The sequence below is a fragment of the Cuculus canorus genome, chromosome 1, assembly GCF_017976375.1.
Source record: "Cuculus canorus isolate bCucCan1 chromosome 1, bCucCan1.pri, whole genome shotgun sequence".
Classification (NCBI taxonomy): Eukaryota; Metazoa; Chordata; class Aves; order Cuculiformes; family Cuculidae; genus Cuculus; species Cuculus canorus.
Genome location: NC_071401.1, coordinates 153,194,241 through 153,321,192, shown reverse-complemented (window position 1 = coordinate 153,321,192; position 126,952 = coordinate 153,194,241). Strand labels below are relative to the sequence as shown.

The 126,952-nt window shown below is 41.5% G+C and overlaps 5 protein-coding genes across 11 annotated transcripts; 2 read left to right on the top strand and 3 right to left on the bottom strand.

Moving 5' to 3' along the window:
• Positions 1 to 5,164: 5,164 nt before the first annotated feature.
• Positions 5,165 to 20,669, bottom strand: LOC104065902 (cytokine receptor common subunit beta-like). Its single transcript, XM_054056938.1, is given in 15 exon segments — positions 5,165 to 6,996; positions 8,558 to 8,655; positions 11,387 to 11,456; positions 11,726 to 11,816; positions 12,493 to 12,664; positions 12,765 to 12,910; positions 13,832 to 13,992; positions 14,095 to 14,227; positions 14,323 to 14,494; positions 14,895 to 15,073; positions 15,656 to 15,822; positions 17,292 to 17,421; positions 19,743 to 19,927; positions 20,010 to 20,139; positions 20,447 to 20,669. Coding segments are annotated over 13 exon segments (2,415 nt in total). The 5' UTR covers positions 19,807 to 19,927; positions 20,010 to 20,139; positions 20,447 to 20,669; the 3' UTR covers positions 5,165 to 6,164.
• An 8,999-nt stretch (positions 20,670 to 29,668) lies between these two features.
• LOC104065901 (colony stimulating factor 2 receptor subunit beta) lies at positions 29,669 to 44,680 on the bottom strand. Of its 3 annotated transcripts, none has more exons than XM_054054156.1 (14): positions 44,394 to 44,680; positions 43,439 to 43,738; positions 41,833 to 41,962; positions 39,671 to 39,855; positions 39,209 to 39,357; positions 38,167 to 38,338; positions 37,939 to 38,071; positions 37,676 to 37,836; positions 35,685 to 35,830; positions 35,410 to 35,581; positions 34,273 to 34,363; positions 33,929 to 33,998; positions 31,882 to 31,985; positions 29,669 to 31,596 (listed from the first exon to the last, which is right to left on the bottom strand). In XM_054054156.1, exons 2-14 carry the CDS (start codon positions 43,500 to 43,502, stop codon positions 30,420 to 30,422), a joined length of 2,754 nt encoding a protein of 917 aa, XP_053910131.1. In that variant the 5' UTR covers positions 43,503 to 43,738; positions 44,394 to 44,680; the 3' UTR covers positions 29,669 to 30,419. The 3 variants fall into 3 exon arrangements, with proteins under 3 accessions (XP_053910131.1, XP_053910140.1, XP_053910151.1); XM_054054165.1 differs by having other exon boundaries at positions 43,439 to 43,601; XM_054054176.1 differs by having other exon boundaries at positions 43,439 to 43,598.
• Positions 44,681 to 46,378: 1,698 nt separating this feature from the next.
• Positions 46,379 to 87,986, bottom strand: NCF4 (neutrophil cytosolic factor 4). Of its 2 annotated transcripts, none has more exons than XM_054077104.1 (12): positions 87,823 to 87,986; positions 67,264 to 67,369; positions 57,838 to 57,929; positions 55,357 to 55,441; positions 54,004 to 54,157; positions 53,635 to 53,705; positions 52,724 to 52,851; positions 51,641 to 51,698; positions 49,936 to 50,034; positions 49,066 to 49,196; positions 48,909 to 48,974; positions 46,379 to 48,115 (listed from the first exon to the last, which is right to left on the bottom strand). In XM_054077104.1, the coding sequence occupies exons 3-12, from the start codon at positions 57,867 to 57,869 to the stop codon at positions 47,887 to 47,889; spliced, it is 1,053 nt and encodes a 350-aa protein (XP_053933079.1). In that variant the 5' UTR covers positions 57,870 to 57,929; positions 67,264 to 67,369; positions 87,823 to 87,986; the 3' UTR covers positions 46,379 to 47,886. The 2 variants fall into 2 exon arrangements, with proteins under 2 accessions (XP_053933079.1, XP_053933088.1); XM_054077113.1 differs by having other exon boundaries at positions 67,264 to 67,345.
• On the top strand, positions 85,801 to 95,427 carry PVALB (parvalbumin). Of its 3 annotated transcripts, none has more exons than XM_054077133.1 (5): positions 85,801 to 85,900; positions 86,342 to 86,409; positions 88,441 to 88,573; positions 88,971 to 89,080; positions 94,598 to 95,427. In XM_054077133.1, the coding sequence occupies exons 2-5, from the start codon at positions 86,349 to 86,351 to the stop codon at positions 94,624 to 94,626; spliced, it is 333 nt and encodes a 110-aa protein (XP_053933108.1). In that variant the 5' UTR covers positions 85,801 to 85,900; positions 86,342 to 86,348; the 3' UTR covers positions 94,627 to 95,427. The 3 variants fall into 3 exon arrangements, with proteins under 3 accessions (XP_053933108.1, XP_009566680.1, XP_053933116.1); XM_009568385.2 differs by lacking the exon at positions 85,801 to 85,900 and adding an exon at positions 85,907 to 86,042; XM_054077141.1 differs by lacking the exons at positions 85,801 to 85,900; positions 94,598 to 95,427 and adding an exon at positions 91,075 to 94,588 and having other exon boundaries at positions 86,142 to 86,409.
• Positions 95,428 to 109,951: 14,524 nt separating this feature from the next.
• IFT27 (intraflagellar transport 27) lies at positions 109,952 to 123,071 on the top strand. Of its 2 annotated transcripts, none has more exons than XM_054056094.1 (7): positions 109,952 to 110,122; positions 114,294 to 114,373; positions 115,437 to 115,508; positions 116,142 to 116,228; positions 117,177 to 117,294; positions 117,621 to 117,730; positions 117,947 to 123,071. In XM_054056094.1, the coding sequence occupies exons 1-7, from the start codon at positions 110,089 to 110,091 to the stop codon at positions 118,061 to 118,063; spliced, it is 618 nt and encodes a 205-aa protein (XP_053912069.1). In that variant the 5' UTR covers positions 109,952 to 110,088; the 3' UTR covers positions 118,064 to 123,071. The 2 variants fall into 2 exon arrangements, with proteins under 2 accessions (XP_053912069.1, XP_053912068.1); XM_054056093.1 differs by having other exon boundaries at positions 109,965 to 110,122; positions 115,437 to 115,496; positions 116,169 to 116,228; positions 117,947 to 123,070.
• Positions 123,072 to 126,952: the final 3,881 nt, after the last annotated feature.

Here is a 126,952-nt window from a genome sequence, read left to right as displayed (position 1 = left end):
TGAGTGGTGTAGTGAGGTGATGGTGGTGGCTGGGAGTTGTGCATGTGTGTGTACGTGCACGCAAAATCACATTTGCCTGAAGATCCATGATCCTTCGGCAGGTGCCCTAGCAGTCCAGAGAGAAGTACAGAGGATGCACTGGAAATAAACCAGGGCTGCCCGAGGACCTGTACGTACCTCTCCCCACAGTGAAGGCTGTAAAACTCCCACACAGGGAAGCTTCAGAGCTGTATCTACATAGCAGCTAGACACACCAAGCGAAGAGCCAGCTCCCTATTATGCTTCCAAGATGAATTCAGGCTCTCTTGCCAGAAGGACACCAGTGTCCACTCAATAACCTGGGCACAAATGTGTATGATTGGCACTAGGTGCCTACATGGGATAGGAAAGGAAGGCTCTCTGCTCACCAGTCTACTTTTGTTGTTATAGCTGCCACATGGAGGATTTCACAGAAAGCTCTTACCCTGGCAGGGAGCAACAGTAATATGTGAAAACAAATGGAAGCTCCCTGGAGAAGACGAGGCATCACATTATTCATTAAATCCAACACTATTTGCAGGCCAAGCCAATGCAAAAACCCCTAGCTTGTCCCATGTAAGGGAATAGGAAAACTGGAAGAAGCCCCAGGACTTCTCCAGTCTGCAAATCACCCCACAATGTGAATAGACCCCCTACTGAAGCTCTCATAAGCCATACTTGCCCCTGTCACTGCTTTCCCTAATTCATATATAAATGTCTCTCAGAGAGAAGCACATGCGTCCACCGTACAGCCTGTGAAACGTGAAGTTCAGAAAGTGTATCTGGACAGTAATAGGACCACTTGAGGACTTGAATGATGCAGGATATGCAGGGTCTTTACAGCTTCTTGATGTATTCTTGTCACGGTATTTAATGGCCCTTATTGCAGGATTCTGCTGCCATGGCCCACTTTGAAAAGTGAGCTCTGTATCCTGGCACCACATCAGTGATACAAATCACTCAGGAGGAGGGTGTAAACAGTATTTTTACTGAACAAGGTGCACACCCTTAAACCACTGGATTAATATGATCCAACAACCTGTAGGGACAGGGCAGAGACAGGAAACCGTAGCATCCAAAGATGTCGGAACAGCCCGTGCCTTGGCAACCTTGGCAGCATTATAATATGCTTAACCCAACCGAGACAAACAACTTCAAGAGCTCTAATGCTGCCAAAGTCAGAACCGAAACAAAAAAAAACCCAAAACACCAGCTACAGCCTCCTGCAGCCACACATATTGTAAGGAGAAAAGGGGAAATAAAGAGATCGAGAGAAAAAGAAAAGGAAAAAGAAAAGGAGAAAAGAGAGAAATAGTTACAAGAGAAAAAGAAAAGATGAAAGATAGTCACCACCTCAAAGGCTCTGGGTGTAGCAGTTCTGGATGTTCTTTTGTGGAGCTGAGTTTGGGAGATGGTGAATGTACACGTTGCAGGCTTTCACAGGGATTTTTAAGCTCTCTGTCCTCACCTGTATCAGATGGTAGAGCAGGTAGCAAGTATGCCCATGCTCTCCAGCACCTCTGCTCTTGCCACTCAGGAGCAGAATCACCTGCTTTGAGACGTTATGCTGGGTCCATACACCTGCCTTCCAGCTCCAAAGCTTAGCAGTTTGATGCAGTGATCACAAAGTACGTACCCAGGAATAGCGATGCCCTAATCGTTTTTGTCTGGTCCCAAGCTTTCACCATTTTAAAAGATTGATGCTTTGCTCCCTGACATAAACTGTTTTGGGGCAGAATTTGGATTGTTATTTCTCCCTTCACCAGTTGGGGATTAGATAACAATGTGCAGACTTCATAAAAGTAGCGAAGGAGATTAAAATGTAACTAATGATAATCAAATGATAATCATTTCCCACCAGCAATGATTAACCATTTGGAATTCAGATATTTCCAGGCACATGTCCAAGTCTTTAAAATTAAGGAGACTGGCCAAATGGCAGCTTGTACAAACCTCCCTGCGGGTTTTCCTTGTGCATCAGTACCAAGTAGCTCCTATCTGAGCACATGCCACTCTACCTTCAGCTGAACAGCACAACTCTGTCACAATACCCTGTTCTCTGTGTTGCATCCAACACTGATGACCAATATGACTCCAAGTACATAATTAGTGCTGTCTTCTGAGACTACAGAAAGTCCTAATCCAGAAAACATGGAACTAAACAGAAATCTGCTTTCTCTGCTTGATGTACTGGAAGCGGGCAGTTCCATGTGCAGTTAGGTAATACTCACACAAGACACAACAGGGGATAAATCAGCATACAGATTTACAGGTTTATGTCCAATGGCTATTAGAAATAGACATAAGGGCAGGCAGACTGCAGAATTATGGTACAGCTTGCAGAAAATGTCCTTTGCTACCCATGAAAGGCTCATGAAGAGACTAGTTCAGAAGAGAAATCTTCTGAACGATCTTGTTGGTGCACCACTACACTCTGCCACAAGCTGTGTTGTTTGCCTCCTGCAGTGGAATAAAGTCACTTTTACACTTTTTACAAATTAAAGTATTTTTATACTTATTTTGCACTTAAATAGTGCAAAATAGTTGGCATTGTATAATGCATTCAAATGGGTGATAGCTGTTTGGTGCCAATGAACGTACATGCAGCAATCCGCCTTCACCTTCTTTGCTTTGACGAATGTTACAGTTCAGCCAGGGGCAAACACTTTCTGTTGGGTAACACGTTGAAGGCTGCAGAGGTAACTGTCAATAAAACAGTGTAGTTATGGGGAGCAATCAATACCTGTAGCCTCTGAGTGCTGAACTCACTAATTTAGCCAGAACCTTGGCAAGGAACATTACCCTATGTAGCATTCTGGGCTGCTTTGGATACCCTAATATGCATATTTAGAGCCAGATTTTGAATCTCTGAATAGGATGTCAGATTCAGTTAGACAAAAACAGGGCTGAAATAAGTGCTCGCTGCAGCTGCAATCTTCCTTCTACACATTCCTCTGCACTCAGCAGTTCATTCCTTCTTGTTTGCTTTGTGCTGGTGCTGACACTGTCCTGTCCACCCTCTGAACTGATTCAGCTTGATAAAACAACATAAAATCAATACAGAATTAAAAAAACAAAGTTAATAGGTTAACAAATGAAATTTTCTAAGCAAAGGACCCTGTTGCAGGCAAAGCATTGAGTTATGGAGTATGCAGATGCTGGGGAAGTGGAGTGGAAAGAGAGTGTTGGAGGAAGAAGCCTTTCACTGCCTTTTTTGAGCAATGAGAAATCAGTTGGCCTCCCTTATTCAGTGTCACTAAAGCCAGCACTTTGCAATATGTGTAGCCTGTGTTTAAGTGATTTTACAAGGTCTGATCATTGGGTGGCAGTTCTGAGCCAATATTTTTATCTAGTAGGGCAGAGCTTGGAAAAGGATGGCTTCTTCTCTGGTTTAGCTAAACCATTCACCAAAACAGCTATTTAAGAACTATTTCAATCATCTAGAAACATTCAATGCACTTGAAAAATAGATAATCTTACTATAGCAATCTGAAATAGAAAATACCAATTACATCCAAGCTTCTGCAGTATTTCTTGCAGAAATTGATGTTTATTTCCCAGTTTAGACTTATGTGTTCCTGCAGCTGAGGCACAGATCATTCTGCAGGATATCACTCCTAGTAAAGATTTCCTGTTCTCCAGACAGTTTCTTTTTTTTTTTTTTTTTTTTCCTTTCCATTTAACCCTCTAACTTCTGCTTATCTTGTGCTATCCTGAAGGATCCCAGCCTTTGGTATCTTCACTGCAAATGATTTTGAATGACTTCTTAAAGAATAGCCCTCAGCTTCCTATTAAAATCCCTCTTTTATGCTGTAAAACTTGCATTGAAATGAGACTTAAATTCAAAGCTACTCTATTCATAGGTAAGCCCAGTATTCCTAAAAGAATGAAGTACTTGCTGCTTATGTTGCCTATAATGGGATGGAAGAGAAATCCCAAGATGCTTGAAATGACTGGAGATGACAACAAAGAGGGAGCAAGTGAATTGACTTCAGGGGATTTCACTCTTGCACACTGGATGTGAAATACAGTTGTCTCTTCAGTGTGAAGGTATTTAAAACACTGTTATCCATCAAGAGACAATGGTGCTTTGAGGGTAGGAATTACCTGTGGTGTTTCCCTAACCAAGTGGTATTTTCCTCAGGGTACTCTGTGGGTTTTGTTTGCCACAGACTCCTCTATGAGGATCTGTAATGTTGGCGGGGCAGCATGGGACTGCAGGCTTGGTGAGCAGCAACAAAGCAATGAGGGGTGGGATTACCACACATGAAACAGTAGGAAAGGTTTAAGAGCAACATCTTCTTACAGATGGACAATTGACTCTCTCAGCTCTGAGCAAAGCTGACTTCAGTCAATGGACCTGCCAGTGTTTATGCTAAGTTTTATCCCTTTTAATAAGATTCCTTTTCTTTCAAACCCTTGGATTCATTGCTTTTGAGGAGGAATACTGATTATTCAAATTTATTATGTGCCCAAGCAAAATAATTTTGTTTTCCTATAACCTGAGAGCCTTGAACTGAAATTGATTACTGATTTTCAGAAAGGAAACCCAGCTGAATCTGGCTTCTTCCCCTGACAATCACACCTACCAGGGGAATGTGAGGCAAGGCTATCTATACAGAGGTACATGGGAATTACGGCCTATCTCTTTTAGCAAATACATTAATATAACTAAGAAAGGTGTAGGGTTGCTTAGTATCTTTCACCATATTGGACTAGAAGTTGGAGAAGAGAGGTAGTATTTGTGGAAAGAAAATGGAATTATACTTGGTTATCTAAGACCCCTACCACTCCAGCAGGTTTTTCTGAATCGCAGAGCTGACTACTTTCCTTTCTTTAGCAGCTTTCTTTAATATTCTGAAGATCTGAATGACCTCGATATTCTGTGCATTATCTTCCTTACCACTGGTGGATCCCTCATCGTGTGCAGGATATGCAATCATTCAAATGGATTTCCAAAATGTATTTACTTGGTCTGGTGGCACCTTCACAACCAAGTGCCCACCAAGCCCCTCTATCACTCCTCCTTCTCAGTTGGACAAAGGAAGAAAAATATGGTGGAATGATCATGAGTTGAGATAAGGACAGAAAGATCACCCACCAATTACCATCATGGGAAAGCTAGAGTCAATTCAGGGAAATAAATTTAATTTATTGCCAATCAAATCAGAGTAGGATAATGAGAAATAAAAACAAATCTTAAAACACCTTCCTCCGCTTCTTCTCAGGCTCAGTATCGTTCCTGATTTCTCTGCCTCCTCCCCACAAGGAAGGCAGGGAAATGGGGAATAGTGGTTGCAGTCAGTTCATCACACATTGTCTCTGCCACTCCTTCCTCTTCATACTCTTCCTCTGCTCCTGCATGGAGTCTTTCATGAACTTCTTCAGTGTGGGTTCTTCACAAACTGCTCCAACATGGGTCTTTTCCATGGGCTGCAGTCCTTTAAGAATTAACTGCTCCAGCATGGATCCCCATGAGGTTGTAAGTCCTGCCAGAAAACCTTTGGCATGGACTTCTCTCTCCACGGGTTCACAGGTTCTGGCAGGACCCTGCTCCAGCATGGGGTCCTCCACAGTCTGCAGGTGGATATCTGCTCCACTGTAGATTGTAGCTACAGGGAGACAAGCTGCTTCACCACAGTCTTCACCACAGACTGTCAGTGGAATCTCTGCTATGGCTCCTGGACCACCTCGTCTCCTCCTTCTTCACTGACCTCGGTGTCTGCAGAGTTGATTTCTCTCACATACTCTCACTCCTCTCACTCAGATGCTCTTGTGGACCATTTTTTAACCTCTTCTTAAATATGTTATCACAAAGGTGCTCGCAACATCACTGATTGGCTCAACTTTGGCCAGCAGTGGGTCCATCTTAGAGCTAGCTGGAACTGGCTCTCTTGGAAATGGTGGAAGCTTCTAGCATCTCACAGAAGCCACCTCTGTAGCCTCCCTGCTACCAAAACTTTTCCACATAAACCAAATACACTTGGGGATCTTTCTGACTCATCTGCACCTTCTTTCTGGGTTTTAGATTAGGGACAGGGTAGCAATTGCCCATAGCGGAGGAAAAAAGTTATGATGTTGCCAGGATTAAATAAGACTCCATTGTTCTCCAACACAGGTTCTTGGGAAAAAAAAAATATTCCTTTTCAAGAAACATGTAAGGACATTTCTGTGGGTTTTAAAGATCCATAGAGACCTGCAGGGTCTCCAAACACATCCATGTGCAATTCTGAAGAGGTTGATTCTTGACCTAAAACTGGGACAATGACATCGGTTTTCCCAGGACAAAACTCATGGCAAGGGTGGTCATTGGGAGGCTGGGGCTCCTGTGAGTCACAAGGTAGGTCCCCAGCAGTGACAAGTGACAGATGGGTGGAGTTGCTGGCTGAGGGCAGTAGCAAGCTCTCTGTTGTGATGAATTCCAAGGGGCAGCTAAGAGCTGCTGGAGATTTCTGCTCTTCTCTTCTCGCACTCATGCCTTACCCATAGGCTGGTGAGGCTGGTGAGACTTCTCTCTCATTGTTGAGGTGCTGCATGGTGTGTTTCTCATCTGGGAGCAGGAAGAGCTTTGGAGGACCTGCTCCTGGATGTTCTTGCCTCTGTGGAGCCTGAGGATTGTCTTCCTTTGGGAGGTTCACATACTGAAGGGAAACTGATTTCTCAGAGATTCCCACTGGGTCTGCTGCCAAGGTGTGATGTATATCAGGCTGAGAGGACACCATTGAGTTATACAAATATGGGCCATTGAAAGCAAAGCAAGTCTGGGAAGCAACACTTGCATGAGCAGTACTCTTGCATGGAAGCCTGGCAAACAAGCAGGATGGACCAGCAGTCTGATTCAATGGGCAAGCAAGTGTGGACAATGAATGTGAGGCTTTATGTGGCACTCCAGCAGTCTTAGAGGATTTTTGTGAAGCGTGGGAGACCTGCACTCTCTTTGCTTCAGCTCCGTGGAATTCTGCTGGACTCTCAGTCATCCTGTTTAGGTGAAAAAGCACAGGACTATTAGCTTCTTTTGACTGCTCTCTAACTAACAGGTCTCTGAGGTGGTAACTGCAAATAACAGGAGATGCTTTAAGGGGGTACACTGCCTTCCAAGAAACCAGAAGGAACCATTGGCCGGATCTCTTCTATCTTACTTAGAAGATGCATGCCTCAGCCTTTTCTGTGCCACATCAAGAGGACAACTGTCTATTGCCAACTTTTCTCAATGCCAAGATATAAAAGCACAAATGAGCTTTTGAGAAAAGTTATGGTTTTGCTGTAAATAAAACAAGGCTGGGGACCATTCTTTGGCCCTCTGGTAAAATGGCACAGACTGGCTGTGTCCACCCTGTATAGCCGTGGTGGTATTCTGGGTGTCCCACAGTGTCTGTGCAGTCTAAAAAACAGCGCAGGTTTTGGGTCTGTTAATTCAGTTCAAAGTGCATGACATGATGTGACCACTGTGTTACAATTGTATTCATGGTGTGAAATACTGTGTCTGTTGCACAGCCTGGATTCAAAGCCTGTTAAAAACCTGTTGAAGGACGCTGGACACAGCCTAACTTAGTACAGCCACTTCCATGTTGTCTACTGAGGATGGTTGCTACCCTGTGTTATCTTCCAGACTGTGCCAGGACGCAATCTTGAAGAGCACTACTTGGCAGAGGCCAAACCATGTCTGGAGGAAAATCAGGCAGTGTGGCTGCTAGCATCAGCTTTTATGCAGCTCTCAAGCTTTCAGTGATACTTTGCAGTGACTTCTTCAAAATAAAGAGCCCCTTTCTCTTACAAGCACTGAATGTGAAGCTAGACAAAGAGGGAAGACAAAAATTTCAAAGAAGAAACAAGCATAATCTATCTATCCTTCACATGATTTACAAAACGATATATTAAAAAGAGCTGACCCTCTCTCTCAAGAGGCAAATAATTATCACAAAACCCAAAAGTCTATTTAATTTATGTCAGCCTTCCCAATTGCGCTGCAACTTGGGATAGATTCCTGAACAGAGCACTGTGGTCACCTCCCTGCTCCATCTTTGAAGACCTGACACGTATTTGAGGCTGTACAGAAAATTTGGAGCTATTTCTGATCAGCTGCACGCTGGCCAAGACCTCTGCAGCTCTTCTTTGTTCATATTCCAGTTTGAAAGTCAGACTTAGCTTCAAGGAGCAGAAGGTGTGTCATTTCTAGAGGATGAAGAGGTAAGGAAATAGGTGGGGTTTTGTGAGAGGGAAGTTGTCTTCATGTGAGCTGGGAGGAATGCAGCCAACCCTATTAGATCAATGATTTTTATTCAAACCTATTTCCAAAGGAAATGCAGAGGAAGAAAGGAAGCAGGTTTTATCCCCAGACTTCCAGCCAGGGAAGTCAAGGTCTGCAACTGCAGCAATTCATTACAATACCTATAGATATGTGGAAGGTATATACAGACTTAGGAGATACAAAGGTGAAAATGCTTTGTCCTCCTCATTGCAGTGGGTAGTTTCCATGCATAGACTGATGGTTAGTAAGGAAGCTTTCAGGAAAGCAGCAGGGAGTGGGCTGCATATTTACCCATCCAGCATGTGAAGGCAGTTAATTTGCTCCACCTCCTCAGAAGCATTCTCCTCTTTGAAGCTCACCTGTCTGGCTGGCTGCTGGTTGACAGATTCCTGAAGAGGGAAAATGAATATTGTAACACTTCTGAGGAAAGAGACATCCTGTTAAGAGCAGGAAGAACCAGGAGCCATGGGCAGAAGAACACTAGTAGCATTTGTGATAGGCATTTAGGACAAGAACAAGCTTCCAAGCATTCACATTGTATGATGAGTTTTATCAGTTTATCAACCTGTGGTTTAGGAGTAATCTTTTCTAAATAACTTTTCTCCCAACTATGTTGCTGTTTTCATTTTTAGGGCCGTGCTGATTCCTCACCTAAACATAGCGGAAATATTGCTACGGGCAGTCTTTAATTGATGCAAGTTGAAACACTACCAGTCTGAAAGTATTCCTGGCACCTTCGTGCCCATTTGATTTGTTTTAGCATCCTCTATCAGTTTTTTCCTCATTTGTCTTTGCTTTAATCTGCAGACCCTCTTCACGTGTCATCCTTCATTCTCTAGCCGAAAGAAGGTGAAATCCATTTCTCTTTGATCTTCAAGTCACAGTGGAAGCTGTGGCTACAAAGTGATTCTGTGTTTAAGGAACGGGTGAATGAAGTGCTTAGGGACATGTTTTAGTGAGTGTTAGGAATGGCTGGACTCGATGATCCAGTGGGTCCTTTCCAACCTGGTGATTCTGTGATTCTGTGAAAGTATGCCCTGTCCTCCACAAGACTCTTCCTTCACTTCCATGTTGTCTATCCCTGACCTGTCTTTATACAGCATAGGAGTTAGGGGCTGCTCCAGCTACAGATTCCTGTCACAATAAACTTCAGAGCTGCTGTTTCTTGCAATGCGTACTCTGATTCAGCAACACATGAGGGCACTCTGGGCAACATTTCACCTGTGGAGCTAAAATGACCGTCTTTCTGTGCTGACTGATCAGAGAAATACAATTGCTGGGATGTTTACAAAGTTTAGGATAAGGGATGCTACAGGGACGAAAACTCTGAAAAGGCTTTGAGGCTTTTGAGGCTCGGAGCAACCTGATCTAGTGGAAGGTGTCCCTACCCATGGCAGGGGATTTAGAACTAGATGATCTTTAAGATCTGTTCCAACGCAAACCATTCTATGGTTCTCTGATTCTACGAAAGTCACAAGATTAACAGAGCACTTGTGGATAGAGAGCTGGATATGAGATAGGTAGCAAAGCTACTCTGATTATAGTAACTAAAAAAATTTTTTTAGATGGTCTTGTACTGGTGTTTATTATTGTGTTTGGACAGAAAAAGAAGTCAATGAAGCCTATCAACAGCCAAATTAATCAGAAGGAACTTTAGAACAATGGCTGATTTGCAAGGTGGATTTATCATAGCCTGCAAAACAATGCAGATACGCATAATATAAAGCAGTCTGGTGTACCCCACTTCACCTGTATCAACTGCTGACTGGATGTATGCTGGAGATACGTAGCTTGCTGACTGAATAAAAGGCTGAGAAATACTGGGTGCCAAATAAACAGTTAGCTGAGGACCATGACAACCCACCATGTGTACCTCGAGAGCAATGCTAAGACCAGGTATTCCACTTAAAGTCAAAACATAAAATGGGACAAAAGGAATTGCAAGTTTGAGGATGAGGCTGATAAAGAAAATGGGGGGGACGACAGCTAAAAATGTTGCAATTGGAGAAGAAACTGTTAAATTAATCTTTGTAAAGACCACTGTTTCCTGGAGTTGTGCATCACCGACTTGCACTGCAGTTAGCCAGAAATGAGGTGGAAGTCGTTTAGCTTAAGTAGAAGATAAAACACAGTGGTAGAAATAGCATGAGCTCTCTGTCTGTAGAATGGAGATTAGCAGCATTGCCTTAAGGAGATAGGGACATTAGAGCTGTGAGATCAAAACCAAAGCCAGTACTTCCAGGGGAGGCTTGCAGATAGATAAGGCTGTGGAGTTACGACAGTGAGAAACTAAAACATGCAGGAGTCAGCTTCAAGAATGAACCCTGCCACTGTTTTTGTAAAACTCCAAGCATGCTCCATGCGATGCCTCTTCTGGTGATATACACCTACTGGGAAATAATTTCTTTGGATCGCAAGATTTGCATGGCCCTTGCAGATGAAATCAGGAGGTGGGTGAGGGAGAGAGATGGAAGAAAGAAGAAGCCGCTTACTTTTAAAAATGCCTCCAAAGATACAGCTATGGAAACTATACATTTCCTTTACTTTGTCTTCTCCTTTCTTACTTGGAGGAAGATGTCCATGTCGATAGCATGTAGGAGGAAAATAGCTCTCAAAGTATGAAGTAAACTTCCAGCGACTGCAGAGGAGTATAGAGGGAAGTAATCATGCAAAGACTATAGAAGGTAGCACTGAAGAGACTCAGGCAATTTTCTGTCCAGGAACAGAGAAAGATCAATTCTATCTAGGGACAACAGGTTTCACCTATAAGGAGTCTGAGAGGCGTTTTAGAGGCAAGGGATGGCAAAACTGACCAGATGCATCAGAGGGGAGTGTTGCTTTTATTTTTCAGTTCTCAGATCCTGGATACTAAATACCTGTATCCTATGTACCTAGATACATTCTTCTGGAAAACAGACAGAAGATCAAAGTCGGTATTGAATGCTTTCATAATCCTCCTGGTCGAGACAGCAATCAGTTCACTGACAGTCCATACCCTGAGTTGACAACTCCCCCTCAACCAGACATCCAAACACCCCACTTCCTTCTTTCTCTTCACCCCAAAATAACTCCAAATTGTACTTCTCCAGGAGCACCATACAAGGTACAGTTCCCACTTACCCCCAGGTAGCTCTGGATCAGGACACTCTTGCTGGGGTTTGGAATATTTTCCTCCCATACTTGCTTCTTCCTGCAATAACACACAGAGGTTTTCAAGATTTGCTTCTCAGCGTGGCTGCAACCAGAAAAAACTGCACCCCATACACCATGCTGCTCTGCACAGTGAGGAACCACCGAGGCCCCGGCGTGCCACAACCCAACTCTGACCCTTGGACAGTCATACACAACATTGCCCATTGCACACCTCTCTCTCTCATGGGGTACAAGCAGTGCCTCAGCCTTTAGGTGACCCATGGAGACAACACACTGCTAAATCTCCTGGTCACGATGCAAACATACCTGAGGAAATACTTATAGCTGCAATAAGAAACTATTAGCAAAGTGATGATGACACCTGGGAACACCACTGGGAGAACCGCTGGTGGCAGAACTGAAACAAAGAGAGAAAAAGCTATCCATCTGCAGAGTGGTTGCTTCCCGTAACAGGCTTTTCACTCTGGTCACTCTTCATACAAGCAGATTGGGAAAATGTAGATGGCACTTCATGGGACAGGATCGAAAGACCTTCTATCTGTTTGGTACCCTCTAAAGTGGGAGAGACCAAACATGGCCTGAACAGCTTAGTGATCAGATTTCATAGATTCCTTTACTCATTCTTTTTTATGTTATGCAGACATCACATTAAAATGTTACCCTACAGTCACTTTGCAAATAGAAAAGACGGATGGCTTGTATTCTGCCTTCTTGCAGTCTCAAGCTCTTCAGTCACTGACAGTAGAATGGACTACTGGGATCAGGAAACAAGGATGATATTTTGGGCAGGATCTTTGCTTGATTCTCTGTGTGGAAAACTTTATGGTTGGCTCTATTCACCTTGTAAAGGGAAGGAGGAAAGAAGATTAATAGGTCATTCCCGCTCATCTCCTTCATTAGCACTGCTGCTGCATTGAAAGGATGCAGACAGGGCAGATACCTTGTTTAGCGACTCCAGCTAGCTCATGGCTGGACCAAACATCATCCCAGCTGAGAGAATGCATTTTTCTAGACAGCATTTCAGCTATTAATAGCTCACTAAACCTCACTGAAGTAGCCTGCATGAAAAGTACCATTCTCGGTCTTCCAGGTGAACTCCTCACTCCATTCACTCCAAGGCCCCTCATAGTATGGAGTATTCACGCTTGCACGCATTTTTCCCTTATATTCTGTAGATGAATCAAGCGTCTGCAGGGTGAAGATGAAAGGAGGTTCATCATTGCTGATATTTAACTTTTGGAGAGTCTGGAGAGAAGAAAGCACAGATGATGAAGGTGAGATGAAGAGCCTTTCCAATTTGCCTAGCACAGAGAAATCAAGGACTTCTGTCCTTTCTAAGACTTACCTTTTCATATTGGTTGTTTTTCCAGTACTCAACTTGGTATCTCTGTTTTATAAAGCCAAATTGCAAGTTGTGTTTTATCCATCTCAGTTCATACTCTTGGTTCTCTGTCACTGTTACTGACACATTTGCAGGTGGCAGCACCTTAACTGGAACACAAGGAAAGTCTCAGAGTACTTATCAAGATACTGGTCCAGCACTCCCTTTCACCACTGTGAATTGTTTCCAGAGACTGAAAGCAATCTTACTTTATGCAATGTACAATGTCTCAGCTCTTTAACACTTATTAATTCCCCACATCTTCATTTTCTAATCAAATGCAATAACCTCATAGACAGATAATTGAAAATAAATATTAATAGCAAATATCAGAAAACCTATATCCATTAATGTGGGCAGTTCTCCTTGTGTACAGAAAAGCCGTAAAGCAATATTTGAAACATCTGTACTGATCCCCCACATTTCTAGAGGTTTTCAGCTCTCTTGCAGCTGATGCTGGATATTTTCACTGACTGCAGGAGCCCTCTCGGTTCTAGTCTGTGAAATGCAGCATCAGTGTCTCCAGGTACGTGCAAGCAGACATGATCCACCTGGCACACCTCACTCGACAGAGGAGTCCTGCCCCATCCAGTGCTCCACGGGCCACTGCACAAACCCACAAGAGCCGAAGTGGCTTCTTAAGAAATCACGTAGTGACATACTCCCCTCTCACCACACAGTGACATACAAACACCTCTCACCACAGCTCCCTGTCACCTGGACACCCAAGAAGGTCAAACACAGAGAAGTCAGCAGGGTGACAGCCACCCACAGAGGACCTCAGGGTCACAATCCAGATTCCTGTGCATCAGTTTCCTCTGCTGCACCTTCCCCCAAGGAACAAGTGCCACCAAGGAACTCCACACCTACAAGCCACCTCTCCCAGACCTCTGAACTAATACAGCCTCCAGGTCCTTTATTCATCAGTCCCAGTCTCTTCCTCGTCCAACACACTTCCTCACCACCTCTGTTCTCAGCCCAGCCAGGCATCTCTCCAACCAGGAGAAGCCAGAAACCACACAGCAACTCACTGTTCTTGTAGGCTTCAATCACTTTCTCTTCCGTCTTGGCCCGGACGGACACATGGTAGTGGCTCTGACTGCTGGAGTTGGTAACAGGAATCTCACAGCTCTGGACCACATGTGGGGTGTGGGGCAAAGCCCTCTCATGCACAGGAGAGCACTCCTCTTCTCTGAGGGGAGAAAAAGAGGTTGTGCTGAGATCAGAAGAAATGGGATGGAGCAGAAACTCCATGGGAGAGGTGCAGGCACACTGCCATAAGCAAAGCACATACGCTGATGCTGGGGTGGCCCTGAAGAACAAGCCAAAGAGGACAGAGGTGGTGATCGCTTTCTTCACTTCCCAGCTGCACATCAGACGATCTGCACCATTGAAGAGGCAGCGAAGGTTCCTGGGCTGAAGGCCGCCTTCAGAGAAGATGAGAGCAAGGTCAGTGCCAGGAAAAGTCTGGCTTCTCAGCCAGCACTTCCACCCTGCACGACTCTGCTCCATCCCACGATACCTCCAGGGGTCTCCCACAACACTTCTGTGCTCCAGTCGCTGTATTGGCCAGAGAAGCCACTGTCCAACCACGGTTTGGCTCGCACACGGGCAATGTAGCTGCTCCCTGGGACAAGATCCTCATGGCTGAGATGGCAGCGTGTGGTGTTGGAGAGCAAGACCGAGGCAGCTTTCTGTTGTAGTGGAAAAGTAGGGAGAGTAAGGAGAGAAGAAATTTCAAGTCTGGGATATGCACACTTAAAAATAAAGAAATAAATGAGTTAATTAATTAATTTTACATCATCATTCAAACGTAAGCCCAAGTGCAGTGGTTTGGTTTTTTATTCAGAGAAGAACAGATCTTTACATTGCATTCATGAAAAATCATATGGACCAAAGACAAAGTGACTGGGCAAATCAGCTGCAAACTGAAATAAAGCTCCTTCCACTTGCCCTGAAACAACATTAGTTGCATCTCCTCATAGTGCCTGAGAACAGAAAGGACATTCATTTGCACAAATTTTACCACCAGCTCTCAACTGCCCCAAAGGATCCAGCCCAAACCAGGACAGCCCAGCTTCTCTCTGCTCTTACCTCCCAGGACTCCCACTGACGCTTGTAAGTGACTTCATACTCCAGTGCGTTGCCCAGACCTTGGCTTCTATCAGCTGCTTCCCAAGTCAGCACGAAGTCTCCTGATCTCATCAAGCTGACTGAGAGGTTTTGTGGTGGGAGGGGCTGAACTGAGAGGTCTTGAGGTGGAAGGGTCTGGACTGGAAGGTGAAAGTTCAACCCATGAAGTGAGGTAGTGTTGACAGGGACATAAAGAGGGGAAGAAAATGTCTAGTCAATTTTCTCTGAATGGCAGAATCTGCATATTTAACCATTTCCCTGGAATGCTACAAATAATCCATAATTATTTTTCACCTCAAAGTGCAAATTGTACAGGACCTGGGAAATATATTCATGAAAAGAGGAGGAAAGTAAGGAGAACAGTGCTGTTGTGCAGCTTCATAGCAACTTTGTGAAAGAATGTGTTGTAATGAATGTAGAGAATGGTGTTGAAACAGAAGGCTTTTTCAATATCTTCTCCCAATCCTAATCCTGGTTAGCTGGTGCACCTACCCCCATTATTTCCATTGTAGTCACTTAAGGTATATTGATTTTTGTCTATTCTGAATGCATCAAATTTGAAGGTGCTAGTATGGCCTTTTAGCTATTTAACTTGACTCTTGCTTACATTTCAGGTTAAGGGCTGACAGAAGTATCTTTTCAGGATTAGGTATTCAATATATTAATCTGAAAAACTTTTGAATACTCAAAAATAGAGACAAGACATAGTGGTTCATCATTACCATTCTGAAACAAGTAGACATTTAGCTCTGCATGCAGTACCAAGTCAAATTTGAAATTGTAGACTCTTTGATCATATCCATGGATGTGACACACACAGTGCATTGTGAAGTTCTGGCAGTCAGCATGGTTTATACCTTTGTGGGATCTGCAGGTCGTTTCTTTTTTCCTGGTTACACAGAAAAAAGCATGACTATCTGAATAGGATGCTGCTAGATGGTGCGAAGTGTGGTTTCTGAAACCTTCCCCACATGCTGGTTTTAAGTCAATGTTTATCACTGTATTACGTTGGCATACTTCTATAGCTCATTAAATGACACGAATGAATTCTCTGGTATCAAGCACATCTGCTTTATTCTTTATTCCTTTCCTCAAAGGAAGATGCTCTTACAATAACTATCTTGGGTTGATATGTGTCTGAGCCCTGATCACAACCTCTTTCACCACCCGCCTCCACTAAGGGGTTTAGCTACCTCTGCTCAAAGCTGTCTGAGATGGAATCAGCCTGACTGGGGCCTTCCCCACTTTCACTCAGAAGCTGCTTTTAATTTCAGGCCTTTGCCTTTGGTACTTGCCTGAACTATCACACAGTTTTACCTCTGCCTGGTGATAAACATTGCTGAATGTGATCCATGGAATTTACTTCCTAGCTTGACCTTAAGCCTGGCTTCTGTATAGGAACTTCCTTGGGGATCTGATGGCCGATCCTTGTCACTGTCACTGTTCTGCTTTTCTTGATACTGTGGGACTACACCATTGTCAATGAGGTCAGTGCCTTGCTGTCACTCTCAGCTCCTAGATCACCTTCCCTTCATCACATTCCCTTGGAATGGTACTCAAAATTTTTAGAGACTGTAAAGAGGAACCTTCTCGTTTGACTTCAACAACTGTCGGGTCAAATCATGAATGAACCCCAGAGCTCTTTCTCAAAAATAAAGCCAAGATAACTTCTTCCTATTCTTATTTCACTTGATTTCTTTCCACCCATCAATCTCTCTGCTGTCTAGTCCTCCATCTCCTGCTCGTGCTACTATCCTTTTTTCTCCTTTCCCTATCTCTTCCTTCTTTGTCCCTTCCTCTCTTTCACGTTCTTTAGTTTCACCATTCTGTTTTTCTCTTGAAAGGAAGCAGAAGCAGCAAAAAGATAGAGCAAGATGTAGCCTTGTATCTCTGAGAGGAAACCCAATGAGCCAAACAAGCATGTACAGCTTCTGGTTTTCTCACAGTTTCTTTTGCAGAAATTATTTCAACATAGCTATGCTCTTACTGGCATAAGGAAGAAGAAGCCTTCTTTGCCCTTCTGATTAGTTATTATCACCACTGCATCTGGTGTAACACATTCTTCTCCACTCAGGCACAATAACATCCTGCCATATTTTGTATGCGTTCTTTCACAGCAAAAGCGGGGGGAGTGATTGAAAAGATAATGAAATTGATCTTACCATGCTCTTTTTCCTGTTCTTCCTCATGCTGTACAGATCCAACTTTCTCCCTAGCCTGAACTTAACACTGGGGTCTGCAAGCAGGATACTGTGCTGGCTGCAAGACTAGTTTGCTATCCTTTCACCCAGCTCCATCTCTTAGGTTCAGCAGCCAAGCCCCTTTAGAACCTCCACAGAATACCAGCCAGGTACTCACTTTTCACTGCTGTTGTTGAAGTTTAGAGTCACATTCAGGAGTTCATGAGCTTCTGAACACTCCATCCATGTGCAAGTTGTTAGAGATATGTAGTCATTATAACACTGTAGGGTCTGCATTGGGATGGTCTCTGAAAAGAGAAGACAATCAGAAGGCTGATAGGTCTTAAGGAAGTAGTGGGAAATGGTAAAATGAAGACAAGCTCAGCTACTGTGCTAGAGAAGGCAGAGACAGAGAAGAGAGGAGCTGGGTGATGAGATCTGCTGGGAATATTCACTACGCTGTTCAGGTCATACTGCATGGATTTCGCAAATAAAATTTAACTGTTCATGGGAAAGCCTGAAGGCAAAAAATCTCGAACAGCAGCTGCTGCTCTTAGAGAAGGCTGGACTGTCGTTATGCTGCCATTTATGAGAATTTTATCATGAGTCTCAGGACTCAGAACTCCTCAACTTTTTGACTCTATTTCTTTGTAAATCAAAATGGTCGTGGAAGAAAATTAAGATTCTGGTCTACAACCTATGAAGAAAAGCTGGAATTGTTTAGTAATCGTTAAAATGAATTTTCAAGAAATAGCTTAATTCAAAAGATAAGTCCAAAGGATCAAGCTTGGTGTTTTTTAAGGCTCATTGGACTTCATGCCTTTGCAGAAGGGCTCATAACTGGCTAAAACCCCAAACATATCTTCACCCTTCTGTTCCCCACCCCTAGACAGGAATCACAGCCATTCTGATACAGCGAACTATGACCTAGGACTTCAGATTGTACCTCTGTTTCTCTTCCTACACTACAGAAGCCTGATGCTCCATGAAACTCCAGCATGTATGGAAAGCTCAACATGTATGGAAAGCTGGTCAAGCAATTTTAAGTATAACATAGTAAACCTAAATGGGCTTAAACCTAAAACCTTCCCCAGAGAGAATCCTGTTGTCTCTTTTGATCTTCTTGTCTTCTTTTGATCTTTTGATATTCTTAGTAGGAGGAAATGAGAGAACCAGGACCAACTGGGTAATGCTGAATGCGGGTTCATTCTGCTGAGCATTAACAGCAGCATCGTCTTAGGATCAGCATAATTATGAGTTTTGGTAAATTTCTGCATGGTTTTGCAATAAACAAGGGTCGTGGCCAAACAAGAAGACCTCGAGGACCTAGGGGGTGTAGTGTTAACTTTTGTACCCTTTAACAGGAGAAAGAATATAGGAGACATTTCGAAAAACAACTTCTAAGAATATAATTATAGATTTTCAAAGTGAGAGACACCCACTCTGCTTAGCTACAATGACACTTAAGCCACAGAAAGGAGAAAGATTCCAAACAGGGAAAATGTATTTTAAAAAATCTAACGGCTGAAAAATTTGTGTTCCTCTATCAGTAAATAAGCATTCCTCATGGGCAGATTTTCAGAAAACCCACTTTTTCTTCTGTGAAAAAGCCCTGTTCCAGGAGGAACTCTGTGCTGAGGAAAGGTCATTGTTAACCTGGGAAAATTAACGTCCCCCCTGAAAATTCAAGCTCCAGCATCAGGTGCTAGAGTTGTCTCTGCTATCGTGGGAACTACTGACCCAAGGTCAGCTTGGTTGGGAGCTCTTTTTTTTTTTCAGAAACAGCAGTCAATAAATGGCGAGGAATGATTTTGCCATTCCTAGCAGGCCTGGGGCAGCTGATGCCTAGTCTTGCAAGAAACACCTGTGCCCAATCCAAGTCACTTTCAGGTCCAGAAATTGAAATACACTGCAAAGACAAGATTGTTTCAGTCACTGTAGGGTTATTGCTTGGGAGACCACAGAGTCCACGGCATTCGGTACTCTGCATCACACCTTAGGCAGGGGAGTGTAATCCTCCCAAGTACCAATGATACATGTAGATCTCTGGGAAAATAGGTGTGCAATGGATACATTTTTCAATACCTTTTATTTCAATGCCTTTTACTCAATATCTCAGAGCTTCCAACGCTGACAAGGAATGACTAAGTTCCTCACTTGCACAGGTGCTGTACCTCTGTACTGCCAGCTGTGTTATCAACCAGCTCTCATTTCCCTACCTCTTAGAGAGTAGCCAAGTCCTTGCTTTAACACTAAAGAGAAGGATACTATCACTCAGAGGCAGGACAAGTCAACAGACATAACGAAGAGAAACCTATTGTTGAGGAAAAAGGGCAGATTGGAAGAAAATTTTACTTTTGGTATCCGAAATGCTATCTAACAATTGGACAGGCAAAGTCCCAACTCATACTGTATTAATGAGGCCCACTCAGATGTGAAACTTGATGGCTGGTCAATTTAAGTAAATATTCTAACAGGCTCTGAGCATTGTGTAGCCCATGACGTTTTGGGTCTTGCCTAGATACCAATATAAATACCAACACCAGTATTGAAATACCAAGCTGAAATAAATGGGATAATAAAAAAAAAGAAAGGAGGAAAAAATATAAGCAAAGAGTCTGAAACTCACCTCGAATATTTCCAACCCCCAAAACCAAGTATGGAGCCAGAAGAAGGCTGATGATCTCTCTCATCTTTACACCTTTGCACACAAGCACGATCTTGTCAGACAGCAACTCCCTGTTATCACTGGCTGCTCTTCCTCAAACACAAGCTCAACAGCCACTGTCCTTCCTTCTTTGTCGCTGGTTATAGCTGAAAGCAGAACTCATGTGGTTAGCTGGGAGAGTCTTGAGCCTTCCATTGGCCCCAGACCACCTCTTCCATTAACACTGACATGATCTCTGAGATTTGCTTTCTATGAAGATAATTTATTCAGGCGAAAACTTTCTGTCCCTCCACCAGAGAACAAGAACAAAGCTTGTTGTTTGGAACTAATGATAGGATTTTACACCTCCTTCCTTCACCTTGAGAGTAACAAATAAACCTTGAGTTATGAGGAGGAATTAATTATCCATGTTGATTCACCCATCTGATCCATATAAAGTACACCCTGCTGTTCTATCGAATCATGAACCTGTCCCAAAAGAAACACTTCCTTGCCTCCCTTACCACTCCTACACACAAAAAAGTTCTTCTGGTGAACTGAGAGATCTAGTCTTCCTATTTCTTCACTTTAATGTCTGATTCACAGGACGTTTAAGTCCTTGTTTGTCTGAGAAGTGAGGGCTTCTTGCCAATTCCTTCCCCACAGTAACAACATATTTGCCTTACCTGAATGCTGAGTGATCTTCAAGGCAGGCGCTTCACAGCAAGTGGTTATTTGACTCTCTTATTTGTCACTCACGTGAAGTCAGTGTGAAGGCAACTGCCAGTGGAACAGCCGCAGCCTTACGCCCTCAAATAAGCCCTTTCAGTTGTGGCGTTGTAGTCTTCGGCACCAGGGGAGTGCTTTATTTTTCTCTCTGACCTTCCTGTTTATAGCGTAGGTCCACCAACTAAGTTCTTGATCAGATGTCATAGAATTAAGAGGAAGAAGGAAGGAAGTACTTTTCACTGTTCTATCATGCTTAAAATGTTTCAAAGACGTATGACTCACTTTTCTGCAAGTAAGGTGTAATGATCTCTTAACAGAGGCTGAAATTTGCTGCTTGTTCTCTTTTCTGTTGATCTGAACTCAAAACCTGTCCTTGAAATCATCATTCTCATTGTGTGCAACGTTTTCTGAAAGAAAAATTCATTCTCATCAAGTTAAATGATCATTAAATAAAATATTAATTTACATCGTGAGTGTTGTCTTAAAGACACGTTGCTGTTGCTGAGCCTGACCTGTCTCCATCTAAATAGTAGCACTAGAAGTGTGAATTCTGCTCAAACCAAAACCACACTGTTAAGAGATTAAAATTCAAGCCACACTCTGATTACATTGTTTTAATTTAAGTTGTAATATCACTCTGCATCAGTAGAAGTGAGGGAAACACATTCAAATGGAGACAGTGTAATTAATATATATTTAGATCTTCTTTTCATTCTTAGGAAAAGAAGGAAGGAGAGTATTGGCATCTCAAAAGGTGAGAGGCAGTGAAATTTCTCTAACTTAGACTGGATTCTTTGTGAAGAGACAACTATGGTTTTGGGCTGTACCTTTATCAATTGAAAATACCAGAGTTTGGGCAACTTTGGAGTACCTCCTTCAAAGCATATACAGTTTCTCATGAATCAGTGGCAGCTGAAAGTGCAGTGGAAGAATTTTTAAAGTGATAAAAGAAAAGCAAAGTAAGCCAAAGAAAGTAAGAAGAAGGGAAAGCTACTTTACAATAATTTGCAGGATATGCTGTGAAACTGAACACTGCACACAGTGTATGGACATGACCTTGAGGATGGGGACTTTTTGTCCTTGCAGTCCCAAAATGGCACATATGTGCTCTCCTTCTTTTCATGGCTCGTTCACAGATTAAAAAAAAAAAAATTTTAAAAAAAAATTGTAACTTTATCCCTTCAGTTCCTTCTTAACAAGCAGAATAATTATCCGACTTACATGCAGAGACCTCCGTGGACAAAACTGAGACTTGGGAGTGAATAGCCATGATCTATGTTTCTTGAAGCTTCAGTCATTCATAAGTAATTGCCTTTTTTTCTTCTCATGCTTGCTAGGCAGACACGCACTGTGTGTAATTCCAAGCAATGCTCTGTTACTTCTCTCACTTAATTTACTCCGATTCGGTTTTCACATCCCTAGATTCAAAGGATCTAACCATCGGAAGGAATGCTTCTGCAGCAGAGTGATGCTTGGTGAAGATGAGGTTACAGATCCGTTGGAAGGAACTGAGGCATTCAACTAATGTAGAAGACAAGCTGCTACATTAACTTGAGCTGTGTTTCTGAATCAGCGATAGTAAATTCACCATGCTAGTCTCAAAGCAGAGTCTGACACCATTAGTTACCTTGTTAATTTGCTCAGAAATCACTCTGCCAAGACATACCTGTGCTACAGTGGCCTGAAGAGCTTCGGCTTTGGAAAGCTGAAAAGCAATTTCCCTCTAGATAGCCAGGCTGTGAAGTGATACCTTTCTATCTGAAGGGAATTAACTAAAGTGTTAATTCCTGACCTAAAGTTAAATCCAGCGACAAACTTTAGCAGTGATTTTAAAAAACTATTCTGGCAAAAAAAACCCCAAACAAGCAGGTATAAATCCCTGAATTTCCTCTACTCTGTTTGCTGAGCCACAGTGAAAGTAACATTCATGGGTATGTGCATAAAGTAGTGAACAGTTTGCCATAAATTTAGTGATTAACACTTTGACCAGAAAGGCTTCAATTAATCCTTTCAAGAAAATCCAGAACAATTAATTGACAGGACACCAAAAGGCCATTTACTACTCAGTTAAAATCTTTTACCCAAAGTGAAGTATAACTTGACTAAATGGATAGAGAAGTCAAGACTTTCAGCTCCAAGACAGGACATGAAGAAGCCAGCCATTCTTCAGACACTATCTGGGTCTTGTCATATCTGTATAGGCCATCCATAGCCTCTCTTGCACTCAGGGAAAGTTCTTTCTGGCATGTTATAGTACAGATTAATATCACAGTAGTCAGGTATCCCTGTGTGGGCCAAGTGGATCTGCTGCGTCTGGTCTTCATTTCCATGAGAAGATCAGCCCAAAAAAAGAACCTGGCTGACATGAATGCTAGCTGACACTGTGCCAGGAGTTATACAACAGGTACTGTGTTCAGCAAAGGCTGATGGGTGCCTTATGTGGGATGGGCTCCCTTCAGGAGCAGGAAAAGTGAAATATCTCCTTCATTGCTAACAAAATTAAACAAGGTCATGACCAAGTAAATAAAAGCATGGACAAATATTTTACTAGAAAAGACTCATGCACTTGAAAAGGTGCCACATACCAGGAGGAGTTTAGACATTCTCTTATTCAGTGCTAAGAAAGACCCAATGGTTACAGTCCATAACATATCGCCACCAAAGAAACAGCAGGCGAGAGGTCCTGAACACAAAGTTTAATGCAGGAGGCTAAAAATGCAGTCCTACATAGTAACATTCTTCAACAGTCCTGGTTTTATATGCTGTGTCAGATAACAAAGGCTCAGTCATGATTAATTAAAGTGTGTAGGGAAAAGGGTATTGTATTTATTAGTATATGAAGAATTTTTGAAGTAGATAAAGTTTATATAAGGTGGGTTCCACCTAATCAAAACAGAATCAATGCTGCTGACATTTAAGATTAAAAAAGCTATGAGGCAATTTTAAAATGAAAACCAAGGAAATCATGCCAGGTATGGAAAGTAAATTGTTCAGATCAATATAACTGTGTAGTTTGAAATAACAGAAAGCCCATGACTTAGAAAAATGGATAGAAGAGGAGGCAAGAAAAAACCAAAGAAAAACAATATCCCAGGTAAGCAGGGCATATAAAAATATGCAACTAGTACAAGACAAAAGGCCACATGTATCTATACAAATATTTCAATTTTAAAATATGGTTTAAATGACAAAACCATGTCTTTTAAAAAACTTGAAATAGGTCTTACAGAAGGTTGCTGAAAAGAAGCTGTTTAGTAGAACACCAATACAAGAATACACATTTTGTACAAGAAGAGTAGTTTGCATTTACACTAATGCTAAAGATAGTACAGTGTCAAACATAGCATGTGTCAACAGTTGTGTTGTACTACAGAATTTCAATGGTTGCAGAATTTCATTCCACACTAAAAGGAACAGCATGCTGTTAGTGCTATGCTATCAACCGTGGGACCAAAAGGAGGCGAGTTAAATGCTAGAGGCTACCAGAGAGCCCAGAGGAGAGACAAACAGTAACAATAGGACAGTTCAATCATACTAGACTAGGTAAATATTACAGTGAACCTTGATGAGGCTATGTCTGCACTGGTAGACAAAACCAAGACAAGACAAAGGTTTGAGCTCTGGAATGAAATCATAGACTCTGATCAATTGTTACTGAACTCTTTGACATGGCTTTTGTCCATGTCAATGAGCAAGCCAGGGGCAGTTTCCAATATAAAATAGGCCACCTTCTACTGTCAGGGAAAGAGCTTGGATAAACGAATCTTCCATGACTTCTCCACGTCAATTACTCTTACAGCTAGAGATGGACATTGGTCTACCTTATTTGTTAGTATGGACCTAATCACAATAAATGATTGCTTCTTAGAGCTTTTTGTGAAAGCGTGTGCAAGAAAAGAGGCAAACTGATTTAATCCTGAATAACATACAAGACTTATTACAAGCTGAAACAACAAAAGACACAAGTTTACTACAATGATGTTTTAAGGACATATGTGAAAGTAACAAAACTGGAAAAAACAAGGCAAAGAATCTGTGAAAAAAATCAAATGTTTGCAGTGCCAAAGGGACTGTTTAAAGAATCATTTAAAACCTCTGAAGTGAACTTAGGTCTTTTGCAAGTCTACCCATGCTATAAAGGTAGGTTTATTGTAGCCTTAACATTCTGAAAAAGTAAATGAGGCAAGACATATACAGAAAAATGATAACTTATAATGATTCTTTCAAACTAAGTCTTTCAGTTTAATAAAACATAGTGACTTTGTTTACAAGCCTCCCATAACCTACATTCTTACTCAATTGCTTTCTTATAATAAAATCTGTAAAGGAATTTAAAAATTCAATTGCCAAACAAGTAATTGTAGTAAACAATCATAAGGCTTTAACAGGTCTCAGTATCATTGAAAAAGGAGTATTGTACCTAGATATCTAGAACCTTGATGAAGTCCCTCAAAAATGTGGTTCCAAGAAATTAAGAAATACAAGAAGTATTCTCATGTACATTAAAGACAGATAAAAGAAGAAAATAAATGAGAGAAATTGATGGTTGGTTTACATATGGTAGGAAAGCTTTCAGTGAGTTCTCACAAGAATTTATGTTCTTCAGTACAATTATAAATGATCTGGAAGACTGAACAATGAGCGATATCTCACCTGAGAGATCTGGGCAAGTAAGAAAGACAAAATTTTATTTAGGGTACTCCAATCTAACAATGACAGAAGAAATACTAAGTTATTTGGTATAAATGGGGTATGAAATTATAATCATAGAACTATAGATTCATAGAATGGTTTAGGTTGGAAAGGTCTGAAACCCCCTGCCATGAGTGGGAACATCTTTCAGTAGATCAGCTTGCTCTAAGTCCTCTTCAGCCTGACCTTGAACACTTCCAATGATGGAGCATCTACCACTTCTCTGGGCAACTCATTTCCGTGTCTCACCACCCTCACTGTAAAAAAATGTCTTCCTTACATCCAATCTAAATCTGTTCTCTTCTCTTTCAGTTTAAAACCACTGTCCCCTGTCCTTTTACTATAGGCTTTCGTAAAAAGTCTTTCTCCATCATTCTTCTAAGCCCTGTTTGTATATTAAAAGGCTGCAATAAAGTCTCACCAGAGCCTTCTCTTCTCCAGACTGAAAAACCCCAGCCCTCTCAGCCTGTCTTCATGGCGGAGGTTTTCCAGCTCTCTGACGATTTTCATGGCCCTCTCCAGACCCATTCTATCAAGTCCATGTCTTTCTTCTAGTGGGAACCCCAGAGCTGAAAACAGTGGGGTCTCACCAGAGCAGATGGACACAATAACCTCCCCTAACCTGCTGACCATTCTTCTTTTGTTGCAGGCAGGTCTTTCTGGGCTGTAAACTGACATTGCTAGCTAAGATCTAAATTTTCATCTGTCATTATCCCCAACTCCTTCTCAGCAAGGCTGCTCTTAATCAATTAATCAATTCAATGTTAATAAATGCATAGACATTCAGGTGACAAAAAAAACCCCTGTTCTAACTGTACAGCTAGGTTAAAGAATCTGTGTGAGCAGACAAATAGCAACAGTAATGGTAGAGTCCAATTATCATAGACTGGTTAAATGATACGTTTCTTGACTATCATATTCGGTTTGTATCACCTCATCTCTGACAGAATTCTGTAGAAACAGAAAAAGTACAGAAGCCTTATCAGAAATATGGGACCTATAGGAAGAGAGATTAGTTATTATGGAATTTTTCAGCTTGGAGAAATAAACAACTGTGAGGTGTTTTGACACAAGTTTGCAGCATCTCAAACGGGAGATGATGAATAAGTGATGGTTTATCAGTTCTTCCAAAACAAGAACAAAGGAGTCATTTACGATGCAAATGGCACAAAATGAGTCCAGGAAAATTTGGGCATTTTTTTTATTGTTTTATAAATGAATTGATTAATGCTTTACTATCAGTCATTATGAGACAAAAATTAAGTAGTTTTAGAAAGGGATTAGTTGAATCTCCAGACACCAGAGCTGTTAAGTACATACTATCTGCAACAGCTTAGATATTACATCCAAATCAGAAAGGCTCCGAGCCAGATACTAGCTAAATATATCAGTTAAGTATTTGATTATTTACTGCATACTTTTCCATGTTTACTACACCATGGCTTGAAGAATCCACTGCAAATATTGGCAGAAAGAGAATACTGGGCAAGAGGAAATTACTGTTCAGACCCATGTTAGTCTTATGTTCCTATATTGCAGCCTCTGCTGCAGGTAGAAGGGAATAAAAGAGTGTCTTCAAATGTGGAAATAGCATCATGAACCCATCATGTATTTGCAGTGAACTAAATAAACTCAAAAATGTGTGTCAACATGCTACGTACCTCTGAATGCAGCAGATGGACAAATAGGTTAGAAGTGCCCTACAAGGCTACAGCAGATGCAAAATTACTCATCTCAAAAGTTCGCAATGTATGTCCATGATGTAGACAAGGAGCTGGATTTTTTTTAAACAGAGAATGGGAAAAGCCAGCCAATAGTTTCAGATAGCTTTACGTATTCTTTTCTAGACAAACAAATTAGCCTTCAGCAATCAGGACCATGTGTTCCTCTGTCAATAAACTCAAAAGGACACAATGAATCTACAGAGCTTTTGACCTAAATCTGGCTTATGTTGAGCAAGTTTGCAGAACAGTCTGGTTCCACACACCTAACACCATGGGGAAAATCCATCGCGTAATAACAGGAGTTGTTAGGATCAAGGTTGGAGCATATAGAATCCAGGTAGCCACTTGGGAGGACTTTAAAAGGGCCAAAACAGGCATGAAATCATTGTGTTAGTTATTCCCCATGTACAGAACATGACATGCAGGGTTTCTCTTCATGGAAATCTCGGCCCTATAGCGACAGCAGAGGGAGCGCATAGGGAGTGAGGGGAAGAGGCAGAGACCATTCATTGAAGCTGTATGAGAATAAGATTGCATGTACAAATGTGCTTGACTGAATGAACAAATCTACAGTGGGACTGGCAGATTGGCTTGAGTTTGTTTTTGGTTACCCTGCAGAGATACAGGATTCTCGGAAATTCTCCAGCTATTGTTCCTCGAGGCCCTGGAGGGCTTTCCACTGCATGCTTCCTTTTCTAGCAGACCATTCAGCCTCATTTTCCTCCCTTACATAAAAGACACCCCCCAGGCTAGCAGAAATAGAACAATAGTCTAGTTCAGCATGGATCTTAATTAGAATTATTGAGGTCACAATATACTTACTACCCTAATCTCATGCAAATTCAGGTAAAGTATTTCTGTTTGAGGAATATTATGATAAGGGAATAATAAACTGATTACTTTAGAGCAACAAAGAGAAAATTGCCTGCTTTGAGTATACAGTAAGGAAAAGGTTGCAATGATTTCACAACTGTATATTCAATGTAAATAGGGAGTAGTAAAATGCAATTCACAGTACTGAGATGCCTGTATCTTCTTTTTTTGACTGTTTAGGAAACACCTGTGAATCATCACTCAGATATACAGGCTGGGGGGCTGAAACTACTTAGTGGGGAGCCCTACAGAGAGAAGCTTGTCATAATTGGCTCCCGAATCATCGGAATGATGATTCCTCTCCTACATATCAGTCCCTACTACTGGGGAAGGTAGCAGCAGCCTTCTTTTGCACAGTAACTATTGGGCTCGAGTTAATGATCAGGAAGTTGAAGACATGGGACTCAAAACAGCTCCTACATCTTGAATCACCAGGCCACAGGATTGTAAAATTCTTTTTACCACCTCATGTACTGGACCTCATGCAGAAGGGCATGGAAGGTTCGTAGGATCAGCAACAGATAAAGTTTATGGAAGCTTTTATTCTCTACCCCAGTGAAAAGTGGATTCCTCTGGCACAGCAGACCCATGGGTTGTGACCCCTACTTCCTATGTTCATTGCATGTTTTACTTAATGATGCTTAGGTGGATATTGAACAGTGACTCCCTAGAGCAGAAACTTGTCCTGCCCTAAAACAATTGTTATAGTTGTAAAAGAAATCAGCTGTTCAGCTCCCCTAACTTGTTACTCTGCAAGTTGCAGGGTCCTAAAGTGATCTTCAGATATTCAGGTCATAATATCTGCTCTGTGGGGTCATAACAAATGTTGTATCTATAAATTCTACCTCCAAAAGCAGCCTCTGCAAATGCCCAGTGAAGTGCAGAAGGACGAAGAAACAGATAGCTCTGAAAGTACACATCACAATGCAAATGAACTTCATCCAAAAGCCACTGAGCTGAATAAAAGTTCTCTCACTCCCTATTCTTCTTGGTTATTAAAACCACAGCAGTTCAAGGGCCAGCAAGGTGATGCATATCTAAGATGTGAATCCAGAAATCAAATTTGCATATAAATTTGAACACCCCCTTTTAGTACATGCCTAGATAAAGCACAGTCATATAGCCTTGAAGAAATTGTGCTACTCGTAAAAGGCCAAAGAAAAGACTAACAAAAAAAATCCATTGATTAGAAAAGGACTGAATTGAAAATGCCTTAAAGTGTTCCTTAATATTCTCTATCAATCAGAGGCTGCAGCTGCCTGCCCTTTGCTGTCAAGAAGACCAAATTGAATTTGCACACCTTTCAAATTTAAAATGCTATGTATAAGGATTTAAATTCTGAAAAAAAAGGATGCATTTCACTGCAATTTCTGAATCAGCACTGTCCCATTAACCCAGCAGGAGGAATCAGCTGGCACAAACAGAGAACTCCTTCCATTATCTCTGTCAAATAGCAGAGCAAAGTCAGGAGAAAACATCCTACCTCACGGGTGGCATAGCTGAACCTACAGAATTTTTTGAGACCTGATCAGATGACCTAATAGTAATGTTATTGTAACCACAATGCTCTTAACATATGAAAGAAAAGATTTGTAAGAAGAAAGAATATTTTTTATTAGTACAAATTTTATATTTGAAAAAAGAATTTTTTTTTAATGCAATCCCACCTTCAGGTCTGAAACAGCTGGCAGATCTGAACAAATTCTCTTGCTTTGCACCACTTTCTTTATAGCAGAAGTGGGGGAAAGATAGCTTCTCTTAACACAGCTTATTAATCAGCAAAAATAAAAAAATCCCTAAATATAAATTACATAGTTAAGATTAATTATATCATGCATAACCAGCCAAAGAACTTAAAAGAAAATCAAATAGCATTTTAACACTGCAAGGTGCCTGTCATTTTCTGTTACTTGTCTCACTCCTTTCCTCTCACCACACCTTATGAGTTCTTGTGTTTTCTTTCAGTAATGTATCTTCTCCATGGTTCTCTACAGCCTAGTTTATGTATCCTGATAATGCTTCCTTCTTACCCTTAGAATACACTGTGATACACTGTACCTTAACATTAAGGTTCCCATTGCAGAGGCATTGGAACTAGATGATCTTTAAGGTCCCTTCCAACCCAACCGATTCTATGATTCTACAATTCTAAGATTCTATAATTCTATGATTCTATGATTAAGAAAGGTTTCCTGGACTTCAACAGTTTTTCCTTATTTTTTATTTACACTTCTATTACTGTCTGGGTTTTTTTTCACCTTAGATTATACCTATTTCATGCCAGTAGTGGAAAGGTAGAGATACGAAAGCTCCTTGGTGACTCTTGGATCTATTTTACACGTATAAATTCAACAAAATTGCTCTTAAGAATGTAAGTTTTCTTTCCAAGGTTTCCAAATCTGCCTTCTGACAGCATGTCACGCAGATAAGTCCACATCGACTGCCACAAGTTTTGCCTCAGGCAATCTGGTAATATTGCAAGATGACTGTGATGTGTCACAAGATCATGAGGCGGTTAAACTGTTCATCATAGATAAGCCAAAAAGTTTATTTATTCCTAGATTTGAGGGTTCATTTTCATCAGACAGTTGAAATCTCTTTCAGTTATCTGTAGCTTTGCTATTCATTGGTATTTTCCCATTTAACAGATTTCTCTGATCCTCAAAGATTGGTGCCAGGAAAAGTAATCATCTGATTTCAGGTTTTTGAAAAGCTGAATAGCCTGCATTTTTGATATCTCCTTTTCCTTGCCATTGATGGATTCATTATCTGATACAGGTTTCACAGGTATCATCTTGCCTTCAGAAGGTTTCTTTACCTCGTGCTCTTCCTGACTAACATCGATCTTCACACCCGATTTTAGGCTGTGGAAGCAATAGTCACCAACCTGGCAGAGGAAAACTGGCTCAGGGCTGTCAGGGTTTAATACCACCAAGTTACCTTCTGACAAAGGCTGCTTTCTAGGAAGATCACTTCCCTTCTCTAAGACAGGCAAAGAAGTCTTTGTGGGTTCTGAATGTCCATGGAGACTTAAAGGGACGGTAAGATAGTCTCCAAATGTATTCAGGTGCAATTCGGGAGAAGAGGTCGGTGCTTGACCTGAAACTGGGACCATGACATCAGTTTTCCCAGGAAAAAACTCATGGCAAGAGTGGTCATTGGGAGGCTGGGGCACCTGTGTGTCATGAGGTAGCTCCCCAGCAGTGACAAGTGGCGGAAGGCTGGAGTCACTGGCTGAGGGCCGTAACAAGCTCTCTGTGGTGATGTACTCCAAGGGGCAGCTAAGAACTGCTGGAGATTTCTGCTCTTCGGTTCTCACGTTCACGCCTTTCCCATAGGCTGGTGGAGCTGGTGAGACTTCTTTCTCATTATTGAGGTGCTGCATGATGTGTTTCTCATTCGGGAGCAGGAAGGGCTGTGGAGGACCTGCTCCTGGATGTTCTTGCCTCTGTGGAGCCTGAGGACTGTCTTCCTTTGGGAGAGCCATATACTGGAGGGAAACTGATTTCCCATGGATCCCTACTGGGTCCACTGCCAGAGTATGACGCACATCAGGCTGGGAGGACATCATTGAGCTGTACAAGTATGGACCATTGAAAGCAAAGCAAGGGATCGCTGCCTGAGAAGCAATACTTGCATCAGCACTGCTTCTTCTTGAAACACGAACGGAATGAGCAGCAATTTGACTTGAGCAGGCAACTGGAGTGTGCTCTGGCTCATTTAAAGCATGGTATGAATTCTGTTGGTCCAGTGCAACAGGCAAAACATCTGTCTTTATAATCTGCCCTTCAGGGGACTTTGATGAAGTCTTCATCTGCCTGAATGAGGGAAAGTTAAAAGTCGTTCATGAGAGATATTCTTGTGGTAAACATTAATTACAAAACAAGTTCTGTTGAAAACACACATAGCTACACACAGGGTTAGAAAAAATCTTTCATGGAGAAGCAGGCTAAACAAGATAGCAAAAAAAAATTGTATCTCTTTGTCAAAAGCATCTTGCATAGGCTTTTTAGTGACAGAACATTCGATAATATCCTGCCGTGACTTAGAGAGCTCTTTGAGACTATCATCCACAGTGTCACTAGAATATGCTGTTCACTCACCTATCCATGACTTGAAGGATGCTAGCCTGCTCCATCTTGTCTGAAAGGCTGTATTTGTTGATGTCCAGTTGGCTGCTTGTTGGCCGGTTTCCTAAATGTACTTTCTGAAAACAAAAGGGCATATATTACAAAAGGGCAGTGTATCACTGGCAGTAGAATCAAGAATGATACATTCCTCATGGAAAAATAAAACAAATAGGAGAGCCTGCAGCAGCTGGCAATAAGGATACAACTTCACTAATGACTAGAAGGTATGTTCTGTTCGCCAGAAGACAGTTACCTCAAACCCATATTGCCCTACCAGTGACCGAACTACAAGTACCCAGGGAGGCAACTAGGAAAGATGCCCTCTTAGACTTGTTATTTGTGAATAGAAAAAGACTCATGGGGGATGTGATGGCAGGTGGCTGCTTGTCCACAGTGATCATTAAATAGTTGAGTTTAAAATTTTCAGAGTAATGAGAAAAAAGGACAGCAGACCTGCTTACCTTAGGTTTAAAGAGACCAAACTTTAATCTACACAGGGAACCACTTCACAGTGTCCATGGGAATCTGCTTTTGAGGGCTGGGGAGTCCATGAGTGCTGATCAGCTTTTAAAAAACATTTTTTAAAAGCATAGAAGCAGGCAATACCATTGTGTCATAAGTCAAGCAAGCTGGGCAAATCAGCTTGGCTGAACAGGGAACTCCTTATGGAGCTCAAGAGGAAAAATAAATCGTCTGATCTCTGGAAGCATGATCAGGCTTCAAATGAATATTACAGAGCTGTGGTTTCTATATGCAGGGAGAAGACACGAAAGGCCAAAGCTCGGTTGGAGTTGAAGCTGGCCAGTGCTGTATCAGACAACAAGAAGGGCTTTTTTTACGTATCTTAATAACAAGAGGAGGTCTAGAGAAAACATTGGATCAACACTTGATGGTGGTCACCGTACTGATAGGGTTGAAGAAAAAGCAGAGGCATTCAATGCATTTTTCCTCAGTCTTTGTAATACTGACAAAGTTTGGACTACACCGTCCTCTGAGTCAGAGGACTACGAGTGCAGGAACAGTAACTTCCAGTTTTTACTGTAGAGATTAGGGAAAAGAAATGAACCTGAGGCTTTACTATAAGCGTAACCTGTTTGCCTTCTGGCACAAGAGAATCCATCCCTAGTCTTTCCTGTCTATTTGGAAATTATTTATTAATCCAGGTCATTACAATGAAAGTCCGTTTTACAGCAATATAACAAAAATGCAATGGTTAGCAAACGAGTACACATAAATATAGATACACACACACACACACAAATATAGATACTGTAAGCACTCATTCACCTCACACAGAAGTCATATTGTAAAATAGATACATTGAATTGGCAGTTACTGTAATACATCCCTTTATGAACATACAACAGAAGCAACTGTTATATGAAAAATACGTGTGTGGCTATGTGTGGGGGTGGGCATATTGTTGAATTAGCTATTCTTGTAACACTGGAAGACCTTTACCACCAAAATGTAGAGATGCCTATACCACCCTTTCCCAATGTTGAGGGTTTTTTTGAGACAGAAAGAAGTGAGGGAGGTTCTACTTAACATCTTTGACCAAATTCTGTCTTTGTTCCTTGATTTCCAGTAAAGAATGCTTGTCCTGGTAACAGAGAGGCACGTAACAAACTTTATTCCAGAAAATCCAGATCCTTTAAAATAAAAGTCTCTTTTATAGGGCTACCTATTCTATAAAGCTCTGAATAAGTGTTGATTACTATTTGGTGAAGACTGAAAATATAAACTGATGATGTTTTTTAATGAAACTAGATTATTTCAGTCGGTTAAAATTATAAAGTGTTGAAAATTTTATGGCTGGATTTCAAATCAGAGTGAGGCTGACAAGCACAAGATAAAGAAATCTACCAGTATAGATTTAAGATCACATTTATGTTGAATATGACCAGAAATTCTTCTAAAAATAAGACATAGACTAATGAAGATATCTGTTAATTGAGGACTAGAAGACAAGAAGAAAGAGAAAAACAATGAACACTTCAAGGTACAGTTCTTCTCTTACCCCCAGGTAGCTCTGGATCAGGAGACTCTTGCTGGGGTTTGGAATCTTTTCCTCCCACATTTTCTTCTTCCTGTAACAACACACAGAGGTTTCAAGATTTGCTTCTCAGTGTGGCTGCAACCAGAAAAGACTGCACCCTGACACCATGCAAGGCACTACCAAGGCCCCAGCACGCCACCACCCAACTCTCACATTTGCACAGACATGCACAACATTGCCCATTGCACGCCAAGGCTCATCTTCATGTATACCTCTCTCTCATGGGGTACAAGCAGTGCCTCAGCCTTTAGGTGACCCATGGAGACAACACACTGCTAAATCTCCTGGTCACGATGCAAACATACCTGAGGAAATACTTGTAGCTGCAATAAGAAACTATTAGCAAAGTGATGATGACAGCTGGGAACACCACTGGGAGAACCACTGATGGCAGAACTGAAACAGAGAAGAGAGAAAAAGCTATCCATCTGCAGAGTGGTTGCTTCCTGTAACAGGCTCTTCACTCTGGTCACCCTTCATACAAGCAGATTGGAGAAACATAGGCGACACGTCATGGGACATGATCGAGAGACCTTCTATCTGTTTGATACCCTCCAAAGTGAGAGAGATCATATGTGGCCTGCACAGCTTAGTGACCAAAGAAGTTCATCGTTTCCTTTACTGATTATTTTTCACTGACCTCAGAGTAAACAGTTTATGCTAACAAAAAGATGGTTAGGCACCTCACTCCACCATGAATAACAGGCATGTCTTCAGGCATCTCAGGCCTGCTTCTTCTGTACAGTTCTGAATACATGGGGGGTCTCAGAGATTTTCTAAGACAGAGCTTCCTCTGCTAATGGTTATAACTGATCATTAACAACAGACCCATTTCTTCCTGAGCAACCTCATGAGAATTTGCCCACTGTCTTACCACTACAAACTTCTTCAGGATAAACCATGTCAGATTCTATTACTTTGGGTGCAAGACCCTATGATAGCAGACATTCTGCCTCTAAGTCCAAACCCAGGAAAACTATGTAAATGTTTTTATCTCCGGTATACGCTAGTGTGTGTTTTATGCAACCCTACATTCACTCTGCAAATAGAAAAGACGAACGGCTTATATTCTGTTTTCTTGCAGCCTCATGTTCTTCGGTCACCGACAGTAGAATGGACTACTGGAATCAGGAAACAAAGATGATCTTTGGGGCAGGATCTTTGCTTGATTCTCCATGTGGAAACCTTTATGGTTGACTGTACTCACCTTGTGAAGGGAAGGAGGAAAGAAGATTAATAGGTCATTCCTGCTTACCTTCTTGATTAGCACTGCTGCTGCATTGAAAGGATGCAGACAGGGCAGATACCTTGTTAAGTGACTCCAACTAGCTCATGGCTGGACCAAACTTTAACCCCAGCTGAGAGAATGCATTTTTCTAGACAGGTATTTCAGCCATTAACAGCCCACAAAACCTTACAGAAGTAGCCTGCATGAAAAGTACCATTCTCGGTCTTCCAGGTGAACTCCTCACTCCATTCACTCCAAGGCCCCTCATAATCCAGAGGTGTATTCACCCTTGCACGCATTTTTCCCTTATATTCTGTAGATGGATCAAGCATCTGCAGGGTGAAGATGAAAGGAGGTTCATCACTGCTGATATTTAACTTCTGGGTCTGGGGAGAAGAAAGAAGCACAAATTATGTAGGTGAGAGGAACTGCCTTTCCAATTTGCCCAGCAAAGAGAATTCTAGTTCTCCTGCACTTTCTAAGACTTACATTTTCATATTGGTTGCTTTTCCAGTACTCAACTTGGTATCTCTGTTTTATGAAGCTATACGGCAAATTATGTTTTATCCATCTCAGTTCATACTCTTGGTTCTCTGTCACTGTTACTGACACATTTGCAGGTGGCAGCACCTTAACTGGAAGACAAGAAAAGTTTCAGGGTGCTTATCAAGATACTGGTCCAGCACTCCCTTTCACCACTGTGAGTTGTTTCCAGAGTCTGAAAACAATGTTGTTTTGTCCAATGTACAATGTCTCAGCTCTTCAAAACTTCTTAATTCCCCACATCCTAATTTTCTAATCAAACACAATAAACTCATAGGCCATTAAATAAAAGGAAAACTATATCTATTCATATTGACAGCCCTCCATGTGTACAGGATCATAGAATCATAACATCATTAATATTGGACAATACCTCCAATATCCAGTGCATATCCTAAAGTGCCATATCTACACATTTTTTCAACACCTCCAGGGAAGGAGACTACACCACTTCCCTGAGCAGCTTGTTCCAGCATTTCACCACTGTATCAGTAAAAAAATTTTTCCTAATATCTGATCTAAACCTCTCCTGACACGACTTGAAGCTACTTCCTCTTGTCCTATCAATTGTTACTCGGGAGAAGAGATCAGCACCCTCCTTTCAAGTAGTTGTAGAGGGAGATAAGTTCTCCCCTCAGCCTCCTCTTCTCCAGACTAAACAATCTCCTTTCTCTCTGCCACTCCTCATAAGAATTGTTCTCCGGACCCTTTGCCAGCTTCGCTGCCCTTCTTTGCACATACTGCAGCAACTCAATGTCTTTCGTGAAGTGAGGGTCCCAAATCTGAACATGGTATTCAAGATGTGTGCTCAGCAGTGTCAAGTAGTCAAGTACAGAAGGACAATTGCCGCTCCTGCTGGCCACACCACTTCTGATACAAGCCAGGATGCTGTTGGCCTTCATACTACTGGCTTATGTTCAACTGGCTGTTAACCAGCACCCCAAGGTTCTTTTCTGCTAGGCAGCTTTCCAGCCACTCTTCCCCAAGCCTGTAGCATTCTGTGGAGTTGTTGTGGCCCAAGGTGCAGGACCTGGCACTTGGCCTTATAAACCTCATACAATGAACCTCAGCCCATCTATCTAACTTGACCAAATCCCTCTGTAGAGACTTCCTACCCTGAAGCAGATCGACACTCCCACCTCATTTGTTACCATCTGCAAACTTACTGAGGGCACACTCAATCCATTCATCCAAATAACTGATTAAGGTGTTAAACAAGACAGGCCCCAAAACCGAGCGCTGAGGAACACCACTTGTAACTGGCCATCAAGTGGATTTGGAGTCAACTCGTGAAGAGCAGTTAAACATTATTTGAAACATCTGTACTGATCCCCCACATTTCTAGAGGTTTTCAGCTCTCTTGCAGCTGATGCTGGATATTTTCACCGACTGCAGGAGCCCTCTCGGTTCTAGTCTGTGAAATGCAGCACCAGTGTCTCCAGGTACGTGCAAGCAGACATGATCCACCTGGCACACCTCACTCGACAGAGGAGTCCTGCCTCATCCAGTGGTCTATAGGCCACTGCACAAACCCACAAGAGCTGAAGTGGCTTCTTAAGAAATCACATAGTGACATACTCCCCACAAACACCTCTCACCACAGCTCCCTGTCACCTGGACACCCAAGAAGGTCAATCACAGAGAAGTCACCAGAGCGACAGCCACCCACAGAGGACCTCAGGGTCACAATCCAGATTCCTGCGCATCAGTTTCCTCTGCTGCACCTTCCTCCGAGGAACAAATGCCACCAAGGAACTCCACACCTACAAGCCACCTCTCCCAGACCTCTGAACTAATACAGCCTCCAGGTCTTTTATTCATCAGTCCCAGTCTCTTCCTCGTCCAACACACTTCCTCACCACCTCTGTCCTCAGCCCTGCATGCCCAGCCAGGCATCTCTCCAACCAGGAGAAGCCAGAAACCACACAGCAACTCACTGTTCTTGTAGGCTTCAATCACTTTCTCTTCTGTCTTGGCCCGGACGGACACATGGTAGTGGCTCTGACTGCTGGAGTTGGTAACAGGGATCTCACAGCTCTGGACCACATGTGGGGTGTGGGGCAAAGCCTTCTCATGCACAGGAGAGCACTCCTCTTCTCTGAGGGGAGAAAAAGAGGTTGTGCTGAGATCAGGAGGAATGGGATGGAGCAGAAACTCCATGGGAGAGGTGCAGGCACACTGCCATAAGCAAAGCACATACGCTGATGCTGGGGTGGCCCTGAAGAACAAGCCAAAGAGGACAGAGGTGGTGATCGCTTTCTTCACTTCCCAGCTGCACATCAGACGATCTGCACCGTTGAAGAGGCAGCGAAGGTTCCTGGGCTGAAGGCCGCCTTCAGAGAAGATGAGAGCAAGGTCAGTGCCAGGAAAAGTCGGGCTTCTCTGCCAGCACTTCCACCCTGCACGACTCTGCTCCATCCCAAAATACCTCCAGGGGTCTCCCACAACACTTCCGTGCTCCAGTCGCTGTATTGGCCAGAGAAGCCACTGTCCAACCACGGTTTGGCTCGCACACGGGCAATGTAGCTGCTCCCTGGGACAAGGTCCTCATGGCGGAGATGGCAGCGTGTGGTGTTGGAGAGCAAGACCGAGGCAGCTTTCTTTTGTTGGTGGAAAAGATGTAGAACAGAAAGGGGAGAAATTGAGGAGTTAGGGAACGGAGAAGAGGGGTGAAGGCAAGTCAGGGAAGGATTGGTAGGAGGTGACTGACAGGCTGCATCTCCTAGCATCCCCATGTATGGTCCATGCACACCCTGCAGTGCTTCTTGCTTCCATGCTAGGGGGGGTTTCAGTGTGCTTGCCGACAGCATTGCACAGGATAGGTGAGGCACAGGCATGGTTGGACACAATCTACCCCAGCAGGTTGGCCAGCTTCTGCAGCTTGCAGGGCCCCAGTTTTCTTCAGCATCATCTATCCAAGTTCACGACACTGATCAGTGCAGAATTTTGTGTGAATATGGCCAAGACACTTCTCTTAAAAAATAAATATCAGCTTGATAAATACAGAGCAGAAACATATGCAGATCTAGGAAAATAATAGGGCAAAGAGTATGGACTCTTAAAAAAATTAACTAAAACCCACCAAACATATCCTTCTGAAAGAAGAAGCAGCTTAAATACATTTTACTCTTTTCCCAAATGAACCAGTAGGTTCCTGTTGTAATATGCTTTATTTCCATTTGGGAGGGAGTCAGGGCAAAATCAATTTGAACTCAAAAGCCAAGCACAGTGCTTTTTTTCAGAGAAGAACAGATCTTTACATTGCATTCAGGACAAATGGTATTTCATGAGACAAATCACTTGCAAAGAGAAAGAGAGCCCCTCCCACCTGACCTGAAACAGTGTTTGTTGCATCTCCTCATAGTGCCTGAGAACAGAAAGGCCATTCATTTGCACAACTTTGCCAGCAGCTCTTAACTACCCAAAAGGGTGCAGCCCAAACCAGGACAACCCAGCTTCTCTGCTCTTACCTCCCAGGACTCCCATTGCCGCTTGTAAGTGACTTCATACTCCAGTGCATTGCCCAGACCTTGGCTTCCATCAGCCGCTTTCCAGGTCAGCAAGAAGTCTCTTGATCTCATCAAGCTGACTGAGAGGTTTTGCGGTGGGAGGGGCTGAACTGGAAGGTGAAGATACAGCCCATAAAATGAGATAGTGAGGACACGGAGAGGGGAAGAAATTACCTAGGTAATCTTCCCCAATTCCAGAATATCTTATTCTTGTCACACCAAGTAGCTCCCTCTTGAGCTCCCCTTCCAGGTCCAGTTGCTTACAGAAACTTGACCTCTCCCCTCCCTGTCCCATCCCCTCAATGTGGAACTCTGGCAGTTTTCACAATGGAAGTGGAATTCACTTCCTGACTGAATGGCAAATACTTTCTCAAAGATCCCTAATATTCATTGGAAAATGAGAATTTGGTATTTAATCCTTACCATTTTGGAAAAGATCAACATTTAGTTCTGCTTGAAGCATCTTGTTAGGTTTGAAGCTGTAAGTTTGATCTACCCCTATTCCGAAAAAGTTTGTAGTGTTGTGACAAATCCAGTGCACATAGGAGCCTGAAGGCTCATGTAAGTCATTTTCTGTCTGGCGTTTGCAAAACATCTCCTTGTTCTCCCTGTGAAAAGAGAAAGTAATCTATAAAGATGATTTGAAGACCTATAGTTAATGCAAAATTAAATACCTGAAACCAATTCCATTCCATTATGTTGTTATAATTTACTCAGGCACTTATTTCCTCTTCTCACTGTACTTATTAGTCCTGTTTTTCATCAGTTAATAAGACAAATATTCTTAGGATTTTTGTCTAATGCCTTCCCATTCCAAAAGTGTGCAGATGAACATTATATTTTGGTTTCAAACAAGTTAGTTTTTAGCCTAACTCTACGTCATCTCATATTTTTTGTTTGAGAAATAGTATGACGAAAAATAATGCATGGAAATGCACCTTTTACTCAGAGTCAAAGGCCATAAAGTTTCTGATGATCCTTAGCTTCTTAAGGACTTAGTTTTTCATTTTGCAGTCCCAGAAAGACACTTCAAAAAACACATTTTCCAACCAAAATGTACTTTGATATCCTCAGTAGTTCTGTTCTGTCAGGGGACCTTATGTATTCATTAAAGATTTCATCCAGAATGTTAATCATCCTTTCAGATAACATTTCTCCAGGCCAAGGAGCATCAGGGAAATTAGAAACACTATTTTAAAGTAGACGGGAGAGGATAAGCTTTGTGTGTTTGCAGCAGCCTGAGCTGCTGGACAGATGTGTTGCTTCTTTTTGTACCCTCTGAAATTTTGTCTGTGCTTATGGCTTCATGCCCAGTATATTACATTGTTCCAGTTCAGATGAGAAATATTAGGTTATGAATATCTAAGGCCAAATACTGTCTTCCAGGATAGGCTAGGAGGATAGGAGGATAGGAGTCTCATAGCCAACTATACATCAGAAAGCATTATTCAGCATTATTGTTACTTTTGAAAGTTGGGTATTAGAGAGAAACCAGGAATATTCCTGAAGGATGAGTGGGACCAACCAGACATGTGTGGACCCTTAAATAAAAGAGTCAGCCCAAGGGCTGTGAAGTCCAGAAGATATTTCCATCTACTCACCAGCATTACCTTACAGTTTGGGATTTAGTCAACTATTCTTTATGCATGAGCTGACCTTGTTTAATCATTGTCCATTTTTATTTCAGGTCTGTGACTGTCCGCACTTAATATCTGATTGTCCAATTAGTTCCCATCAGTCACTTTCCCTGTGTGATTCACTTAACTCCATTATGCAGCAATGTTCCAGAGAATCCTCCAAAGGTCCAAGTAATTTTATATCATCTTTTCCAAGAAGTATTGGCTTCAAGATCCTGTTCCAAAGACCTGCCACTAATTTCAGCTGCATTTAAATCTATTAATTCCCCTTTCCTTTCCTTCCTGTATCCCTAGATTTTAATTCATCGTCTTCTCAGCTTTCCATCTTTGTCTTCCTCTCCCCCCTTGACTATTCTTCCCTTTATGTCTCTTCTTATCCTCACAATTGATCCAGTTTGTTGATTCACTTCTGTTTTCACAAGGAAACAGATGTAACAGAGAAGATACTGTCATTAACAGACCAGTATCTCCGAGAGGAAAAGCAATAGTCAGATGACATTACCAGCCTTCTTTATCTCACAAACACACAGTCTATACATATTTCTTGGAAGTGATCAAAACCGTAATTTCAGTAATGCCCCTAAAAAGGCAAAATAACAGCAGGAATGTCTCCTCCTTTTTAGTGTCATGCTCACACTTGTTCTGACACCATCTTCTCCACCCCATTCACAGCAACCTATAATCCCCATTTTATTTCATATCTATGATCGTACAACAAAATTACTGGAAAATAATGCAATGATGATAATAACAACTCCACTAACACACCCTACTCTTTCCTCCCTTCCTAAAAGAAGCCTCAGAAGCAGGCGCAACTTTAACTTTACTCCAGTGATGGAAAGAGGTGGTCAAGCTTTCTGAAAACCTGACTGCTGATGCTCAGGATTCCAAGCTGTGGTCAAGCTCCCTCTGGACTTTCATCCAGCAGAGCATATTTCAGGTACTTACATCATAATATTATCCCTTTGGTAAAGAACCATGCCAACGAGGGCATGAGCCTCCAAATGCTCTGTCCACGTGCAGGTCACCTGTGAGGTGTAGTCATTGTAGCACTTCAAGCTCTCCATAGGGACACTCTCTGAGAAAGGAATTCAAGAAAAAAAAAATATGTGGTGATTGCAAATGTAAATAATGAGAGATAGCAGGAGGTACAGTGATTCTGCCAGCAGAAAAGGGAAGGCATATAATTCTAGCCAAGGTATCACTTTCAAAACAGTCATTGTTTCCAGGGATTAGTAGATACCAGGTCATAAAGTATATGGTGACCATTTCATCTTTGTGTGTTGCTATATGAGACTTCTTTGCAACTGACCTCATAGTAAATGTTATGACACTAGAAAGGCATATTTAAAAGAGAGGTGCTCTGGGAAGAAACTTGTTATGACTCAGAAGAATGCCCGAAGTAATTTGTTGGAACAAGATTTTTGACCCAGAAAAGGCCAGACCTCTCATCAGGCATAACTTTGGGTGTTTTTTAGCCTCACAACTATGAAATGGGAAAATACACAGGCCACCTCTGGTACATGCATTACAAAGCAAGTTGCTTTCTTCTCCTTCTTTATTTTCTCTGAAAGTAATATCTGTGCCTCACTAATGGGATATGACGTTCAGATGACAGAGATGTTAGTGTACACACATGAGTGTGCTCTCTCAAATAATTTTTCTTGATGAGAACAACTATCAGCTTGGCTGAGGGGCTTTTTACAAGCCAAAAACACCAGGAAAGTATGATGACATCTTAGCTAGCAGGCATAAGAAGGACCTTACTTTGATCTTCTACTGAAAACCAGTGTGAAGTAAGTTCCATAGCATCCCTTGCATAATCAGAAAATGGAGCTGTAATGACTGTAAGGATAAAAGAATGCCAAGAAGACCAGTCTGACCTACACTAACACATTTTCAACCAGAGATCTCAAAGGGAGACGTCCTGCAGCTGGCACTGGCTCTGGGCCAGAAAGCGTAACTCCTCCAGCTACTGCAGGCATTGGCATCTGTCTTGGAAAACATAGATGTCCATGAGGCACACTTCTGACAATACTTTTATTTTGACCTGTTTAGGATGGGTGCAGGCTTAGTGTTCAGGCAGACATGGTGCACTGGGTGGTCCAAGGAAATACTTTCCAATCCCATCTCCGCTAAATTGAAGGGACAGGAGGAGAGGAGAGGAGAGGAGAGGAGAGGAGAGGAGAGGAGAGGAGAGGAGAGGAGAGGAGAGGAGAGGAGAGGAGAGGAGAGGAGAGGAGAGGAGAGGAGAGGAGAGGAGAGGAGAGGAGAGGAGAGGAGAGGAGAGGAGAGGAGAGGAGAGGAGAGGAGAGGAGAGGAGAGGAGAGGATTTCACCTATCCATACCACCAACCTACGACTCATTTGTCTCCATAAGCATCTGCTGCACACTGGTTTTGACAAGATGTCTGTTCTCCTAAAGCGTTGAAGATGGTGGCAGAAGGAAGCAGAGAAGCAAGCAGAAAATGAGGAAGAGCATTAGCTGAAAGGAGTCAGACAAAAAAAAGAAAGACAATAATGGAAGGATAAAAGAGAATATAATTTAAACTCACCTCGAATGGCTTGGACATTGAAGACTAAATATAGATTCAGCAGAAGGATGAAAAAGTCTTTCATGATTATACTGTCCTTTGCACACAAGTTTGATCCTAATTCAGGAGACAATTGTTTTCATTTCCCACTGGCTACAGTCTTGCTTTGCTTATTGTGGAGCTTCTTGTTTTCATTTCACATAAAGAGAAGTAAAACTGAATTAGGAAACTTCTTTAGGTTTCCTGTTGGAGTGACATTCAGAAAGAACTTCTACCAAGTATTTCTTTTAGGACAAAATCCATATCTTCTTATTGTGTGAGCTTGCAATAAGGGAAAAGAATGAGGAATTAAATGCACATTTCCAAGGAAGTGCAGGGAACAAAACCCAATCTTAATCTGTGAAGAGAACTCAGCCTTCAAATTTATTCATCCTTCTGCTCTTCATGCTCAAAGCCTTCCTAATGAACCACAATGGTGTTGGTTTTCACCTTTCTTTAAAAATATGATCCCCAACCCCATAGCTCCTGGGAGATACAGGGGCTGAATTTCCACATTCATTCACTTTCAGGCTTCTCTTCAACATGCTACTTTTCCATCTGCTCTCCAAACAAAATGCAAATTGTTTAAGTAACAGTCTTGTCAAAAGACCATGGACCACGTTGTTCAATAATGAAATTTCAAGTCATTTTGGCTGTCTTTCATTGCTCTCTCAAGAGTATAGTAAACTCACCTACTCAAGCATGTTACAGAGGTCAGACTTTTTTCTACTTCAAAGGAGCATGGAAAAAAGTCCTTTTAAGTTCCTGTTGGCTTTCATATTCCTGAATGCCATTTCCTTACACCAGAAACAGCTGGCTGAGCCCTTCAATAATCATTGCAGATGATGCATCCCTTAATGGCTTACAAGCCTTTGTATGAGAGCAGAATCTTTAGCAGTTTTCTTTTATTTTTTCAGGGAGGAAGCAGTTCACTTACCTGGATCCAGAGCTGTCTGTGAGGCAGATGCTTCAACCTGACGGGCAACTCTCCCTGTCTAGCCTTCTCCCATAGCATCAGAATCTGCTGGTGCAGAAACCTGCAAAATCACACCTCCCTAGAACTGGAGACAGAAGATATATACCAACCACAGGATCTTCTTGGCAAATAAGTCTTCAAAATAAGTGCTACATGTCTTCTATGCACCTCATATTCCACTTTGAAAGAAGCAAACCACGCCCTTTCTAGGAAAGTCTGTGTAATTGCTTGTAAAATAGGAAGTCTATACTTCCTATTTGATTGCCCAAAGTACGCACTTTTATGGGACCGCTTAACTGGGAAGGGCGGGGAAGGAAGTTTGACATTGCCATTCTGCATCTTAACAATTACTAGATCATAGGACTTGCATGTCTTCAGAAAAAAAAGAGGATCGACTGCAGAAGAAGTGAGAAAGACTAAGAATTCTCTGTTTTTCACTCCAATGCTGTTCCTCGCTTTACTCCAGGCTAAACAAGCTTCAAGACAGGGATCACTCTGTACTTTACAGGTTTTTGCACATATAGACTGGGGGAGGGAGAGAAATCCCTTTATCTCTGCACACCTTGAATTTGAGTAATATTTTCTAAAGTGTATTTTACCATTTTTCAACAATAATTAATAATAGATTATAAGTATTATAGTGCTTAGAGGAAAGAAAAGAAAACTGGTAACAAAAGTTGGTCTGAAGTTATCCTACATTCAAGGCAGACACATTGTTTTAAATTCAGCTTTAGAACTTAGCCCAGTAGCCTTCAATAGTAAGATCTATAGGAAAGTTAGGTAGTCATAAGGGAAAGACACACTCAGGTTTGCACTCTTGGGGGTAAACTATGGGGACTGAGTCCGCAGATACAGAATGTAACTGCCATAGTCTGTCTGCCCCACACTGAGACTGTACCCTCTCCAAATCCCTGTAGCACTGACCAAAACCATGGTTAGCACAACTAAGGTCTCACAAGGACTGCATCAATATACAAGGGAAAAGATATATACTTTAAATAGGAAAACACACAGAGCAAGAGAAAGAATGTGAGAGCATCTGAGGAAACTCACTGTGTCATTTGGACTATCAGGAGGTGCGGATATAAAACCTGCAGAAATGGAAGGGAATACGCAACTTTGCTAGAATTTTGCAACTTGCAAATTCTAGTGGGCAGAATTTTCTTTGCATTACAGGATAAAGGCAGAAAAGAATTCTCCTGCTCAGATTTTTCAGAGGCGGGTAAGTTTATCTATGTCCTTCTCCCCTACCCTTAGCAAAGAATTTTTTTGTTTCCCAGCAGACATCTTCCTTCCCTTTCCTTCGTCTGTCAAACAGCTCTTCCATCTTCAAACAGACTTGCTGATCTGGTGGTTATATCACAGGATCCTAGTTGTCAGTGAAAATCTTCAGATGTTATTTGCTCTGTTGAACTCCAGGAACAGGTAACAAATAATCCTGCACACTAGAAACTTTGCAGGCCAGCCATGCCAATTAGGTTTCAAACTTCTCTTGTGCATCACAAGGTTTAAGATCGCTAACATTGTAATTGTATATTCCTTCATCTCCTTCCCAAACCACATTGCTGCAACCTTTTTGAAGTGGGAAGTTACATTTTGTAATGTTTTACTAAAATATTGTCATCTAAAACCTTCCACCACTGGAAAAAAGAAAGACATAATCTGTGTTTCTGAAATATATGTTGTCTGCCTCTGAAATTCAACATACATGGATCCTTCAGGTGGAACCTTTGTACCTGGAAAGCAGATATGGCCTGTAGCACATCTTACAATTCTTTGGAGAGTGCATTTTCTTACATAAGTCTGTACAGGATTTGTATACCGCTAGAACTATGCACTTAATAACTGAGTGTCAAGTAAGAAACGATTTGTGGATCCCAGTATAGCAATCTTATCTTTAAATATAAACTCTTTCCTTTATTTCCCATCTATGGATATGCATAATGCAAGGCTACGGATAACAGAATATTAAAGATTATGTATGTAAATAAGATCATGTATATACATCAGGAAGAAAAATAAGCAAGTTTAAAGGATAAGTCATCTTAAATACTTCTGTTGTCATTGAAGATCTTGTTCCACCGGTAACATTTAAGAAAAAGAGAAAACATTATTTTGCCAGTTTGGGGAGGAGCAGATTAGTTCTTTATGCATCTTGCTTAACTGTTTCTTAGTACAGTTTCTCTGTTCTTCAGATGCTTGGTAATCTTCCATTTTTTATGCACAAATTTTAACAAGCCAAGGTCAAGGGCAAAGATTTTTTTAAATGCTGAATTGTAGCTTAATGCCGCAGAAACTAACACTTGAATCCAAACCATGATGTCTGAAAATTCTTTTAACTTCTTATTTTTCACTGAGTTTTTTTATATCTGGTAGTATCTTTTTACACCTTGACTGCATGGTGGTTTTAAGATATAGAATTTAGGTATCAAACAATTTGTATTACACATACATAACCTGCAATTTTTATTACAGGAGTAAATAAGCAGCACTAAATTTTTTTCAAGAAGAAAATATTTTAATTGCATGACTATTAAAGAAATTCTTGCAAGAGATGTTTTTTTTCAATAATGAACTCCTCCTTAAGGAAAGCTGAATAGGTAACATTTGAACCCTTCTTCAAAACTATCTCACTTTCAAGGAGCAGAATTATTGCCCCCCCAAAAAACTCATTTTGAATAGAAACTGATAAAATAAACTCATGTGTAACTTTATTTATTGAAGAATCTGATGCAGTAATTTGTTGTTAGTTCTACGTTCGAATGAGGTATCGGAAAGCAGAAGATATTTTTCCCAGAATGCAAATAAGCAGCCTTTACAACAACAAAATGGTCTATAAGGAACACCACAGATGTACAAGGTTTGATTCACAGAATTCAAAATAGTGGTCAGCGGAAAGAACATAGCAGAGATGGCCTGCAGTTTATTCACTGAAATAAGGAAAAGGTTTTTTGATGCTTCCAGAACAAACTCTGAATGACAGAGTTTGTCATTCCCACATGACAGAAATAATTACACATTCACTAGCACTGGGACACAAATATTCATACCAGCAAGTGAAGAGAAAATTACGGTTGACTAGAAAAAAAAGTTTATGAAGACATTCTGGACAAATAATTAGCTCTAGGAGTGAGACTGGAGATTGGAGCAGGTCTTGGGGGGTCAGGACACTGACCTCTATTGCAGGGTAACACTGACTTGCTTTGTGAATATGGCCAGTGACTTTATTTCTCTGTTCCTTGCTTTCTCTGGTCTCTATCTAGATGTTTCGATTACAGAGAAGTGCTAAAAAGCTGAAGAAGCTAACTGAGTACAGACTGACAATAAAACGCAATATATTACTAAAAATTACTCTTTTCAAGCTTACTTCAAAGGCTTGCTATAAGAAACTGTATACAGAGAGTGATTATGGAAGGACTGTATAGCAACCTACTGGAACATCTCTATACGGCACTTATATGGCTCTTACTGTTTGAGTAGCACCTATTTCTGGACTAGTGTTGTAGACATTCAAGTCATCTTTGTGAGTGATGTGCAACTCCCAAGGAAAGAAATGCTTCCTGGAAGGCTTTCTTCTGCTCAAGGACACCATGAGTTCAACATCCTGATCGGAGAGCAACCGGATCAGATCACCATCAAGGTCTCGGTAATTCAAAACGATGTCATCTTGGTCAAACTCCTGCCTGGTGGAAAAGAAAGGGATTGATCACAGAAATCAATGAATGCCTAGGAGATGCTGCATGGTGAACAATATACTGGCAATCTAACTCATTCTGCTAAAGGACACGCAAAGCCTTGCGTTCCTTGCCATTCTTGATACAGCTGGTACTACAAATCATACAGCCACATTCATGCTGTGTTGTGTTTAAGCAAAGAAGTCTGTAAGAACCAAGAACCACTTCCAGTAACACCACATGCATGACACAATTAACGTGTGAGTTCGATAAAATTCCCATACATAAGAGCTGACTATAGTTACTCCCCACTTTTGCCTACTCGTGGTTGCTTTTCTGAGAGGATTGTAGGAAAAGAAATCAAAGAATAGTAGCACAGGGGCTCTATTCCTAAAATTTTATGTTCTAATGTTTTAATGGCCAAAACTAGGCCAATCTAGTTTAGCACTAATTTAACAGATGTTAGAAGGCCCTGTCCTGCATACTGAAGAAGTACGTTAGACAAAAGATCCTTGCATGGGGGTATGGCTCAGATCTTAGAACAAGCAATCGAAACTTCTACCCAGCATAATTGAATTACAAGTGTGTAGCATTTTGTGCTTACTGGCAATCCCAAGGCAGACTAATGTTTGCACAGATAGCCCTGGGCCAATTCAAAGTGCAGCTTCCCCAGGACACTTAAAAAGTATTTCACAGCCAAAACATGGTGATAGCCAAGTAGTACATGGAAAATCTAGGACTGGAAGGAACTTAACAAACATTCAAATGATCCTAAACACACGTCTAACTGCTTGCATTATACCTCATCAATTCCATGAGATCTTTGAATGATGGAATGCTGCTGAGATCCTCTTCCACTGAGATATCCCTGTAATGAGAGCAAATCTAATCTTTACCTATCATGAAGAAAATTGTCAGCATTTCTTCAGCACTAAACTGGAGGACTATTTTCTTATTACCTGATAGTGCTTACAGTCTCGTCATGGTAATAACAGCGAACTTTATTAACTGTGTCTTCCTGCTGCGGTAAATCTTTTATGATCTTCACAAAAGCACATGGAAAAATCCCAGTGGTATCTCCAGCTGTTCCCTGGAATGATAGAAAGTGTTAAATGAAGAAAACGATGCCATATTGGCCACATACAATAAGTTCTAGAATTCAATTAATTTCCGTGGAAACAACAGTAAGAATTTTTCTACTACAATCAAAAAAAGAAAGGCTTTGTAAGTGACCTGGTGGTATCTATACAAAAAGATTATACAATTGTGTAGTCAAATACAAGGCAGGGGAGTGAAACAGTGTGTAAAAAATGAAAGTCAGATGGTTACCAAGGAAAGCTGTGGTGTTTGAACAAGAAAAGATATCATATCAGCAAACACACAGCATGTTCTCCTCATCCTTTTTCAGAACACTGCTGCATCGCCCAAATTCTGTCTAATCAAGCTGACGTGTGTTGTGGTATGAAGCATGAAGTATATAGCAACTAACCTTGAGGCAAGAAACCAATTAATCGCTGAAATGGAGTTTCCATCTATTTTCTGTGGCCTTCTTATGTTCTAATCACCTCCAAAGAATTTAAAAACATTCCAGTAGAAGCAAATGCAAATGAAAACTGAAGTCTAGAGGGCAGGAAATTTGTAAGCTAAAAACCATCAAGGAAGGAAACAATTTCAAATTTGGAGTTAAGGATTTAGTCTTGACAGTAAGACCTGATTATGATATAGTTCCTCTTTGAAAGGAGGAGACAGGTCCCAAGGAGTAGGAAAGCCCTTTCTACTCATATATCTCAAGATATGCTAATAATTCAGTGCTGCTATTACAATCTTACCTCCAACCAGTCTTTGTTTACTCTGCTCAGTAGATAGATCAAGTCTCCCTTCTTGAAGCTGAGTTCCAGTTTATTGGTTCCAGAAAAATCAAACAGTGCCTGTGGAAAGTAATACTGAAATTATTAATTCACAGAATTACAAAAGTGAATCTTTCAGTTCTGATCTTGGGGTGGGAGCATAAAGCAGCATGGTAGTATGCACTTTGTTATTACAGATGTATTTCTGGGGTAAGGTCATATATATGACCATAGTTTTCATTTCTCACAGTTTCTTCTCCTACTCAGCACACACAAAAATGCATTGAAGAAGTAGTGAAAGCAGTAGGGTAAATGTGGCTCTGAGAGGGTTCCATGCTAGGATTCTTAAAGTGGCAGAACATTGAGCACCAGATAAATAAATATAATTAAGCTGAAAACACTTAAGAGCAAGCAAGTCAACAGAGCTGAAGACAATTGACAACTTGAAAACTTGAAATCCTAAGAACCAGAAAAATACACATTGTTTCTGGTAGCAGTTTTATGGTGTCTATATCTGCTGCAAAGTCGCGCAAAGAGCCTTAAAAGTTGCAGAAGTGTTGTGTCCCAATTTAAGGGCAACTAACTGCTGGTTTTACATCTAGCTTTCAGGCCTGTATGCTGAACCGAGAGATTTGGAGCAGTCTGGGAAATTGTCATGCAGTTAAAATGGAACTTAGATTCCTCCTTCAGGGGAAAAAAAGAGGTAAGCCCATGCTATCATCCTAACAAGCTGTTTTTGACTAATTAAAGTGGCCGAGTTATCAAAAATGTGCATCTCCCTCATTGTCCTTAGAGAACATGGTAACATTTGAATGCTCCTAAAGGAGTAAAAATCAAAAGGTGTTCTTTACTCTGTGTTGAGACAGTTATTTTAGTCTTGATAATACCAAGAATTCTCCCAATTAAAGAAAGATAGTGGCTACTGTTTTACTAGTAGTCCAAATACCTACTTAGTAGCTCTTTCAAAAGCCTTTTTTGTCTATTTATACCTAGTTTTGGTAGGTATAGTCAATATTAATAACTTAATAGATAAAACCCAAGAGACATGACTGATCCAAGGCCTGCGATACTCAGTGTAAAAACCAAACAAAATAAATCTCAAAGCATTTCCATGGCCTTTTTTAATCTTACATGGCAAAGTCACATGTTTTAGGAAGAAAAACCATGCTCAGACAAGTACTGGATACAAATCAGTTCTGTGTGCTTAATAGCGAGACACTATACAGCAAAGTACAGTATAGGCACTTTTCAGTAGGACTCCTATGTTACAGAAAATACTAAGTGCCTCACGTGCAAAGCCTTTAAACATATGCTGAAATCAATGAGACTGAAGCTTGTGCTTGCTTTAAATTTAACTTATGGATATTATTATGCAAATGTAGATCATTTGGCATAGGCTGTACATGTCTCTCAATTTTGAACCACCTGTCATTGTAACTTCATGGTGGACCTTCTTATTACTCAAGCAAGGAACAACAGAACACTTCTTTCCATCCTTTGTTTCATCCCCAGCTGTGAAAATAAATTCCTTTCCTGTGTTAATTTCAGTTTCCCTTCTTTCCCGTGTTAATTTCACTTTCCCTTCTTTCCCCAAGCTCTAATTGGAAAAGGCAACTTGATCGATGAGATACCAAAATAAAACAGAGTTCAATCTCCTGTTCTATGACAGATTGTGCAGAGTACTCACTTCAGCCCGCGGGGCTGCCATGCGGTCAAAAACGGGCACTTGAGGTGAAATGCTTTTACTGCAAAGAAAGGAGACAACAGGGAGGTAAATATGTCATTCTAGTCATCAAAAATACTACACAACCAGTAGTACAGTGTCTGAATTTTCATTATTTAAGAGGCAAGTGAGCCATAGATCACTGGAGAAACTGCATGAGACTATGTGCAGCACTGAAGTAAATAAATATGGATGCAACAACATTGCCCTAGTTCTCTCCGTTTCAGTGCAGAGCAGCAGCAATCTGATCATGTCTGCTGCTGAGAACAGATGGAATTTTTAATATAGTCAGTATTCTGGACCTCTCTTCCACAGTACTGCTCAGCCCCTCCCTACTTTGCCTTCTGGGCATCCCCATTTCTAGCATTCATGGTGTTCAGTTCAAACTCTGCCATCATACACACATCCAGTAATGCATATACACGTGCCGTTTTTGCACCATTTGAGATAAACAAAAAGGAAGCAGGTCCATCCTTGCTACGCTGAAAGGAGAATTAATTTGTCTGAAGGGTAATGAAGTATGACATCTACTTAGCAGTTCTCCAAAGAGTTGTCAATGCTGCTATGTAGGACAGGCCCCTGTTTAGACAAAGGACAGGAACAAATTAAGTATTCAGTTTCATGTAGTGTCTGAACCAGATCTCACTGAATTCAGTGCTGAAACTCACATTGACTTCAGTGGTGCAAGCCTATGTCCTTAAGCTTGGCCTGTATATTCTGCACATCAGAATAGATACTACCATTAAAGAATTATCAACAGATAGAGTTGAACAGTGTTATTTTTAAAAGCAAGTTATACTCCCATTTTAGAATTTTCCTTTAATGCAAGTATCACATCTACTTGAAAAAATTTTATATTACTGAAAATGAGAAATACCCTGTGATCACTCTGCTACAAAGATCCTCATATGAGGACATTATGGTTTCACTTGGGGAACACAGTGGTGATCCTCATCTCTGTGGTGATTCTCATCCTCTCTCTCCCCTCAAAACTGGATATCATCTCTTACATCAAGCAAGGCTGAAAAATGAGTGTCATTTACTTACACTCGGCGTGTCCGTGGGCGAAGCCGCCTCAGTCTGTGAGGCACCTGTTCACTATCAAAGGTTGAGTGGTAGAAGAACAGCCGTACCTCTTCATCCATCAACACCCAGGCGGGTAGGCAGAGTAGGTTCTGTGCCAAGAGCAGGTAGGAAGCAGAGTTTAACGGTGGGAGACATCAATTCTCCATTTATTTACATGTAATAAATATGCCTCTCTGACCTACAGGATCATGAAGGATATTCATTACTGCCAGAAATCTCCCTCCTCTCCCTTCTCACTCAGCATGACACAGATGAACAGCTGACAGTTTCTCCTGTTTATTCCTAGAGTTGGCCAATATATTCCTTCACTCTTTTTGTGCCCGATTTACTGCAGAAGAGGTAAAATGCTCTTCATGTTTCTCTTCAGAATATGAATGACTGTGAAAAGAAGGCAATCTTAAGTACTATAAGTCCTGGGCAGTGCTTAGGATTTTTACTCGTTTAAAGTCAGGTCTTCAGTTAACCTGAACAAAGAATTTCTCTCCTCAATGTTACTGGCTGCATCTTCACTGTAGAGCAGGTACACCCAGAAGCCCACCCTACTCTTCTGGTCCCTTAGGTGCACATACCAGCTCCATAATCACACAACACCTGGAGAACCACCATTTCCTTGTACATCTTGGGTTGTTTTTTTCAAGGATATCTATTTAAATATATAGTGAGTCTTTGTGAACTGCATACTGCAGCAAATCCTACAGGCTGAACAATCTTGGGAATAAAACCGCAGACTGTCCCACAGTGTGGACACTGCATCTTCAATACAGAGAAAAGCAGATACCCAGGACTATAGCAGTACTGTCTCTCTTTGCTGATTTCGAGGGATAAGTACCTGCAGCGCTCACTGCAATCTCTACCTTAAAATTAAGTTTTACCTTTATGTAGACATTTAGGATAGGAATTCTGCTTTCAGCAATTTCCCTTTTGGCCCCAATGTAAACTTTTCCTGGAAAACAAAAAACCTGTGACAGTTACTGAAGAAAAAAATGCAGCCTGTCAGAGAAATGATGCAATCAGAAGAAAGTAGGATATACAAGAAAATACATATTTTCTAAAGGATTTTATGTTTCCACATGAACTTTATCACAAATGGAGGGACTGCCAATGGAACCCAACTTCTCCAGAATCCAGAGCTGGGTACTAGTTCCTTCTCACAACTATTTCCCTACAATGCACTCCCCTTTAGTACGGTCCGAGGCTGAGAAAACTGCTAATCATGCGCAGATTTGGTACTGACAGCTTACCTGGCAATATGGGGAGTGTGCAGGTAAAAGGGCTATTTTTGCTCTCTGGCCCATATCTCTCTTCTAGTTTGGTGTGCAGGTCATAGAACTGACGATAGCGTCGGAAAATCAGGTATCTGCCACCACCTTTAACTTTTACTTCAATGACAAACATCTGAAACACAGAAGGGGGATTCAGGCTGATATCCATACTTACAAATACTTACCAAAAGAAAGTGAGGCATACAATAGAAACATCAGTGCTCTGGTAGTGGGAATATTTTCTTAGGGACAGAGTACTAGAAAATAACAAGTTAGCACTAGGCATATGTGGGCGTTCAGCTTTCCCCTGGATCATGTCCCTCTGGCTGCTATCTATTACATAATCTTAAAAGGAAACCTGAAATGATTAGACATTACTTTATTCTTACACACCTGCACTCAGTGACAAATGAAACATTAGGGAGGTAAATACAAATATTTTACAGCAGGATGCTTCAGACACCTAAATTTATAGACAGAAATCTAAATCAATTGATTTTCATAGTTGGAGGCATTTATGCCTCTTTTTGACTTTAGAGTACATAATTTCAGAAATTATGGTCTGACCAAAGGTAAGGCCAGAAAAAAACGCTTAGTTGCCTTACTTGCAGTGCTCTCCTCCAACCACTATTTTGTTTCTTATCTCTTGCCAAAATTGCTTTGCTCTAAAGGAGCCCACAATTTGCATGCACTGACCTCTGATTCATGTCACAGCCAGATCCTTCAGAGAACAAAGACAAAGCAATCAAACATCACTATATTGCAAAGTAAAACCTGCTTACTACTGTTGGAAGGTTTCATGAGCAATGCTTCCAGCAAAAGCAGCATACCCTGCAGAAGTCAGACTGGTTTTAGCCAAAACCTCTCTTCAGAAAAATCTCACAGTACTTTCACTACTATTCCCTTCCTGCATGTTATTTCATGACTTATCAACATGCTACCTTCCGTGGAGATGGAGGCATTTCAATTTCCAGCACCATGGAATAAAGAAAACAAGACCCTGCTCTTCTACTCTCTTTGAATTCTGTTCCCACTATCTTCACCAGAGGTACAACACTCAAGGAGGAGATCAATCAGAAATTAAGCAAGTGTTTAGAAAACAAAGAATTTTAGAGGATACCTCTGTCATATTTCAAGCAGATGATAAATTTTTAGATTAAATCTGTGATAGACTTATCTCCATTCCAGAAAAAAAAAGAAGCACTGAGAAGTTCTCGGCATGGAACTATTCATGACAAAAAGCAGCTACACCAGATAAGGTGAATTTTGCTCCTACAACCAAACCAGTCCTCTGTGAGTGAATATAAAGACAGCAAATATCTTCCTTCTTACATAGTAATTAGTGAAACCTTTCTTCTCTTCAATATCTGCAATGTTAGCTGAAATGGGTACATCATCTGGAAGCTGGTCAAAATCACTGTCAAGCAAGAACAAAAGATTTAGGTTATTTATACCAGCATTAGCCCTCAGAGGCCTCTATGCCATTCAGAAGAAAGATAATTAGGCAACATAACATTATCTAGTGTGAAAATTAAGAAGTTAGAAAGTTGCGGTGTCATTCTCTTCTTCTGGAGGTCTAATACCGTGATGTCCATTTTCTATAAGTTCAGCACAAGTTAGTGACAATTGTGAAGATTCCTCAAGCCTGAAAAACATCCCTATCATTCCTAGGCCTGTTAGAGAAGCAGGACTACAAAAGAAACACTTGAGCTGGTAAGCTTTTCCTGAGAAATATGGTCAGCTGTGGATGCATTCTTAATCCTTCCTACAGCATCTAGTAGACTTAAAATAATAATTCTGCAGCAGTATCTCTTATTCTAAGGAGATCATTATATACCATGATTTATGCCACTATTATTACTGCGTTACTGTAGGGAATAGGAAACACTGCTGAGAAAAGAACTTATTGTGTTATGTGCAGTAGAAACTGAGAGCACAAAACTAATTCTTAAAAACCATACACTCTGTGTAAGATGCATAAGATGTCCCTTATACATATAAGAAACAACAGAAAGATAAGCACAAACAGAAAAGAAAGCCAATGAAACAAAGACATGGTATTATTCTATGTGATAATTAGTGGCACCTGCACCAACTGTCAAGCTTTCTTGCAAACATCACAGTAAAGCAGGCTCCTAAAGATGCTTTGAATAAAAGAACGAGTGGCCCAGCAAATATTTACACGGAGACCTCCCAGTCACAGCAGATAACAGGAAGGAAGCACAAAGACACTTGACTGAAAATGTCAAAAACGTGTGAAGAAACACATGATAGTGGGCAAGGTTAGAATAAATATATAGAATCATAAGGTTGGAAGAGACCTTTAAGATCATCAACTGCAACTATACCTGTCCACTACTAATTCATATTCCCAAGCACGTCAAGTATTCGCCTTTTAAACATCTGTAGGGATGGTGACTCAACCATCACCAATTTAAACTTCCCCTGATGCAGTTTAAGGCCATTTCCTCTTGTTCTCTTCTCCCAAGTGATAAGACAACACTCACGTCTCTACAACCTCCTTTTAGGTACTTCTAGAGAGCACAGGACATAAAAGCGTTAGCCAGTGCCTCATGTGCTCCAGTGTGTATTACGCATAAAAGGATTCAGAACAGTTTACCTAATAGATTTCAGGTATTTCTTAAATTATTTTATTTTGCTATCCTCTTCCTAGGGATTTGAAAAAAACCCCAAATGTTAAAAGCCCAGTAGAACTAGATCTGGATTTATTGAAGCTCTTCCGAATTCCCTATCACTAAGTCAGCAGTTACACTCTTTTCCAGTTCCGGTGCATACAGGTTATACACTTCTTCAAGTTTTCTCTTCCAGATTTTAATATAATTCGGTACATCCCCATCAGAGTCCTTGGAAGATGTTTTACCAGTTTCTGATAAGCCTTTTTTTTTCATGTTCACTGGTTAAGATGCTGGGTTGGGCTACCCTTAGTCCTTCTTCAGCTTCTTCCTCTAAAGAATCTAATCTTGAAGATCCTAGAAAGTATTGGATCTGAAGTAAGAGAGAAGGGAGGATCTGTGCAGGAACACCTAATGGGCAGCCATAGGACTACACCCTCGTATTTCTTGTCTGTATTGTTCACACAGTTAACCACCAGGGATTGGCAGGTGTTTTTTCCTCTGGGACCTTCTCTTTGACTCATCATCTTTGACAAACAGAAGACAAATTCAGTTTTCTTTGAACTTACAACTCAATGTTATTAGAGAGGTATTTATGCTAAAGTAAAAATGATCAAAACCGCAGGAAAAAGAATAACAAATGATGCAGGCAGAAAAAGAGAAACTTTAAAAAAAAATTTTGTTAATACAAAACTAATGGCATTTAGCTAAACTTATCCTGCTAGAAGAATAGCTTCCACAACGTGTAGCCCATCTGAAAGGCTGAAGTAATGCTGCAAAGTCTTGCAACTGTTTGCTGTATGAGGGGGATGACATGAATCAGCACCACCCACAACACCATAAATACTACCACTTACTGTGAAGAGGGATGTGGTTATGGGATTAAGAGATAGAATTACTCATATCACAAACCCCAGTAAAAAGGAAACTCTTTGCAGCTGTAAAGAGAGCAATGACACACTATTGTCCTAGGTGGTGAATATTCCCCAGAAAAAGAAGAAAGAAAGTCCATTCCAGCAGAAATGGTCTGCTCCACATTGGGCAGCCTAATAGTTTGGAAGCTACAATAACAAGAAGCTTTTCAGAATCATCAAAGAAGCTTACAGCAAAATTAAATGAACAGATCGCAGCAGTTACACAGAGGCTTGTGGGGAGGTTGGAGGAGGGACAGACACATTACCTCTTTTCTCGCAGCTGTCGGGGAAGAGACATGGTTTTCAGCTTCTCAGATCCAGATGGCTAAGTACTATTTCTCCACTTCTTGAGCAGTTCCTGGTTGGATAGGATGTACAAAGTCACAGCAACTCTCCCTGCATGAATCAAGAGTCCTTTGCAAGGCCTCAGGGATCTTTTTTTAATGTTTCAGTGTCAGACGATTTCTTCTGTACCTCCCCACCCCCATAAGATTGAGGAAGTATGAAAGGAAAAAGTCATAAAGAAAGGCTGTTTCACGATGCCTGTCATGTATCAAAATTGCCACACTTGAGAAACCGAAAGCCCAACAAAAAGCAGAAGCTATGAGCCACATATTCCATTGTCTACCTCTTCACCAAAACATCTGTCTGTGTGGAAGGCCCATATTCTGGCTGAACAAAATCTGTTTTAGCTGTTTCCCAGCTAAAATGTCCCCAAATACACCTCTACGCTAACATTTGTAAACTAGGATTAGTAATTCTGATCCCTTCTTGAGGATTTCAGAGAATCCTCCTTTCCAGGGACCAAGAACCAGGAGGTGGAGCTAAAGAATAAATTTTCAACTGGGAGCAAAAAGTACATTCAGGAAATTCAACCTTGTCAAACACATAGGTAGCAGGATGTCAAGCACTGGAAATTAGAAAATAAGCTTTGAAGGATGGATCAATGCAAGTAAGATATGAGTCCTTGAAAGAGCAGAGATCTTTTCAGCTTCATGTGCTCTAAACAATTTGCCATCCAAAGAGAATTCTGACTGCCCTGCTTTGTACACAAAGGGAGTGATACAGCATTTGTATAACATCAGTTGACAATCTTTCAAGAAGAAAATAAAAGGAAGAAAGTGACAAAGAAACCGTTGTTTCCTAACACTGCGGATAAATTGCAGCATAGCTTATCCGTCTTTGTCAAAAGCTGCCATGTATAGTGTCTCTGCCTCCCCATTTCAGTCTTTGAGTCTCTTCGATTTTCATGTTCGGTACGTATTTGGTTGCTTTTCCTCTTTCCACTGTCAAGCACAAAAATTTGCATCTGAACGGAGCAAAAGTCAACCAATACCCTTCAAAACAGAATTCTATTTACAATTGTAAGCATCAGCCTTGAGATGCATTTCACTGCATTTTAATGAAATAAATTCTTCACCCATCTCTCACTTGTGGATAATTGCAGGCCCCGTTATCAAATTTAGGAGGGAATGTAGTTTCTTTTGATAAGAAAGGACAAGAAGAAGCTACAAAAGTCTGAACTGTCTGAGTGATCTGCTACTCCATGCTGCCCACACAGATTTAGCAGAGTAGTTTTAAGTGCTGATGTTGGATATAAGGATTTCCCCAGACCTTCACACTCTGCTGTGAATTCCATGTTCTTAATTAGTCTTGGTAAATCTGCAGTCTTTATGTAACCTGAAGTCAGGCTCTTTCCTTTACCTTGAGTGAGAGAGACAATAATCAAGTTTTCTAACGGCAATCCTCTTGTTTCTCCTGACATTTCTCCTGACATTCCTGCTTGTATTTCAAAAGGAAATACAAGCAGATCACCTTGACCAGAACTCTTAATCACAAGATCAATACATGTGAACTCACAAAAATTGACATGTGCAAAAAAGATTATGGAAAGCACGAGAGCTGTGCAAACTTTAATAGAACTGGAAGAGAAAGGCTGGAAGAGTTCTTTTAAGGTAACTGTCTATATTTGATGCTTATCATGGTTTTGACAAGAAAATCATAGAAAGGATATTCTGGCCTTTTCAAGTCTCTTGGAAGATAATTTAGGTACAATGCAGGTACATGTTTTAAGAGACAGAGTATGGTTCAATGCAAAAATACTTGCTCATTATTTACCTGGAGACATGGCTTTTCAAGAACAAGTTGACAGACAATCTCACAGACAAATTATCTACTGCTTTGCAGTAAGATGAGTAAAACAAATTGAGAGCAGCTCCTCAATTCCACTACTCTCTGCTAGAGATTATAGCCAATAATAATACTAATCTGAGAGAATAACGTTAAAACTGCTAAGGAAGTTCCTCACTCTGCAATATTTTCTTGTTCTGAAATAAACCAAACCCAAGACCTTCTTTTCCGACAAGAAGGCGAATTCCTGCCTCAGAGGAATAGATAGCTGACTGGTTAGAAGTCTCAGTCTGTGAGGACTAAGATTTGAAACACTACTTTGTCGTGTTCTTCTGTGCCACATCAGTGCCTCAGCTACCAGGTGTTTCCTCTCAATTTCTAGTATTCTGCTACTATAGTAGAAATAGCAATTTCTGCTGTTTGAGCTGAGGAAATGGGATGGGTCTAGTCATACCCACATTCTCTCTCTGTTCAAATAACTACTTTATTATTGATGAATGAAATCTATGTCCATTACAAAATTGATACTTTAATGACAGTACCCATGTGAAGCGGTATGCCTACATTAGGAGAGTATCCAATTTCATCAGCTGACATGGTCGGCTCTCAGTTTTGAGAAAACCTATTCATACACCATGGGCAGCATGGTCATTTTGGCACTATACACCAACTCTTATCAGTGTGGAAGAGAAAGCAGGTATCCAACTGGAAGAATTAGTAACAATTTAATTAATTAAACACTACTAAGAAAATCCTCAGCAGACTGAATCATGACCACGTGCTGACACCATTACATAACTTTTCACAGTTCAGCATGTACTGTATTATTTTAGCCGTGTATGCCTGTGAGCTGTGAAACTGTGGCCTTCTGCTTGATGCCCATGTCGTTAGAAAATACTTACATAAAGATAAATGACACCTTGGAAATCTGAGAGTATCAGATAAAACCGAACATCCAGAGCAAGCATGGAATTTTAACGTAAAATTGGAATGTAGTCCCAAGTCACCCAAGATACATGAACTACTAATAAAAGGTAAATCAAAGGAACTTAGCAAAAGCACTTTGCTGAATCAATTACGATGACAACACTACATGTCTCTGTGCATGTCTCTACACTCTAGAATAATGGCTTCTCTCAGATGCACCTAAAGTTAAAATAGTGCTGCATATTTCTGTTCATCTCCAGCCATAGTATAAATTTGTTAGGTGACTGATAAAATGAACAAGAATAATATTCTTAAAAGATGTCTGGTCTCATCATAGATTAATCGGTAAAGGAAATAACATTTTAATAGTCACTGCAAGGAAGCTGAATATCAGACAGAAACTCATACAGCAGAGTTGCCTTGCAAGATACTTTCATTCAACCTGTTGTTTTCAAAGGCTATGTGGAATATTTGTTTCTGTAGCATACGTATCATTAGCAGTTGAGTGTCTTTTCTTCCGTAGTCGCTTGAGGCTGAGCTGCAACTCGCGACACTGATTTGGGAAAAGTGATGTGGGGCTATGTTTCATTTTCTATTCATATTGCATACTTTTATAGCATACGTTTTTATGCTTACCATCAGCTTTACAGAATGCTTTAATACACATTTGCAATATTTATTTTCAAATGCAGTCATGTTTAAACCCCTTATCATTGTTACAAGAGCACATGAATAACGAATTACAGCTCTGCTACTCATCTCTGTCCTGTAATCTTCAGTGCTTTTTTGCTGGTAGTGTTACAAATTCCTTAGAAAGTAGTTGGTCCAATGGTAAGCTATGAAATCCTCTTTCTTAGGTATTTCCGTTCAGGACAGATGAAAACAAACCCATAAAAAAAAAAAAAAAATTGCTCAATTCATCCTACCTTTCTGAACTTCTCAAAAAAAACCAGAAATTACACAAATTATCATAGTATCATAGTATAGTTGGGGTTGGAAGGAACCGTAAAGATCATCTAGTTCCAATCCCCCTGCCATGGGCAGGGACATCTCACTAGATCAGGCTGTACAAGGCCCCATGCAACCTGGCCTTGAACACCTCCAGTGATGGGACAGCCACAACTTCCCTGGGCAACCTGTTTCAGTGTCTCACCACTCTTATGGTGAAGAAATTCCCCCTAATGTCCAGTCTAAATCTGCCCCTCTCCAATTTATACCCATTCCCCCTGGTCCTATCCCCACAAGCCTTTATGAATAGCCCCTCTCCAGCTTTCCTGGAGGCCCCCTTCAGGTACTGGAAGGTCGCTAGAAGATCTCCTCGGAGACTTCCCTTCTCCAGGCTGAACAACCCCAACTCTCTCAGCCTGTCCACATAGGGAAGGTGCTCCAGCTGTCTGATCATCTTTGTAGCCCTCCCCTGGACCCATTCCAACAGCTCCATATCCTTCTTATGTTGAAGACTCCAGAACTGGACACAATATTCTAGATGAGGTCTCACAAGAGGAGGAATAGAGGGGCAGAATCACTTCCCTCAACCTGCTGGCCACGCTTCTTTTGATGCAGCCCAGGATACTCTTGGCCTTCTGGACTGTGAGGGTACATTTCCGGCTCATGTCGAGCTTCTCATGGACCAGCACCCTCAAGTCCTTCTCTGCAGGGCTGTTCTCAATCACGTCATCACCCATCGTGTACTGAAAACAGTGATTGCCCCTACCCAGGTGCAGGACCTTACATTTGGCCTTGTTGAATCTCATGAAATTCTCAGAGACCCACTTCTCCAGACTGTCCAGGTCCCTCTGGTTGACATCCCGTCCTTCCAGCGTGGCAACTACACCACTCAGCTTAGTGTCATCTGCAAACTTGCTGAAGGTGCACTCAATCTCGCCGTCCATATCATTGATAAAGATATTAAACAGCACCAGCCCCAGTATGGACCCCTGAGGGACACCACTTGTCATGGATCTCCATCTGGACTTTGAGCCATTGACCACTAAACTGAGCTGATTGGTCTTATATTATTCATTAGATATTGGCTCAATCCATATTGACTGAGTGCATGGATAGTCTCCTTGTCACACATTGTGTTGCTAGGAAAAAAAGGCTCAGAAGTACAGATAAACAGAACTTTGGAAACTTGCTTTGATTTAAATCTGGGCGCAGTTTCCATGACTGTTTGTTTAGGGTGAAAAGTAACTAGCAGGCATCTGCAAAAGAGGACTATGATCACACCCTGCTGTTAAAAGCACAACTAAACAATATACCGTGAGCTAAAGAAATTTAAAGGTCAGCATCTACCACTGTTCCTGACAGTGGATTTCTAGAATAAATTACTCCTCAACATGAAAGACCTTTACAGAACCAACTATTAAAGAAATAGCAGCCTTTTTTTTTTAAATGATATTTTTCTTGAAACATCATACTAAATCCCCTAACTTAATCTCAGCTTTTGCACATCAATTGCTCGAGCAGAATAGGAAATAAGTATTGCAGGGAAAAAATACCACAAAAAGTGAGATTTTTCTTTAGTCATTATCAGCTATTTTGGAAATATGCATTCAACAGTACCATTCTGGATTTTCTTAGTTTGTGATGCCATAGACAGATCTTGACAGCTTTTCTTATGCAAAGCAATGTCCAAAGTGGCATTATGATCTTCCTCTCTGTGGAAAACAATTCCTCTTTTACAATAAACCTGCTTCCTTTTAAAATCTTTTAAAAAGATACAGGAATTCTCTCTGATACAGTAGGATCACTTAAGATTGGAAGAGTTAGAGGAAGTTTTACCAGAACAGTAGTAATTTCTCATTGATGACCAATGAGGCTTTCCATTCTTGCAGAGCTCGGATGGATATTGATGCCCAAGACTAAAAAGTTAAGTTAAGTGAAAAAAATGGAAGCTCAGAAACAGCAAAGAATATTTCTTCATCCAAGTAGCAAATCACTTCCAGAATAAAAGAGGCAAATAGGGGAAAAATAGGGCAGACCTTGCCTCTGCTGCTGTGTATAACAGACGTGGGCTGGAGGTGGACCCTTATGCTCCAGTAGACTACCAGTGTTGAAATCTAGTAACTGGTCATTGCAGATAAAGAAGTAAAAGAGCTTCAAGAACTCCTGAGAGAGCTATGCCTACAACCATTCCCCTAGAAGCTTAAAAAGCTTGTTTTAAGTGCAGAGCAGTAGTGAACCTTTGTGGCAGGAGAATATCTGTGGTTTAGTCTCATAATCATCTTGAGAGACAAAAATCTGCCGAACTTATTGATACTTGTGACAAAGAAAATTCTGTTTAGTGTGTTTCACAAGTTCAAAAGACCTTTCAAAACTATAAAAAAAAAAAAAAAGGAATTCACTGAACTTTCTCAAATCTCAAAGTTGGGGTTTTTAAAAATTTGTGCAGTGCTGTATTCAAACCATCCTACGCTGTTCCTAATAGTTTAATTTCCCCATTCATTTGATGAAATCCTGTGACTAAATTCCTTTTACTTAATTTAGCATCTTTACATAAGTCCGTTTAGTTCTCTGAATAGACGGGGAAGAGATACAGGCACTGGTGGCCAGTAAATTAGACATCAAGTGGGCCAGCTCCCCCTCTGAAGGTTTTATCTGTCTCCTTGGTATATACATGAATTATAAAGTAACTATATTCCCAATGTTGTCCCCTCAGGTTCCTGAAGTTAAGGAAATAAATCTGTGCCTTACTGTGGACCTAGTTATTACTGGTATAAAGATACCTTCTCATTTGGGACTCAGCTATATTTGGATATGCACTTTTACACTGGTATAATTGTCTTTACCCTAGGGGAGTTGTACTACTTAAGCTACACTGATATAGTCAAAGAAGCACAATTTTCTGGCACAGACACATTCCAGCCTGCTCATTATACAGAGTTTATGGCTCATTTTCTAACGGTTCATAAATTGGGACAATATTCCCTAATAAAACTGGGGAATAAAGGGGCTAGAAATTAGTGTAGGCAGGCAAGTGGCAAATACAGAGGCAATAAGCATCAAGATCCTGTAATTTTCAAAGTTCTCTTCTGTCAGTACTCCCCACAGCATATACCTACAGCCTGTCTCGCCTGCTGCCTCACCTACTGGCCTTCTATTACTTCAGACTTTATTCGTTGAAAGATAAGCTTGAGGAATGAGCCCACCAGTTGCCACACCAATAAGCAATCTGATCCCAAGCCAGCTGCCGGTCTGTCCATTGCAAGCGTGGAAGGCTGCAGTCTTTTTCTCTCATACCTCAACAGGCAGAAGGCTGCCTTGTTACGTGAAGCTGAGTCTGACTAAGAGACATCACAAGTGACTGCATTCAGTCCAGCCACTGGCTTGCTATATGATTCCTTATGCCTCAGCTTTGCCACCAGTAAAATGGGGCTAGCACTACTACTTTTCTCATAGGGGGAAGGTGAGGAGGAAAAAGGCTCAAGAGAGATACAGTTCTTTGGAAAAGTCAGGTGAAAACTGGGAAACTACAACCATTATCTTTAGCAACCCTCCTGCTCTCAAAATCACCTACAGTGCAAATTGAAAACAGAATGAAAACGTATGTCAATAAAAATATGCCGGTGATACTCTCATGCCAGGCCTTAGAACTGATTCCCAAACTCTTTGTAAAGAATGTAGTTGCTAAACTATCATATACATCAAACAGCATTAGCCAATCAGCCTGCCCTGCTATGGAAAACAACAAGGAAACAAAATTAAGAACATCTTTCCGCCCCAGAGTGCTATCAAATCTGGAAATACATCGTCATGCTTGTGGATTGCTTCATTAATCTAAGCCAAGCAAAGGTAGTGGGGGACAGTGAGGTTGGGATTTCAAGAAATGAGTCTGTGGTGACAGTATCAGTTTAGGAAATTCCCTGTCCTCATGTACTCTTGGTTTTCATGCCTCACAGGAAGGCACATCTAAGGTTGTGCTGCAAAGCACATCAGCTAACTGATCCCGCTGTAAAAACATTCTTTTAAGCCATGTATCAATTTCCCAGCCCGGCTCACAGCACTGAAATCAATACAGAGAATGAACGGGGGAGAATACATTAAACCAGGATTGCTAGCTGATACCTTTGACTTACAAAAGCAGAATGACAACACAGTGAATGTACATGTGTACATTTGCTCTGAAAATTCAGGCAAGTGTACATTTATGTCTCTTGGTAATCTCTCTCCACATCACATGCTAACACAGTCTTTCTCACACATACGCTTCAGGGCAATCTAACACTGGTGTGGCAAGGGGTTTACCACTTTTATGATGTAAGGAAGGAGCCAAAGTACACCCTTAAACCATGATCTTTTGTGTAATAGTTTTCTGAATGAGATAGGTGCTACTGAGATAGTATCTAAAGAACCTAGTCCTTGAAGTTTCTCTCTCCACTTTAGTGCCTTTGCCCTTTTTGCCATCACTTTTTTCAGTTTTCCAAATTACACTACAAAAAATTCATTTAAGCTGTTGCACAGTTTGAACGTAGTACCACCACGGTAGGTTTCTCACCAGGAATCAGACCACAGGGAGGTGAAAGAAAAGGGAGGCAGAAAACTATATGTCAATGGCACTTCTTCATGAGTGAAAAGTGATGTCCTTGTGAAAAGACAAAAAGTAAGAAATCTTCAGAACAAAGGAAAAAGAGCAAGTGAATGGGAAAAAAAAGAAAGAAAAATCAAACTTCGCTGTTACTAAGATATAAAATAAAGTCCATTTACTACCCAAATAATCTTTGCTCCAAGCCAGCTGGTTGGGATAGTTTCAGATACATCTGCCGCAAAACAGTAAAAGGTAGAGGAGGATTGATGTCCCGTTCCAGTTCTTTCTGTTCCACCTCTCGCCTCTGAGTTCTGCTGAATGTGACATTTTTCCCTGGCGCCTAATACACAGAACTCTGCTGCTAATTTTATGCACAGAGTTCTCATGCTGTGTAATTTGAGGCCAGAGACTCCTCCAACAGCCTGCCAGACAGAGTACACACACCCTTCAACACTGCTTCTGCCACAGAGAAATGGGGGCAGGGAGAAGGAACCAAGCCAAATAAGAAATAAGAAACAAGCTTCCCAAGTTGTCTGGACAACTTTTGGCTCTCAAATCTACCAGAGATCTATCTCCAGCTCTCCCTGTCCTGTTTGTCAACAGACCAGTCCAGTGGATTTGCCAACAGTTACAAAGACTCAGTTAACCCTAAGCACTGATTTCTCCCCTTTTTTTTTTCCTGTATTAAATTCTATCTGACTGGTCTAATACTAAATCAGGCTGTTGGCCACAAGGTTCTTTTAATACTATCCTGAGACAGCATAAGAAGTGATTTCTGCAAGATTATAATCAAGTACTTAAAAAAGAAACTGGTGTCTCTTTTTCCTCACCTTGGTTAACATCTCTGCATTTCACAGAGATAGTCTGCACCGTAAGATGTTCCACTAAATTAAGAATGCACAAGTAACTTTCAAAACCTGGCCTGATCGTGCTCAAAAGGGGATTGGACTGGATATAGCCCCATTAACTGACTAGAAAATCCCTTGTGCCAGGTGCCCTTCTTTACTTCCAGCTAACTGTACCAATTTTTGCTGAAGCCTTTTAGTGGAATCATCACTTTCTTCAGTAGAGGAAGTACTGAATTAGATCCATTTTTCATACTACTTACTTCTGCCCTGGGGCTGACGATGCTAGAAGGAAAATGTTCTATACCACTGTCTTCTCCCAGCTCCAACTTTTCTTCTTTGTGACTGTATCAAGAGACAGCAAGGGAACTACAGGTTAAAAACAAAAAAAAAAAGATCTTTCACACCAGAATTATGTCAGTAACTTCTCCTACTGCAAATACTTTATGCCAGAACAAAACAAACTGCATTGTCTAAAGACTTCTTTGGGTAGTACAGCATCCTCCTCACTAATGCTTCTTCTCTTATAATTATATTTACCGGCAGCATTAAGTACAGATCCAGTCTTAAAAAATGACAGATTTCAGGCCCTGCTGTACAGAAAGTGCTCTTAGAGCCCAGAGGCCTATGAAACTAAATAAAATCCTTCCCAAGAATCTGAGAAGAGCTGAGATTTTTACGGCTGTTCAGCTGCAACAGAATATCATGAGCTTTGACACTCAAAGAACTTTCTTTGCGGTTCCTGTCATCATGAAATATGTGCCTATGTAGAGAGAACAAGGAAGTAAAGACTGGGACGAGGAACATAGTCCTTTAAACTGTACCTAGGGTATGGGATAAACAAAAGATAAGGCATAAAAGTCAGGTAAGTTCATATGCTGATCTGATACAGCCGTCAGCATGCCCTGTGGAGAAAGAAAATGAAAGGAAAACCAGCAACAATGGACAGTTGACAAAAAAGAGGAAGAGAACAGGAATAAATAGGGATGTGTGGAAAGTAATGTAAAGAAAGATTGGGAATAACCTATCCCTCCTTTAAACACATGCATTGCATTTCCAGATTTGACCTACATGTGTCTGGCTATCTAATTTATGAGAGACATGAGGCTGACCAGCCAGCAGGCAGGCCATAAATTATATCTTTTAGATAAGCCAAGATGATTTACATTAGAAGAGAGGAAGGGGAAACTGACAAGAATCTTGCCCTTGCCCTCCTGGGCACTGCCTCTCATACACTTTGTTGGCACCTAAAAATCTGCAGGTGTCCTGAGGAGGCAATATTCCTTGCCAAGACCTCTCCATTATAAAAGCTAGTAGATCAGAGCCTTTTTTTCCACTGCCTGACAGGATGGCTGCCTAGCACAACTACGCTTTCAGATCCATGATACTTGAAATATTGCTGATTAAGCTTTGCTCAAATAATTGATTTTTTTCCTCTTATTTCATATATCTTCATTGTTTAGCTCTTTATTTCTCTCGATATATGCAAGAGAATTATTGTTCTTCTCCACTAAATGCTTATAAGGCTGTATCTGGAATATCATGACTAGTTTTGGAGCCCTCAAAACAAAATAAATGTTGACAACATGGAGAGAGTTCAACAGAAGATAAATAAGGCTGGAGCATATGATATATGAGGAAAGGGTGAAGTAAAGGGGTGTCGTGGTTTAACCCTGGCCCAGCCTAATTGACAGTCAAGCACGAGCTGTTGTAATCCTAATTCCCTTCTCCCCACCTCCTCTAAGGAAAGCGGAAAGGGAAATGAGATAAAAAAACTTGTGGGTTGCAAAATAAAATAGCTTTAATGAAACAACAATAATAATCATAATAATAATAATCATAATCATGAAAATACTATTAATGAGAAAATAATAAAATATATACAAATATAGAAAATTTTTTCCCCTAACCTCCAATGACTACGTCACCACAGATACTGCAGAGCAGGCATGAGGAAGAGGTCCCAGGCTGGATTCGACAGCAGGAGGGAATTGGACTCAGGAACTGGATTCAAGAACACAGGTCCAGGATCAGGATCAAAGACAGATGATGCCCTCAATGGACATCGGTCCTCAAAGAAGAGAGGTGATCCTTCACTTTTATACCAAGTATGACATATACGGGATGGAATACTGTGTTGGTCAGTTTGAGGTCACCTGTCCTGTCCACCCATCCCTGCAGGTGCGATTCTTTTTTGACTCTTTAACTTGCAGTGCTCCATCAGCTTGGTGATGGCCTTAGTTTCACAGGAATAAGTATAAGCAATGGCCTTTCTGCACACCAATGGCCTGTATTACCATTTCTAGAGAGAAATAGTATGAAAAACTTGCATTTAACTTTCAGAAAATGAAGTTACTCAGACAAGGCATAGCTGAAGTTAGAAAACTGGTTCTACTTTAGCTCGAACCTGAACAACAGATTTGTTTAGCTTAGAGAAGACTGGAAGGGAGATGTAATTGCTAATTCAACTAAACAAAATGGAGTTAAAATGAAGACATAGTGAGACTCTTCTCCTATGTGCACAGTTAAAGGACAGGAAACGAGAATCACAAGCTGCAAGAAAGGAAACACTTCATTGGATACAAGAAAAATGATTCAACATGACATTGAAACAGAGGTCGAGGAAGACTATGGGATCTCCATCAAGGGGATTCACAAACTTCAACTAGACAAGCTTGATCTAACTATTATATTCTCCTAGCTTTGAGCAATGTATTGCATAGATGTCAACCAGTGTTCCCTTCAAACCGTATTTATTCAATGTTCAGACACCAGATGCTATCTTCAGTTAACCAAAATCTCTCTATCAGTTACCTGTCACCTTATCCAGGACAATCTGCTTGGCTTAAATTAAATCTCACATGCATTTGGCAATCGTGAACATTTCAGACAGTCTACTGTACAGTGCTATAAAATAAAATTTCCTGTATAAAACGAAACAAAAAGGAATGTGAGGAAACACAAGTTCTCATAAAAAACAGGATTTTCAAAAACATTACTTATAATAACTTTGTGACAAAGTATACTGATGGATATTCTTGAATTGGATTGGATTGCCAGTAAGAAGCAAACAAATGACCTCTGTCTCTTGCTTATACTACCTCTTGCATCTGCAAATTCTTTTATCTCTGAACACCAACTTTTCCCTGCTCACCATTTTCCCCTTGTGGCACTCATCCCTCTCCGAGTCCGTCTTCCTCCTCAACCTACTTTTCTCTCATCATCACCTTTTGTTGTCTTTTCGATCCCTATCTGATCCTTTGTTCTTCTAGTCCTGAATATCTGATTCTGGGTTGGAAAAGAATTCTTCAAGGCACCTACCCTAAGGAACAGGTAATTATTTGGTTTTGGCCCTCCTCCTGCTTTGTCAGCTCTTTCCTGTCAACAGGTCTATCAAGTATGTGGGGAAGCTTTGCAATGACCAAGACAGCCATAAACCGACCTGGTAATCCCGGGGAAAGCCTGACTGCATTACTGATTCTTGTAAAATAAACAAGAGAATCTGATGCCTAAAGCAGCTTAGAGCAACCTTCCTCGAATGACACCTGACACATCAAGCATTCAGTGTTTGAAATGGGTGGAGGAGGGGAATACAGCCACTGTGAAAATTAATAGAGAGTCTAAACTTCTGCACTGCACAAGCACTAGATCTGCACTAGTTTTATTAGCAATAAATATATATAGTTCTTCAGGTTTCATTTTGCCTTAGTAGTTTGGCTCCCATAACTCTCAATCTCTTTACTATCGCTAGTGCCATAGTCTTTAGGCATCAAGACTCTTACTGTAAGAAATAAAAAGGTTATAGATACTTAGCATGTCTGGCTATATATCTGACACAGTGAAGAAAAGGATGAAGAAAAATTTATAGAACTAGAAATTGGACTCTTGAGCCCATCAACTAGTGAGCAGTCAGAAAAGCTGCAGAGTTTAACAAATATACCTGGTTCAGAGAAGAAGAAACACAGGCAAATTGTTTCACCACAGAACTATGGAACTCCAACTGGTATTTCGGAGACATAATTTGAAAAGTCAGTGTAATTCTGCTCTCACTTACTGAAAAGTTGTTGTGCGCATATGTTTGAATGCCAGACATAATGCACACCAATCCACCTATGTCATGATTTAAATATACAAATGGTTTATGAACTTCAGAAATGTTTATACTAGAAAAATTGCTAGTTTCTTTCGCTCTCGATCCATATTTTGATTCATCAGAGCAGACCAGTATTCCTACTCTGAATACTTTGTTTCCAATAGTGTTTTATTCCTCATGTTGCAGAAAAAAAAAAACTGAATACATAACACACTTGCCTACCTTGTCAATATAGTTCACATTCTTACCTCTACTGATGTTTGTCTTATGCTTTCAAAGACTTAACTCGGCTAAGGGCAGATACTCTACTTTTACATATAATCCTTCTTCAAATCTCAATGAAGTCTTTGCTGAAATAATAGCCACCCGGCTGCTAAACCCAGAAGATAATGAAACACTATGTGAAATAACATTTTTTTAAGCAGATTTAAGTTTTATCAAATAATTACTCCATCTTAATTTGAATAGTAATTATTCAAATACTTTTTGGTTTTAACCTTTTCTCACTTACGTCCTTTCTTGGGCCATTGGGCAATAGAAAAACTAAAAATGTAACTGTGGGATAGCAGAAGGAGGCATGAAAAAGGCAAGAAAAATGTCATTAAATAGTTACTATATTCTCACTTAGGCTCCAAATCTGGCTTCAGAGGGGGTATTCATAGTTTAAAAGTTAAGTATAAAGCAGAAGGCTGTGCAATATTACAGTGTCTTCAGCACAAGAATTATTTCTTGCTATGAGACACATAAGGACAATACTCATGGAAGGCCCTAGTTATAGTTGGACCTACAGACTTCAATGTAATAAAAAAAACAAGTGAGAAAGAAGCATCTACAAAAATAAACTTATAGTAATTTCTAATAAGTCTATCCTCCAAATAAATATCTGAGTTTTCTTGTACTCACCCAGTTTGAGTCTCCGTTTTTGACTGCATATATAAAATACTGGTCAACACCTGTACTTCACTAAGCACAGACAGCGTTAAGAAGAAGAAGAAGAAGAAGATTCGGTAGCCATGCTTAAGAATTTAGACTTGAGTTAATGCTGCCACAGAAGTGCAAAGACTTTATCTAAATATGGCAGTCTACAGAAAAGATGTAATGGGGAACAGGTGTTTACAATAGCTATTTTTTTAGGGGCTAGAAAACTCCCTAAAACTAGAGGAGAAATGTGTTTACTTTATGCTGTTGATTCCAGTCAGGGTACGCTTTCCTTCACTTTGTAAAGGGAAGACCTCTCTTATGTACTTAGACATTTGGCTCTCTTTCTCCAAGTGTCTGTATCTACAAAAATCCCTTCTTGCCTGAAAACAACATATTTATTTCTCTAAATTATGACTGTATGATGTGCTACCATTCCAAGGGACACTTTAACAGATGTTTTTGTTTGGCTGTCTCATCTTCAGGCTCCTTTTAAGGAGCTATTAGTCTTTAACGTTCCCTAATCCCCCAACTAAATTTATCAGCAGTTGATTGCAGCCAAGAGTTAAGCTAAATTAAACTTTTGAAATCCCCATACAGTGTATCAGATGCACTTCTGGTAGGGGAGGTGGAGCAGAAAGCTTCAAATGTTCCACTTACAAAGAAGCAGCAGAACCATGCTTTTCTCTAAAGGCTTCTCAAAGCTTCCACACATTTTTCAAGATCATCCTATTTCCCTCATTTTATAAACTCAACTATTGAAACAACATGTCATTTAACTCTGTATCAGGTGTGTGCATGCATACATGGGCATAAATTTGCACACAGGTAAGCACTTTCCTCTACAGATGTGTACATTATATACGGAGGAGCTACACACACACTTGGGTTAAGGCTGCATGAGTGCTTGAGACATCTGTTCCAACTGACACATGTGGTGAAAAGGCATTTATCTACATATATATTCTATTCACACACACACATATGTATGTATACACATACATACATACATATGTGTGTGTGTGTGCATCTGTTTCCCAGTTCTTATCCTCAGACAATCATTCCCTTGTTTGCTTGTCTCACAGTCATAAGTAATTATCAGAACAGCTATCCCGCCTGCTCTCACTCTTGCTCTTAGTGAATAGTAAAATACACAATGTCTTAAATAATTTGCATGTCAACATCAGTAGCTGGCTAGTTCTGATGACAATATATGATAAACCCTTATTATTCCAGAACTGTGAACTTCTATGGTACTTCTACTTCTACTTTAGGGATCTGAACAGGCTGGACTGCTGGGCCGAGACCAATGGGATGAGGTTTAACAAGACCAAATGCCGGGTCCTGCACTTGGGGCACAACAACCCTATGCAGCGCTACAGACTGGGGGAAGAATGGCTGGAGAGCTGCACAGAAGAGAAGGACCTGGGGGTGCTGGTTGACAGCCGACTGAACATGAGCCAGCAGTGTGCCCAGGTGGCCAAGAAGGCCAATGGCATCTTGGCTTGTATCAGAAATGGGGTCACCAGCAGGTCCAGGGAGGTTATTCTCCCTCTGTACTCGGCACTGGTGAGACCGCACCTCGAATACTGTGTTCAGTTCTGGGCCCCTCACCACAAGAAGGATGTTGAGGCTCTGGAGCGTGTCCAGAGAAGAGCAACAAAGCTGGTGAGGGGGCTGGAGAACAAGTCTTATGAGGAGCGGCTGAGAGAGCTGGGGTTGTTTAGCCTTGAGAAGAGGAGGCTGAGGGGAGACCTTATTACTCTCTACAACTACCTGAAAGGAGGTTGTGGAGAGGAGGGAGCTGGCCTCTTCTCCCAAGTGACAGGGGACAGGACTAGAGGGAATGGCCTGAAGCTCCGTCAGGGGAGGTTCAGGTTGGATATCAGAAAAAAATTCTTCACAGTAAGAGTCATTGGGTACTGGAACAGGCTGCCCAGGGAGGTGGTCGAGTCACCTTCCCTGGAGGTGTTTAAGGAACGGGTGGATGAAGTACTTAGGGACATGGTTTAGGGAGTGTTAGGAACGGTTGGACTCGATGATCCAATGGGTCCTTTCCAACCTTGTGATTCTGTGATTCTATGGGAGAAGAGGGACAATTATATATCCTTACACAACATCAAAAAAAAAAAAAAGTCAACCAAATGACCACACAAAACAAAACATAAAAAGGCACAATCCAGTATGCATCCTTTCTTAAAAAGAAAAAAAACACATAGAAAAATATGCATGCTTAAGAGGAAAGGGCACAGGATAGAGGTTTTTTACCTGTGGGACAGTAACTGCAATCTAAAACCATCAGCAGTTTTCAGAATTCACTGATACGTAACAAGAGAACTCTCTTCAACTGATTATGTCAATCAAATTCCTAACAGATTGGCCTTCTTTCTTCTAAGTATTTATTCAGTGGTACCAATTGATCTCTATCTCTTTCCAATTTCTGCAAGTCTCTAGAAGAGAGGCCTAGTGAAGTTGCCACTAAAAACACCAGAAAGAGTCCCAGTGACAAGTGTGGAAAATAGCTCAGTTCCTAAAACGACAACTGAGTTGAGAACTGAGCTCTATGGATGTAAAAGCAATTTTTGCTAACCAGGTTACAGTAAAGTGGTGACATAAAACCAAACTTCCTCTCCAAAGACTTCATAGCATTTATTCAGAGGACACATCAAAGATTTGTTTCCAAAATAATTCATCTATCATTTTTGCCAGGCTTTTTTTTATTTTCAGGAGAGAAAGTGTGTCCAAGAAGTGTGATTTCTGCTGTCTGTATCCCCATGGCTACTAGAAACAGCTAGAAAGGGAATTGGGCACATCACAGCACACAAAATGTCAGGTTAACAAATTCCAACACAACAGCTCAGAGAAACAGACGCTTACTTTCTCCCACCTTCATCCTCCCATATCACACTAAAAGAAAAGAAAACTAGCCAAAGCCAAGTAAGGGACACAAATATGTCCTTCAGAAATGTAAACTTCTCTAAAAATAGGATGAAAGGCTAAGCAAGTCATTTGTTTTTACTCATAGCAGTAATAAAGGTTCCTTGTAAGGGATTCGCAGAAGTTCTGTGCTGTTACAGTAGCATCTGTCTCGTCATTGCTGGAGAGAAATGGTGAAGAGGATTTAGACCGTGTGTAACCCGAGAGAGAAATCATCTGTCATTCCTTCACAGGGCATTAGCAAACTTTCTCTCTCCTGGGAGAAGGAAGAGCCACTCTCCTTCCCTTGCCTCTTGTGATTGCAGCCTTAAGCATTATTATAATATACATGCTTCTGAACAATATAATAATTATAAAAACCTAGCTCTATTAAGAAAGGGTAAGAGAAGCCCATTTGAAAAGAGGTGATATTCACAGGGTGAACCTAGTAGCAAAGGAAAGGTCAAGTAACAAATAGGTCTTCACATTGAAAAGGTTGATCCCTTTGCTCCACTCAACCGAAACTGCTATCACAAGCTATTCTTTTCACAAATAAGATCTAGAGCTAGAAAAAAGAAAAGGATTGTCTGCTTTGGAAGATATTATCCCAAGAGAGGATGCAACACGCTATTTGTTGTGCAATTGCGTGGTCTCATGCTAACAGTTGATTTGTTGGTGTTTCCGTTGTCTACCCTTTAACAGGAGAAAGCATTGCTGTAAAAATAAATCCCAAGACAGTCAGATGACAGTGATGGAAAACACCGAAGTTTGCTACCTCAAAAATCAATAAGGGTTTTAGTATGCTCTGCTATTGTTTTCTTTCTTTTCCAAATTAGAGGGCAGAAATGTCAACAGAAGTGCAGAAAAATAACAGAGGTGGTATAATACATTTCAAAGAAGCAAAATGCTGCCAATCAGCACATCATTTGTATCTCGCTATTCTCTGCTTCATCCAAAAGCAAGATATTAATGATCAATTCACTATTAATGATCAATATACTGAAACAGGTCATTCTTCTTCAAGAAAGAAACTTGTGTGTTCCACTAACAAGTTGGACAAGCTAACACTTGAATGTCCATCCTTTCCCTTAAGAAATTTAGCACAGTAATAAGAGCAGAGATTTCCTTCCAGCAGTCATTCATTTAGGCAAAATAACAAGATAAAGAAAAGAAAGCACAGGAGAACTCAGTGTTTGGGTCTGATTCAAGCTGTGAAGTACATGGAGATATTCTTTTAGTACCAAGAAGTTTGTTTTGCATGTTTCTGTTTATTAACAACTGGACTGCGGCCGTTCAACTCATTTCATCACTGGAAGAGTACCACAGAATAATGACTGTTATTTATTGATATTCTCCTTGACTGTATTCAAATCATAGAATCATAGAATAGTTTGGGTTGGAAGGGACCTTAAAGAGCATCTAGTTCCAACCCCCCTGCCATGAGGGACATCCCACTAAATCAGACTGCACAAGGCCCCATCCAACCTGGCCTTGAACACCTCCAGTGATGGGGCAGCCACAACTTCCCTGGGCAACCCATTCCAGTGTCTCAGCACTCTCATGGTGAAGAAATTCTTCCTAACGTCTAGCCTAAATCTGCCCCTCTCCAATTTACACCCATTCCCTCTGGTCCTATTTCCACAAGGCTTTACGAATAGCCCCTCTCCAGCTTTCCTGTAGGCCCCCTTCAGGTACTGGAAGGTTGCTAGAAGATCTCCTCAGAGTCTCCTCTTCTCCAGGCTGAACAATCTAAACTCTCTCAGCCTGTTCTCGTATGGGAGGTGCTCCAGCCCTCCGATCATCTTTGTAGCCCTCCTCTGGACCCGTTCCAACAGCGCCGTATCCTTCTTATGTTGAGGATTCCAGAACTGGACACAATACTCCAGATGAGGTCTCACAAGAGAGGAATAGAGGGGCAGAATCACTTCCCTCGCCCTGCTGGCCATGCTTCTTTAGATGCAGCCCAGGATACAGTTGGCCTTCTGGGCTGCAAGTGCACATTGCCGGCTCATGTTGAGCTTCTCATGGACCAGCACCCTCAAGTCCTTCTCTGCAGGGCTGCTCTCAATCACATCATTGCCCATCGTGTACTGAAAACAGGGATTGCCCCTACCCAGGTGCAGGACCTTACACTTGGCCTTGTTGAATCTCATGAAGTTCTCAGAGGCCCAATTCTCCAGACTGTCCAGGTCCCTCTGGATGACATCCCATCCTTAAAATCATGACCTAAGCCTGAGAAGATATATCATTTGTCTGTCATGTAAGTGGAATAATTGTTTTCTAATGAAATATTGACAATAATTAAACAGCTGACACAATCCTGCTCCTTTTCTGCTGCTAGTTATAGACTTTCTTAGCCAGCAGTTTCCACTTGGGAGGTCAGCCAGAATAGCCCCAGCTTGCCATTTCAGCATCACTGCTACAAAATTCTTCCTACTCACTGTTTACCTAGAAAGATATGACTTCTTTACAAACCTCTGACTTGTAAATCCATCTCACTGTACACTAACAGCTCTGGAACAAACTAGAAGAGCGTAAGAAAAAAATCCCCAAATTCATTAATGAATAACAATCAAAATTTGGATTAGGGCAATATTCCATCTGCTAAAACTGAAGTCAAATTTCCCCAAAAGCTGTTTACTCTGATCTAAATGGTTTGCCTGCTCTCCTACTAGCAGCCTAGTATAAATGGGAATAAGTAACGAAGTCATCTTTCTGCTGTGCTAGTTTTTCTAGAATATAACCCCTGTGGTAATAATTACATGGGCTTATTCGTCCCAGTGTGAACAACACCAGAGTGTCAATTATGACAAATGTCTGATACCCACAAGTGTTTGTTGTAAAAAACCCCAACTGTTTCCATTCTCTTAACCTTGAGGTCAGGGTTTCCCACTGGGACTAACAGCTTTTTTTGCTGCTGCAAGTATCCATTTGAGAGTTGCTGAGAGGTGTGATGATACACAGACCTACAGTTTTAGCACTAGCTCTTTTCTTCTTTGGTAATCTGAGCCTAATTCTCACCAGGGGTTTACACAGAAACACCTTTTACCGATTTTCGTTTGTCTTATCTCCTTTGGGTGATACTGTTTAAGAGATTTCACTTTCTTTTCCACACCATTTGCAATACAAGCTGGAGAGCCCCCACGGCCCAGTGGTAGCATGGACTATTATTGACCTAGATCTCTCTCCGGGGTATCTCTTGTAATCATTCGCTATTTCCAGCTTTTGAGCCAATTATCAGAGGAGTCGCGTGTAAAAATGGAACCACTCAGCTTTGATCCTTGGGATACAGAATCCTCTCAGGCAAACTGAAAAATAGTCCATTGCATAGACTATGAAGAAGTAATGGAACCTAAAAAGCCTGAATCAATCTGATATACTCCATCTGGCAGAAAGAAATAATAATTAGCATATAAAAAACAACTGACATTTTCAGTCACAGAGTAGTAGTGTAATATATATATACCCAAACAAATATGTTCATATGCAGCCTAAAGAGGACATATATGAACTCAGGGGCAGCATACAAGCAAAAGTGGCAGTAAACGTGGACTGAAGTTTCCTGTTTTCTATTAGAAAGAAAAAGATTTTTTCCTAGGGGTAGTCTGAGCCATTTATTTTTCATATGCATACTGTTCACCTGATCCTTCCACTTTTCACGCGTGTGGTATTATAAACTATGCTGAGGAAAATAAGTTAAGAACCACCATACCAGATCAAAATAAGTTTCCTCTAGTCCTCTAACCCAGCATCCTGTCCCCAACAATGGATATAGATAAAAGCCTTTGGAGGAATGTATGCACGATGCAATCACACTATGACACTTTCCCCTAATCCTATCCCAAATCCCAAACACTTTAGTTCAGAAACTTCACAAGCTGGCTATGGCCTGTATTAGTTTGATAACCTTCAACGGGTCACTCTTCCATTAATTTGCCCATTCTTCTCTCCAACACATAAAAGCTCACAACATTACAACATCCCTAGCAAGCAAAACTTAATAGGTGCTAATTCTTTACTGTGTAAATGTCTCCCTTGAAAAACTACAAGTTGTACTTACCAACATGAAAGATCTAGTGGTACTTTTGCTAGGAAAGATTTGTCCCAAAATTCTGAACAACTTCTAACACGGGTATTGACATTTCATCTTCTTAATAATTCCCAGTTGTGTTATATTAATTAAAATTTGTATTTACTGCTACTTCTCCAAAATAATTTTGGTACAGCATTTCTGGAATCCTGAATTACAATATTGTATGGTTTATGGTTACAGGGAGCACCTGAAGCATCTCACTTCAGCTAAAAATTATAGTAATATGATAGTTCTTTCTTTCTTTAGAAGTCGCATAGAGGACAATATACCTAAGACTTCGTGAGAAGGCCTCTAAACACAGTTGAGATCAGCACTGAGCTTTGCCTTGGAGAAAAATGAAGGGGTTCCTATAATAATGAATGTTGGCTATAAAATGCTTCAAAATATTTTTAATCAAAAACTGCTGCGGATATACAAATTATTTTTTAAATATTTTAAATCACTGTATGAATTCTTTCCACATCTAGATGTAACATGGATGGGTACTAGATTGTATATACGTCATGGACTGCAGCAAATTCAACCCGATTCATCATTCTTGTCTTATAGTTGGAGACTTTAAAAGATACTTTAGAATACATGTCGAGCTCAGGCAGCAAAGTAACTCCATACTATGCTGGAAACTACAAGAACAAGAATATGTCAACAAAACCAGAGGAATACTGAAAATAAGTAAGAAAATATGTTTACAGGTCTAGAGAGTCTGATTAATGAGAAAAGATGTAAAACAAATAATTCTGTAGAACTTGGCTAACCCAATGACTGAAGGATATTATAACTGTTGGTAAAATCAAATAAAAGGCATAAGCACGAAGAAGACAGTGGAAAAGAAGACTGATCCAGAGACTTATATGAGGTATCGCTGAGATTAAAATATATAAGAGAACTTTCAACCTGTAACAAAGAAACATTGCTTATGAATGAAACCTCTAAACTTTAGACTATGCTTTCAAATAAAGGAAGTCACATGGCTTCTTTAACAAATCAGTAGGAAAAGAAATGCAGGGTGAGTGAAAGATAGCTGACTGGTATCCCTGAAGACTAAAGTTGCTAGTCAAAACACACATACTAGACGTGGCAGAGAGCAGCAGGAAAAGCTTTCTTTTTAAAGTTCTATGCTGGCATTATAATGATAACATGAAAAATTTCAGGTACATCGGCTAATACGAACCAGGAGCACCTTATTATTCAGATTGCAGCTAGTTGTGTGTGGTGGGAAAGAGAAAAAGAAACTGTAGTGGATGAGCCACCCGATTGACTCTGCAATGTGTATTATCCTAAATAGGAAGCCCCGTCCTAATCTTTGCCTGAATTAACCTGATTGAGATATAGTAAATATGTAACCACATTACTGAAATTGATGAGTGCAGTAACATAAAATTCCTCCCTGAATTCTATAATTTCACATGTGAATTCTCACTGATCCTGTTGCCAAAACTCTCTGTGTCTTACAGCTTCAGGTAGATTTGTACAAATAACCTAGACGAGACAGATTTTAATTGTATTATTCTCACCACAAAAAAAACCCTCAACAACAAAAACCCTTTTAATGAATTAAATACTTGACATGTAACAAAGACCTCACTATGTGCCCGATGAGGTCACAAATCTGCTTTTCTCTTTGTAAATAAGCCTTAGTAGGAACTAACTAAAAGGATAAGAAAGGATTTCCACTGATCAGGATTGCTTTCACATGGCTGAATTACTCAGAGGAATCAAAATGACTAGACCTGCACTTGCCCTTCTTTCACTAGTGGAAAAATGCAATCAATCCAATGGAACAGACAGAAAAGGAAGTCACACTCCAGTAGCTAAAAAGACAGTCCTACAATCCTTATCCTCTCTTAGCTGCCAAAAGAAGGTAAAAGAGAAATTCTGATAGCTACCAAATGGAAATAGAGCATCCAGCTAACAACCACAAGATACTGATATCTCTAAACCAGAATCATATCTTGATACTACATCAAGGGAACATAATATGTGAAAATGTAATGCAAACCTCACGTCACTGAATTTAGTAAACAGCATACTGAGAATCATACTGTTCCAAAGGCAACATACCAGTTGGTTGAAACGTTTGGACCCCCAAGAGTCAGTTGTATCATATAGTAATTAAATATAACGTCTCACCTGCTCTGAGCTAGGGCACAAGCACATTGTTTGAGAGAAATAAAGGAGGCTACCTGAAAGGTGATATTACTTCCCCTATCACTACAGCACACTGAAAATTCACTCTACTACAGGAAGTGTAGTGAAAAGAAAAAAGAGAGAGAGAGAGAGAGAGAGAACGTTAAACCAATTGAATTAACCTTTGCCATGTTTGGTTCAATAAAGCTTCCACTTTAGAAATTATCTAAAGCTGCTGGAGAATTTCCAATTCATTACAGAACTCAGCATCAAAATTATATTGTGAGTAGAGAAATGTATTTAAATATTCTTATACCAATCATATCTCAATTACTTCGCTTCTAGGATTAATTATCAAGCTCAAAGAATCAAATCCCACTTTTACAGCATCTGACTTTTCCAAAAGATAATTTCAGTTGTATCACAACAGCCTTGGTTGCCTTTTAACGTAAAAACTCTTATGTTTCAAGTCCTGAAACAGAAAAAGTTCTTCTTTTACCCACAAATATATTCCAGATAAATGTGATTCAGCCTTTTATAAAATGTTTCCCCTTGCCAGAAAAACATTAAATACAAGGAAAAGTGTCCCCAGATATATTACAGAATGGCAAATAGCTCTCAATGGCAGTTTTATTATTGTTATTATTGCTTGACAGAGCGAAAATAGAGGTGTCTTCAAAGGTGTCTTTCCCTGGAATTAGCAACTCAGCATAAAGAGAATTTATACCCTGAAAAGGTTGCAGTCAACGTATTGTGACTGTATATATAGTGTCTCTTCATTTACAATGCTCCACCTCTTCTAAGAAAGCTCAAGTTGTAAATTTTTTAGCCTGCCACAGCACGTTGCCCAGAGGAAGCCCAGAATGGAGATTTTGGATGTTCCCATAAGTATGTGCAACCAGAATTACACAATTGAGTTTGCTACTGCCTATAGGAGAAATTACTTATGTCTTCCTACAAGACCAAGAGGTAAAGCTGAATGTTGAATCTTTAGCAGCAAGATGCAGTTTAGGGTTGTTCTCTCTGTTTTGAGTGGTACCTGCCAGGGATAAAGAGAGAAAAGGACAAACACCTGGGCATGTTTTTGCTTTCCCTCAGTCTGATAAGAAGGTTACATCTTCCTGCTCCCTTCCTTCTGAGCAGGGTCCCATCCCTTGAACTGAACGGATTAATCGTGACAGATCTCCACCTCCATCTGATGGAAGATGAAGTGCCCATTTGCCCCCAAACAGCTGATTCATACCTTCTGCCTCTCCCCTTAACAATAATGCTTCAAGCGGATCGTCAGTTTGCCGAGGTAATAGGTTTTCACAGCCAGGGGAAGGTGAGTGCCAAGGATTATTAATAGCGTTCCTTGATTAGTTAAGGGAAAGATAAATGTGACACCGCCACCAAAATCCCTGAATCTGATACCAGTGAGGAGTGGGTATCACCTGCCAAAAATAGAAAGAGCAAGAGAGATTATATAAGTGGGGTTCCTACCCCGAGTTCCACCTCTTTTTGACCACCTCCGTATCTCACACCCTTTCCAAGCGTGCTTAGGAGAGATCCAAAAGGTAAGTAGCAAGAAAATGTTCAAACTTCCACAGCAAACGTGGATTCGCCCGCTCCCGACAGGAACCCAGGACCTTCGCCCGAAGGAAATCTGATACGGATACCCTCCATCACTCCGACCCTACCCCTTTTCCCCCAAACAAAAGCCCAGAGACAAAGAGGTGCAAATCTTCCACCTACAGAAGAATGGTTTCCCTCAGAGAAGACTGAAAGCGAGAAGGGCTGTTAAAAGGAGGAAATAGGTGAACAATTGAGAGGGGGAGGAAGCGAGGAGAAAAGCAGGGGGGAAAGTGAGAAAATGGAAATAACAGAAAAGGAAAGGGGAGGGATGAAAGCGAACGAGAGTGCGAGCGAGGACCCGGTGAACAGAATTTACTGAAATGCTCGGTCATGAACCAAAGGCCCTCCGAAATGGGCCACAGAGGTGAAAGCTCTCTTTACGCACAGACGATCTTAAGTGATGAGATGAAGTTGTTCTCCTTGGTGTTGTCATTAGGAAGATAAAGGAAATGTGTGTTGCCCCCCTTTTTTTTTTTTCCTTTTTTTTTGCAAAGGACTCACGGCTTTCTGCTTCAACTTTTGGCATGGGGGCTTCTTGCTGTTCGTGCAACTCTCCACTGCATTGCTCGCTTCTGACAAGAGCGGTTTGATTTCTATTTGATTTATTTGACCGTTTTACTTAGTACGAATATCATCCTCCTGGCGCTGGTGGAAGGCAGAGTTGATCTGTGGGAAAGCTTCTGGGTAGACAACTTGGAAATCCACGGTGTGGATTTTGCAAGCAGTTCGGGCAGGAAAATTGGCAAAACCTCAGAAATACAGAAAAACGCGTCATTCATCTCGCAGGGATGATGAGAAGAAGGTGAAGGGTCGAGTGTGGAACTGCCAATTCGTGAAACGCCTTTTTTATATATATATATTAGAATAACATCGCAGTTTTGACTAAAGCTTGGAGGTTTAAAGCTTCTAGAAGTTTGCTATCTGTCCTAGAGAGTTATTCCCTCGGTATCAGCCCCCCAGCCGCCTGCTTTTTAACCCTTTGTGTTCGCTGCTTTTCACTGTTCTGGCCTCTCGACTTCCTAAGGGGGAGCTCGGGGGTGGGGGGGGAGGGAAAAGCGTTCTTTATTCCATCCAGGCGGCTCCACCTGATCCCAAGCCTCATTTTTCTGGCACCTCTCACGTTTCGCCTTCACAGCACGATGAGGCCGGAGAGGCCCCGGCGGATCCGATGACGAGGGATAGCGGGGCCGCTCGCGCATCGTTAGGGATGCGGAGGATCCAGGATTCCAGGACATAAGGAATGCGTCTCGGAGGCTGTGTTAGCTACGCGCCTCTGGCCGGTTCGCTTGGCGTGAGGCTAATTAACCCGATTGACGTCTGCCAAGCACAGCAGGGTCGAGTTCCTGGCGAGGGCAGCCCTCCAAAGGCGCTTTGCCTAGTCAGCAAAGAGGGGCTGACACCGAAACACAAGAGACCCGCGAGGAAAGCATCTCCGGCCGCGGGCAGGAGATTCCCGGTTGCAGGGACCTAACAGGAGGCTCCTTGGCTCCGGGAAGGAGGAAACCTCAGTGATGGCGCTGCAAAAGGTTCCTAAGAAAGAAAAGAAACGGTGGAGACTGAGGCCCAGCTCCTTCGCAGCCCGCAGCGATGCGGAGCTTGGCAGAGCAGGGGAGCGGGTGCCGAGGTCGCACCAGGGAAAAAGCGTCTCTGATGGGAACAAGAAGAGACTCTTCTCTCTTCTGCCAGTTAAGGAAAAGCAAAGGGTGAGGGCAATGACAGAAGATCACGCACATAGAATTGCTAGGCTGGAAAAGACCTCTGAGATCGAGTCCAACCGCACCTGACCATTGATTTCTCTTCGTAAATAGCTGGGTCTCCTTTTAACCTTACCGCAGAACAGACGGACTAATTGGGCTTTAACCTGTGCTACAGGAGGCTTTTTCAGCTCCGTTTTCCAAGCTTAATCTCCCAAGAGACCCGAGTAACCCCAGTGGTGTCTTTACAGCACCTTTTTTACCTCTCAGCTCCGAAACAACGCGGGGAGCTGAGCGAGAACCTCCCATGAGGGAAGATGCGAGGAGCCCTTGTGTCGGGACAGCATCCCAGCGCACCGCTCCTCTTTCCTTGTAGAGCAGGAGAAGCACTCAGCCTGGGAAGACGGACTCGCCTTCCTCATCCGTTTCATTGTTTGTCCTTGGAGAAAAACAAGTCTCTCTTGTAGCTCAGGAAATACAGGGAAATGGGGGTATGTGGGTGTGTGTGTGGGGGGGATGTCGGTCCAACGAGAGGAAAACGTCAGTCCCTCCCACAACTAAGAGCTGCTGTTTCAAAAAGAAAAGGGGGGGACACCCCAATGTCACCTCCTCCTCCGTCCTTCTGCGCTCGGTGGCGTGCTAATGACTCACTCGCTACAGCTGAACTTGGGCCGCGAGGGAAAGGATGGGGGCTCCGACTTTTAGAAGTGGAACTACTGACAGAGCTGCCCGAGTTTTGGCAGCAGCCGCCTTCTTTGTGAGGCCGCTCCCCGTTCAGGACAAGGGTGCAACTGTGTCAGCGGGATCGGGCTGTACCCGCTGGTGACAGCTTGGGGATGTCGCCGTCGCTCTGCCCTCCCCCGTCCTGCCTTGGAGCGGAGATGCCACTGCTCCTGCAGAGATCTGCCCTACTACTGGGCCCTCACCTCGGTTATCTCAGCCTAATGGCTCCTGCTCAAGCTCTGAGAAGGAGTTGGACTACTTGCCATGGGCACGGTTTCCTGGAGAAAATAACCCAAAACCTAGAAAACACATTACACTTTCTAAATCTTTTTCTCTTTGGAGATGCCGGGGAGTGCCTGGTCCCACCTGAGAAGCCCACCACTGCACAGGAGCTCCCAATTAGCGTGTTGTCACTTCTTATCTCGCTTCACCATATCATATCGTGGAAGATTTTTGCAGCATATTGTGCATTACAAACGGGATCTGTAGGATTCACAGGGATGTGATAATTCATTCAGCGAGGATGATGCTTAATATGGACTGGCCCGAAAGAAACGAGGTCTAAAAGGAATGTGTGTGTGGAGGGGGGGAAGGGAGAAGAGGGAGATGTTTAAACTGTTCGAACGGTAAGGCAAATGTTCAAAAGCTACCTTACGTTCGCTTCCCGACCTCAAGAGCAGCTTGAAGCTCGGCATATGCTGCAGTTCCTTGCTCATCACCAGGTATAACTGGTAGAGCTCTTCCCGACTTACTAAAGGGACAGGCTCTGCTCTGCACCACTAGCTCTTCCACCGCACCCGAGAACTTGACCTTGACACAACTCTTCCTCCAGCCGCTGTCACGACGGACTCGGGCACTGCTCCAGTAAGGCTTAAGCTCCAGCCTCCCAGAGAGCGACCCCCACTCCCCCCACCCCTCTCCCCGCAATGGCATCCCCGTATCCTCTCTTTAGCAGAACCCTCGCCTTTGTGGACTACTTGGTGCTCCGCAAACTGGAGAGCGACAGCCCGTGGCACTGATCCACGCAGAGCTATATAGCTGGCACGGCTCCAGCCTTTCCCGGTGTGCCATCCCCACACAGCACTGCAGCTTTGGTCATATGAGCAGAAATGATGAGAAAAGCACTTTTTAATCTTTTCGCACTTGCTTCCCTGTTCAAACAGTTGCAGGATGGCTATGACTGACTTGCTCAGCGCTGAGGATATCAAGAAGGCTGTGGGAGCCTTTTCAGGTGAGTGCTTTTCTTTTTTTTTTTTTTTTTTTTTTTTTTTTTTTCCCTCCTCTTTCCCCCGCTTCATCTCTCCAGCTTAGGATAGCGGTGCATTTATTTAAACTCGAGGAAGATTAGAGGATCCGGCTAGACAAAATATCAAATGAGGATGTGTTTTCAGAAGTGCTGTGAAAGCGTGACAGGTTTATCAAGCGCAGGGCTGCATTCTCAGAAAACTTGCTCTGCACATTACAGAGGGGAAATATTTATTTTAAAGACAGACAAGCAGTAACTGCAGACAGACTTGGCTTCTACCGAGAGGATACTTTCAAAAGAAACAAACCCCTCGGCGAACCAGGGTGGATTATATCTTGAGGTGGGATGGGGAAGCCAGCCGTGGATGTTGGCAGCTTCCCAGTCACCTTCGAAATTCAGTTTCGGGTATTATAGAACTGCTGCCTCTCGTTTAAATAAGATAAGAAATCACTCTTTTCTTACTTCCTATGTGGAATCCCCAGGTGCAAGGTGCACTTTGCTTTTCGGGATAGAGCAGAAGGCAACAGTAGAGCACGGGGGTGCACTGATCGACTGCAGAAGCTTTCTGCAGGATGAATGGCTGCAGCGGTCCTTGCTTCCCTCTCAGGCTCCTCCGGCTTTCAGATACACCCTACCCCTCTAATCTACCGCGACCCCTAAACTGACAGCAGACCTTGTTGATAATTACAGAGATTCGGGTATTTAAGGGTGCTCTCAGTGAAACGGCAGCGATGCCGCTCCGGGATGCACACGCTGTGCCCCATCCCCGCCTCCCCAAACCGCCCGGCTGATCGCACAACCCAGCGGAGCAGCCTCTTTCTGTCCTGCTCTCTGCGATGACCTTCCCAAACAGATTGAAGCTCAAAACCCGCTGAGCCCAAATAAAACTCAGCAGCCTGAGAGTCGAAGGGACCAACCGAACTGCTTTGCTCCATCCAACAGCTGTTTTTCTCATTAGCTTCCATTGTTCCGGGGCCATCTCCGAGTCCCGGAGCAGATGCAATTAGCAGCAACTAATGACACATCTCAGTCAAGCAGATCACGAAAGTCTGAGCCTGCTTAATTTTATGTAACAAGAAAAACTGCGGCGGGAATAATAACGCATGGGGAAGGAGGAAAAAAAAAGAAAGAAGTCTACAGCACGTTTTGGAGGTCACTGTATTGGATTTCTAATCTACATTATAGTGGCTAGACTACGTGGGTGGGACAAAAGCGGGTGCGGTTAAAGCATGGGAGAGGTGGAGCAGGTAAACTCATTTATCTCAGCTCCGTTTCAAGGGCTCTGGGGTGTGTTTTTTTTCCCCTCCCTGGCGGCCGTGCCTCACAAGGTCTTGCAGGCAGCACACAACACAGCACCGCCTTGCAGCCTCTGAGCTTATCAGCCACGATTACACATACCTTTAGCGGTCGAAACGTAACGCTGATTTCTAGGAAGTCTTCAGGAAAAACGAAACGGAACTGAAATACCCATGTGCTCCGAAACACTTCTCGTCAATGCTGGGCTCCGTGGTTGAGCAAGAGTGGGTTTTGGTTTTGTTTTTTTTTCCCTCAGGAGTGGGAATATCCAAAAGGTAACAGCGATATAATAGTCAGAGTCCGCTCTCAGGTGACTGTTTTAGCTTAAAACTTAGCACAAAGGAAAGGGGCGGGGGGGGGGGGGGGGATTAAAAAAAAAAAGAGGGAGGTGGGGGTGCTAAGGCATTGGAATGAGACCGAGCAGGTTAGACCTCGGCTCCCAACTCTGTCACAGACTTTTTGAGTGACCTTGGGCAAGTCCCCATCCCTCTGTATCTCTCAACTCGTGCAAAAGAAGAGGCTGTCCCTCTCCCTTTTTGCTTATTTCAGTCTGTGAAGCACGGACAACCACAGTGCTTACATCCAGGTCCTAGCAGAGCCAGGCTCGACTGTGCCTCCCCGGGTAGGACACGCAGCAGTAAGGAAGAAAAACACGAGTATGTGTTGCTATATATTTCCATGATTCTTCTGAGCACTTCTCTGGCTTTTCATCTCCTATAGCGGCTGAATCTTTTAACTACAAGAAGTTTTTTGAGATGGTGGGATTGAAAAAGAAGAGCCCAGAAGATGTGAAGAAGGTTTTCCATATTCTTGATAAAGACCGAAGCGGCTTCATTGAAGAGGATGAACTAAAGTAAGTAAAGATATGTCCTTCCTCAAACAACCTCTCCTTAAGGGTCTAATTTCCTGTTTCCTTTTTACAGGACTCGAGGTAACAGCATACAATTCAATCTCTTGGCCAATATTTGTGTGAAATTATTAGTTGTTTGGTGATTATATGCTCTAAAGTGCCGTGGAGGGAGCTAGCTGTAGCTTTTATTGTGGGACCCTGAAACGCATGAGTGATCAATACCTTAACAGATAATTCTTCAGTCAGATGCAGTTTCAGAGTAAAGCGCTCTTCCTGAATGTTAAAGAAGGTCAGCAACGGAAGATACAACGTGGGATTCCAACCCACAGATCAAAACAGTTAAAGACAAAGTGCAAATGCTCTGAAAAAAACTCCTTTTTTTTCTACGCCTTCTCTTTAGGTTTGTACTGAAGGGGTTTACCCCAGATGGAAGAGATCTATCAGACAAAGAAACGAAGGCTCTTCTGGCTGCTGGAGATAAGGACGGTGATGGTAAAATTGGCGCTGATGGTACGTGATTAGAGGAGTAAACTTTGACAGTAACAATCGAATATTACTCTTACATACAAGAACTGAGGAAATCTAGGAATCACTGGGGGCTGTGACCTTCTGAAGGACACGGTTTGGATTTAATGAAATGCCACGTCCTGCTACATTTGCTATACCTTGCTTGCAGGCTTTAGGGGAAACAGGACCCCAGTTCTGACACTAGAGGGGGCAAGCGTTTACCGAAACCCAGGTGTAGTTAAGACCCAACACAGCACAGGACCAAGTGCCCATCCAACTCCGACTTCAGCTCGTTTAACTTTCCTGTTGATCTCAGTGGAGTGGGGATCAGGACACCGACAGCTCAAAGACATGGGCCTGACTATAAAACTTAGAAAAAAGAAGGAAAAGAGCAGAGTGCCAATATTTCTGCTTGATGATTAGTAAAGCGGAAAGTAATGCAAGACTTAGCAAAGCAATGCTTTTAAAATTCAAAGTGCAGTCAGTCCGCTACAGAATTTCTAAATGATAACTGTCTATCCAGATTTTGCTAGTGTTTATATGGGTCTACGCAGCTAAGAAAGCTTGTCACTCTGCTTTACTAAATATGAGAACAACTAGAAAAGAAAATGTTCCTCTTTTAGAATTGCTTAAAAAATTACTGCTGTTTTCTGTTCCCTCTTGGGATGAATCAAATTAGCCCATATACAAAAATACTCCTTTTCCCTCTTCTGTATCCCTGAGACACATTGGAATAGACACGAAGAGATGCATTTCTGAACTAAATCTTTCTTCATTGGAGAAGACAGTAGCAGAGGTTTGTGGTCAGAGCACTAAGTCATCTAGACAGCAGGCAACCGCTAAGTTTCCTCCACACTGACAAGCCCTAGGATAGGGTGAAATCAAAAAAATATCTAAACCCCCTCACATCTCCCTATGTTACCTGATCTCTGGGATTTGTAAAAAATGTGGTCGTCAAATAAAAAGCAACTAAAAAAGGAATAAAAAGCAAAATAAGCTTAACTAACGTAGTTTCTCAGTTTAAAAGCTGAAAAAATGACATACAAAATCACCCACTGACAAATGAGTCGGGTATATTACCTAATCTGCCTGTCCACAGCCGACTGGCATATAAGAAACTACAATCCTGTTTCCAGACTAAAGCCTCTTAACTTCTCAGATCATGATTATATTACAGTTGCAGAGGAGCAATTGTAAAGCATCTAGGGGAAGTCCCTGCCAAACTTCAGCAGTGCTACTGAACCTGAGGAGCATGTCATCATTTGAAATTTCATATGCTTTATCATATAGCTTCTCCTTATTCCCATTAAAATTAATGGTAGCGGTACTAAAATCAGTGGGCAAGAGTTTCAGAAGAAAACTTGATCCAGGTAAGTAAGATACAGGCGATCTGCCAACCTCTCGTCAGACACATTTTCAGTTATTCCTGGAAGGCTGCAAAACAAAAGCAGTATCAATTAGAATAATAGAATCATATTCATGATGAGGGTGGTGAGGCACTGGCACAGGTTGCCCAGAGAAGCTGCAGATGCCCCATCCCTGGAGGTGTTCAAGGCCAGGTTGGATGGGGCTTTGAGCAGCCTGAGCCAGTGGGAGGTGCCCCTGCCCATGGCAGGGGGGTTGGAACTGGATGGTCTTTAAGGTCCCTTCCGACACAAACCATTCCGTGATTCTGTGATATTGTAGAATGATTTTGGCTTATAGAAGAGGATATGACACTAACTTTTTTGTTTAAGATTGACCATAAGGTTTTTTTTAAAAGATGAAACAATACATGCAAGCTGGTATATTGTAACAAAGCAATATGAAACATCTCTTCTCCTTATCCCCTTCTTCTGCAAAATTTACCTGACCTTAAGTTTAAATTGTAATTACTCTGAGTCTATACACAAAAATGAAAAGAGAAAGAAGGGCTTTTTTAACTTTTGCTTCTTCTGGCCATACCCCTACTATACAATATTGGTCAGTTTCTTTTCCACTCCTTTGACTCCCAACAGCAAATTCTTACACCGGAAAGGCTTGAAATACATGCAAAGTTATCAGCTGTGACTGTGACCAAAAGATGAGGATGACAGATGCTTTCTCGCTTTTCATTTGGTTCATGAATCAAATTCCAGATTATAACAGCCTACTTAAATAAAATTTTAAGTCACAAATATATATCACATTTATATTCAGTGTTGCAGTGCTGTATTTCCATTGCAAACAATTTGTTTGTTTCCCCCAGAACTGAATTGTCAGGCTTCACTTTTAGCCCTTGTTTCAAACATCAGCTTCTTACATCACTAAATGGTCACAAACATGTAGCTTTCCACAGGGGTTAATATTAATTCATTAGGTGGCCCTTGAATGCTGTCCCTCAGGAGCTCACAGCAGTTGTAAGAACTGATCTTCATGGATTTTTAACACCACTGAACCCTCTTTCTCAGGTGTATTGTCACAAATGTTAATCTCAGCCTAATCAGCCTTCTTCAAGTTAGAGGCCTCATGTTACACATTTCCTCTCCGATCTCCTGCTTTAAACCTTTTATCATTCCTGCAAGACCATTCAGCTGAGAAATATTTCCACCATCTTACCTCTTGTCTCATCAAGATTTGTAATTTTGGGGCTGATCTGCCAGTTTTGAACCATTGAAAACTTGCAGCCTGTTCATGCAAGACATGGTCATCTTCTGTGTGATGTCGTGCCCCCTCCATCTTCCGCTGATGTGAAGAGAAGATGGCAAATTGGACAAAAATTGCAGGCCAAGGCCAAGTTACCAAATAAAACTACAAACATTGGCTTCCAGATTGGATTGGGAAGCGATGCTGAAGCAGCTCTGTCAGCTCCAAGGGAACATTTATAAGAAAGAGGAGAAAAGAAAATGACGCTTTCTCCTTGTAATGGGGTTTTTTAAATTTATTTTTTGTACTGGACATGAACATCATGACTTTCATTTTCTTGATGTTAATAGTCTTGGGAAAGTACATAGAAAATTTTAAGATCATGCACTGCAGACAGAAAAAACCCAATTTTTTTTATCCCAGTAGATCAAAATGTTTTCCTTGATACAGCTCTATTTCTGCAAATATTTTAAAATATTTCAATTATTTTCTTTAAATGTTGTAAAAATAAGACATCAAGCATTCAAAGTTACAGCTGAGAGGTCACGGCCTTGCCACAGGTAAAAGTCAAGACAAAGAAGAAAATCTTTCTGCAAGTCCTTGTCTTACCTCTCTTTTTGCTCTTGCATCTTCTAAAACAAATCAGTGCCATTACTTATGAAGCTTCCTAAACAGATTTGCTTTTTTATGGATAATGTAAAAAACACATTCTGATGAGCAAATTCATTTGCCTACAACATGCCCTCTGTAATTACACCTCTCATTTCAGAAAAATACTACAGGGTATGCATTAGGCTGGTATAAACTATTAAACTATACTGAATGCAGTGAAACAATCCTCTCCTTTCAAGTCAGAGCTTTGACACAAGACCACTAGTAAATTATTTTACATGACAAAATAATCTAATCTCAAGGATTCTTCGCTAAAAGGCCCATTGGAGGCAATAAACACCTACCAGAATGACCAACAAGCAGGGGCTAATATACAGTGCCTTATCTCAGAAGTTTTGCATGTATGAGTAGGCTTTGTAACAATGCCTCCACAAGCCACCCGTGGTCAGGTTAACCTTCAGATGAAAATAAATAGTGAACTACTTTACAAGATTATTCAGCTGGAATATATTTGAAATATTTAAATTACATTGAAAATCCTGGGAAAAGTGTAAAGTGCATAGTATTTAGTCCTGAAGGACTATTTTATGGTTTGCTGGCTATCAGAAAATACCCGTGAAATATATTGCCTTTACGTAGTAATATTGCTATCATAATGCATGGCGGAAAATATTTGGCTGTAAGTCTCAATAACCTTTTCCAAATATATTCCATAGATACAAATTATTATAGAAAGGATTTAATTTAGCTGTAGCAAGTACAACAACTTGTTCTAACAGAATATGCATAGTTAGTTTTCCTTTTTGGAAATGTTTTTATCAATTGCAGTTCATGTTTCTCTCTGCACGGTTTATTCACACAGTGATATAATAATCGTAGACTTTTTCCTGTTCTATCCAGAGTAGTCTAGGTTTCTATCACAAGTACTTTATGTTATCTCTTAAATTCAGTTTGCAACACTTTCTATCTATGTGGCCACCATGAACAGGATTTATACATGTTTTGTGTTAAGTAATCTGCATCGCTAATCCTAATTTGGATTTACATCTTTCAAAATGATGGATAAATTTGGATTTAATTTAAACCCTCTGACACTTTTATTTCTCAGCCTGGCTTGTCAGCATTTGGCAACATGTTTTTTTGGACACACCATCAAAAGCACTGTCTGCTTGCACACACCAGTCAGTAAAGATCTCACTTGTTTAGAGTTTAACATTTTTCAGCTGAACATTAGACTGTTCTTTAAAATGCCTAATTTTCATCTTTCATCCTTTTGAGTTGCAAGACATTACTCTTCATTATGTCACACTTCAAAAATTTTCTCTTGAGCCTGCGTAGATGACTGCCTCCTCTATTTGTCATTTTCCTTTCAGCTGATTATGTTAAACCCATAAACCACTCTCTCTGTATACCCTCTAATCCCTTTATCATCTTTGTTGCCCTTCTTGGAATTCCCTCTAGTCTCTCGTTTTTAATGCTCTGAGGCACGCAGAACTGTGCAAGGTATTCTCATGTCTAACTGTTCCAAGGTTAGATGAAGCTAGAAATTATAACCTCCTTGGGTAATAGAGTACGCAGAATGCAGTATGCCAGGCAGCTATTCACCGGGATACAAATGTGCCTTTTCCTTTATCACCCTGCTGAAAGGCATCATATATACCAAATCATAAAATAACCGCAAACTACAAATAGGTAAATCTATGTAAATATTATGGTGTAACACTAATAAAAGCTACCAAGTAAAATCCTGGCCCTCTGAGATCTCAGACATTTCTCTGCTTATCACCAATGTGGTCAAGACTGCTACGTAGGTTTGCGTAAGCCTTTTGTTTATGTAATCTGTCATTTTCAGTCAATTTGCCGTTATAAAATTGAGTTTAAATGTAATATATTTATAATATAAAGACATGAATAATCTGAAAAACCCATTAATGAGTCTCTTTGCCTAACTCTGATATAAAGGAAATTTATCTCAGTGCAAAATTAAATTTCTACTTCTTGCCTTTTCCCCACTGAGATTTACAAAGGAATAACAGGGAACTAATCAAGTTCTTCAGATGAATAGCAGTGGACAGTCTTGACAGTCTGGCATGTATTGCATTTCTCCCTTACCCTCAAAAAATTCTTTCATTTCACTGTGAGATTTCCCCAGCCATACTTTCCCTTTAATTAACTTGGATGTCTTTGTTCTTCTGTTATTGTGATATTTCTGCTATACCCGTGACTCTGTAATCTTGCAATATGCTTCCTCCTTTTTTACATATTCTTTCTTTAACACTTGTTAAAAATTTTTCCCTCCTCCAGAATTTGCAACTATGGTGGCTGAATCATAAAGGCTTTGACCAATGCAAACCCTTCACCCATCCTTCACTGCCCAATTCCAACCACCTTCTGCTGACTGCTTTGGCTCCTGTTCTATTTATTTATGTTATTTTATACTCCAGCTCTGTTCTCTGCAATCCTGCAACTCTGTAATTGTGCTGAAAGACACTGTTAAAATAATAAAGGTCACATCAATCTGGGCTTTATTCTCTCTCACTGTAACTCGTTTCCTATTTCATGTAGGCTTGGCACACACTGAGTGAAAATTTTATTCTTCTATGCAGACATCCCCGCTGCTTTATCCCTAGCTAAAGTGGGAAGAAATTTTAAAAATTATTTGGGATAAAACACACATATAATGAGTCATTCGGTCCAAGTTCTGAACTGTGGCAAAACTGACTGCATTATTTTTAAGCCATCCCTGCTAAATGGATGCATACTCAAAGCCTGGAAAATCTCTAGTGATGGCAATTACCCAACTTCATTTGGCAGTTTGTTCTTTTGACTTAATCAGTATCTTAGCTAAAAAGTGTTTCCTAATATTTAACCTACATCTCCCCTGCTGCATTTTGGTTATCAGTAAATTGATCCCTGTCTGTATCATTTGTTAAATTTGCCTGGTGCAGGGGTATTTTTTGGATAAAAGATTTGACAGGAACATCAGTTGGTGCCAATCATGCATGGGAATAACTTCCTAAACTAATAAAAAGCAGTCATTTCTTAAACACAGGATATGTTTACTAGCAATGTTACACAACTATCTAGGACACAAAGAACAGAATACTCACAGGAAACAACAGTATGAATCTCAGGAAAGAGGACACCAAGATTCATGTGATGCTGCTGTTGACTCTCCCACTGTTAAAACAGTGTAGCTAAAAATCCCATAAAAAAAAAAACAAAACCATTTCTTCTAAAACTTTACCAGAGGAGAGTAGCCTTTTTTCCAGTTTCATGTAGGAAACAGACTCATGGTAAGGAAATAACTAGGCAACCATAAGCCTATGACAGAGACGACAGCTAAACACTTGTTTCCCAAATCATGTTCAGTAACTTTAGCACCAGGCTTGTTCTTTTTACCTTTTTTTTCTTTTTTTTTTTTCCCCTTTGCCTAATCAGAGATTAAAGAAAGAGGGAGAAAATCCTTTTAGTCAACATCTTACCCACATCTTGAGAGAACATCGATTACTACTGCAATAAAAAGCAAGGCTATTTGCCATTTCTGGATTCCAAACTCTTCCCTGCAGCAATAATACCTTATTCCACTCAGATTTATTATCACTAATTTGGTAATAAACAAAAAGATAAGGCTGAAACCCTGCCATCATCAGACTGCAGAATGGCATTCTCTGCCACAGCGATTCCCCACTGCTCCTGGGAAGCTAATAAACACTCCCTAGAGTCACTCTGGATTTTCACTCTGTAGTAACTTAAAAGGAAGACTTTTTGCTGAAGCTGCTGTGCGTTCAAAAGAAATCCTTTGGTTTTGCACAATATATACGGATCTGAAGAATGTATTGATTTTTAAGTACTCTAAATAAAGCAAATGAAAACGGATTGCCACCAAACGAGTTTATTGACTTCTTTTTCTCGGCAGCTGCTGACCTCAAGTGGCAATAAAGCGTAATTACATGAGCATACGGGGTATAGAAAAAACATTAGGAACACAGCTATTGAAGCATCATCAGAGAAGAGAATTGACATAAAAAGCCTTTTATAGCCTCTTTCCATTCTTTGAACACGCAAAGATTTATATGTTAATGCTTCACTGGATGGCTCAAAATCAGAAATTTCACCGAGGCTTTTGGAACAAATAGCAAATAAACACAGTCCGTAATGAGTCTAAAAAATTACTTATAGTGCATTATGTGAAATAAAGCAAGTTACAGCGACGTTTATGGGGATATGTTGCTAGTATAAAAGTCTGAAGAACCCAATGATTCCTATATTTGCCTTTCTTCACATTATTCCCTCAATAACACCTGAAGAAGCAGCACTGATTGCCTGATGTGGCCTGAAAATTTTCAGCTATGTAGTAATCGATAAGATGAAGAGAAATATCCTTTAATTTCAAAGTGAAAAAGTTACACTGGGTAGAGAGAGACCTGTAGAAGATCATTTTTACTTTTTATGGTAACAGTACCTGATATTCTAAACACACGTTTGGTCAGCTTATTTAAATATGCAAGTGGTATGCTCAGAACCTTTGTAATCAGAATTATCATAAAATCTGCTTTAAAACACTTTTTTTCCTAACTGTATTTTAAATTCAAAGTTCAAATTTCAATATTTCACACCTCTATTACTTAAGAAAAAAATATACAAACATGCATGTAATATAAATAAACCTCTGTCCAAACATAAAATGACTGTTTTATCAGTTATCATCAAACTATTACTTTTTTTTCCACTGCTGGCTCTTCACTGCTTCTCTTAGCTTCTTACTTTTCCCACTTAAATTCCTTCCAAACCTTCCCCAAATCTTGAATTGCCCCATTTCCAATTAACAAAAATTCTCAGAATTTCCCTTTTAAGTGGAAGTTATCTGGTCATAGCTCAAAATGCTGCAGAAGTGCAGATTAAATTAAAACATAAAATAAAACATTATACATACAATATATTTAATAATTCATTGTCATATTACTGTCATTTAAGACTGTCACAGAAACTACTGTAAAGACTGAAGAAAGCAGAACTTGCTAGGAGATTTAACCAGGCTTTCAGCAGGGTGTGCGTTAGAGTATACTTGTCAAACACAAAAAATCCACATCCCCCTGCAATGTACTATTTCATGAAGAAAGATGTTTTAGTTTTCCCACGCATAAGCAAAGGAGCAAAATTAAGTTTCTCCAAGAAACATTTACCTTAATTTTTAAATTTCCATCTTACATCCTCTTCTTTGCCCCGAACAGTAATGGTTTCATAATTTTCTCCCATGTTATAATACAGTAGAAATTATGAAAAAAAGCCCAATTCCAGCAATCACATCAAAGATGAAATTTTAAGTAATCAGTACACATCCTTTCCTCAGACTCAGAGCCAACGGTTTGTAACGAGACACAACTGGATGATTTAATGCACACAAATTATGTTTACACACGTGAAAAAGACACCGCTTGTTCACATCAGTATTACATATTGCTAGGACAGAAATAGAGCTGTCTCTCAGCTACAACTCAAAAGGAAGAAAAGCCAAATCCTTGAGTCATAGACAAACCATCACCTCCTGACAAATGACATTTGCATTAACCAAAAAGGTTTTGTACCAAGAGACCATCACCAACTCTCAAAATTTCTCCTATCACCATCTACCAAACCCTTGACCAACACATTCCTAATTGTTTATGCTTTACGGATCCTGCCAAGCTCTTAATGGAGTTTCATGGATCAGCAGTTTTCCACATGTCTTATTTTGGGAATCAATGGACTGGAGGCCATAGCACCTGTTCACGTTGCAGAATCTGACCTAGGATTCATATTTACAGTCTATCCACTGGTCCTGAGCTCAAGACTGTCTAATGCCCTATGATTGCTTCCACTCTTTGTTCACTTCTTCAAAGCAAACCTTGCTTGTTTGCATCTTTTCTGACTTCGCATCTGTTGGGGGGAAGGAAGGACAATTTTTCCTAGTTTCTACATACTTTCAGAAACTGGAAATGCAGTTCATGTTCTGCTTTCCAGCAACACACACAGAGTTTTATCAAAGTTTGATATATATAAGAGTGTATAAACATTAAAAATATTCTGTCCAAAATAGAGCAGTTTTTATTATGGAATTAAAAATTGTAGCAATGCACAATATTTGTAACAAGTTCTGCCTCAACAATGTAACATCAAAAATTATGAATTTATACAAGAATCTTCGAAGACATAAATTAGCCCACAACATATTTACTGATAGGCATAAAGCACAAAAAGAACTTCATCTGACTCTAAAATTCCAGATTGAGATTTAAGTGGTCAGCAGACAAAGAGCACATTCTTTTATTTATAAATCAATTGCAAATCAAAGAGAAATTGTATGGCACACATTAACACACCAAAACTTAGCTGTGGCTAAAGCATATGCTGACATTTTTGTTCTAACACCACTCAGGAACTATAGGTGACATAGATACAAGACCACAGGACTTTTTTGTACGTGCTAGTGACTAAAATAGAATCATAGAATGTTTTGGGTTGGAAGGGACTTCAAAGATCATCAAGTTCCAACCCCCTGCCATGGGCATCATCCCATCAGACCAGGCTGCTCAAAGCCCCATCCAGCCTGGTCTTGAACACCTCCAGGGATGGGGCATTCACAACTTCCCTGGGCAACCTGTGCCAGTGCCTCACTACCCTCATTGTGAAGAATTCTTTCCTAATGTCTAATCTAAAACTTCGCCTTTCCAATTTAAAGCCATTCCCCCATGTATTGCCACTACATGCCCCTATAAAAAGTCTCTCTCCAGCTTTCCTGTCGCTCACTTCAAGTACTGGAAAGCCACTGTAAGGTTTCCATGGTGCCTTCTCTTCTCCAGGCTGAACAACCCTGATTCTCTCAGCCTGTCCTCATAGCAGAGCTGCTCCAGCCCCCAGATAATCTTTGCGGCCCTCCTCTGGACCTGTTTCAACAGTTCCATATCCTTCTTATGTTGGGGATTCCAGAACTGGACACAGTACTCCAGGTGGGGTCTCATGAGAGTGGAGTAGAGGGGGAGAATGACCTTCCTTGACCTGCTGGCCACGCTTCTTTTCATGCAGCCCAGTTGGCCTTCTGGGCTGTGAGCACACATTGACAGCTCATGTTAAGCCTCCTCTCAGTCCTGAACTCTCTCATTGCTGACATGTGCTTGAACCTAAGCTGCTTCACCTTCATTCCGAGAGAGAAATTTAGCAGAATCTCTTTTCCAAAGAGACATACCCTTTAGAAATTACAACACTCTCTAAAGCTCCAACATTTAAAACAACTTTTTTCCTACCTAAACAAGAGAGTGAAGCAAGATGTGTCTAAAGGGGGTTAGCCGTGTGCATTAGAGATCAATCATCAAAACTTTCCCAGACCATAGGATCTCCTGATGTGGGATAACTGTATCATGAGGAAGAACATACATTTCTGGTTAGTGCTCTTCTGGTCAGTAAAATAACAAAGCTTAACAAAGATTGATACACTTGCAAAACCAGAAATTAATATAAACACAGATACTAGAGTGCCTTCTTCAGCCACCAGAAAAACAGAAGGGACAGCATGAGCTCAACAATAAATGAATCAGGAAATCCACATAAAAATACTGGAGGTCACTTAAGTAACTTATGGAACACGCAGCTAAAAAGATGGGGTTTTTCATAAACAAGTTTGGTCTTCCACCTAGGAAAATCAAAGTGAAAGGATCTTGTTAGTGTCTGAATCAAAGTATCTAACTCTTACTGCAACAATAGTTTTTAATTCTAGGAAATGCTCATCTAAGCAATTATTTATGTACAAAAATTCATTTGGCTTCATTGGTATTACAGTGACACAACACTGTTGTTAACAAATGGATTCAGGTGGTAAGAACACAATGACTCTCTATTAATTCCAGCTTTGCCAGTAGAGCTTCTACATAGGTGGTATAATATACATAGGCACAGGACCAGAGGTCAAACACTTAACCGTTGATTACTGAAGGGAAAGTCCATGGGTTGCTGAAAAGCCAAATGGTTCAGAGACATTTTAAGGTTTTGGAAATGTTGCCTGTAAGGATATTTTTTTTTTAATTCTATCATTTTAATTTTTAACAAACTCCCCTTCCTGTATTTTCACAATGCAATGCACTTTAAAAAATTGTATCTTTTTTACTAAATGATACTAAAATTTATATGTAATATTATTAGTGCTTTAATATAAAGAGGAATAAGAATTATGTGGCTGTGCTAATTTTATGCTTCCTACTGCAGATGAATGAAGATTCTCTGTCTAAAACATTTGCATTCCCCCCCACCCCCAAAGTAATTTTCAGTTTTGCCGGATACAGCACAATCACATCTACTCTTTCAGCTGCAATGGGTTGTTGAAATTGAGCTATTGCCCAGCACCTGCTCTTAGTCAGACAGCTGAAATCAGAGGTTAGGGGAAAAAATAAAGATTTTATGTCATTGTAATGCAAGTCTCCTTTTAGCTTTGCTGCAGTCAGTGTTCAATTATGTTCTGTAACAATCTCCATTATCAGAGCCAGTGTTTTTCTGTTCCTCTCTGCATGTATTAGCTTTCTTGTTTGCACGTGATTGCCGTCTTAGCAAAGCAGACGAGTCTTAAGAGACTTTTACCCATAGATTTAGTGAATCTATATCTTTTTTTGCCTGTTGAGGATCCTAGTGTTCAAATGTATCTTCATTCTGAATGCTCCAAAGGAAGATAACTGATAAAATAGAACTAACATTATTTCTCACTGAAGGCCTGATAGATGAAAATTAACCTGAAATTTCATCTAGTTGATTTAATACAAAACACAAAGCATGTAACTATGATGGGATCCCAGGTAAATTTTTGCCTGGATGTATCCTATTTTTACAAGCTGAAGATTTTTCTCGTTCAGAATTTTTTTAAGTCCGCTGCATAGTCCAAATGTTTAAGACTCCATCAGAAGCAGGAACCAAGGCCCTATATCTGTAGGAAGAAAGCCACAAAGACTTTGACCAACAAGGCTTAGCAGCAAAAGGGAAGGAAGTAGCTAGTGTGAACAGCTACCGGGAATGCAGAAGCAGGAGCCTTGCTTTTGAAGTAGAAGAGAGCAACAATAGATGGACAGAGAGCTCTGAGGCAGAGGCCAGAGGGTGAACAACACAGAAATTCAGAGTCTGGGACTTGGGGAAAAGGCAATTCAGAGCAGGAAAGACTAGAGATGATTAGAAGGAGGATTTGAAAAGCTTAGTGCAGAAAAGGTTTTATTGTAATTTAAATACATTATAATAAATTGACCTTGGGAAAAAAGGAAATGGATAAGGTGGAAGTTTGTGCCTAAAATGAACCTGTTAGAAGAATAGAGATGATAGAAAACAGTGTGTTGTAAACTTCTGAAAATTTAATTAGGAGTCTCAAGTATTTCTCTTCTTCCTCCATTAAAGTTCCAGGTCCTGGAGTCATATGGCTGACATTCAGTTTTCAGCAACTGGAAAAAAATTCTAGCTTTCATGCCTGCAGATAAAATCTTGAGCATTCAAACCTTAAAAACATAAACAGAATATAAATCAAAACTTAACCTTTTATTTTTTTTTTTAATAAATCTCGTCATTTGAATGTAGTCTGTCTTATAGTTTTTAACTAGTGTAAACCTAGGAGCTGCTTTCTAAGCAGGCAGCAGCTAGAGATCAAAAAAAAGATTGCCAGCTGATATAAAAATCATCATCACCACATAATGACTGGCATTCTGGAATTATGGGTAGTTCATTTTAAAATGCCATGTATTCATATATTCTGTATTCAACAGATTAACTCCTTCCTCATGATGCAGAAGCATACTCAGCACTCACTTACCAGCATCCAATCACCCAATGCATGACTCTGTGCAAAAGAGCGTGACAATGATTGTTCCAATAACAGAGCACTCACAGCTCAAAGGTTCAGGCCACACGCAAGGCCACAGCTCAGTCTGTCACAGATCCACCTCCATGCAGAGATCTACACAAAAGTAAGACTTTCTGGATGAAGTTCCACATCCATGGAATGTTTTGGGGTGTATTGTTAAAAACTAAAGAGGTATTTAGGTTTTGTTCCCAGCACCTTTCCCAGCTTACTAATTTTTCAAGTGCAACCTGATACCGAATCTGGAATTTTCCAGACATTCTTGTATGCAGAATAATTATTCCTCTCAAAATGCATTCTCAAGAAATCTGTCCCTCATTCCATATTCTTTGGAGAAGAGGACATAATAGTTACAATTAGCATACCTGAACCAAGTTTACAGCCCTGTAGAAGTACCTACCCTACATCTAATAATTTACCATTTTTCATCGATGCCACAACCACCATTCATTTCTAACTTCCAGTTTCCCAACGCAGTAGATCAGAAAAAAATGACAGCTATGCCAGATCAGACAGAAGCACCATTGCAACTGCCAACAAATCGTTTGGCTGATTCAACCATTTCATAATAATCTTACATTTCAGTGAACTGAGTCTCAGCCAAAAAGCCTTCATATCCATGTCTCAGTCCCTATCAGAAAAGAGCAAAATCTGAAGACCTGGAACTACAATGCCATTATCAACAGTGACATACAAAGCATTCAAACTCGTACTTCTGTGCTAACAGCTTCACTCTGAAGAGAAATAAAAGGCAATTTTGAGGAAAGCCAAACGAAGTAGCCCTTAAAATAGATGAAGTTTCTATTTATTCTGCTACTTAGGGAAAGTGTAAAGAACGGAAATCTACAATAAAATTTACACATCCGCTCTTCCAGTTTTCAAAGCTCTCCAGACATATCGCTGATAAACACTCAGAGTCAATTCGGTAAGAATCTATGCAGATTTCAAAAGCTGCATGAACTCTGAATATTCATTCATTTGCAAGATATTATTTTGTCACATTGTTTCCTTTTAGTAATTTAAGATTTAAAAAGGAACTGATGAAACGCTTTGCATTTAAGAGATTTCTTACAGAAAGATCTACTGATTCCTTTCCTCAACATTAATGCCCCCCTGAGAAGCATTGCTTCCTCCAAGGAAAGCTACCTTACTTCCTCAGTAGCTTTTACCAGGCAGCACATTTCAGTTATAGGTTGCAACGTGCTCAACTCAGAACATATCCAGAATGTTTCCATTATACACAAATAACTATAAAACCAAGTCCTAGGAATATTAGTGAATTCTGCCTCACAAAAATTAACTTTTTAACAGGTATACATTGTGAAGGAGGTAACTAAATTACTTGTGCGGTGCCCAACAGAATCTGAAGCACAAGCCATACATCACTCTAAAAGAACATGTGACCTAGGTTTAATCCTCACTGCAGAGCCTTACCTTGTTCCTGAAACTCCTTGCCACTCCTACCGGAGCTGCAGTTCCACCATCACTGCCTTCTGTAGCCTGATGAAATGTAATCCGACCATGGACACAGGCAGTTTCTCTGCTGTTCTGTGACTACTGCCTAAGGGAACTCAACTTCAAATTTCAGGGTCTTGTGGCTGTCAGTGCAACTTATTCTGCCCACATGAGAGAATGCACACTTGCCACTTACAACAATCTTGCTTTATTTGAGGAAGAAATTAAATGTGTGAATAAAAAAATTACTTTATTTCTCCTTAGCTGCTAAGTAAAGGATTTAACCTAATAAACACATCTCTAGGGTAAGGAAATCATCCTCTGTTGCTGCTGAGGTTTTTTAATTCCACAGGGTTTCTCTGCCTCTTTCTCACGTATTCAAGCTGAGAGAAGCTTCAGTGAGCACAGCTACCCCTATTCCAATTTATTCAGCAGCAACCCCTGTGGACTGCTAACAGCAGACTGCAATTCTGTTTGGATTACAAGGCGTAGATAAGTAACCGCATCCTAAATCTATCACTGTCAATGCTGGTAAGGGAAGAGCTTTTACCTGTGAGAAGTCAGGCAGAGGAAAAGATTGCGATGGGGGGCAAACAGCATGGGGCAAAAGGACAGCAAAATAGAGAGGACTCAAGTCCACGAAGAGCATTATGTGCACAAGCATGTGGAGGCAAGTAGGAAATGAGAGAATGGGATGAAGAATCTGGGTACCAATAGAAAAGTGGCAAACAGAAGGACAAAGGAGATAGCAGGTTCCAAGCAGAATTTTTCAATAGCAATGAAAATCTCACTTCCAACAGAATTTATGCCTTCTATTACACTGATCCCAGTGTAAAATGGTAGAGATGTTTGATACCTCAGTAAATGCTGATGGATACCACTACGTTACAGCCACAATCAATAAATCTCAAGTACATCATAAAGGAGCCTCAAAGTCTTCACATACAGACCTGTCAGTAAACTGGGACAATATTACAAATAGACAACAAAGGATAATGCAAAGATTGCAAAAATGGAACAACACAGAGACAAGTGAAATTCTTGGAGGATGGAATGGAAGGCAGGATAGATGAAAATGGAAATAAGCTATTTAGACATAAGTGATGAAGAACATCAATAACCACATACCAGTTTGACACAACAGGAGGATGCAGGAATGGAAAAGAAAACAGTGAAAACAATAATGAGGCCTGGGACTAATTCTTCCTTTCCTTCTTAAAGGAACTCTGTCACTACACTTCACTACAGTCATTATCTACAATTAAAGTCTCTGCCCACTCAGGCTACAGAAGTCTCTTTCATATTTTTATCACAAAACCAGTATTTTTAATGTACATAAAAAAAGACTACTTTGATTTTGCTACAGGTACTTATTATTTTCATGTCGCTTGCCTGACTAGATGTCTGGCAGATATGTCACGCAGTCCAAACACAGAAAAATGATCATTCATACTAGAAAAGACCAAGAAAGCTGCCTTCTAAGCAGGCACTACCTTGAAGTTAAAATAAAACTTGGAAAAAATTACTTTCAACAAACTCTACTCTTGGAATGTCCATCCTTAAAAACCAAATACAGATGCATTACTGATTATTCTCTTTTTTTTGAGATTACTTACTGCTTTTCATAGTAAGCAGATTCTTTGCTCCACAGTAAACAACCTGAAGTGTAGCCAAGCAAAGTTTATACCCTGAAAAAGTATTGTTAATTACATGCTTTCTAACAGTGTAAGACCTTTCAAAGAGATTGGAAGGAGGGGAAAACACAGAAAGCTTCACAGTCAGCTTTTTCAGCTCAAACCCAAACCCAAGTTTGACTGGGTCTGGTTAGGGAAGAAAGATTAGCTTAAGTAGCAAGACTAGGGCACAGAAATAGTATGAGTAGTCAAGGGAGATCAGTAAAAATATTTTAAAAATAAGAAAAACAAATAACTAAAGGAACCAAACTACTGCAGTGTGAAAGACTATGAAACTAACAAAGAAAGAGGAAAAAAAAAGGAACAAAGTTCTTGAGAATCGGTGAGCAAGAAGTGAATTCTCTTTGGGTGAACAAAAACAGCGAAGAGCAAGAAGAAGTATGAACTGGAGGAAAGGGTAACAGATCAGATGTTGATCCAGGCTGAGAAGAACTGCTCAGCTACCACAATGGACACACAGCCCTCATAAATGGTCTGTTTTAAACACTCTGAAGCAACCCTGGCACCAACCACCACCGTGAAATTCGGGAGATTTGTGGCCAAATTCATAGAATCATAGAATGGCTTGGGTTGGAAGAGACCTTAAAGACCATCCAGTTCCAATCTTCCTGCCAGGGGCAGGGATACCTCCCACCAGACAGGGCTGCTCAAGGACCCATCTCACCTGGCCTTGAACACCTCCAGGGATGGGGCAGCCACATCTTCCCTGGGCAACCTGTGCTAGTGCCTTAATACCCTCAGCATGAAGAATTTCTTCCTAATGTCTAATCTCAATCTCCCCCCTTCCAATTTAAAGCCATTCCCCACCATCCTGTCACCCCATGCCTTTGTAAAAAGTCCCTCCCCAGCTTTCCTGCAGCCCCTTCAGGTACTGGAAGGCCACTATATTTTCCTTGGAGCCTTCTCTTCTCCAGGCTGAACAAGCCCAAGTCTCTCAGCCTGTCCTCACAGCAGAGGTGCTCGAGCCCTCTGATCATTTTTGCAGTTCTCCTCTGGACCCATTCCGACAGTTCCATATCCTTCTTATGTTGGGGATTCCAGAACTAGACACAATGCTCCAGGTGGGGTCTCACAAGAGAGGTGAAGAGAGGGGAGAATCACTTATAAGCATTTGCAGCAAAGAATGAAGAGAAGTGCAGAGAGGGGCAGGGCAGCTCCAATTCCCGGTCTGATCCCACACCAGCTCTGAGCCCCAAGGGAAAAAGCGACTAAAATCACAGGACTCCCACCACCTATGACAGAACGGGGACCCCTGCCCTCTCCTTGGGTGGGTCACGGAATCATAGAATGGTTTGAGTTGGAAGGAACCTTGAAGATCATCCAGTTCCAACCCCCCTGCCATGGGCAGGGACACCTCACACTGGACCAGGTTGCTCAAAGTGCCATCCAACCTGGCCCTGAACACCTCCAAGGATGGGGCAGCCACAACTTCCCTGGGCAACCTCTACCAGTGCCTCACCACTCTCATAGTGAAGAAATTCCTAGAAATGGCTAGTCTAAATCTGCCCCTCTACAGTTCATACCCATTGCCCCTAGTCCCATCACTACAAGCCTTTGTAAACAGTCCCTCCTCAGATTGCTCATAGCCCCTTCAGGTACTCGAAGGTTGCTATAAGATCTCCTTGGAGCCTTCCCTTCTCCAAGCTGAACAACCCCAACTCTTCCAGCCTGTCTTTGTATAGGAGGTGCTCCAGCCTTCTGATTCTCCTCGTAGCCCTCCTCTGGACCCCTTCCAACAGCTCCATATCCTTCTTACGTAGAGGATTCCAGAACCGGACACAATACGCCAGATGAGGTCTCACAAGAGAGGACCAGAGAGGCAGAATCACCTTCCTCGCCCTGCTGGCCACACTTCTTTTGATGCAGCCCAGGATACTATTGGTCGGTGTTGCGAGGCCCCCTCCCCGCCCCGCTCTGCAGGCCTCACGGAACCACGACAGCCGCCCCCGCCGGCGGGCGGAGAGCCCAATAGCACCGCCCCGCTCCGCTGTCAGGGAGCGCGACGAGCGAGGGCCCCCACCCCGGCGCGCATGCGCAGGAGGGCACCAGGCCGGGCGGCGGGGCGGGGGCGGTGGCCATGGGCGGGGCGGGCAGGCTGCTCCCCTCCGCCCTCACTTGTCTTGTTCCGCCTTGGTGCTCCTTCCGCGTCCCTATTCCATCCCTCTGAATCATAGAATGGTTTGAGTTGGGAGGGACCTTACAAGATCATCCAGTTCCAACCCCCCTGCCAATGGCAGGGACACCTCCCACTTGATCATGTTGCTCAAAGCATCATCTAACCTGGTCTTGAACACCTCCAGAGATGGGGCAGCCACAACTTCCCTGGGCAACCTGTGCCAGTGCCTCACCACCCTCATCATGAAGAAAGTCCTCCTGATGTCTAAATCTCCCCCTCTCCAGTTTATGGCCATTGTCCCTAGTCCTGTCACTGCATGCCTTTGTAAAAAGTCCCTCCATCCTTTATTACAGTGCTGGATGCATGGAGGAATAATTTCATCAGTCATGCATAAAGAAACAAGAGTGGGTTACAGAATGTGTTTCCCACTTACGTGCATATGTATAAATTTTCCCAGAAATCCTATGCATTTTCTATTAGTTTCCAAGAACTAATTTTAATGTTGTTATGAACTTCACAACATAGAATCATAGAACTATAGAACATCCTGAGTTGGAAAGGACCCACAAGAATCATCATATCCAACTCCTGCCCCTGCGCAGGACAACCCCAAAATTCACACCATGTCCTGAGGGCATCATCCAAATGCTTCTTGAATATTGTCAGGCTTGGCACCATGACTGCTTCCCCGGGGGCTGCCCCAGTGCTCCATTGCCCTCTGAGCGAAGAGCCTTTTCCTAATATCCAACCTAAACCTTCCACAGCACATCTTCCTACTATTCCTTCAGGTCCTAATATTGATCACCAGAGAGACGAGATCAGCGCTTGATTCCTTCTTGAGGAAGCACTAAACTGTGAGGACACCTCCCCTCAGCCATCTCTTCTCCAGGCTGAACAGACCAAGCGACTTTGGCTACTCCTCAGACAGCTTCCCCTCTAAACCCTTCACCAACTTTATGGCCCTCCTCTGGGCACTCCCCAGTAGCTTTGGATCCTTTTTAAAGTATGCCATCCAAAATTTAAAGGCTAGCCTGGCAGCCAAATCTCCACTAATTGGGACAGTACCAGTTCTCTGTCTGACTGTAAATGCTTTAGACAGAGAAAGAAAGAGTCTGTAAATGGAGGTGGTTACACCCGGGTTGGGGCAATCTGCGGTTTCAGTACAGGATGGGGCATGATGTGATTGAGAGCTGCTCTGCAGAAAATGACTTGGGGGTGCTGGTTGATGAGAAGCTTGATATGAGCTGGCAATGCGCACTCACAGCCCAGGAGGCCAACCGTATCCTGGGCTGCATCAAAAGAAGTGTGGCCAGCAGGGCAAGGAAAGTGATTCTGCCCCTCTGTTTCTCTCTTGTGAAACCTCATCTGGCATATTGTGCCCAGTTCTGGAATCCTCTACGAAAGAAGGATATGGAGCTGTTGGAACGGGTCCAAAGGTGGGTTACAAGGAGAATCAGAAGGCTGGAGAACCTCCTGTACAAAGACAGGCTGAGAGAGTTGGGGTTGTTCAGCCTGGAGAAAGGGAGGCTCCAAGGAGACCTTATAGCGCCCTTCCAGTACCTGAAGGGGCTATGAGCAATCTGAGGAGGGACTGTTTACAAAGGCTTGTAGTGATAGGACTAGGGGCAATGGGTATGAACTGTAGAGGGGCAGATTTAGACTAGACATTTCTAGGAATTTCTTCACTATGAGAGTGGTGAGGCACTGGTAGAGGTTGCCCAGGGAAGTTGTGGATGCCCCATCCCTGGAGGTGTTCAAGGCCAGGTTGGATGGGGCCTTGGGCAGCCTGGTCTGGTGGGAGGTGTCCCTGCCCATGGCAGGGAGGTTGGAACTGGATGATCTTTACGGTCCCTTCCAACCCAAACTATTCTATGATTCTATGATTACAGAAGAAGACACATCTGTTCAGCACAGATCATACTTAACATAAGACTTTATTGTTTCTCAAGAGAACAGTGTGTGGAACAACACTAAAAAGAAAACATGCTATGAGAGGTTTATTCTGTCTGTAGCTTTCCAAAAATATAGCTACTTAAATGAGACTTAACTGAGATTAGGGAACTACTTTAGCTTAAAACAGAATATCCCACTTTTTGCAGTAGTAACTACTTCTTGCACCACCTTTTTGCTCATTAACTTCATTATTTCCTGCCTGTCCCCAAGCGAGTTGATTTGAGGTGTCGCTGCTCATGGCAGGGAGGGTTGGAAATGGATGATCTTTAAGGTCCCTTCTAACCCAAACCGTTCTATGATACTATGAGTGTGATTCTAGATTCTGTGATTTGGGCTGAGGGGTACAGCCCCCTGCGTCCTACCCAATCACAAGCCGCCTCTTGATGACGCAGTTGGTTGCTAGGCAGAAACCACCCCATTGTGTTCTCCCCCTCCAACTACGCGAGCAGTCAGCGCGTGGAGCGCCCCGCGCGCGGCCCCACCTCCGCGGCCGCCCCAGTTTGAACGCCAGGGCTTGGTGGGCGGGGAAAAGAAGAACAGTCCAATAGGAGCCCCGCAAGGCCTTGATGGGCAGCGCTCGCAGCCAATCGAGCCGGGCGGGGGCGCCTCCGCCTCCTCCAGGGGACGGGCCGCGCCGTTGCTAGGGCCGCGCCGTTGCTAGGGCCGCTGCCCCCTTCCCTGCATCCCCTCATCCCCGCGCCCCCGCCGTGAAGCCATGGTGAAGCTCGCTGCCAAATGCGTCCTGGCAGGTGAGTCCGGCCCTGCTGACGGTAGGGGGGCCTAGAGCGGGAGCGGCGGCAGCCCTGGGCGGGTGGGGGTCCACTCGAGGAGAGGAGGTGGAGAAGGAGGCGGCAGGAGAGGGGTGGGGACCGCAGCTTCCTCGGGAGGGGGAAATCAGGCTGCTTGTCACCCACCGCGACGTACCGGAGGGCCACGGAGATGAAGAGGGGGCCTGGAGCATTGCTCTGACCAGAGAAGTGATTGTGTCCCTGTGCTGGGCGCTGGTGAGGTTGCACCTCGAATCCTGTGTCCAGTTTTGGACCCTCAGTAGAGAAGGACACTGAGCTGATGGAGCATGTCCAGAGGAGGTCATGAGGCTGGTGAGGGGACTGGAGCACAGGTCTTCGAAGGAGCAGCTGAGGAACTGGGGTTGTTTAGCAAGGAGGAGGCTGAGGGGAGACCTTATCACTGTCTACAACTGCCTGAAAGGAGGTTGTAGTGAGGTGGATGTTGGTCTCTTCTCCCAAGTGACAGGTGATGGGATGAGAGGGAGTGGCCTGAAGTTGCACCAGGGGAGGTTCAGATCAGAGATTAGGAAAAAATTCTTCACCAAAAGAGTTGTTGTGCACTGGCAGAGGCTTCCCGGGGAGGTGGTTGAGTCCCCATCCTTGGAGGTATTTAGAAGATGGGTAGATGAGGTGCTCAGGAATATGGTTTAGTAGAGGACAGATACCGTTGGACTCGATGATCTCAAAGGTCTTTTCCAACCTAGCAGTTCTGTGATTCTTATGAAGGGAGGTTCAGTGATCTCAATCTGCTTAGCCTGGAGAAGAATGAGAGGGGACCTTTTCAATGCTTGTAAATACCTAAGAGACAAGTGTCAAGAGGATGGGACCAGACTCTTCTCAGTGGTGCCCAGCAACAAGACAAGGGGCAGTGGACACAAACTGGAGCACATGATGTTCTGTCTGAACACGAGGAAGAACTTTTAACTGTGAGGGTGATGGGGCACTGGAACAGGCTGCCCAGAGAGGTTGTAGACTGCTTCTCTGGAGATATTCAGAACTCACCTGGACATGATCCTGTGCAACCTGCTGTAGGTGAACCTGCTTTAGCAGGGGGGTTAGACAAGGTGATCTCCAGAGGTGTCTTCCTACCCCAACCATTCTGTGATTCTACCCCATACCCTCTCCCTTTTAGGGAGGAAAGGAAGGGGAGGGGAAAGGAGAGGAGGAAGGAAGGGGGCTGAGGATGGGGCAAGTGTGAAGGGAGCTGGGTTGAGAGCTGGGTCCTGTCCCCTCAGGAAGGCTCTGTACTGGAGAAAAAAGTCATAACAGAAATGTGGGTGATTCTGAAAGCATGATGGAAAGGTAGAGCCTTAGCAAAGAGTGAAGCATGTTTACTTCTCAGAGTTGTATTTTTCCCCTAGCAAACTAGAGGTTAACCTGAAAAAAAAAGTGAGGTCAGGACACCAGTTTATTTAGTCAGGATGGATTGTGGAGGTGCTGAAAGTAAATACAGCTGACTGTTAATGCTGCAGGAAGGCAACTTCTTTTTCCCTCCTTCTACATTGAAGCTCTGTGCAGCTTCAGCCAGAAGCACAAATCTGTACAACCTTTGTGTGCACACAACTCCTGGATTTAACTCTTTGCTCCAGACCTATTTTCTTTCATGCAGAATAACATTTGCCTTTTTTTTTAACCTCAGAAGCAGCTAACCAGCACAAAGTCAGGAGTAATCTTTGGCAAATGCAAAAGAATTAATCTCCCTCATGCCTCTCCTGATCGTTACTGTGGACAGCACGAGTATCTTGCCTGACTTTGACGTATTAAACTTACATATTGTTTCCAGTTTGGACATTTCAAGTTCTCAATATGCAGACTTTGCTTAAGTCTTTCAAGTTCTGTCATTTAGTGTTACCAAAGGCCAATTCCATCATCATTTTAAATTCACATAGGTTTTCTTTGGATGACCCAGTTATGTGCTTAATCCTAATAGGGTCTGGAGCTGCCTTTTCAATTCTGCTCACAACACAACCAAGAAGATCCTGTCCCACATGTAGTGCTCCTAAGTGCTACAATAATATCCATGTATTATTAAAAATAATAAATTAATGAAGCAGACCAGGCAAAATAACTTCTATTCTGCAGTAGAGACCAATATAGTGAAAGAGACATAAGAGATGAGTAACCACAACAACCTAAAGGGAATAAGAAAATGCAATTACCTAGGTAGGAGCAAAAACATCAGAGATGACACAGGGAACTCTCATGTACCTAAGGAAATGGTGATGAAGAATAGACTGGCTCTCGGTATTAGGAGCTGCACTGAGGTCAAGGAGAACAATATTGGGAGGTGCACTAAGGTCAAGGAGAACAACAGGGAAAAAGGGGGGCCGAAAGAGAGACTGTTAACTTGACAATAGAAAGCGATTCCTGTGTTATCTCAAGGCTAATTTACAGACATAGAGTAAACACATTGCTTTTTGAGCTTACTGTGGAGACTCTACAAAAAGGTTTTCATTGTAGAAAGACAGTTGGCAGTAGCAGGCATTTTAGAGACACTACAGATTCTGGCAGAACAACAGAAATATGGATAGAATAAATACTGTGGGATGCAGTACTGGCAAATGAGAGCAAGCTAAATGAAAAGGGCAAGGAAGCTTATATTAAGAAAGTGTAGTGATGTAATGAGCTAAGAGGATGGCAAAGAATGAGAAGAGATAAAGAATAACTGAGGCTGTGGAATTGAAGAAAGGCAACACATTGATTAAGAATTTGCACTGGATGATGCCTGCACAGTTTGGAGCAATGTATGCTTCTCTGTCTGATTTTACAAAGACAGATCTAATTGTGTATTGAAATACAGAATAGCTTCCACTCAGAACAGAGTGTTGCCTTCAGCACAGGCTTGAACTGATCAGGGAACAAACAAGCTGACTTACCAGATTTTCCTGTCTAAATATTATGAACTCAATTCATCTCAAAGTAAGCAAGCATGCAAAAAATGTTTAAACAAGAACTACATTTGGTTAATGCATCTAGGAATAATTATCTCTGTAGAAAACACCCTTTTCCCTCTATAATGTCATGTGAACAGATAGTTTTCCTGATTTCCTTCAAAACACCATCTAGGAAGCAGTAATAGGGTCAATATATACCACTTTCTGGGTTTATTTAGTAACAACATAATGTAAAAGACTTGTATTCCAGGCTTGGCTGTCACAAGTGTTCCTTTTAAGGGCAAAGCTACAATTTCTGACATATTTAATTACTGGTTTCTGTCATTTGAAGTGTCCAGGCTAGTGAGACAGTATGTGAAACGAGGATAAGCTCTTTGGCAAAATGAAGCCTTTGTTTTGCAAGAATTATGATATTTTTTTCATGGAGTGATATGGGCATATTTGAATTTTGCAGTTCTCTGCCTTTGCTTTGGATCTTGTGGAGTTTCATAACAGCAGGCCAAAGCAGGCAGCTGCCAGGTTTGCTGGAAGTGTTGTGTGAGCTGTACCAGAAAGCCTTGGCTCTAGAAGAGCAAAAACTAAAGCCACTTGATTTTCCTTCCATATAGGGATGAATCAGCAGGCTCTTTCTCTCCAGCCAAGTGATATTTGCTTATGTTATGCTCAGGATGCAACTAATGAGCCACCAGCAGCATTGAGTCAGCAAGAGTTGCTCTCTTAGCAGGGTCAGCAAGAAGAGTTCATCGAGGAATGTTACCGGCTTAAGCAGCTTTGTGGTATATAATGACCTGTCCCTTCTCTAAATTCAGTATATAACAAGAATTTGAATCTGGAGAAATAGGTAATCTAAGGAGGGGAAATGATCTTCTATGCAGCCCAGTCTCCCTTATCACATTGTGCCTTTCTGTAAATGATGACATATCTGGGAAATTTTGTTTCATAAGTAAAGGCTATAGGGTAGACATGAATTTTTGAACAAACAGCAGTTCCACCCTGATGTGGGGGCCCTTCACTGTTGATTGTAGAACAGAAATCTGATATCAGCACCAGTAATGGCAATATTCATTTCCTCATGTGGCTATTACCGCGTGTGTATTTTTTTGCTCTTGTGACAGTTATCTTGCCTATATTCAGAGTTATAGCATCCAAGCTCTTCTGGCATGTGATAATAAAAGAGCTGAGGGAAAATAAGATTCTCTAAGATGAAACAAAAATCTTTCATGTTTTCGGTTTTGCAGGAGATCCAGCTGTGGGGAAGAGTGCTTTAGCCCAAATGTTCTGCAGTGATGGGGCTCATTTTCGGAAGAACTACACACTGGTAAGCCTACAACAGGCTTAAACTGCTATCCAAAATTTTTCTGAGTTGCAGGAGAAAGCTAAGAAGGTCTAGAGCAAAACAAATAATATGATGTTAACTTGAGGCATTCAAGGTGAGGTCTTACAGGGTTTTCTTTCCCTAGATTCAGAAGAGAAACCATTTAATATTCTGTAAGTCATTCTATGGGTGCTGGTTTTGAAACTTAATGCAGAGTAATTGAGTTAATTTTATAGTTTTCCTGCTGAACCAGTGTTTTCACAAGCTTTTGTGGTGTTACAGAGCTTCCCCCTTTAGGGACTGCTCTGTGAAAAAGCATTACTGAAGGAGAAAGCTTTTAATTCCAACTATTAAATGTGCATGTGGACAGTGCGCTTATCACTATGCAAACATGAAGATGTGCTGCATAGCCCCAAGATAATTATAATCTACAGAAACTGTTCCCAGATGAAGAGGATACAGTTTGCAGTCTTTCAGTGTGAGAGTCAATGGTGATGACTAATCAGAGGCAGGATAAAAATAAAAGTAAATATAAGTAAAATAAAAAAAAGGAAAATATGAGTGTGGAGGAAAAAAACCTAAAATACATTTTTTCATTGAAACAAAGATGGAAGCCAGAAGTTAAGGATAGAAATAGAACAAACAAACAAGCTACAAAGCAGAATGAGATAAAAGGTGGAAGAGGCACAAATAACCTCAGTCTTGTATGTTAGCTGATCACATGGTTGGTGCAAAATGTTCTAAGGCATGCTCTAGAGCAGCAATGTGATAGTGAATGTAGCCCTGCAGATTTCAGCTAATGCCCTTAGTTCTGTATAAGCAAACCTTTAGAGATTGGTTCTTCTCTGTCATTTTCCCCCATCAGAGCAAATCTATGTGGCTTTGACATGTAGGTGGGAGCATGTTTCCTGAGCTATGAGGAGTATTGCTGAGTTCCCAGCGGTCTGTGTTTGATGGGATTGTAATGATTCACAAGAATTGCCTCAATCTAATGCATAGTTGGTATGTGGTCGGACAGGCTCTTAAAAACTCTTCTGATCCTTGTTTTCCTGATTCCTCTTGACAGACAACGGGCATAGATCTGTTGGTGAAGGCTGTATCAGTTCCAGAGACAAGTGATAGTGTGGTGAGTTTTTCTGTGACATAAATTGGGTCAGAAAGCGACATCCGGAGCTCAAACCTCAATTCAGTCTCATTCTGGAGGAATACTGCTTTGCATGTTCGCAAGGTCATTAAGTTGCATTGAGGAAATGAGGCTGATCATGTACAATTACCAATACTTCAGGGTTAGTTTAATTTTAAAAATGTAAGTTTTGCATACTAGTATGCAATGTGACATAAACCAAAGCTGTTGCTAGCTTTGTTAGGATTGTGTTTTGTCCTTTAGAGCATTCAGATTTAGTTCATGCTTCTTAAAACTACAGAAGCTGGAACTTCGCTATTTTCCCTTTGTACCCTGTATTCCCACTAAGGGAATGTGGACCACATGTATAATTTTGCTCAAATAGTAAAGGCTACTGTCTTACTCCGTGTATTCTGTTTCCAGTAGGGATGGTAACCAGACTTGAGGCCTTGGAGGTAACCCTTTTATTGGTTATATTAAAAAAATAGGTTGGTTTTTTTTTCCCACGCTACCTGAACTGGAGTATTCTCAGTGTGGGGAGTTTGTCCCTTAGAGACATGGCACTGCTGTACTTAACAAAATGCAGCAGCTATGAGTTCCAGTATTCACTTTCAAAATCTTTCCCTACACTGCATTTTTCCTGGCAAGAGCCTTTCTTTCTGCTTCCGCTTTCAGGAATTCTACATTTTTGACTCTGCAGGAAAAGATCTATTTTCTGAAATGCTGGAAAAACTGGTAAGTCTTATGTAACAGTCCTGTTCTTCCAAAGAAGTGCTTTTTGCTTTGAAGATCTGAACTCCCCAGTCTGGCAGATGTAGCAAAGTTTGTCGTTAGTGTAAATGGGAGCAATTACCTCAGTTGCTGGTGCTTCCTGTTCTACCTCTCTAAAACTTGTGAAAGTACTGGAAGAGATACTTTCCAGAGGAAGGCAGGCAGATAGTCATTCAGTTTTCTTAGAAAAGAAATAGAGATATTGAACTGAGAATGGCTGTGTGCTGTTGGTTAAAGTTATCTTTATTTCTTAGAAAAATATCTGTTTTGCTGCCACTCCAACAGTGGGGGTTTTTTTGTGTTATAGTGATGTGTTTGATCCAACAAGGATGCATTTTGTCCTTGAACATTATAACGCCCTTCATTTTTTCCCTTATGCATTTGTGTCTTTACCTGTACAGTTCTCCATTGTGTTATCTCATTTTGAGATGCAGGATCAATTCATTGATACAGGGTTTCATAAGATGGCTAAGTCAACACAATGGTTCATTTGTGTATAAGAAGCAATTCCACTTTTGCCCTTGCATCGGGTCTGGTTTGCAAGGGAACCTTCTAGAAACTGGCTCAGCTTCTCAAACTGGAAGAAAACCTTTCTACTTTTTTCTCTGGGATTTTGTTCTGTTTCAGCACGAAGAATCAGCTTCCCCAGGGATCAAATGAATGCCAGATCTGATAGAAGGAGCAGAACCATGCAGACAGCAATTGGGAGAGAGAGCAAGACCACTTTTTTCCCAGTGCCAACTGTCCATTGAGTCAGCTCAACTGAAATGTGAAACCTCAGCCAGGGCATAGGATTCTTGTATATTAGTCTTTTTATTTTTGTCTTAGCATCTGTGTTTGCTGTGTTTACAGACTGGCTGTTGACCACATCAGTTCCATTAGAGCTGACAATGTTCTTTTCTTGCTGTGCAGTGGGAGCAACCCAACATCCTGTGCCTTGTGTATGATGTCACTAATGAGCAGTCTTTCAACAACTGTGCCAAGTGGCTGGAGAAGCTGAGGGCTCAAGCAGTTGGAGTGCACATCCCGGGTAAGAAATTGGTGAGATTCTTATTATCTGCTCTCCTCTTGTATGACACCAGTTGTTCCCATTGACTGGTGACATGTTTTATTCCCATTGATTGGTGACATATTTTAAGCCAGGGGCAGGCATGGCTTCCTCCAGCGCATTTGCTTTTATCACAAAGCAGATAAGGCACGAATATGTTTCCTTTGTAGAACCTTTTTTAGGTAATTGTAGCCTTTCTCCACACCCCCAAGTTTTTCAGCTACTTCTACAAATGTTTCAGCAGTTATTGCTAACACATCAGCATTTCTGGGTTGTTTTTCCTTTGTTTCCTTTTTTTGTTTCTGTAGGTGTCTTAGTGGGGAACAAAACAGACCTGGTGAGTCGTCGAGTTGTGGAGCAGAAACAAGCACAGGAGTGGGCTGAGAAACATGGCCTGGAATACTGTGAGGTGTCAGTGGTGAGTATCTGCTCCTTTCACTACCTGGGTAGTGAAGTGTAAGTGGGTGTTTGTAAACTTCTCTTTCAAGTAAAGAAAGATGATTGGAGGTTCTCTTCTACTTGTTTGTCATCTGACTCACCCTGAGTTTTAATATGTCTTTTGTTAAGCAGTTAGAGCAGAAACAGTCGAATGCTTGTTCTATCTGTCATTCACAACTTTCTTATTTCTTTACAGAAGGAGATGAAAAACTTTGAGACCCCTTTCCATGTCCTGGCAAAGTCATTCCATCAACTGTACAAAGAGAAAGTGGAAACTTTCCACATACTAGCTTGGAGGCCGACACTGCTATGACTTATCTATCCTCTGAGCTCCTTCTAGTGCCTAGAATCCTGCAGGATGGAATACAGAGAGGTGAAAAAAGATGAGCTATTTGCTTCTTCATGGTCATCTTCTGGTAATTCAAAATAAACTAGAAATAAGCAAGTGGAAAGACACTCTCCTGAAGCTGCTACCTCAGCATTCCTTTCATGTCCTCTGACTTGGTTCTCTGCTCGCTGAAAGCCTGCTAGGTTGGAGGAGGCGGGGAGTAAAAGGGGAGGGCAGAATGGAAATTGCCAGCTCTTTGCTTTGATATTTTCTTGTCTCTTGTCTGAACAGACTTCCTGCTGCTACAAGCATGGATTTAGAGATTTGGAGAAGGAGAGAGGAAGCTGACAGGATGTTTTTCATCTTAAGTAACCCAGCCTTGATACATATGTTCCAGGGCAGGACTGATTTGGCCCTGCCATTTGAAAAGCATTTTCAGGACGTGGCCTGTATCCTAAAATCAACACATGGAGACAGATGTGTGGAAACCAAGCTGGATTTAGTTGTGTTTCTGTGAATGCCCAGAGTTTGAGGCTTATTTTAACATTGTTACCCTTATCAGTTGTAGGACTGCTATGTTGGCGGATAATTACATATTTCTGACTTCTAGAATCTGGTTCTTTTCTCCAACGTGACTCAATTTCACTGCCTGTAGGAGCTGTCTTGCATCTGTACTACTGTCATTTGGTAACGCAGTGCCCTCTGCTGGTCCCAGGTCACAAGATTTCTCAAGAAGCTGCTTCTGTTGAAGTGAGCAGGACTTCCTACAGGCACATCCAAATTGGGTTATCTGCAAAATGGGGTCAGATAGCAAGAATACCGCTTTTATTCTAGGGATGAGAGCAAAATTTAAAAGAAATTATCTTTCCTTCTTCATGCATTTGTCATCTTACGTGTTTTTGTATCATTTTCCTTCCTGTCAGTTGAACCTGGCAATAGCATGTTCTCATTAGGTTCAATTCTCAAACCTTGTCAGAAGCAGAGTCCTCTTTGTTGTTAAACTTTCCCTGCTTATATTTTAATTTTGAATTAAAGACCATGATTCTGGTGTTGCCAGTGGAAACAGGAGTCAGGAAATGAAAGACAACCTGGCTAAGTTACTCTGACTCAGCCATGTCTGGCTGGAAGTTTCATACCAGAAAGGGTAAAAGCCTAGAGAGAACTGCTCTTTTGTGTGGAGTACTGATGTTGCATGTGTAAGTGTCTATTTGCTATTGCAGTGTGTGAAAGCATCTGTGGTAAGGTACTGTCTTCTAACTGGGCCTAACACTAAGGAGTTAAAAACTGTAACCTTTGTCTTCTGCCAAATTATGTTAGCCTTCCTTGGGAAAGGGAAGCTGAATTTTATAGGGAGTAAGCAGTGGGTGATTTTTTCAGGCAGGCTTTTCAGGAATCTGTGTTTCAAGGCTTTTATATGTGCATTTTATAACCACTTATATGCCCAAATGCTAGAGAAAGTACATTGGATTGAACATAAGAAATATGGCTGCAGATGTTGTAGCAGAGTTTATGAAGCACTTCAAGAATCTGGAGAAGCAGCTGGGCTCATTTCACTGGCAACAGTGTATTGATGTTGGGAATTAGCTGGGAACCATGAATACCAGCTAAAGAGTTTTAAGTATTTGCTCAGCCCACAGGAAAAGAAAATGAATGGGTTCTTTTGTTAGAAACCACCTCAAAAAATGACAGAAACTTCTGGGAAAGCTCTTGCTACCTCCAGAGAAGGAAGGACTCCTCCATGAGCTTACAGTAACTAGAAGACTTACTCTTTTTTTTTAAATTGGGTTAGCATTATTGGCATTTTTGTCTTACATGCGTTGTCTTGTTAATTCTGGGGGGTGTATGTTGATTTACATGGGCTGAATAGAGTCTGCAGATGCTAATACCTTTGACTATTAAGAATAAAAGTTATTTTGGATGCTGTGCTGATCTAGTTAAAGAACTAAAGGCAGTTTGCTTTGATTTGGTGGCTCATTTCTCCCTGATTCCATTGATGATGTGATTACTGCACAAGACAGATATTTTTTCATATTGAGAATAGCATGCCAGGTGTGTGTGCCACCTGTGACGTGGTATGTGGGGGGGTGGATGCCTTGGGAATGGGTGATAAAATCAGTCCTGTGCAGTCTTTAACCAGCGAGTTCAATCTCTCTGCATCAGAAGGACCTCCCATAACTTCAAATAAACGGTCTAAATGCACCAACAAGATGAAGATTGGTGAACAGTGTTTTATTAAACGAATGCAAAAGCTAGAGGATCTCATTAAGAGAATGCTTGCAGTAGTGATTTGTGATTTATAGGGAAGCTGCTTTTGAGAGGTTAGTGAAGAAAAATGCATCCCATGCAGGGAAAGATGTATTGCCTGAGAGAGGAAATATATGATCTAATTAGCTAGCAGTAGGGATTCACCCACTGCCCCTTTCCCTCTTTCCACAGGCCATGACTAGAATTAGAAAAGAAGTTGTGTCTAAAACATGTCGCCCAACTTGCTTTTTAGAGGGCTGTTTCAAGCTCTAAGGTAGACACAATGTAATGTCCTTCAAAATGGCATGTTTGACAGTAACCACCTCATTCCTTCCAAATTCATTTAAAGAGCATAGTGTATTGTTCTTCCTGGCTAATGTGCTGTATGATACTAGCATGATGCAAGTGATGCTTGTTACTGTTTTCCTAGCTTCTTTGTGACCTTGGTTGTGGAGGCTGCTAGTGAAGAGTTGATAGAGAACATGGGAGCCAGATATGGGAAGGCTGTGGAAAATGGGTTTGTGTCTGTGTGGAGTTTAGGGTAGTGAGTAGGTGAGCCAGACAAGCAGGATCAGTAAGAGTCTGAAGCCATTACTAAGTTTCTTTTAATGTGTTCATAAACTTTTGTGGTCTTATCTGTAGGGTGAGGATGCATATTTGCTGCTTTTAGCTTTAGTGTCACTCTGAATTACAGACACTGTAGAGAACAATGGGAGGAAGGCAGAAAGGTTGTCTGCTGACCAGGAAGCTTGCTGTCTTCTTACAGCTCCCCTACTTTGTCCAGCACTGCAGTGCTGCAGGTGTTCAGCATGGATGTTTATAACCCAAAAGAGAACCAGCGCAACCAGAACTGAAATTTCAAAAGAAGGGGGAGGAAACAAACAGGCCTTTATCCATTTTTAAGAGATAGAGTCCTTCTTCCTGCTTGCTCATTTGATTAGACAAAAGAAATTCTTTCCTCATTGGACCCCCTCATTCTTACCTTTCATTTGGTCCTTGTGGTTCTGCTGCACAGAATCTTTTTTATACTTGTGCCCTGCTTTACTTAGCTTGATACATCTCTAGCTGATTTTTTTTTTATCCTTCTAATTTCTACACTATCTATACTCAAGGCTGGGAGACATTTCTTCTTAGAGAGATCAATAGACGAAAGAAAACAAAAGTGGAATTTTTAGTCAAATTGTCTTGGAAGAAAGAACCTTAAGAAGCTGACTGACATCCTGAAGTTTTAGTGGAAATTCATTTGTGTAAAGTTGTCATATTAAAAATGCTTTAATGGTTTTGTTTTGTCTTGCCAGACATATTCTGCTGTGGAGTGAAATGCAGGATGTAAAATTCCAGAAAGATCAGGTTTTATTGAGGGAGTTAATAGGAGTTTCAAAGCTGATCATACTGTGATAAGATCTGTTCAGTCTTAACAATGGAGTGGTCACTGCTGTTCATAATAAAGCATTAAATATACTGAAATGATGCTGTCAGATCAGTTTCTTCTAGGGATTTGTTCATTTTAGAGACTTAAAACTTAAGAAAGGACATCTTTCAGAAAAGTGATCTGATAAATGACACCATCTGGACCAGGGTTATTTCTGATATAACTTCAGTGACTTAAAGGGCTGGATTTAGCTTTTATGCCAATTGGCTCCCCTGGGTAAGCTTCATTTCTTTACCCACTATACATCTTGGACTGATCTGACCTGATAGCAAAAGACACATGATGTTGTTGGAAATGAAATACTGCCTTGGGGCAGAAGGATAAACTGTGTGGCCTCCTGAGGTCCTCCCAGCAATACTTTCTATAATTCTATTAGATTAAGTGGGGAAAGAAGTAGTCTGGAAAGCACAAAACAGGCTAAGTTATAAACTAGCAATTAAACTGGGAGCTAGGCTGGGCTACAGCAGAAAACGTACAATCTATCCCAATTAAGAGCTGTATCTCAAGAGAAACGAGGAGCCTGACGCAGGTGCTGACAGCAGGGAAAACAGTGCGTTTCTGTTCTGTAGGCAGCAACTGCTTTCTACTCGTGCTTACACAGATCCATGGGGGTCCACACCCCACTCAGGACTGCTCTCTGCTTTTAATAATTACTGCATCTATGACGTTCAGGTGGCAACTGCGTGCATTTGTCTCATCTGCCTATATAAAGCCAGCAATGTGATGGCAGGATGTTCTTCTTCTTCACATGTTCCACAATATGATCCCTCTCTCCCAGTGCATTCTCAGTCCATCTATTTCATATCCACTTGATGGAGAATATCAACCTCTGCTTTTTCTCAGCAAGTAATTTTTCCATCTTGCAGATGGTACTCCATGGAAGCTGGGGCTAAGGGACACCTGGGACCTTCTGCAGCAGAGGTGGAGTCTGAGCAGGAGGTCTTCAAGGGCTATGTTGACCCCTGCAACATCTCTCTTAGCCTTAGGGCACATCATCTCTCTGCTTCTCGCATCCTATTTCCTTCTCCTGCTGTCATCTTGCCTTGAGAACAATGTCTTCTGTTCCAGTTGCCCTTGGCTCTGTTGACCCAGAACAGCAATGCTTGGGGGAGGGGGAAAGAAGAGAGCTACTCAATCACTAGTCTTTTCAGGGCTTTTTGGATGTTGTGACTCCCTGTTGAAGTCACCTGAGAGATGGAGATGTTGCTCAATCTAGAATGTAATTTCCTGGCAGCCTCATGTTGGCTCTTCAGAGCTTGCCACTGTGTAACTTTCACAGACATTGGCTGTTCCCATTCTGACTTGGAGTTTTGGGTTATTCTTTTTTTTTTTTTTTTTTTTTTTTTTTTAAATTCTTACTCCTTGGGGGTCTTTCATTCTTCTGTCACAGCTTCACATGTTTCTTCCCCTAGAGCTGTTTGTCAAGAGAAGCCTGGAATTGCTCTCTTTCTTGGTCTCTGAGATCAAAACCAAATATGGCAATGTTTAAAAGGGAAATGTGACAGACCCTACATGTCAAGCTAGGGTCAGGGATGGGGTCAGTTTGATGAGTTTCCCTCCAGCTAGATATGCTTCAATTGGAGAAATGTGGAGCTTGTAATCTTTCTGCACAAGTACTGGAAAAATACACAATACAAGGACTTTGAGTTAGGGACTGTGAGCAGAATAGGTATATAGACAGAACTTATCAGCTGCCATGTCCCGCACCATGGAAATGCAGAAGCAGCGGTGTAATAGGAATAGGTAGGAAAAAATAAGGTTTATATCCCATAATGAAGAGCCCAAAATGTTTGCTGAGCCAGAGTGGGATGGTAGGAATCAGAGATGGGAAGACCGAAGGCTTTTCCTGGCTTGCAGAATGATGTATGGCAATAAAGTGGGAGGAAAAGTGAATTTGCGTGAGCTGTTGAGTGAAAATGAGGATACAGAGTAGAGGTGGATGACATTGCAGGTGGGAGGGCAGGTGGTAAGAATAAATAACTGAACAGAGATTTTCAAGGCTGAGATCTCAGGGGCAAGGTCCGTTTGGGGAGTTCAGAGCCATGATGAATAAGGTCAGTGGTAGTCATCGGGGTAGGTTCAAGATTAGAATATTAGAACACGGCACTACAACAAGGCATGACAGCATTGACACTGGGATTTGTTAGGCAATAGCAAGAATGCAGCATCGTAAGCCCAGGAGTAGTGGGGGTGGGGGATACAAACAGCAAGCTGTGATGTGTGGAGCAGTGGCTGAACTCACCATATCCAGGTAAAAATAGAAAAAATAGAGTAGGTAAGCTAAGAACACAATCAGTCTGAAAGGGTAGAAGAGTGCGAAGAGATATTGGAAGCTCATATTGAGTACAATTCTTCTAAGGAGGGAAATAAATGCCTATAATTGTTACCTGCACATCTTTGTATCACTTAAAACACAAATTAGTTGCAGCACTATCTTTCCTTTTGCCGGGAAGTGAGGTGATCTATTTGCTTAAACCCTTTTAGTTTTTTGGGTTTTTTTTTATTTTGAGGGGGGAAGGAACGACGTATAAACTTACGCCTAATTGTGCTGCAGCATCCTGAACACATTATGTTCATCCAGTCAGGGAATGGAAAGAGAACCTGCACCTCATGTGATCAAGCAGAAGTCCCACTGCAACCTGAGCATTGACATCTGCCAGTAAAAACTGTGTGATTAGTTCATACAGCAGATGTCTCTGGAGTATCAATATTTAACTTTGAAAAAGAGAAAAATGCAATGTATGTGATGTCAATGTAAAGCAGATAGAAATCACTCTGTTCATGAATAAAATTACCTGCAGTAAAAAATGCTTTCAGCTCTGCATGGGAGGAATCTCTTTTCTGTATCGGTTTCCCTTCTCTGTTTTGCTAATTTAGTTTGATCTCTGTGAAGTGTCACTTTCTCTTAGTCCAACAGTTGTGTGTGGCTGTTGTGTGCTATGTCTAGGATTTTGGTTTTGTGATGCTGCGTGGCTTCAGTTTGGGGACTGTGAAACTAGTTCAGGTTGCAGTGGAAGCACTGGGCATAAAATCAGCTTGTAAGGACAGCAGAACAGAGTATCTAGGAAAGATGTCTTACAGGGTTAGGATAATGCTTTTCAGTGCTGTTGCCAGCAGAGAGAGATCAGCTGCAGTAAATGTGAAAATCTTAGAGGGGGAATGGAATGCTGGTGGATTTGGAAATGGGTAACAAGTGGGTTTCTTGTAACTCAGATAAATGCAGAGGAAAGGATGCTGCAAGTCTCTGGATGCAGGTATCTGGGAAGGTAGTGGAGGAGGTAAAGGAGCATTCTTGGACAATGTCGTGAAAGTGGGTGAGGGCACAGAACAGTTCTGGTGCGAACAAATGCAGGGTAATGCAAAGTCTGTCCTCTAGTTTCTGCGCCTGTTGCGACCTCGGGATATTTCCCTTAAGTAGATTAAGTCATTGCTTTTGATGGCACTCCCAACTGACACTTACAAGTAAGGTTGTTTTCCTTCTTCGCCAAGACAGAAGCAATCACAGGATGCTGTCTGAGTCCACAACCATTTTGATATCTGATTCCTCTACACTGTCTATACCTCTTGCCTTTTTCCTCCTAACTGCCCCGGTACATGAAGGTCTTCTAGCTATACATTCTGACAATCCTGATGCACCTCCTGTGCTTACAGCCTTCTTCTAGGCTGAGAACTACTTAGACCCATGTAGTTTTCTTCCTGGGTTGATAAGCTGCTGCTGGAGAAAAAGCCCACTGGTCTTTCCAACCATTACCACCCTCTTCTACCCCTCTCCTCTCCATCTGGTCCTAGGGTAGAGCTTGCGCTTTATGCAGCTGGTGAGTTGTGGCACAAAGCTGGACTGGTATAAGAGTGAGGGTGCTGTGCCCATGTTGGATGTTTGAGGGGCATCCGAGGCAGACACCCTTCCCTCCTTTTATCAGACTGCACTCATTTATTATACCATCTGTTTTCCCAGTGCCGGAGATGATGCTGGGGATATGTGACTTGGGGCACTCAGGCAGAAACTGGCCTGCACAAGGCCAGCCATGTGTTTGCCTCCTAGCAATGCAGCGGTCAGCAGCAAATTCTTTGCCACCGCCTCCTCTCTGTATGGGAGAGAGCAAGCGTGGGCCTGGGTGTGTAGGAGACACAAAGAGATGAAGTGTACGAAGCGGTGGAGGGAAGAAGGGGAGAGAGAGAGATGTACCAGGGTACATGTGTATCAGCTGGAGAGAACTGTGGGAAGGAGGGACAGACAGACAGATGGGCAGAGTGGGGGAGAAGGAGGGAGGAGAAGAAAGAGGCAGGGGAGACAAAGAAATGGGCTGGCTGGAGGACAGCAAGAGAAAAGGCTATGAGAGAAGGAAAGACAGGCAGATTTGGCAGATGTGTGGTGTGGAGATAGATGGGTTGTCTGTGAGACAGAGATGCATGCCAGCTAGGTACTACAGTAATAGGTATGTGGATAACTACCGAGATGGAGATAAAGAGTGGTGACGGGAGGGTTGTTCATATAGGCATATGTAAGGGGGGGGGCTGAATGAATGGCAGTGAGGAAGAAGAGCCATGAGGAAAAATGAGAGAGATAAAGCAAGAGGAACAAAAGAGCAAGGCTACAGATGAACTGTGGAGAAGGAAGAGGCATGGGAAGGCAAGGCAGCCCTCAGAGTGCAAACAAGAATTGGGATCTGGCAGGGAGGAGGAAGCGGATTAATATGAGAAGAGGGGAGACTGACAGCACTCATGTTTGGGGCTGAGGTTTTCTTATTGGAACCTGAGAGAGGATGCAGGGCAGAGATCAGAGCACAATTCCTCACTACTAAACAGAAGCATTTTTATCTATGCCAGGCTCAGTGCCAGTGCACAGAGACCAAATGGACCTGGGAGTGTATAAACGCCACTTTGCCAGTGCAGACTGTTTCCTGTGTGCTGAATGGCACTGTGTACTTGAGCATCTGCAACCTGTGGACTGCCTGCTTCCAGTGTACCTGTTTCATGGCTAGGAGCTGTTTAAGATGGCAGTTCAGGCATTTATTTATCCTTTTCTTCCCCCTCCTCTTGCCCTTTTCCTCAGAGTGTACTCTCAATGGAAAACGAGATATTAAAAAGCAATGCTCAAATTCACAAGCACCTTCTTAATTCTTCTGCCTCCTCATACAATAGACGCCACCTTGATTTGCTGCCTGTTTTGACTTCCCTCCCCCTCCCTTTGACCATTT

Coding starts and splice junctions, on each gene's coding strand:
- PVALB (XM_054077133.1), top strand. CDS start 86,349: ATGGCTATGACTGACTTGCTCAGCGCTGAGGATATCAAGAAGGCTGTG. Junction 88,574..88,970: donor ATTGAAGAGGATGAACTAAA/GTAAGTAAAGAT, acceptor CCTTCTCTTTAG/GTTTGTACTGAAGGGGTTTA. Junction 89,081..94,597: donor TGGTAAAATTGGCGCTGATG/GTACGTGATTAG, acceptor TCCCTCCTCCAG/AATTTGCAACTATGGTGGCT.
- LOC104065901 (XM_054054156.1), bottom strand. CDS start 43,502: ATGAAAGACTTTTTCATCCTTCTGCTGAATCTATATTTAGTCTTCAAT. Junction 41,963..43,438: donor CAATGTCCAAGCCATTCGAG/GTGAGTTTAAAT, acceptor TTCCTTTCTCAG/AGAGTGTCCCTATGGAGAGC. Junction 35,831..37,675: donor GATTGAAGCCTACAAGAACA/GTGAGTTGCTGT, acceptor CTTGTCTTCCAG/TTAAGGTGCTGCCACCTGCA.
- NCF4 (XM_054077104.1), bottom strand. CDS start 57,869: ATGTCTCTTCCCCGACAGCTGCGAGAAAAGAG. Junction 50,035..51,640: donor TGGCAGCCCCGCGGGCTGAA/GTGAGTACTCTG, acceptor TACTTTCCACAG/GCACTGTTTGATTTTTCTGG. Junction 48,116..48,908: donor GATCTCATGGAATTGATGAG/GTATAATGCAAG, acceptor CTTTTCCACCAG/GCAGGAGTTTGACCAAGATG.
- IFT27 (XM_054056094.1), top strand. CDS start 110,089: ATGGTGAAGCTCGCTGCCAAATGCGTCCTGGCAG. Junction 114,374..115,436: donor TTCGGAAGAACTACACACTG/GTAAGCCTACAA, acceptor TCCTCTTGACAG/ACAACGGGCATAGATCTGTT. Junction 115,509..116,141: donor ATAGTGTGGTGAGTTTTTCT/GTGACATAAATT, acceptor TTTCCTGGCAAG/AGCCTTTCTTTCTGCTTCCG.